General features: G+C 32.4%; 1 protein-coding gene across 1 annotated transcript; it reads right to left on the bottom strand.

Moving 5' to 3' along the window:
• Positions 1-50,681: 50,681 nt before the first annotated feature.
• On the bottom strand, positions 50,682-92,471 carry LOC114339773 (uncharacterized). The gene is made up of 6 exons (XM_028290456.2): positions 92,317-92,471; positions 83,962-84,155; positions 78,802-78,949; positions 67,964-68,135; positions 54,151-54,293; positions 50,682-50,857 (listed from the first exon to the last, which is right to left on the bottom strand). The coding sequence occupies exons 3-6, from the start codon at positions 78,895-78,897 to the stop codon at positions 50,717-50,719; spliced, it is 552 nt and encodes a 183-aa protein (XP_028146257.1). The 5' UTR covers positions 78,898-78,949; positions 83,962-84,155; positions 92,317-92,471; the 3' UTR covers positions 50,682-50,716.
• Between the last annotated feature and the right edge of the window lie 51,708 nt (positions 92,472-144,179).

Below are 144,179 nucleotides of genomic sequence, written 5' to 3'. Positions count from 1 at the left end.
AGTCGTCTCAATCCAGATGTTTGCGTGAAAATTCTAATCACCTTTGATTCTGGGTTGATTTTGGTGTGAAGTTGTCTACCTTCAGTCTCTTTCTGGCGTTCCAAACGATGGTACCCACACCTCGGACCTTTCTAAGCTCTTATTTGTGATTAACACTAGTCAAATGTCGAATTCTTACGGATTTCGACACGAGAAATTAATAATTTCCCTCCGTTATTTTTCGTTTGCGACCTCCTCCTTGTCGGCGGATATAATCACCGGTATCTTGGTACCGACAGTACACTCGCAACACACCTGATTTTCTTCAATTTAGTCGATTTGCCACGGCCCTCTAGCCCAGGCCTTCGCTCAATAATGCTACTGCTTGAGTCGTGATCCGTCAAAATGGCCCGATCAAAACAGCCCCGTCAAAAAAGTTCCGTCAAGAGAGCCCAGATACAAAATAGTCTCGACAAAATAAACCGTAAACAAAATATCCCCGACAAAATAGATCGCACACAAAATAGCTCCAATCAAGACAGCCCCAGCCAAAACATCCCCGGCGAAAACACCCCTAATAAAAAGTTTAACCTTTTAACGGAGGACCATTTATTTTAAATCACTATTCTAATTGGGAAATAAGCCGTAATTTAACTTAGAAAATGAGTTTATTAACGACTTCCACTTCAGATGTCGTTGTCAAAATACAAAATATTAATAAAACACAAATGTTGTTGCTTAGTAAAACAATTCTTCTAGTAATTTAAGTTAATGCGACTCATTCATATCGGCAATTCAGATATATATTATACATTTATGAGTTGCGTTCCTGGGACGACTGTATTGCAAGATAGTTCATTCGATTACGTGAAATCAACTTTAACTTAAGAATATCCTTCACAAAAAAATCATAGCATATGATCCGTCTTTAAAAAGACTACCACACGCAATTGTGACAGTAAAATTCTCGTGTTAGTGATTCCATAGTAAATCACGAGGAAAAACCAGGAATTTATTTTCTAACAGAAGACACATGGTTCGAGTTCTCTGAAAAGACCATTTTTATTTAATGTGGTTAAGATAAACATCTGGATAGAGGATAATTACCATTTTGATGAATTCTGAAGGGAGCTTTTTGTCGGGACTATTTTGTCGGGGCTATTTTGTGGGCGAGCTATTGTTCCTCGGCTATTTTGTCTGCAGGCTATTTTGTCGGAGCTCTTTTGTGTACGGGATATTATGTCGGGGCTATTTTGTCGGAGATTTCTCGACCGGGCTATTTTGACGATGTACCCTGCTTGAGCAGCTTTGGCAGATGTGGTATGGTCCTTTTCATGAGTATTTTTCAGTGCGTCACAATTGATAGAAAAAAAGGTAAGTCCGTGATAATACATACTTATAACATTTATTCTAATGAAATTTTAGATAAATCTGACAGTTGTCACATTTTATTTGTAATTTGGCATAAAAACAAATCAATTGTTTTTATTGCATTTATAAAATGGTATTTTCTTTGATTTGTATAGTCTTATAAATTGTACAGATTATATTCGTAGATATGCTTCTTTTCATGAGCATTTTTCAGTGCGTCACAAATGATAGGAAAAAAGGTAAATCCGTGATATTATACATTTTATTGACATGACATTTTAGTTAAATCTGACAGTTGCCACATTTTATTTGGAATTTGGTATAAAAACAAATCAATTGTGTTTATTGCATTTATAAAATGGTATTTTCTTTGATTTGTATAGTCTTATTAATTGTACAGATTATATTCGTAGATATATTATATAATTCGTAAATAATTTTTTTCGATTATAGCGCCATCTATTGACAACTAAAATAAATGTTATAAATCGCACCGACGAAATGTAATCACCGAAGTGATTTTTTTCTGTCACATACAATTTAATGCGTTAGAAAGGAATCGACAAACTGCGACGCACTGAAAGATGCTCATGAGAAAAAGTATATATTATATAATTCGTAAATAATTTTTTTAGATTATAGCGCCATCTATCGACAACTAGAATATATGTTATAAATGTCTCTTATCACCGACGTGCCTTTTTTCTGTCACATACAATTTAATGCGTTAGAAAGAAATCGAAAAACTGTGACGCACTGAAATATGCTCATGAGAAAAAGAATATCCATTTCTAATACACTTGCGAACTTCGTATAAGTGACTGATGTATTAGCGGGTTGGCTATGGAAATTGATGAGTAGGGTGCTCCGAAACAGGTCAGTGCGTGTCAATTTCAATGAGTAAAAGTCTGCCCTCATCTCTATCTTGCATTCTTATTTGTAATACGTCATCTGATTCTCCCAAAAACAAAACTTTTTTAAAACACATTACTGAGCTTAATGATTGCACACTAATTATTTTTAAATTTACCCTTTTATATTGAAACAGCAGGACTTTCACAAAATAATTTTGAGTCAATTATTTTGCACTCAAGTGTACCTATAATTATTATGCAACGAACATTAAATGATGGTCATTATGATGCATTATATCATGACTGTCATGAGTCGTGCAGCGGCACATGTACAGAATACGAGCAACGTAATGCCACTTAAATGTGAGAAGCCTACATGATTTTATCTATGTTCATTCACAACAAAAGGAATTAAGTACTTATTATGGTTGAATTAAATATTTTGTTTTTGTATTACTTTTTTGTATAGATAAAGAAATCATTTTTTTAAGAACCACGGGAACCCTGTAAGTTAACACTAGAAAGTCGGAAGGGCCAATTTGGCCCCTCTTGCGATTTGAAGTTACTGTAGTTTTTTTATTTGAGGCAATAATATAATTTCATATTTTATGACTTTTAATATTTTGATACAAAGACTTATTTACCAAAAAAAAAATATTGTTTACTAAATTTATTAAATGGGTTTTCTAACAAATCTACCATAGAAGTCTAAAGGGGCCAGAATGGCCCTGTGTAAGTTATTATCGTTTTCTGGGAAATTCAACGAGCCTTTCTTTCAAATTCCTGTCGGATGGGTAAAATTATATTTATGTATGTTTATTGTAAATGGTTACCCTTATACTGGTACTGATCATCTACGTAATAAAGATAAAATTTTTGGTGAACACAAGTGAACACAAAGATACAATTGTGGGTGTAGAGCAGGGGTCACCAATTAGTTTCCCTGAGGGTCCGTTTCGAAAACCTATGACACTTCCGGGGTCCGGATTTCTGCTGCCTGTGTCTAACTGTTCTGATTCGGTTTCTTTATGGATTCTTGTTAAAAAATATTCCATATAAACAAATCAGAAGGGTGCCGGGCGAAATTTTTGGGCAGAAATTGTTTAATATTTTTTTAACAAATTCAAAACATCACCTTTTTTGCCCACGAAAATATGTTTTTAGCATTTTTGTTTCATCTTAAATAAAGAAGATCTGTCATTTTATTAAAACTTAAGAGTTTTCAAGCATCACAAATGCATATTTTGCATTTTTAAGATTTTAAATCGCTTATAACTCGAAAATTATCAACTTTTCAGAAATATGACAAGAAACCTTTATTGTTTATAATTACCCATGAAACTTAAAAATACATTTTTCTACGAGCGTGCAAAAATGTCTACTTTCGCGCACGCGTTTTAGTTTAGAAAGTTTTACTTTTCTGCACGCGTGTTACTTTTAATATGGCCTTAAAATAATTATAATACATGCAATAAACTAATATTTAGATATTATTTACTAACTTATTTCAAATATATCTTATTGTGTTCATGTTTTAATGAAATTAACGCGAGAATTCGATGAAATAAAATAATTTTGACATAATATTCGAAAGTCAAATCAGTAGACAATAACAGTGGTTTTAAATCGTCGTCATTAAAACCAAGATCGTCGTCATGCTAACCAATTATGCTGAAAGTTTGGTTTTGACAACCTTGTCAAAGAATTCATTTGTGTATGTATTTTCATATTAATTAAATTAATTGATTAAGATTTGGTCATTTTTTAAAGACTCGTAGAAAAAATATTGTTCCTAAAGCTTGCAGAAAGTCTCTTTTCCGCACTCGACTGCTTGCCGAACTCCCGCTTCACGTCGTTCGGCAAACTGCAGTCGCGTGCGGAAAAGTATGACTTTCTGCACTTGTTAGGAAAATAACTATTTTCGAGGCAAAAAAGTAATTTTGAATTTGCTTAAAGAATTGTTTCACCCGGCACCCTTCTGATTTGTTTAAAGGCGACATTTTTGAACAGGAATCCGCAAAGAAATAGAGTCAGAAACATTTTTCATACGAAAGTGGCCTCACATATGGACTAATATGGAAAGGAATACTAATAATATCTGATTGTTTTTTGGTTACTGTATACTTTTCTGTAAGTTTTCCTGGTAAAATAAATAACATATAAATTCATTGTGTATTGTTTTGATGTTATTATCAGTATATTTTGAAAACAGCAGTATTGTAAATTGTTACTGAGAATATTTTAAAAATTAGGAATTTATATTTTGAATGCTAATGAAGTTTTTAAACATCTTAAATTTTGTAGAAAGGAAACAGGAATTTAAAATAAATAATCATAGTACAAAATGCTAATTAACATGTTATCTTTTCTACATTAGTTTCAATGCAAAGGTGTTTGTTGCAAACTTACTAAATCTGAAAATTATTTTAATTAAATGCACATCTAAAAAGTAATCCTACTTAACATATAGCAGAGAGGAAATGATAATAAAAAAATGCACATGACAATAGTTATATTACAGCTTACTTAATTTCAAAATTAATGATTAGTAAGTATAACAAAAAGGGGGAAAACACTTTACAAAATTAAATTATCAGATAGAAAAATTACATTTTTTTTTGTACAACCTGTCTGAAGTTTGGAGTGAGTTTAGTGCAACTGAGTCTCATTTAGACCGGGCAGTATCGTCGCCCCCACTAGCGAAATTATTCCGATTCGATTTTTTTGCACAAAATGACTCAAAAAGAGGTCCTTATAACATATCCACAGGGTGCCGGGCGGTGCTGAGGTCGAAAGATTTTTTAAACAATTTTTTTTAAACAAATTCACAAAAATAATTTTTGTATTTCGAACAAAATTTTTTTAGATAAATTGGCTTATTCTGAGCAAAAAAGGTCTCTTGTCATTTTTTTCTAAAATTGATTGTTGTCGAGTTATATGCGATGAAAAATTTGAAAAATGCGAAAATGGCCATAACTCGATTAAACATTATTATTATGAAATTCAAAAAGTCACCAAATCAAGTTTCAAAACCGTTCTTCAAGGTCCTGAAGAGATTTTTGTCATTATTTTATTAGAAAGCTGTTATTTTTAATTATTAACAATTAGCGGCTAGGGTCCAGGATTTATCGTCGCCCCCGTTAGTGAAATTATTCCGATTCCATTTTTTTGCAGAAACTTACTCAAAACGAGGTCCTTATAACATATCCACAGGGTGCCGTGCGGTGCCGTAGTCTAAAAATTGTTTGAACAATGTTTTTTAAACAAATTCATAAAAATTTTTTTTTTATTGCGAACGATTTTTTTTTAGATAAGTTGGGTTATTCTGATCAAAAAAGTCTCTTGTGATTTTTCTCTAAAATTGATTGTTGTCGAGTTATATGGCCATTTTCGCATTTTTCAAATTATAAATCGCGTATAATTCGACAACAATCAATTTTAGAAAAAAATCACAAGAGACATTTTTTGCTCAGAATGTCCCAATATTATCTAAAAAAATTGTTCGAAGTAAAAAAATATTTTTGTGAATTTGAAATTGTTTAAACAATTTTTCGACCACGTCACCGCCCGGCACCCTGTGGATATGTTATAATGACCTCGTTTTGAGTAAGTTTCTACAAAAAAATGGAATCGGAATAATTTCACTAACGGGGGCGACGATAAATCCTGGACTATAGCGCTAATTGTTAATAATTAAAAATAACAGCTTTCTAATAAAATAATGCCAAAAATCTGTTCAGGACATTGAAGAAGGGATTTGAAACTTGATTTGATGACTTTTTGAATTTCATAATAATAATGTTTAATCGAGTTATTAAGCCTTGAAAATGGCCTTTTTCGCATTTTTCAAATTTTTAATCGCATATAACTCGACAAAAATCAATTTTAGAAAAAAATGACAAGAGACCTTTTTTGATCAGAATAAGCCAATTTATCTAAAAAAATTTTGTTCTAAATAAAGAAATTATTTTTGTGAATTTGTTTAAAAAAATTGTTTAAACAATTTTTCGACCACGGCACCGCCCGGCACCCCGTGGATATGTTATAAGGACCTCTTTTTGAATAAGTTTGTGCAACAAAATCGAATCGGAATGATTTCGCTAGCGAGGGCGACGATACTGCCCGGTCTAATTAGGGAGTTGAGGATATTCATCTGTTAAGTGAGATCTCTAACGATTTTTAATAAAGTTCATTCTTGATAAAGCGGCTTCGCATACATAAGTTGAGCCAAACATAGTACACAATTTCATGGCCAAACATTTTCAAAATTACCAAACACTAGGTATATTCTGAATTTATTGACTACTACATTGATTCTTTATACTACAAAAGTAACTTCAAGACGATGGCCTATGTACGTGTTTTATAATACTCTTGGCTTGGAAGCAATAAATGCATGGATTATTTATAAAGAAATAACTGGAAGTAGACTCAGTCTTTGTAAGTTTATTCTTCGGCTGTGTGAAGAATTATGGGCCCCACACCTTGCCTCCCGAAATCTGGAACTACGCCTAGCAACACCAGGTCTACCAACAACTATCACTGTTACTATCCAAAAACGACAAAAATATCAGTTGAAAATATTTTGTAAAGGAGATCATACTTCCAATCATTGCCGCGGCTGTAACAAGGCAATGTGTGGCAAATATTAAAAACTGCAAACTGTATGGTGTTCGGAATGTTTTTGATAGGCAGCGAATGTGTTAAACAATGAAAGTAAAAAAAAATCAGGTTCTATACCCCTCACCTCCATGAGGAGTCGTGTTTGGTACCATTCGATAGATTTTTAAAAAACCTTTTTGAAAGAGTATTTTGCAGCTATTCGATCTGATGTTCATTTTGCGAAATATCGCGGGGTTTGTATTTAAAATTTTTAATTTAGCCCCCCCCTCTCCGTGGGGGGTCATGTTTAGTACTATTCGATAGGTCTTTGAAAAACACGAAAAATAAGCCGTATTTTTTAGTTTTTCGATTTGACGTTCATTTCGCGAACTATTCGCTTTTTTTTGTGAATTTTTTGACCCATCCATTTCCTTACATCGCCAGATTTTTGAAATATACACTCTTTTGCACGTTCTTAACTTACCTTATCTTAATCTGACAATTTCGAGTATTTTTAAGAATAGTTTTTTTTTCGGGTCCCCGAACTTCCCTTTGTTAAGAGCCAATATATTGTAGAGGTACATTTGCAGGGTACCAGGTTTATCCCCATATGATAATCTGACGTGCTCGAGTAACTGCAAAAATTCCCGCTTGGGCTCCGCTACCATCAGTTTTTTTGCGTGAACCGTCAAAATAGCCCGGTCAAAACAGCCCCGTCAAAATAGCCCGGACACAAAATAGCCTCGACAAAATAGCCCGCAAACAAAATAGCCTGCAAACAAAATAGCCCCGACAAAATACATCGCACACAATATAGCCCATGTCAAAACAGCTTTGGCTAAAATAGCCCCGGCTAAAAGAGCCTCTTAGAAAACACCTCCAATAAAATGTTTTACCTTTTAACGGAGTACCATTTATTTTAAATTACTATTCTAATTGGGAAATAAGCCACAATTTTCTTAAAGAAATTATTTTATTAACGTTTCGACTTCCACTTCGGACGTCATTGTCATAATACAAAATATTAATAAATTAAACAAAAATGTTGTTGCTCAGTAAAATAATTCTTCTAATAATTTAATTTAATCTGACTCATTCATATTGGCAATTCAGACGTACACTATGGTGCAAATGGAAGGAATGAATTCGTTATTTCGTAAACCCGCGACTTTCAGGAAAAATCCTGAAATAGATCGATTTTTATTTTTAAATTATAATATTCTGTTATATATGTCATACTAGTGACGTCATCCATCTGGGCGTAATGACGTAATCGATGATTTTTTAAATGAGAATAGGGGTCGTGTGCTAGCTTATTTGAAAGGTTATTTAATTCTCTATTTAGTAATATAAACAATTACATAATTATTTATACAAGGTGTCCAAAAACTTTTTTTAGTTTAAATAATGTTTAAATAATGTGTAATTCTTTTTTTTAGACAAAAAAAGAATAATGTATGTAATCTATTTAATTTAAAATGAATTTTACTGTTGCCCAAAAACAGAAAAAAATGTTTATATCACAAATAAACATTGATTTTCGCTTAAATTAAATGTTCAGACTTCCAAGAGGCAGAGAAGACAGGACTCGAGTTCGCTGAAAAGACCATTTTTATTTAATGTGGTTAAGATAAACATCTAAATAGAGGATAATTACCATTTTCAAAAAAATGTATTTTTATGGGATTATTTCATGATGAATTCTGAAGGGAGCTTTTTTGTCGGGGCTATTTTGTCGGCGGGCTATTATTCCGCGGCTATTTTGTCTGCAGGCTATTTTGTCGGAGTTTTTTCGACGGGACTAGTTTGACGGGGTACGGATTTTTTGATATGAAGTTTTAAATTTTGTGGACTTATGTTGCTTTGTTTTCGAAATGAACCATAATTTTTATTCTCACTAAAACTTTCGTTATTTTCAGCAAGAAACAGTCAAAATATATAGAAACTTAGATATATTATGTATGTATTTTACATTGTCAAAAAACTAAGCAATATTTCATATGTTTTAAATTAATAAACCTTGAATGAATAAGGACATAATATGTTGTTTTCGAACTGACTGAAAAACATACCGACCTGCCATATAGTATTTTAAACAGTGACTTGCATTGTTTTCGCGCTAAATGGTTGATTTCAAGCTTGAAAACATCATGGCGTCAAAAAGTCATTTTCCCCAAGTATGGACTTAAGTTGTTTTCTAAACGGTCGATACAATTATGTTAATGTTTATATTATTGAATGGAAAATTGAATAAGTAGTCTTTTAAATGAGCTACAACAGGACCCATATCCTCACTTAAAAAAATCCTCGATTACATCATCACGGCGAGGTGGATGACTTCACTAGTATAATACATAGTAGTATGCCAAAAAATCATAATTTAAAAATAAAAATCGATCTATTTCGGGATTTCTCTCCAAAATCTCCTATTCTCGAAAAAATGAATTTATTCCTTAATTTTGCCCCTCTCTGTATATAGTTTGTTTTTATTATTTCCTTTCAATGCTTGTAAAAAAAACACAAAAATAAAGAATTAAAATTAAAGAATAACTGACGTTAAATGAAATGGCCACAGGCAGGATTTCACTGCGAGACCGGGACTATAGTGGGAACATCAATTCAAAACGGCTTCAGTAATATTACCAAATAAATCTGGTCGCAAAGATATAACTGAAATAAGTCGTATAGGGGTATCTGATATAAAGCTCTTTGTTCTTTGTTTTGAATGAATGTTAAACGAACAGATTTAGAAAGGCTTTGGACCACAAATAAATCTTCTTATTCTAATGTAATTCGGATTACAGTTTTTGATTAATACAGTAAATGTGTGCTTTAATGAAAATATTTAAGCAGCGAAGATTTAATTATTAATATTTAAACACAAAAATAAAAATATTTATTGATTAGATGTTCCAGATTAAGGGCGTAGGCGCAAAATTTCGCGCCAATGTGTTTTAAAAGCATTCAATTTTTTAATCTTGAGAAAAATAATTAGTACTTTGGAAAAATCGAAACGAAGAATGAAAGATTACATTATAACCGAGGGCCGAAAGTCCCATAGAATAACCAAAAAGTTTCTTTTGAATGAGATTTTGAAATTAAAAATCACACTAAATTTTCTCTTCTTTTTTCACCACTGTAAGTTATTAAAATAAACATTATAGAAGTTTTCAGGGACTTTCAGCTCTCGACAATAATGCAATTAGGCCTGGATCCCGCCTACCAAAAAAGTTTGATTAATAGCAAGCTGAAAATTTGTTAATAGCTTAACACGTTGACGGATTGACACAACGTGTATAGACGTTGCATTTTTCCCCATTCTACTATTCTACTTTGCGAAATATATATAGTCAGTGCCGGATTTACCACTAGGCCGACTAGGCCTCGGCCTAGGGCCGCAAGCAAAAGGGGGCCGCAGCGTTTTGTAATAAAAACTTTTTTGGTAAAACAATGTTTACTAATTTAATTGAAATCGCTAAACAATTTTTCAAATTAGAGAATGCTATTCTACTAAACACGTGGTACGATATTTTACAACGTTTTGGCAAGAGTAGCAAAACATTTGAAAAAACTGCTACACACTTGAATGTGACTTTCAACATACAAATCTTTTAAAGGAGTATGCATTGAGTCTGAGAGACAATTTTGATTTTTATGAAAAAAGAAGAAAAGGGTTGTCTAAAAATGAAACCTATATTCTTGAAATGAAAAGACGCCCGAAAAGAAAAGCTCTTTCTGGCGAAGACAAGGAGGATGAACCCACTGAACCCCACTTTAATGGCAAAGAAGACAAAGATTAATACATTCAATGTTGCAATTGACAGGCTTTATTCAGAATTGAATAAAGGTTCCGAAGTTTATTTCAGTCTTAATGAACTTGGATTTTTAAACAACTTATCGTCAATTTCCAATGAAAAAATCAGGGGAAAAGTTTCTATTTTGGCTAAAAAGTATCGAATCGACATAGATGGCGACTTTGGAGAAGAGTGTGTACATTTCAAAGGCTTCATTGAAGGTATATTTGGTGAAGAAAGATAACCTCATGATAACAAGATTACCAAGCCTCCGAGGAATACACTTTTGGAGTATCTGAAACTCATTTATGAAAAAAAGTTAACAACATTATTCCCGAATGGATACGGCTTTGCGTATTCTACTATGGATGATGACATCTAATGCATCTGGAGAAAGATCATTCTTCTTCTTCTTCAGGTGCCGTGTCCGTATTCAGACGTTGGTCGTTATCATGTTTACAAGTTCCTGAAACCTCTCTCTATCGGCTGCTGCGCGAAATAATTGTTCTATCGTGGAACCACATCATTGTCTAATATTACGCAACCATGAAAGTTTCTTTCAACGAATCCATCTCTTTCAGTCCACTTTTCCTTTTATTATAAGGCGAAGGAGATGGTATTTAGGTCCTCTAATTATATAGCCGAAGTATTCTGTTTTTCTCCTCTTTATGATGTTTATGAGCAGGCGTTATGAATTCATAATTTGGAGAAAGATCATTCAGCGTCTTGAAAAGGATCAAAAACTACTTGAGGAACTCGACTTCTGACAAAGATTCTAGATTGTCTAGTTCGGCTAGTTTTGTTTCAAATGCTGAGATTTTTCAAGCCTTAGACTTTAACGATCTGATTAAAGATGTTGCAGCCAAAAAAGGTAGAAAAGTGAGCGTTTGAGTTTAGATATGAGATTTATTATGAGTATGGAGTGGAGTGAGTGTTAATGTTAATCACTAATCCAACTTTATCCAAATTAAGAACATGACAGTATAAGAGAATAATGTGAAAATTGAGCGATCTAGAAGTTTATTTGTTGTATTCTTTATATTTTTATTTTTTAGTACCGTAGCTTATTACTAGTACAGTTCATATTATTTTGCTTGTTCTCTTACTTATAATGTCTTTTCAACTCGGCTTTTTTTAGTCTCTTGTTGTCATCTGTACTTTTCCCTTCGAATGAGACAAATGATATTTAATTTTAACAATTAACTGCAATACTAATTTATAATATAATCATCATCATCAGTAGCTCGATAACCCTTTTTGGGTCCTGGCTTGTTCTAGGATTTTCCGCTATTCTCTTGTGTTCCTTGCTTTGTTCTTCCAGTGGGTAATCTCAAGTGTTTTCAGATCTTGTTCCACTTGTTCCATGTATCTTAGTTTGGGTCTTCCCTTTGACCTTCTCCCTACTGGTGTTTGCCTCATTATATGTTTTGGTGTTTCAGTCTCCAACATCCGTTCAACATGGCTCCACCAGAGCAGACGTCCGATCTTTATGGATGTTATGACGTCGGGTTCGTTATATGCTGCTATATAGTTCAAAATTATATCTTCCTGCTCCATAAGTCATTTTCTTTCACCCCCTTACATATGTGTCTAAGGATTTTTGGTTCAAACGTACCTAATAAGTTCTCATCGCTTTTCGACAGTATCCACGTCTCTGATCCATATATAAGGACCGGTTTTATCAGGGTTTTGTATATTTTGCATTTGGTTTTCTCGTGATGCTGCTGTTGTTGTTAGATCTTAGATGTTTAATTATTAATTTAGAATATAATAATTTTAGCAATATTAATATTTTAACAAATAACTGCTGTTTGCTAACATTTTGAATTATACATATAATATTTTCTATCTTCTTCTTAAGGTGCCTTCTCCATTACTGAAGGTTGGCTATAACTACAGCAAATTTCTCTCTATCTTGATCTGTTCTTAGTATCGAATGTGTGTCCATACCTGTTTAGTCTCTTACGTTCTTCAGCCAGGAGCATTTTTTCTCCCTGAACCTCTTCTTCCTTCCACTCTCCCTTCCATTATGCGTCGTAAAAGTTATATCTTTTTTCTTTGTAAATATGTCCTAGATAACTCGATTTTCTCTTTTTTACAATATTTAGGAGTTCTCTCTCAGTCCCCATTCTTCTCAGCACCTCAACCTCGTTGTTGGTCACATGCTATGTCCAAGAGGTCTTCAGCATCATACGAAAAACCAACATCTCAAAGGCTTCCATAAATATATAAATCTTTCTATACATTTCCTTTTTAGAATTTACTATAAATATAGAAATTGTTGTTTGAGCTGTTTTGGGGTTTCAGCCAAATTTGTAAACCAAGATTATTTATAATTAGTGAATATAACATTTCAACCTATTTATGTACCGTATTCAAATAGAACATTCGTGGCATTTCTATTCATTTATTATATGTTATGCTTTGCATATTGTACCAATTTTAAAAAGTATACTTAAAATAAACGTTATGTATTAATATGAAATGTGCTTTATGCTTTAATTACATAATCGTGAAGTTCTCGGGGCCGCTCGGGGTGATTTGGCCTAGGGCCGCAAGTACCTTAAATCCGGCACTGTATATAGTGTCACAACACTTGCTCATACATTTGACGCAGTGTCCGTCAACGTGTTAACGGTGTCTCGTCGGACAAACTTTGATGTATGGGAACACTGGAACAGGGAAAGTTTTAATTATTGTTGAACAAAAAATTTTGAATGTCAGACTACGAAAACGTCCCATGTATTTTATCGGACAGAACTTCCAACTTATTTGTTACCCTTTCATTAAACTCCCATGCAAAAATCACACTGATATTTATCATCAGCTGGGCATTTTAATAAGTCCGACACGTAGAATATATCAAATGACAGGAATTATAGTGGAGTCAATGAAGGTGGATATGAGTTATTATGGTCTAAGAGCTAGTGAACCCTCCGACTAACGGTCGTCCTGTAAGGCTAAAAATTTTTCTAGTGATAATTCATAGCACACCAAGGCTAAAAACCATGACCTGGCAGGTCTCAGCGGTGCACGTGTATCTACCAGGTGAATCGAAAAGTGCAAATTTAGGGGGTAAAATAAACTTTCTCCTGTAAGGTTTAAATTTAAGTATGTGTTTGAGTAAGTCATTTAGAAGAAATGTGTACAATGACAGGCGATTCTGAAGAGCATAAGACCTTGCCAGGCGAGGGGAAAAATTAGGGGTTTTTCCTAAAATTATTCTTTTTGCACCGAACAAATTTTTTTTAGGTTTTTTGAATCATTTCAAGCAGAAAACGTCTTTAGTGATTTTTCTCTTATGTTAATAGTTTTTGTTATATGAGCGATTGAAAATTTTAAAAATTGAGAAATCGGCCATTTTTAACCCTAAATCGTGCATTTATCTAAAAATTTCAATGTTTCCAAGGTACGTAGATATTCTTTAAACATTGATTGATGAAATCCCGAAAAGTTTTTTGCAATAAAATATCGAAAACCCTTTGTTTTTTAGTTGCTAATCAAGCGTGTGCGACACTGTAGTATAAGTGAGGACGTTTGAGTTTGCATAAATTCATTATCTCGAGAATGGGCAAATTTCAAGAGAAATCCTCAGACAGGTCGATTTTTATTTTTGAATTAGGACTTTTTGGCATATATATAATACTAGTGACGTCATCCATTTGGGCGTGATGACGTAGTCGATGATTTTTTTAAATAAGAGTAGGGGTTGTGTGATAGCTCATTTGAAAGGTTATTTAATTCTCTATTCAGTAATATAAACATTAACATAATTATTTATACAGGGTGTACAAAAAAAATGTTTCTTCTATTTGTCAAATTTAATCAAAGTTAATTTAATAAAAAAAAATTTCTGTACACCCTGTATAAATAATTATGTTAATGTTTATATTAGTGAATAGAAAATTCAATATCCTTTCAAATGAGCTATCACACAACCCCTACTCTCATTTAAAAAAATCATCGATTACGTCATCACGCTCAGATGGATGACGTCACTAGTATTATATATATACCAAAAAGTCCTAATTTAAAAATAAAAATCGACCTGTCTGAGGATTTCTCTTGAAATTTGCCCATTCTCGAGATAATGAATTTATGCAAACTCAAACGTCCTCACTTATACTACAGTGTCGCACCTGCTTGATTAGCAATTAAAAAAACAAAGGGGTTTTCGATATTTTATTGCAAAAAACTCTTCGGGATTTCATCAATCAATGTTTAAAGAATATCTACGTATCTTGGCAACATTGAAATTTTTAGATAAATGTCCGATTTAGGGTTAAAAATGGCCGATTTCGCAATTTTCAAAATTTTCAATCGCTTATATAACAAAAACTATTAACTTAAGAGAAAAATCACTAAAGACGTTTTCTGTTTGGAATGATTCAAAAAACCTAAAAGAAATTTGTTCGATGCAAAAAGAATAATTTTAGGAAAAACCCCTAATCTTTCCCCTCTCCTGGCAAGGTCTTATGCTCTTCAGAATCGCCTGTCATTATACACATTTCTTCTGAATGACTTACTCAAACACATACTTAAATTTAAACCTTACAGGAGAAAGTTTATTTTACCCCATAAATTTGCACTTTTCGATTCACCTGGTAGATACACGTGCACCACTGAGGCCTGCCAGGTCATGGTTTTTAGCCTTGGTGTGCTATGAATTATCACTAGAAAAATTTCTAGCCTTACAGGACGACCGTTAGTCGGAGGGTTCACTAGCTCTTAGACTATTACCTCAGATTTCGTTGAACCTCCATCGATTTTCATAAAAATTGATGAGTGGTTAAAGGAAACCTCAAGGAACAAAGGTGACATAGTGCCAACTTGCGCTTTTTGCATTTTAGGGGTGAAATACACCCCTTTTTTAAAAATTATTTTTTAGATTTCTGAAAGTGCAGTCACTGTAAGTTTTCACTTCCCATTTTGTTGAACCTTCATCGATTTTCATGAAAATCGGTAAGTAGTTAGAGGATACCTCAAGCAATAAAATATATATAGCATCAACTTGAGCTTTTGCATTTTAGGGGTGTAATACACCCCTACTTTTTAAATCGTAAAAAATGCAGATTTCCGTATTATGGCGCAAGTAATCTCGTTTAATTAAGAAAAATAAATATTTTTTTTATATTTATGTGCATGAATTACATTTTTTTTTTAATTTTTCAAACCTTATAGCAACCAAAAATCCGAAAATTAACAAGTCGAAAATCACGAAAACCTCATTCTTCTATATTTCTGAAAGTGTAGTCACTGAATGTTTTCACCCACGATTTCTTTGAACCTTCAATAGATTTTCCTGAAAATTGTTGATTAGTTAGAGGATACTTCAAAAAACAAAAGTGACGTGGCACCAAGTTGCGCTTTCTGCATTTTAGGGGTGAAATCCACCTTTTTTTATGATAAAAATGCAGATTTCAGCATTCTGGCTCAAGCAATCTCGTTTAATTAAGTAAAATAAATATTTTTTTACATTTATATGCATGATTTATAATTTTTATTACTTTTTTAAACTTTATAGCAACCAAAAATCAGAAAATTAGCAAATCGACAATCACGAAAAAAATTAATCTTTTATATTTCCAAAAAGGCAGTCACTTAAGGTTTTCACCCCTGATTTCGTTTAACCTCCATCAATTTTCATGAAAATTGGTAAGTAGCTAGAGGATACCTCAAGAAACAAAAATGATGTGGTACCAACTTGCGCTTTTATCCTGGGGGTGGATGTTACCCCTTCTAATGGGTGAACACTATTTTATTAAAAATAACCCCATAATTAGATAGAGGAGTAAATTCTAAGCAAACTTTCTTTTATCAAGTTTATAAATTTTTTATTTAAATAATATTTCATAATTTAATAAAATATTATTGGTACAGTAAAACCTGACAATAACGGCCACTAAAAATAGAAAACAATGGGCCGTTCTAGAAATGTGGCCGCTAATGCTAGATTTCCTTTTCAACAAATACATAAAATATAATTGAAAATTTATTTATTTTAGTAATTAAAGCAAATCTAATTAAATATTATTCTACAAACAAACGGAACATACTAAAACTAAATTCAATTTACTACAATATAAAACAATATCTATACGAAAAAACAACTACAAGAAAAACAGAATTTTTGTTTGTTTTACATTTTTTAGATAAACGAAACTTACTAAAACTAATTTAATATAGGCAATACATAATATAAAACAACATACTAAAGCTACTACGAAAAATATGCTTATCACTAAAGTATCGTCGTGCTTCCATGCTATATTCAACAAAACCAACTTGGTAGGGCCTTTAATTAGATATCGCAAATCACTTTGGCTGATTTTGTCTGCATATATATTATGTTTGAGGAATCCCTTTTTTTTGTGAGACTGGATATAGGACATTTCTCAAGTATGAATTCACATTCATGGTATATCGTTGCTATACAGGGATAATAATCTGTGCAATGTTATGGTACAGGCTACGTTAAATATGAAGTAAATGTGGAAGATATACACTGGTTATTCATTTCAATTTAATTTGATTGTTTTTTAATCGTTTGCAATATTTCAAATAATTAAAGACATAAAGGGATTTCAAAAATAAATTCAGTTCTCACTGGCAGGGTGGGAAATAATAAAGTGCCATACAATAGCATTTCATTACAATGCTCATTACAGGAATTACAGGCTGCTCCGTTTGAGAAAACTCATACTCTCAAACTTTGAGAAAACACTCATTCAGTTTCGACCAACCCTGTATTAGCTAAAATTAAACGTTTTGCTAGATTAATAATTTTTAACAATAATAGATTATATTAAAAATCACTTGAACATAAATTGATTTTCTGATGTCAAATCACTACAATTATACAGGGGGTGAATATTGCTATGAAATTTGAAAATAAAAACGTAATTATCTTTTAAACTACTTCGTATAACATCACAAAACCTGATATTTTAAGAAATGAAACATAGATGAGAATCCAAAAATGTAAAAATATACAGGGTATTTCATTAAACAAAAGATAATTTTGTTTCACCCTGTCAATATGGGTGGCCCTGTATATTTGGAAATGTATTTAAATTCTGATATTATCTATGCCCCAATCTCACCTAAATAAACTTTTTTCGTATCTCCTACAACAAACGACTAATTGGACTTCCCACAACCTGTATACATACAAAATCTCCGCTATAAAATTTTTTCAACGAAAATGTTATTGGTTTTTTTAAAATAACTCCGTTAAATTTTTAAATATGAGATTTATCCAAAAACAATTACAAAGCTAAGTAAAAGTTCTATAACACTGTAGTAAACATAATTTTCTATATCCTTTATTTTTTTTTTAAATACAAGGTGAAAGGGCCCCAGTTACATGGTTCTCGCAGTAAAATTTAGGTTTTAAATGTTTCTATCTCGGTTATTTTTTGTAGTAAAAAAATATTAAAAAAAGAAAAAGCTCAAATAAAGTTAAAACTAAAATTTTGTTCTCTACCATTTTTTAAATATATCGAGTATTTTTGGAGTTATTATCAAAAGAAAATGAAATTCATGAAAATTTGAAAAATTCTAATTTTTTTTAATCGTATTTTTTTTTCAAAAATATGCATTCTAAACCGGTCAAAATTGTTGAAAGTTATTACTCATGTTAAAATAAATAAAGTTTTAAATGGGTTACTATAAATTTTAATTTTTGTGGAAATGACGTATGTTTCATTTTTCATTCTTCCCTAAAAAATCTGAAAGGGTCCTCTTATTTCCATCATAACTTGCTTAATTTTGATGCTAGCGACTTCTTATATAGCTTTTTGATAGTTACTTTTAAGTACTTTATTAAAATGTTTAATATCTATATTTAACAAAGTGCATCGTTTTCCTGTTATTTAAGCTTGAATACTAAGATTTGAGTACTCGCGGAAAAAAAATATACATTCAATTGCATATAACTCACTTTGTATATATGCAATAAAGGATTTTCCTAATAAGGAGCTTATTTATTTTTATATTATCTTCGATTTTGGTAATAACAACTTTTTTGAAGAAACTTATGGTTTTTGAGTTATTTATGAAAAACTGCTTTAAAACATGGATTTTTTTCAGGAAAAATCAAAACTTTTGATCTTTAATAACTCAAAAACTATTGATTTATTGAAATAACTTTATATAACAAATTTTACTTATAATTTGTCCCTCTATCGATAAGTGGTATTATTTTTAATAAAATAATTTCCACCCCCGAGAAGGGGTGGCATCCACCCCCAGGGTAAAAGCGCAAGTTGGCACCATGTCACCTTTGTTTCTTGAGGTATCCTCTACATACTTACCAATTTTCATGAAAATCGATGGAGGTGCAACGAAATCGGAGGTGAAAACCTTCATTGACTCCACTATTATGACAGGTGATAAATAGCAGTCTGATTTTTGCATGAGGGTTTAATGAAAGGGTAACAAATCAATTGGAAGTTCTGTCCGATAAAATACATGGGAAGTTCTCGTAGTCTGACGTTCCAAATTTTTAACCTGCTTCACAAATAAAACTTCTCCTGTTCCAGTGTTCTCGTACATCGAAGTTTTTCCGACTGGACACCGTTAAGCTATTGACAAATTTTCAGCTTGCTATTAATCAACATTTTTTTAAATACGCGGGATCCAGGAAATTTTTCAAAAATACTTATTGTCCCATTAAATAGCTTTTTGGAGTGTAATTTTGGGGGTCAGCTCCGAATTGCACGAAAATTTAGTTTTAGGTGCAAAAGTGGAACTTGTCCCGTTGCACATATAGCCCGATCAAAGAAAAATCTGACCTCAAAAAAAAATAAAGGAAGGATGAAAATTTGGGAACAGGTAGGTGAAATTGTCTATTATTTTATAAAAAAAAGTTTACAATTCTACACCCCCTCCATTTTACAAAAATAGGGAAACAAGGGTTGGTTTTTCATTAAAAGTGCTGTATTTCGGAAAATAAATCAATAATAACAAAAAATTTTATTTAAAAATCATCAAGGTACTTTTATTCTAATATTTTGACTAAAAACTTTGTTTGCATCTTGATTCGTTTCTAACATATAGCCCTTTTTAAAGTACTTAACAGAGGCGCTTATTTGAATTGCGCGCGCAACCAAAATGTCACATTTTAAAATTAACTAACTTTTAAATCGATAATTTGGGGCATTTATCAAACATTAAAATGTACGAAAAAAACACAATACCTTTAGAAGAATATCAATTTTAACGTGAATATATTTTTATTGTGAATTACAAATCATTTAATTTAGAAAAATAGGTTTTAATATATACTAATACAAATTTTGAGAGAAACACATATTTTTTGTCACAAAAATTTACATAATTATTTAAATTAAAATTCCTTTTAGATTTACGTTTTAAGATGGCTAATTAACATTTAGATTTAAAATTGCACAACGTTACTTTAAAGGATAAAAATGTGTATGGCGATAAAAAATGGATATTTTTTTGATTTTTATTTTAAGTCAATTTTTAAGATTTCAATCAATAATATCTTTGTTGAAAATTCATAAAAAACTTTAAAAATATGCTTGTAGGTACTTGAAAATGCACTCTTTCGAAAGCGGTATGTATTTTTCTTATGCATAGAATACTTTTTAAATAAGGCTCACTTATTATAAACAACTACAAAAAAATGTCATGTTTTAATAAAATCGATGCCATTCTTTTCTGAAAACCTTTTTTTAAATGAAAATATGGAAAGATATTAAAAAAGGCTTGAATAACATATTACATATATATACAACAGGCCTATTGCAAAGGTAAAAATATATGGGGCACGTAAACACAGGTGAAAAAGTTGCTTAAAAGAGAAAACGGCGCGCTTCCTAAACACAGTAGACGAACATAACCTAAAAAATTGGAGCAATGTTCACGCTGCAATGATTTGTTATCGTTTTCGGCTGTCAAAGTTTTTGAATTTATAACTTATTATCAATAAAACTGATCTGTTTGTTATAAAATAATGGTGTAAATATTTACAATGAGTGCGAACAGTGAAACAAATAGTAATAATTCTTGTTTTATTTGTGAAAAACATTTAGAATGTGATAACGAAAAAATTGTAATAATTACAATTATTGTCAAACGTGGAATTGATACATTAAAAAGTGTAAGTTTAAAAAGAAAAGATGATAGACACAAAATGCTTTTAGACTGTGATGAAATTACAATGTAGACAAAAATATGTATTAAAAAGAGGAGAAACGTTTTCATGCTGCATGCGGAAGTTGTCAAACTGGTAATTGTACAAATCACAAAAAGGAAGACATTATAGTTTCTGATGATTAAGATGATAATAGTTTAGATGGTAGCTGCCAAGAGACCCAAAATTATGATTTTACAGTTGATTCTATTATAAATGAAGTTGATTCAGACACAAATTTTACATCAGACGAAGATGAACATGAACTTTGAATAATTTAGATTAATTAATTAAATGTAAACAGTGACCATCCAGTTCGATATACAATAAACGATTTTTCATTGCACCTTTTATCATTTTAGTACTTCATTCTCATTTGATCCTTTATAACTTAGGAGGCAACATCAGCGCGCGAAAAACGCGTTCCAAGATTGCAACTTTAATTTTGAATATTCTGTCGAGATATCTGGCACACATATTCGCAATATAGTAGAGAATTGTGGTACAGAGTCTAATTTAAGAAACATGTTAGTATGTAGAAATTACTCTAAAATTAAATTAAATACAAAAAACGAGCCTGTGCCGCTTTAAGAAGAACAAAAAAAAATACAGTTTCTTCAAATAAACTTTTTTATCCCATATCTAGATTTTGTGTCACAATGGAATTACTAAAAAACGATTATCTATAACAAGAAATTGAACTTGATTGACATGGCAACATTTAGCGCGCCTATGAGTATAATAATTATTGATATCACATTACTGTGCCTTTGTTTCTGATAGTATAGTGTATAGTGTCACTGACACTGTAGTACTGCCGACACACTGTTGCCGCACTGTTGAAAGTTCGGAGAACTATCGAAAAAAAAATATTGATGACGCGCTGATGTAGTCTGTTAATAGAGTACATTTATTTTTAATTAAGTTAAATTAATTTTTAAATGAACTTCAGAAAACCTAATAAATATTTAGTAAAAGAAATATTTTTTTGAGAAATTTTGATATATTTTCATTTTATATGTTTATATTGAAATAATTAACTTAAAAATACAAGTATGTACTTTAAAATTATAGTTTTTCAAATTATTAACTTAATTCAAAAAGAAAATAATGTAGGATACGTGCATGCGCATGTAATTCGTTCAGGTAAGTACATACTTACAAGAAAAACCAAAGTTTTCAGTTCTTTTTCCAAAAATTCAAAAAAAAAATTTCCAAAATTTTTCCACAGGCCGTAAATTGTTTTTGAAAATTTTTGGAAAATCTTAACCTCAAGCCCTTAATAGATCTGTAAAGAGTGTGTTCACCAATTTTCAGATTAATTGATACAAAACTAACCGAATAAGACCGTTTTAATTTTTTTTTTTCAACCCGTATTAAAAATAGGCTATATCTCATAAAATAATCGAGATCTAAAAAAAAATTTAAGACCAATCTTTAAGGTGAAATCACTCTGATGACTATTTTATTTTTCACTGTTACATTTTTTTTTATTATTTCATTATTTTTAAAATACAGCACTTTTAATGAAAAACCAACCCTTATTTCTCTATTTTTGTAAAATGGAGACGGTTTAGAATTGTAAACTTTTTCTTATATATTAATAGACAATTTCAACTACCTATTCCCAAATTTTCATCCTTCCTTTAATTTTTTTGAGGTTTTTGTAAAGTTTTGTGTTCCTTGATCGGGCTAATAGGGGTATTTCATCAATCTGGCTGGCCAAAATGATTTATCGCGTTATTATTTAATTTTAATGTTTCTTTTAATATTTTGTATGAAAGGAAATTATCTCTGATAGTTTATTAAAAAAAAACGAGTAGATATAGAATATTTTTATGTACAAGCAAAAATAAAAAAAATTGCAATTGTAAATGTAATAAAAAATTGTAATTAAATTGAAATAACATCAACTGGACGATGAATTCCAGGGTTCTTCTTCTGAGTCATCTGCTTCATCTTCAACTAGTTCTTCGGAGTCCGAGTTTATTAACATTTTCGTCTAAATCAGCTGGAATGAACATTTCGATAGTTTCCTTTGAAAAAGATTTTGAGGATTTTGTCTGTTTTGGTCTTAAACAAGTTATTAAAGGATCAGAGCTTAACAGAAGTCTCGATTGCATTCCACCCTTGAAAATTGTCGTGCAAAGCTGTTACGGAACATCCTGAAATGTTTATTTCGGGCTTCTGTGGCTTCTACGAATTTGGCTGGCTGTCTATTAGCTTTTGACCATCTTATAAAGTCGCTTTTACGCTTCAACTCTTTTATTTGGGCTTGACTCTAATCTTCATGTGTTAAAAGTTCATTTTATAAATAATTTATTTTTTCTTCAAATTCGGCAAGTTTTTTTCTTGCATTTTATCGTAGTATAATCTTTTTCTTGAAACTACTCTGTAATTTGAACCACTTGGCATGTCTAAAACAAACAAGAGTTGTGTTAAAGCTCAAAAAAAATTAGGTTTGTGCAATTTGGTTCTTACGACTACCTCAATTAAAATGTAAATATAACGAAAAAGAGCAGAAAATAGCAGGTGATTTCTTTACCATCATATTTCAAGAGGTCTATCAAATTAACCCCGATAAAAATATGACCGGGAAGCACCCTGAAGTATAACTAATTTCTTTTAGAATTTTAAAAATAAATCAAATTTTAAACAAAAAAATGATCAAGTTCAATACGCTGCTTAGAAACCGCATTCTACAAATATAGTATAAAATTACACACATTAATATGTGATCTTACCTGTATTTTCCAGATCCATAATTGTTTACACTGTAACAATCACCCAGTAAATAGTATTTAATGTCAAACTTAGGGATCACATTTTAATAGCGAAAATCGTTTACACTATGAACGATGATGGTCAAGTTTTGACTGGTTATTGCCTGAGTAGGCGATAGCGTGGGACCGGGAAAGAGTTTGCCCAGTGTGTAGCAACTATCGGGCTAATAGAACACGTAGATTATTTTATCCCAAAAGATGTTTGACAAAATTGACTTTTGGCCAGCCAGATCGGCGAAATACCCCTATGTGCGTTGGTTGCTTTAACTTGGGTAGTGAATGTCACCCCTCCTCGGGGGTGAAAAAATATACGTTTGTGATAAGTAAAGACCGGATTATATGTTTTTTGCCTATCGATAGCCATCAAAGATACAATCAAACGCTTCAGGATGTGGACGAATTATGATAATTAAAGGCGTTTGCCACTAATTTAATTTGACATATTTAGAATATTTTCGTTTTTTTAACATATTTGGATGGTTTGAACATATTTTAGAGCGTTTGACATATTTTGGCATATTTTTAACAAATTTTAGCGGAATTTTTATTGATGTCACAAGAATCGTCGCAGACCTACGGAAAAACCCACCAAAATATAGATAACAATTATATACAGCGTGTAACAAAAAAACAGGTCATAAATTTAATCACATATTTTGGGACCAAAAATAGTTCGATTGAACCTAACTTACCTAAGTATAAATGTGCACATAAAAAAAGTTACAGCCCTTTGAACTTACAAAATGAAAATCGATTATTTCCAATATATCGAAAATTATTGGAGATTTTTTATTGGAAATAAATATGTGGCATTCTTATGGCAGTAGTATCGTATGAAAAAATTATAGTGAAATTTAGACACCCCATAAAAATTTTATGGGGGTTTGGTTCCTTTAAACCCCCCCAAACTTTTGTGTACGTTTCAATTTGATTATTATTGTAGTACCATTAGTTAAACACAATGCTTTAAAAACTTTTTTGCCTCTTGGTACTTTTTCGAAAAGTCAGTATTTGTCGAGATATTTTGCATATTATTTGTCAAATTCACCACATATTTGTATATGGCTAAGTACGATTATGGAGACTTGATAATAATAGGAAAATTTATTTATGATTTACATTTTTAGGTATATTCTGAACCATAATAAAAAATAAGTCACATCTCGATAAAATGTGCCTTATCGACAAAATACAAAGAAGCAAAAAAGTTTTAAAAACACTGTGTTTAACTAATGGTATCGCAGTAATAGTTTAATTGGAACGTACACAACCATTTGGGAGGTTTAAAGGAACAAAACCCCCATAAAATATCTACGTAAACATATTAGAAAAGAAGCCGCAACTCGATAAAAAGTGCATTGTCGAAAAAATACTAAGAACCAAAAAAGTTTTAAAAATATTGAATTTAACTAATAGTATCACAATAATAATTTAATTGGAACGTACACAAAAGTTTGGGTTGGTTTAAGGGAACAAAACCCCCATAACATTTTTATGGGGTGCACAAATTTCACTATAATTTTTCTTTAAGATATTCCTGCCATAAAAATGCCACATGCCCATTTTCAATAAAAAATCTCTAATAGTTTTCGATATATTGGAAGAAATCGCTTTTCATTTTGTAATTTCAAAGGGCTGTAATTTTTTTATGTGCATATTTGTACTAAGGTAAGTTAGGTTCATTCGAACTATTTTTGGTCCTAGAATAGGTGATTTAATTTATGACCTGTATTTTTGTTACACCCTGTATATTTTATAGTAGATGAAACGACGGTTGTGGCCGCTATATGACAAATTTATTAATAGGTTGTTTAAATAAGAGCGCCCCTGGTAAATCATATTTGATTGCTTGACACAGTTAACCATGTAACAATGGTTAGGTTTATAAATAATGATGCTTTCATGAAATTTTTCCTTCTCGACATTGTTCCAACTAGCAAAAGCTTGCTTATGCTTTCCGAAGCTGCGTCATACATGGTCAAAGCTGGCCAAAAACTAAAAGTTTTATATTCTAATTTAATTCATGTTACGTGTTTGGCCCATGGTTTAAACAAAGTGGCGGAAGAAATTCGAAATTCATTTCCTAGTTAATAATTTCATTAGCAACGTGAAGGAAATATTTTTAAAATCGCCTTTAAGGATTCAGATATATAAAGGAAAATTACCAAATACTCTTGCCACCGGAGCCTATAATCACAAGATGGGGAACATATTTAAAAGCTGCTTGTTTTTATGCGGAACATTTTCTCCCTACAAAAGAACTCATTTTTTAAGTTTTGAAGAAGCAAATATTGGTGCGATTTCAAAATGCAAATCAATTTTAGAAAACAGATCACTGAACAATGAGCTTTGTTTTATTAAATCGAATTATGAATTTGTTTATAAAACCATCCTGAATCTTGAAACTGAATCGCTTCCACTACAAGTGTCTCTTAATTTAATTCAGAAATTTAAGGAAAACATTGAGAAAGTTTCTGGAAAAATTAGACAATCAATAAATAAAAATGTATTGAAACATTACAGAAAAATAGTTATTTAAAATTATTACAGGAAGCAAACCAAATTCTTTGTGGCGATTTTGATGTTAATACCAATTGAAATACGGAGATTGTTAATGTTTTAAAATTTGCACCAATCACATCAGTTGATGTTGAACGAAGCTTTTCAACATACAAATTACTACTAACGGATAGGCGACATAATTTTACTATTGAAAATATTGAAAAACATTTGAACGTGAATTGCTTTTATAAGAAGGAATAAAATGTATAAACGTAAGTAATGTTAAGAGGTACTAATAGGTTGGTATATTTAGGTTAATTTTGTCAATATAATGTACTTACCGTTATTTAATAAAACTTTTATACATTTTTTAATGCATATATTTTCTTGTTACTTTAAAATGTTTTTCACATATTCCACATATTTGGAACATATTTTAAACTTTTAGGGAATATTTTCAACATATTATATGTACTCATATTTCAGACATGTATATGCACATATTTCAGCCAAAACAGGAACATATAATCCGGTCTTTAGTGATAAGTCCGGAAATGGATAAACTAATTCTAGGTAGGTAGCTTTTGCTCTATAGAGTTTTAAGTTAATACTTTTAGAGTTATTTGCAAGTGAAAATATGTATTTTCACCAAAAAAACCATGTTATCAGGCGCTTTTTTGCAAATAACTCATAAAGTAAGTATTCTACCGAAACAAATATTTTAGCAAAACTAAGATTTCAAGATCTGCATTTCAGAAAATGACTAAGTTATTCAAATGTCATGATTTATCATTGCCCATAAAAGTCAGGTTACTGCGATGTTATATCTTTCCAATACTGTTGTACGCAGTTGAGTCGTGGACTCTCACAGACGCCACCTGCAAGAAAATTGAGGCTTTTGAGATGTGGCTTTATCGTCGAATCCTGAAGGTATCTTATACCGACCACGTTACTAATGTGGCTGTTTTGCTGAGAATGCAAAAAGAAAAAGAGCTGTTAACCACAATAAAAGCAGCCAAAATCGAATACCTCGGTCACATCATGAGAAACAGCGATATGGACTACTGCAACTAATCTTGCAAGGAAAAGTGGGGGGAAAACGTGGACCAGGAAGGTGAAGGATTTCCTGGCTGAAGAATCTACGCACATGGTTAAAAACAAACACAACAACCACAAGTCTTTTTAGAGCAGCAGTGTGCAAAGTACAGATTGCCATGATGGTCGCCAACATCCGAAACGGATAGGCACTACAAGAAGAAGAATAATAGGCCTTATGCAGCACTCACATGACGTTTCAGTTTTTTTCTCGAAAGCGATATTCTCAATCATATCCAGGCCGGCGTATCGACAATACAAGAGTATTGTATTGAAATTCAAAGTTTTCATTCTAATAAAAATTATTAAAAAATATTTTTAAAAGATATTTAATTGAAAACTTATTGGACCATTTTCCTGGTAAAACCTCCATGGCTTCTAAAAATAGCAAGCCAGATGGATGCTGAAGCGAAGAAGACAAGAGGGAATTCTAAAACTTGCAATTCACGACCCCGTCTGTTCAGCGTGGCAAATTCCAACGGAAAATGGACCTATATTACTCAAAGAAGTAATACTAATATAAAATAAAAATGTATACCATTTTTATTCAGTTGCAATGCGAAGCCAAAACTGTCCTAGTTTTAACTTAGTTTAGAGAGCGCAACCAGCACTCTTATCGACGATTTCACCACTTTTTAGTGGTTCTTTAGAGAATGCATAGGTTTCTATCTCTGTCCCAAGTAGACATTTTCGACTCTATTAGTCCACACATTGCAGCTGACGAGATGGTAGTAGGTGCGTAGCGGCATCTGCTAAATAAAAGTCAAAGTTTTCATCCCAATAAGTAGTATTGTATTGATTTCAGATAATGAGTATCGTATCGATATTAATATTGCTAAGGTATGTATTGTGGGAGCGCGGCTTTTCGCCAACACGACTCTACCTTATCGGCAGAGTCTACGAGAAGTGTACGGTAAATTGAAGCTGTAATTACAAAGAAACAAATATGTATGTGAAATGAATTTCGACTCAATTCAAGCTTTCTGCTTAACCCAGGTATAAACACACCAAAAGGCACCGCCAGGAAAACATTCCACTTTGCGGTTCAGAAAGCCCATATGAAACGAGTCTTTGTACTCTATGCAGAGTATGGCATTAACAAAATAAGAAAATCTACGGTTTCGTTTTGATTAAAATCTGTCTTCCTCCATCCCCCGATAGCACTATTTCTAGGTCTACCTGTTGTCAAGGAGGCTCTAAGGAAAACAGATTTTTACCATTCCGACCGTAGATTGTCGATATAAATTAAAATAATTTATATCGCAGTATGGATAGAACGCCTTCTAACGGGGAATAAGCGAAATGAATTGATACCCAAATATGTATGTCTTTGTACTCACTTTATCACGCTCAACGAATTACGGGATCTGGATTTCAATGCATATTTTTTTTATAATTCTCATATCAAAGTTACGCGTGAAGTTAGTCGTATTGATGACAGTTGGGGAAACGTCCGCGACCCATGTATTGTATCAGTATCGTATTGATTTTAGATAAGCTATTCGTAGGTATTTACTTGTTCTAATAGTCTAAAAGCTTGTGAACTCTCCGACTAACGGTCGTCCTGTAAGGCTAGAAATTTTTCTAGTGATAATTCATAGCACACCAAGGCTAAAAACCATGACCTGGCAGGCATCAGCGGTGCACGTGTATCTACCAGGTGAATCGAAAAGTGCAAATTTGGGGGGTAAAATAAACTTTCTCCTGTAAGGTTTAAATTTAAGTATGTGTTTGAGTAAGTCATTTAGAAGAAATGTGTACAACGACAGGCGATTCTGAAGAGCATAAGACCTTGCCAGGCGAGGGGAAAGATTAGGGGTTTTTCCTAAAATTATTATTTTTGCATCGAAACAGAAAAGGTCTTTAGTGATTTTTCTCTTAAGTTAATAGTTTTTGTTATATAAGCGATTGAAAATTTTGAAAATTGCGAAATCGGCCATTTTTAACAGTAAATCGGACATTTATCTAATAATTTCAAAGTTACCAAGGTAGGTAGATATTCTTTAAACATTGATTGATGAAATCCCAAAGACCTTTTTGCAATACAATATCGGAAACCCCTTTGTTTTTTAATTGTTAATCAAGCAGGTGCGACACTGTAGTATAAGTGAGGACGTTTGAGTTTGCATAAAGTCATTATCTCGAGAATGGGCAAATTTCAAGAGAAATCCTCAGACATGTCGATTTTTATTTTTAAATTAGGACTTTTTGGCATATATGTAATACTAGTGACGTCATCATCTGAGCGTGATGACGTAATCGATGATTTTTTTAAATGAGAGTAGGGGTTGTGTGATAGCTCATTTGAAAGGTTATTTAATTATCTATCTACTAACATAAACATTAACATAATTATTTATACAGGGTGTACAAAAAAATTTTTTTTATTAAATTAACTTTGATTAAATTTAACAAATAGAAAAAAAATTTTTTGTACACCCTGTATAAATAATTATGTTAACGTTTATGTTAGTAGATAGATAATTAAATAACCTTTCAAATGAGCTATCACACAACCCCTACTCTTATTTAAAAAAATCATCGATTACGTCATCACGCCAAGATGGATGACGTCACTAGTATAATATATATGCCAAAAAGTCCTAATTCAAAAATAAAAATCGACCTGTCTTAGGATTTCTCTTGAAATTTGCCCATTCTCGAGATAATGAATTTATGCCAACTCAAACGTCCTCACTTTTACTACAGTGTCGCACCCGCTTGATTACCAATTAAAAAACAAAGGGGTTTCCGATATCGTATTGCAAAAAACTCTTTGGGATTTCATCAATCAATGTTTAAAGAATATCTGCCTACCTTGGCAACTTTGAGATTTTTAGATAAATGTCCGATTTTAGGTTAAAAATGGCCGATTCCGCAATTTTCAAAATTTTCAATCGCTTATATAACAAAAACTATTAACTTAAGAGAAAAATCACTAAAGACCTTTTCTGTTTGAAATGACTCAAAAAACTTAAAAAAAATTTGTTCGATGCAAAAAAAATAATTTTAGGAAAAACTCCCAATCTTTCCCCTCGCCTGGCAAGGTCTTATGCTCTTCAGAATCGCCTGTCATTGTACACATTTCTTCTAAATGACTTACTCAAACACATACTTAAATTTAAACCTTACAGGAGAAAGTTTATTTTACCCCCTAAATTTGCACTTTTCGATTCACCTGATAGATACACGTGCACCGCTGATGCCTGCCAGGTCATGGTTTTTAGCCTTGGTGTGCTATGAATTATCACTAGACAAATTTCTAGCCTTACAGGACGACCGTTAGTTGGAGGGTTCACTAGCTCTTAGACTATAATACTTATTCTTACAGTCTTACTTTACTCTAGACTTTTGAGAGGGTTTATTTCAACAACCTCACTAAGTGAAGTGAGATACCCATTGAATTCTACCATGGTTTTAATATAGTGCGTTTCTGTCTACAGGTCATAGGCACATATAAAATCCACAAACAAATGGCGAGTATCTATTCCATACTATTTCTGCTTTAATTTTACACGCTGGCACTTTATCGAATGCCCTTTCGAAGTCCACGAAGCATGCAAATATATCTCTTCTTTGGTTACGAAATTTTTGTAATAGGATATTTAGTGCAAAAAGTGCCTCCCTAGTTCCCATAGCATTTTTCTAAAACCAAATTGAGTACCTTCGAGATCTTCTTCGCCTCTAAATTCTGTTGTGAAGTATTCTTAGGAAAATCTTAAGATTGTGGCTCATTAGGCTAACTAATCGATATTCTGAGCAGTGTCTCGCATTGTGTTTTTTATAAACATTGCGACATTTTATTGCGACAAAGATGGTTTTGAGCCAATCAGTGGGAATCATTCCGGTGTAATATATTGCATTACAAAATATATATTATACAATATATAATAAAAAAATATGAAAAAAAATATTTAAGATACGCTTTTCTTTAGTTACGAGTGATTAAAATTAAAAATATTATAAAAAACAACTAAAGAGCAAAAACTAAAAAATAAAGTGAAAAAATATAACACATTCGTCAAAGAAAAGCGTGGCGCGGCTTCATCGAATAAACGGTTTTGCCCCACGCTTTTCTTTAACGAATGTGTTAGATTTTTTCATTTTATTTTTTAGTTTTTGCTTTTTAGTTGTTTTTTATAATATTTTTAATTCTAGTCACTCGTAACTAAAGAAAAGCGTTTCTTAAAAATTTTTTTTCATATTTTTTTATTTTTTACTTTTTTGTCTTCTTTTTTTTCTTTAGGTGCCGTGTCTGTATTCAGACGTTGGTCGTCATCATGTTTACAATTTCCTTAAATCTCTTTCTATCGGCTGCTGCGCGAAATAATTCTTCCACTGTGCAGCTACACCATTGTCTAATAGTACGCAGCCGTGAAAGTTTCTTACGACCAATCCATCTATTTCTCTACACTTTTCCTTGTATTATTTGGCGAAGCAAATGGTATTTAGGTCCTCTAATTATATGGCCGAACTATTCTGTTTTTCTCCTCTTTATGATGCTTATGAGCAGACGTTCTGAATTCAGCATTTGAAGAGCATCTTCATTGGAAGTGTGCGATAGCTTTAGGATTTGTTGATAGCACCACAATTCGAATGCTTCTATTTTGTTTAGCATTGTGGTTTTTAACGTCCATGTCTCACAACCATACAATAGGATATACCACACATAAACATTTCAGCACCTTCTTTCGAATATTCATCGACACGTTTCTGTTGCATAAAACTGGTTTTCAGGTCATAAAAGCCTTCCGTGATATTTCGATCCTAGTTATTATCTCTTCATCAGAGTCACAATTTACATTTAACCAGCTGCCAAGGTACTTGAAATGATTAACCCGTTCTAACTCCTCTCCATCAAGAGAAAGCTGACCTTGATCTATATTAATCTTTCCAACTGCTATCCACTTTGTTTTTGAAATGTTGATTTTAAGGCCTCTCCGATAACTTGCTTCACTGACTAGATTTAGTAGGGTCTAAAGATCTTGTAAATTTTCAGCAAGAATGGCTGTATCGTCAGCGTATCTAATATTGTTGTTTACTTCTCCGCCTAGCCTTACTCCCTCTTGTCTGTCATCCAAAACCTCCCTAAAGATTTCTTCAGAGTACAGATTAAAAAGGGTGGGTGATAAAACACAACCTTGTCGTACTCCACGTTTTATCGGCAGTTTTTCAGTAAGGCTGTCGCCAATTTGGATAGAGGCTACTTGATTGTAATATAAGTATTTCAGCAGTCTCATATCGTAGTGGTCAAGTCCTGCTGCCTGCAGGCAGTCGAAAAGTGTATCATGTTGTACTCGGTCGAATGCCTTCTCGAAGTCGATGAAACAAACATAAACGTTGTTTCGGAATTCATAACTTTTTTGTAATAGGACGTGCATACAAAATAGTGCTTCTCTAGTTCCTAGACCATTTCTAAATCCAAATTGATTATTATGTACCCATTCTAGTTTGGCACAGAAGGAATACTCGGTTTTATATAATACGTAAAAGTATCTTAAGTGTGTGACTCATCAAACTGATTAGTCTAAAATCGCTGCATTTGGTGGGCCTGCTTTCCTTTGGTAATGTTATAAACAGTGACTCCAACCCATCATCTGGTATTTTTCCTTCGTTGTAAATTTTGTTAAAGAAAGTAGTCAAGTAGGTAATGTTTCCCTCATCTAAAAGTTTAAGTAGCTCAACAGGGATTTGATCTGGTCCAGGTGCTTTATTGTTTTTGGCTTGTTGTATTGCTTTTATGCCTTCTGACTTCAGTATACTGGGACCTCTGTCTAATTGGTTGCCACAGGTAGTATTTGGAGCATTTTCTCGAGAAGCATCGTCAAAAAGTCACTGATGTGTCTCTCCCATTCTTTGCACTGTTGTTCGTGATCACAAATTTTTCCGTCTGCGGTTTTAAGTGCGTGAGCATTTTTATGTTTTCTAATTCCGGAGGTATATATTTTTGTCTTATACTTTTCAAACATTAAAATATATCGTCATGTTTATAGGTCTGGATCCCGCGTATAAAAAAAAGTTGACTAATAGCACCTGTCATAATTCCTGCCATTTGACATATTCTACATGTTCCACTCATTAAAACACCCATTTGGTGTTAAATAGCAGTCTGATTTTTGCATGAGACTTTAATCTCTGTTCGAAGAGTTTAAGTCTGTCCTGTCGGACAAAATAAATGTGCCGTTTTCGTGGTGTGACCGTTTCAAATTTTTAACCTGTTCCACAATTAAAACTGCCCCTGTTCCAGTGTTCCCATATATCAAAGTTTATCCGACTAGACACCCTTAAGCTATTAACAAATTTTCAGCTTGCTATCAATCAACTTTTTTTCATACGCGGGATCCAGACCTATTATTAAAATATGTATAAAACATAGATGTACAAACATGAAAAGTAGTCAGAATCGGCAAAAAATTAGAAACTTTATTGTTTATTTATGAAGCAGAATGTAAACAATTACGTAAAAAGTGAAATTATGCATAGTTCATATAATTAGCTACAATCTGTAAAGGTTTCAAGTTTTTTCATTGTAAAAAACCAGAGAGTTAAGGAATTTTCCGTTAAAATCGGTTTTTTGTTTAAACAGTTAATAAACATAAATTTTTTTTTATTGACTATTCGCGTATTGTTCCCGCGACTGCATATGTCTGCAAATTTTCAGTCATTTGCATTGAAGAAATGGCAGTCAAATTAACGTCTAAATTTTGACCCAAACGATTGAACTAAAGAAAAGCGTTTAATTAATAAGCCAAAATGAATTCTAATATTAATTGTAGCACAAAACGTCTCTACCGGTGGTTTTTTTAACCTACGATAAAAGAAAACGATTTTTTTTAATTCGAGTTTTGGTTGAAGTTATGTTTCGTATCGTATTGAAATTTGCCACGAATAAGCGCCGATTTTTATATAAACAAATATATGAGCGATCAAAATTTGAAACTTTATTGTTTATTTATGACGCATAACGCAAACAATTAACGCAAAGAGTAAAATTATGTATAGTTCATATCATTAGCTACAATCCGTAAAAGTTTCAAGTTTCTACATTGTAAAAAACCATAGAATTTAAGCATTTTCCAATAAAATCGTTTTTTATTTAAACAATTAATAAACAAAGAAAATTATTGACTATTCGTGTATTGTTCCCGCGAATACATATGTCTGATAATTTTCATTCATTTGCATTGAAGAAAAGACAGTCAAATTAACGTCTAAAAATTTGGCGCACACTATTGTACTAAAGAAAAGCGTTTAAAAATAGTGTTAATAGAGAATTTTTTATTGATTTCCTAAAATTTCATAACGAAACTTAGAGTATAGCAAGTTCAAACTTGTGCCAGTCATATGCAGTTTATATATTTCTTGATATTTACAATAGAAACGGCATATATGCTCCAGCTACAAATTTTCCTCTCGGTTCAGCCAACAGGCCAGGCCATTTCATTAAAGAGTTTTCCCAAATCGAGACGAAATATGAGAATATTTGTGCAGATGAAAACTCACGTAGGCTTAACTGCATATTATATCCGTAGCTATATCTCCAGTGTAATAACACTCCAGAGAAATATTCATGCACATGCACAATCGCTTAGGAGATTTCGTTGGAAGGGTGTCTTGAGTGAGCCGACTGGGATTTTCCCCTAAAAATACTTGCTTAAGTAAAAATATTTTTTCTGTAGAGAAACTTTTATAGATTTTGTAACACAGACAGTGTGAAATATATGCCTAATACTTTATTTAATTTGTAGAGTAGAAACACAACGACTGTCTGTTAATACCATTTGTACAGTTTACAATTTATCAAATTCATCAAAAATAAAACTATTAGCATTAAGAACTTCTACATTTAATTTATTTTCCTTTCCTTGTAAGTATAATAAGACACACTTAGTTTGCCATCCCATCAATTTCAATATTGCTTTTTTTAAATCGTATTTATCAATAGTTAGAAACAGAACAGGAGAAATTATTGGTTATTAGAGCCAGAAACTATGTAGAAAGGTGGTCAAAAATATTGAGGGTAGACTAAACATTAGAACTGAGAAGAGGTTGCAAGAAGCAGAAATCTAGCTTGAAGGCATGGACAACGAAAAAGAGAAAGATAACATCCCAACAGAGAAACTGGACATATACGAAAGTATGTGTTGACCAGGATGGGCCTCCTCTCCTGAAGTTTTATAGATAGATAAATAGAGTAGAAGAGGAGGCTTTTGGACCTATTCCAGTGCGACCTTTTCAGATCTACTGTAGTCCTAAATTACATTATCTAGCCTGACCCTATTTAAAAGGTCTAATAGCTTCTAGGTAGTGTTGCCCAAATGAAACACTAATACGACACTTAGACAGTCTTGTTCTTGGTCTTGCGCCACTACACCTGGTCTTGGTATTGCGCTCTCGGTCTTGGTATTGGTCCTACAGTAAGAGTCTTGCAAGTCTCGTAGTTACGAATTAGCCTATTGCTACTTATTAAGCGTTACTTTAGATCTAAGAACAACGTACAGTGCACAGATTCTAAAAGTGCCGATGGGGGATGGCGTCTATTCGCAGTATTATAGTCGGTATATGAGAGAAAAAGTATTCTAAATCATGAAAAATATCAAATTTTATATTACAGTCGAACACGATTATTAAAATACCGGTTATAGGAGTATCCCGGCTTAAGGAATAAAAATTTGAGGACCCGAAACGTTTATACTAGCTACCAGTGATCGGTTATTAGAATATCCTGGTTATAGGAATACTTTTCCTTGGCACGAAGGCTATTCCAGTAAGCGGGTTCGACTTTGTTATTTCAATATTTCGAATACGTTACCTCTTTACACCGACTATAATACTGCGCATAGTTGCCATTCCCCACTGGCACATTTTAATCTAGTAGTAGGTACATTTTACTCTTGAATTAACATAGCCATAGTAATGACCAACAAAATTAATAAATGTCTAAACTGACATTGGGTAAGGTGTGAACCCACGATGTAAGCGATCCGTGCCTATGCCCTAACTCTACCTAACTGAGCTATCCATGGCCCACGGGAGTCAGTCTGCTTCTTAATAAACGTTTGCCTTTAATAAGCTTACATGTACTAAAACGTGGCTAAAATACAAAAAACCAAATTAATGACATAAAGTTGACTGCATTTCCAAGAATATTATCTGTCTAGAAAGGGATTTATCGACCCTCACCTTACATGAAATGGGATAAAACAGTTATACAATTTGCTATTTATTTAAATAAAGAATAAAATACAATACAAATTCAATTACAGAACAGTGCGCAATTCCTTTGATGTTACTGTTACTTTATCTTTATACATATTATTAATTTTTGACCAAGAATCAATACAAAGTAATATACAGGGTGTTTGGTAAAGAATAGGCCATAGCTTAACCTCAGGTTCCTAAGGTTAAAATAGGCCGATTTAAGCCAACTTACCTTAGTACAAAGTTTATAATAACCGAGATACAAGGTGTCAAATTTAAACTTTTTTTTTTTAATTATTATTGAATATTTCCTGACAGGCATGAGATATCAACACGAAATTTGGTATGTGGGTTTTTTTTGGAACGAGAAAGCTAAATTACCTACCAAAAATTATATGTTGCCCAGAGGGCGCCACATACGCCTTTCAGCACTCATTTAATACGTTCCATTTTTTTATCCGTTACTCCGTATAATTTTGACATTAAAATTTTTTATTCCCTTATTAGTTTTACTTAAAAAAGGTATACCTCTTTCATCTCCCTAAACTCAACCGTTTTCGAGATAAACGAATTTTAAATCTGCGTTGCAACATCATTTTTAGCATATAGGGGAGTGCATATAGATTTTCACTTCGGAAAAAATCAAAGAAGATAGAACTTTGTGTAATTTAATTAAGAAATGTTTAATAACCAACATATCAAAAAGTTCTACTCGAGAAGTGGGTGCTTCATTTTTTATTAAACAAATCAACTACGAAGTTTGATGTTTTTCTTAAATAACTCCAAAAATATAAATTTTAGAAAAAAGCTGACTTGACCATTGAAAAATTCAGAAAATTTTACAAAAAAACCTTATATAAAGAATTTTCTAAAATTAAATCTGTATCTTCTATAATTTTTATTTATAACGCTAAAGTTACCCTTCTCAAAAACACTGGCGCACTGTAAACTAGCGTACGGCGAAGTGCACGGTTGAGTTATTTTAATGTAATTCTTTAACTAATGGATCAAATGAAATTTTACAAATTGTACCTAAAATAAGAATAATTAAGCTATCTTATGGTTATAATAAAAAGAAATAAAATGTATGTGCATAAGTGCGGTGGGGGCGGAAATTGAGCCTTACATGAATTTTGTTTAAAAATGATTTAAAAATGTGTAACTAATACAATTTTTCATATAGAACCCTCAATTTTGCACAACTTACATTTCAAGCATCGTACTAAACGATGTTTTATTTAAAAAAATCTCAAAAATTTAATTCAAATAATATGACGTCTTAAAAATGTAATTTTTGAAATCTTCGTAGTTTTATAGAATTACCACCATTTTAAGACGGTATTACTCAAGTTTGAACAGATCTATTGCAGATTTATAAGTGCTATTTTAAAGCTTAGGATGTAATCTTTAAAATTCAATAAATTATTTTACTTTAGGAATGAAATAGACTATTTCTTTTTGAGAAAATTAAGAAAGATAACAAAAACAAATGCCGAAAATTACCAGCTAAAGAAATGTTTATATAAAGTGACCAAAACTTTTTTCTGTAAAGCTTACCTAAAATAAATTTAATAATAAACTTCAACAATAATAAATGTTCAGCAAAAAAATGTTTTTTAGCTCTTATACAGTATGTCTGCGTAACTTGGAACGTATTGATAACTTTTTTATTATCAGTTTAACGAAAAAAGTTATTCTTTATAAAATACTCTGCATCGTATATAATCTAAGATGCAATTATCAAATATCAAATTTAATGAATTTTATACGAGGTATGTCAAAAAATATGAATTTCACTCAAGAGTAAAGTATCGTTAAATTTCACAATATCGAAAATTGTTATTAAGAAAATTTGTTTGTAATTAAAAAAATTGTTTTAGTGTTCAATTACATCCTTCTAATTAAAATACTGTGAATAATAAAGGCACTTAATTCTTAAGAAAAATTCATATTTTTTACATACCTCGTATAAAATTAAAAAAGTTTAATATCTGATGGTTGTTTCTTAGATTGCAGACCAGATAGAGCATTTTATGAAGAATAACTTTTTTTCGTAAAAGTGATAATAAAATAGTTATCATAATTGTAATCAAATGATGATGAGTATCCGTAATTTGAGAAAAATTAAAAAAAATTTTCGATTAGAATATTGTAATTGTATATTTAAACATAGTTTTTAATTTCAAACAATTTTCCCTAATAGCATTTTTTGATATTCTGAAATATAAAAGTACTTTACTCTTTAACGAAATTCATATTTTTGACATAACTCGTATAAAATTGATAAAATTTCATATCTGATATTTGAGTTTTAGATTTTTGACTATCCAGAGCATTTTATGAAGAATAACTTTTTTTCGTAAATTGATAATAAAGAAGTTTTCCATGTGGTTCCAAGCTACGCAGACATACTGTATAAGATCTTCTGTATAAGAATTTTCAAATTGCAATGCCATATTCGGATTCAGTATAATCAAAAACAAAATAGAAACATATTTGATCAAAGTAAAATGATGAATTTAACGTTATTTTTAAAATTATTAATACAAAACAATTGTCACTGTTTAAACAATTAATAAACAATTAGCGGCCAAATCTGCCAGTATAACTTTTTACTTTAACTTGTATATAAACTAACAAAAAAAGTTTTAGAAAAATACATATAAGCTTGTTTTTGTTCTAATTGCACTCCCCTAATGATATCATTGTAGTTACACCATAAAAATAACTTAAAACCATAAACTTATCCAAAAAGGTATCGCAAATTTTTTCAAATCGCAAAGTTCTCAAATTTATGTCATTGCATCGCAAATTCCATTTGAAGAAATTGGCCATACATTTTTGGATAATTTTATGGTTTTAAGTTATTTTTCTGGTGTAACTACAATGATATTATGCTAAAAATGATGGTGTATCGCAGATTTAAAATGCGTTTTTCTCGAAAACAGTTGAGTTTAGGGAGATGAAAGAAGTATACATTTTTTAAGTAAAACTAATAGAATAATAAAAATTTTAATGTCAAAATTATACAGAGTGGGGGATAAAAAAATTAAACGTAATAAATTGTGCTGAAAGGCCTATGTGGCGCCCTCTGGGCAATACATAATTTTTGGTAAGGAATTTAGTTTTCTCGACCCAAAAAACCCCCACATACCAAATTTCATGTCGTTGACACCCTATATCTCGGTTATTATAAACTTTGTACTAAGGTAAGTTAGCTTAAATCGGCCTATTTTAACCTCAGGAACCCGAGGTTAAGCTATGGCCTATTATTTACCAAACACCCTGTATTTATAAATATACTAAACTTGGGTGCATAGAAATCGGCCCACTTAAACATTTAGTCATTTTTGATGTCTCGAATTTCCGAAACCCGTTGTCCGATTTAAGTGATTTTTTTAGTAGGTAATAGCCTTATTCTTTGACAACACCGCTATAATAATACTGTTGTTAAACAGGTAAATTTTCATTGTATACCGGGTGTACGAAGCAAACTGTGTTTTTTTCTCGAACTTCGTATCACCCTGTGGAATATTTTAGCATTTATAAAATACTGAAATTTAAACCAAAATATTCCATTATGTTTTCTCAACATTCTGTTTTTTATTCACTCGTTTATGTTGGACCATAAAAAAGTTAGGTACTTTAACAACTAGCCAAGTTTTTCATCAATACAGGGTGTTTTTAAATAAGTATGAAAAACTTTAAAGGGCAATTCTGCATGAAAAAATAATGTCAGTTTGCTTTATTAAAGTATGTCCGCAAATGCTTCTTTGCCGAGATAGGGGTTATTGAAAATTTTCTTACAAACTGACGATTTATTTATTGCTTTAAAACTGGTTCAGATATGCAAATGAAATTTGGTGGGTTTTAAGAAGTAGTTGTTGCACATTTTTTGACATACAATTAAGAACTTAATATTTACCATTGACGCGCATACGGGTAATATGACCGATCATACAAATTTTTGTTACATATTTTTACTCATATAGTCTATGCATCTAAGCATATATCCGAACTACTATACTCCCTAAAACGACACTCGGTCCTAACTGCAAGGCGCAAGTCTCGCAGGGTTAGTTTTGTTCTTACTCAAATCTTGCAGGGCCAGTCTTGTTCTTGGTCTTGCTAAAATTAAGCGGTCTTCGTCTTCGTCTTGGTCTTACGAAAATGCAAGAAAAAGACCAAGACTGCAAAAGCAAGACCGATTTTATTCAACAGTACTTCTAGGTACCATAGGATAGGATGAAAGTTAGATGAAAATTAACAAAATGTTTTTTACATTTTCTTCGTAAAACTAATATTTTTCGAGTTATCCGCGCTTGAAAGTAACAGTTTTTCGACGAAACAATCTACTTCTTTAGAGGGTTTTTTGAGAATACCTCGAAAAATATGCATTTAATCAAAAAACTGTAGATATCAAAATTGTATCTTTTGGTAACATAAACCAAATTATTTTTCTGTAATATCTTTAAAACCAATACAAACCGAGATGCGGCATGTTAAAAGATAGCGTATTTCGTCAAATGCATAATTTGAAATATTCAAAGCCAAATACCGAAAAAACTTGCAACGTTAACTTCTCCATCACAAAAATATAAAGGTTTGTAATGTTATACAGGGTATTTACAAAGTAATAACCAATTTTGTATGAAAATCGTAACAAGTTCAACTCCCTGTATAAATAAAAATAAGCACAACAGCAATGGTTTGCTAATGCCATATTTTTTTATTTATTGTCAAAATTTTTAGGAACTATTGTTATTGCTAATTTTCTTTATATCAAATACAGGGTGACTCAAAACGCAAGTATATTATTTTCTCAGTAATGTTAAATGGAACACCCCGTATTTTATATCATTATTGAAAAGTAACATTAACGTATTTTAATTTTTATATAACATTCCCTATGCCCAAATTTATTAGTTTTCGAGATATTTTCATTTTTTAGAGCAAATTATTTTAGGTGTTTAAATTTATCTAAATTTTAAGTTAGCCATGACTGAATGTCATGTTTGAAAAAATTAGAAGCTACTTTTAATAAAATATTTTTAATATTTAATTACATAAGGTGTTCAAAATTATCTCCCAACACATTTATGTACGCCTAAAAACGATCATTGAATGAGCTACTTACTCTACGGAGCATTTGCATTTGCATTTTTTGAGGAAAACTTAAATAATCTTTTTTAAGTATACAGTTAGACCTTTTAAAAAATAATAATAAAAAGTTTCTAGCATGAAATTTTAGCGACTTATTATAAAAAAAAATGGTCGGTACCTGCTTTTCTCTATGAAAAAATTAGTGAAAACAACCCCCTAACTACCCTCCTAATTAAAAATTGGTCTTCACCTTTCTGTAATTCCTTTTATATTCGTATTATCAATACACCAAAGAAGATTGACCTATTTAAAAGGCCTTATTTTAGAAAAATTGGTGTTTGGAAAATAGATTTTTTGCAAAAGATAAAGGCAGTTTTTGTTTATATTCGATTCAGAGTTGGACCACCATCTCCATATAGCTATTTCAGCATCCTCATGCCTCCTCAGTGAAGCTATGCAGTCACAACTCTGAAAGGAATATAAACAATCTGCCTATTTTAGGGAAACTATCGCGATACAACGATTCCACCTTTTGAGACGCAATCTAGCGACATCTCTCGTATTACGAGGAAAACAACGAAAAGCCCTAGATACAAAGTTCACTCCTTTTTTGATTTTTTGCAGTTTCCTATTTTTCACCTTTTACTTCAAAATATCTCCGAAAATACTGGAGATACGAAAAAAATGATAGACTAATAAATTGTAGATTTTTAAAAAAATAAATTTCTGTTGTGCATAGATTTTTATCATAGTAAACAGCGAGATATAGCTGTTTAAAACCTATATTTACGAGCAAACACCCCCTTATTCGAGCCTTTTAAACCCACCCAATTAAAACCTAAGGGATCTTACGGAATTTATTTTACACAGTCTTATAGCTCTTAAAAATCCTATAAAATCATTTTTGAAAAAAGTTTTTACCGCCAAAAATGAAGGAGCTATGTTTATAAAACGAATTTTTTCTTTCGAAAAATTCGAATAGTTCGCTTATGGATCTTTTCAATGTAGGTATGTATAATACCATACAACCGGTTCGTATACTGGAAGATGACTAAAAAACCATTTGTATTTGTATTTGCACATATTTGTAAATTCGTATTTTTGTGTAAATAAATGTTTTTGTAATTTTTAATTCTACTTTTTTTCTTTATAGATCTATTAAATTATCTACTTATAAAAATTATGTTATTAAGGGTGGTTTTTACGGGTTGAAATATTATTATATTATATCCTAAAGTATAAAACAGTCATTTTTTAAACAATCAAAACCAATTTTTACCCATATTAAAGCTTACAATGTTTTTATATAATTTTTGACAATAAGGGGTAGTTTACACCCCTAAAAGAATCAACGCCCTTAAGCATGATATAGAATATGAAGTACCGAGTGAGATGATCTTAGTCCCAAATTTTTATATAAATCGACGTTTGCCGAAATTATTCTTTTGGGATAAGTAAATTTTATATATATATATAGCTCCAACAAGGGTGGTTTAAAGTTTGAAACATTATTATACAGGGTGTCCCGAAAAGATTGGTCATAAATTATACCACAGATTCTGCGGTCAAAACTAGGTTGATTGAACCTCACTTACCTATATACAATAGTACACACAAAAAAAGTTACAGCCCTTTGAAGTTACAAAATGAAAATCGATTTTTTTTCATATATCGAAAACTCTTAGAGATTTTTTATTGAAAATGGACATGTGGCACTCTTATGGTAGCAAAATCTTAAAAAAAAATTGAAGTTAAATTTGTGCACCCCATAAAAATTTTATGGGGGTTTTGTTCCCTTAAACCCCCCAAACTTTTGAGTACGTTCCAATTAAATTATTATTGTGGCACTATTAGTTAAACACAATATTTTTAAAACTTTTTTGCCTCTTAGTACTTTTTCGATAAGCCAGTGTTTATCGAGATATTTTGAATATTTGTCGAATCCACCACATATTTGTATATGGTTAAGTACGATTGTAGCGACCTATTAATAATCTGAAAATTTATTTATAATTTACATTTTTAGGTATATTTTGAAAAAGAAGCCACATCTCGATAAAAGGTGACTTATCAAAAAAAGAGTAGGAGGCAAAAAAGTTTTAAAAATACTGTATTTAACTAATGGTACCACAATAATAGTTTATTTAGAACGTACACAAATATTTGGGGGGTTTAAAGGAACAAAACTCCCTTAAAATTTTTATGTAAACATATTAAAAACGAAGCCGCATCTCGATAAAAACTGGCTTATCGACAAAATATTAAGAGGCAAAAAAGTTTTAAAAACGTTGTGTTTAACTAATGGTACCACAATAATGAATTAATTGGAACGTACACCAAAATTTGGGGGGGTTTAAGGGAACAAAACCCCCATAAAATTTTTATGGGGTGGAAAAATTTCACTATAATTTTGTTTTAAGATGTTCCTGCCATATTAATGATACATGTCCATGTTCAACAAAAAATCTCTAATAGTTTTCGATATATTGAAAAAAAATCGATTTTCATTTTGTAACTTCAAAGGGCTGTAACTTTTTTTATGAGCACATTTGTACTACGGTAAGTTAGGTTCAGTCGAACTATTTTTGACCCCAGAATGTGTGGTATAATTTATGACCAATCTTTTCGGGACACCCTGTATATTATCTTAAAGCATATAATAATCATTATGTAACTAACGGACCTCAAAAAAGAGAAGAGGTACATTGACAGTCTAGTTCTGGCATCCTTTAAAAATGCTATTATATTGAGTTCCTACTTAAACTCTGTGATGTAACGTTTTATCGTCTGGACACAACAAACCGCATGGGGAGAGTCCTGTGATGACTGAACGTAAATCCAGGAATTTTAAATATCACATTTAATTTAATACTATGTATATTGTGAAAGATTTAAAACTTTATAATTATCTAAACAGTTTTTACCCACATATCTTGATAGCTCAGGCATGTACTTTGACTTGTAAATTTATTGTTCTGCGATGTAGCCCTTTTTGGGATTTTTAAAAATATACATTTTACAAAGGAATGTTACTATTTTTTGAGGTAGAACAAGTATTTAGTCATGCTTGTTTGGAATGCAGTATTGCCGCGTCAAAAATTTAATTGTGATGTGAATATTATGCAAACAATGTACCTACCTATATTAAATATTTTTTCATAAGACAATATTTACGAAACTTTTGGGGTTGAGCTTATTAATCTTGTAGAATGCAAAAGGAATCAAAAGTTAAAATCCTATTTCAAACCTCTAAATTTGTATTGTTAGTAGCTACATAATATTGCCGTTCCGGAATAAGAATGACGTAACTGTAAATTTTGTCAAAATTCGTGTTAATTGCGTAATTAACTTCTAAAATACTATCTACAGATGATACAAAATCGACAGAATTGTAACTATGTGCTGAGCCACTACAGGGTAGTTGCGTCTTATTGAAATACGCACCATTTTGGATCTTGTTTCAGATGAATAATGACGCAACTGTAAATAGGCTTGAAAATGGGGAGACTAAATTGAGATAAATAAACTCGGACCAATAGGGATAAAAATAAAAGCCATAGCTGTAAGAATAAACAGCATGCTAAATATTTAAGAATAGTTTTTTAAGTTATACTTCTTTAGGCGCAATTGGGAGTGAATTTTTATCATTCTGCGAGCATGAGCACACAGACAGTATGACGTTAGTTGCTAAATCTTTCAATGATTAACTATTTAGATGGGAAATTTAAACATATTGATGTCAGAATTTGGTATTAGTTTTTGAATGGAATTTACTGTGGAATCTCTAACGCGAGTATTTTATTGTCATCATTGCATTTGGTTGTCTTTTCAAAGACAGATCACGTGCTTAGATTTTTTTGTGATGGATATTCTTGAGTTGAGATTGATTTCATGTAATCGAATGAACTATCTTTTAGTAAAGTCGTCCCAGGGACGCAACTCATAAATATTGGCCATATCATTTTAAAGTCTTCTACTTTAAAATGTATAATATACTTCTGAATTGCCAATATAAATGAGTCACATTAAATAATTTATTAGAAGATTTTTTTTACTTAGCAATAACATTTTTGTTTAATTTAGTAGTATTTTTTATTTTGACAATGAAACCCGATTTGGGGATCGAAACGTTAATAAAATTATTTTTTCAATTTAATTGTGGCTTATTTCCCATCTAAATAGTTAATCATAAAAATGCCTTCAATAGCTTCAGGAAATAGCTTCAGAACAACATAATCTTTCAAGTTATGTATAAATATATCAATGCAAAAAAAGGTGTGAAAAAATATATTAGTGTTTTTAGTAAATATATTTATTATAAATTTTGTGTCTTTGGATTTGTCTTCCTCGGGAGTAAGATAAGTAGGGTAGGTGGGGGCAAAGGTACGAATTTTCTTAATTTTCATCTCTAGTGAATCTCCTAATGCTTGAATTGGCACAAAGTATAGATGAAAGTGAAATTGATACATTTTGTAATCATATTAGGCAAATGGAAATTCTTCAATATTATTTTTGTAGTGTTGATAACTTTTGGAAAAAAAATGTAAATGCGTACCTTTGCCCCACCCAAACGTACTTTTGCGGATTTGAGACATTTCGCAATTGAGACAAAATTAACTAATAGAATATCAAACTCAACTTGATATTCACTTTGAAGATTGACTTGAAACATGCATTTGCCAAGTCTACCTCACTGGGGGCAAAGGTACGCACTGCAAACGTTTGCCCCATTTGTGTGAGTACTTTTGCCCCATCCGGCCACAAATAATAGGTATATCTAACCTGAATATGAAACTATGCATATGTGAACTTGAAACTGTCATGTAGAAGAAGTCTTCTAACAATAGACTTTCAATATGCCTAACCAATAATAATCTGAATTTGAAAAATTAAGAATTAGAATCAATCAATTTTTAAGAAAAATTAGATCAAAAGGTACAAAAATAATTTTTACCTCAATTTTGTTGTTGTATTCACCCTGATTGTGCCAAAGTTTCTCATACAATGCTGCTGAGTAGTACAAACATATTATGCCACAAGATATTGTCCCAACATATAAGAAGTTACTGAAAAATGTAAATGCGTACCTTTGCCCCGTGCGTGCTTTTGCCCCCACCTACCCTACATATTATTAAAACATTTATATTTATTATACTTCACTTCGTCTGTTACCGTGAATTGTCATTGGGAGACTATGTAAATAGAGAGCTCGTAGCGTTATTGATATATATCATTCGGCTAGAGATCAAGAGGTCTTGGGTTCAAATCCGGACCATTCTTATTCTTTTTTTTATTTTTGGAAAGTGGTAAGTATTAAAATTAGTTTAGTATTTAAATACAATAAAAATAAATTGTTTAAAGTATATTTATTTTGTTGAAATCATTAAATAGAAGTACATATAACTTCTTACGTGCGTACAAAGTACACACACATTCTTTTTTTGTACAGAAAATTTTTAAGATCAAGAATGACGCAACTGTAGATAGAGTTGAAAATGGGGGGATTAAATTAAGATAATGAAATTCGAACCAATCGGGATGAAACTAAAAGCCATTATTGTAAGAATAAACGCCATACGGATGCTCCGGGCGCGTATTCTTTATTTAATCACTATTTTAAATATTTAAAAACTTTTAGATGAAGAATGACGCAAGTGAAAAATTGTTGAAAATGGGGGGATTAAATTAAGATAATGAAATTCGAACCAATAAGGATAAAAATAAAATCCATCATTGTAACGCCATACCGATGTTCCTGGACGATTACTCTTCATTTAATCCCTATTTTAAATATTTTGAAATCGCTTTTTTGCTCTCCTGAGAAATTTGGCTTTTTGCAGTTACGTCATTCTTATTCGGGACCGGCGATATATTTACTCGAGCTATAAATATTTTTATCAGAATCACTATTTGTTACGTACTCACCCACGTCAATTAGAGTATGATCAAAACAGCATCACGTAAAGGATTTTTGATACAAAGTTATCCTCAATTGAAATGATTTTACGGCTTTCTTTTTCATTGTACTTTTTCAATGTACCAAAAAACAAATGGGATAATTCTTCTTATTCTGCCGCCCCATTTTCGAAAGTTGGCGATTCAAATGACATTTGAATCTTTGGAAACTGCTACACGAAAAATGTCGCTGAAATCGCTTTAGTAATGCTATATAGTATTGCTGTCTAGATTGTTATCTGCTGCAATTCTTCAAAGCTCAATCCCGTATGTCTAGTTGTACCGGATGTTACCTTTATATACTAATATTTTGTTGTTGTTCTGAAGCTATTCCTTGTGGCATTTTTGTAATCAACTTTGGCATTTTGGACGTCGAAAGGTTAATAAAATCATTTTGTTTTAGTAAAATTGTGGCTTATTTTCCATTCAAAATAGTTGCAGGGCCGTAACTACCATTGGGTCAACCGGGGCAGCGCTCCGGGGCCCCCGGCCAAGGGGGGCCCGACGGTGCCCCTTTTTTGACCGTGCATAGAGTTTAACGAGGAAAATAAAAATATGTATTTTAAAAGCCGATCTCAACGAAATATTTTAAAATGACACAATTTCAAAAAGACCTTACAGGAGCACCCTAGAACTGAACATAAAGTTTTAATTTTTCACTGTAGAAATTAGTATTTTCGACTATAATGCAATTGAAACAGAATCCTTAGAAGGGGCCTCTGAGGCCTGTGCTGAGCTGGGGCTCCCGAGAATTTAACATGAAAAATTAAATTAATACTTACGAAATTAGTTATTTCGGCGTAATAAAACCTAAAATGCCATTGGAAGAGGGGTCCAGGCTAAGCTGGGGCCCCCGAGAGCTTTCGTAAAGATATAAATTGTTACTGAGGAAATTAGTTATTTTGGTGAAATAAAAACTAAAATGCAACCGGAATAGCCCCGGTCCCAGCTACTTTGTCTTAACCAATTTACCCCAGACCACATCTTGGTAAGTGAAAGGAACCACATGGTACAACATTTTAAAAAGAAAGGTAAGGGTAAGATGGAATGAGTACATTGGAATCAGCCCTACCAGTACCATAATAAATCTAACAGCAGTGGCGGTATTCGCCTTAGAGAGTGTCACTGCTGAAGGTACCGGATATCGTTTTCTAATATGGTCGTCAAATAGGATTCTGCTCTCATTCTAGCTTTATACAATTACTTCCCGATGGTCTCCTCCTTTTTGACATTTCCCTATCTCCGTCAATTTTCTTTCACTTTTTCATATCGAATTTTACCGCATTCTTGAATTTTTCTTTCACCTTTTCAATTCTCTGTATCTCCTCAGCAATCTGATTTACCTCTTCCTGCATTTTCTCTAAATAAACCTTCATATGAGAAAAAAGACTAAGTCTTCAACCTAATAGTTAATAGCACATAAAACAACACCAAAAACTTTTGTTCCACATCCTACCAGACTAAAAACAATGGGAACCTTTTCTGGCAAACCTCCGAGGCTTCTACAATTTGCAAGCCATAACGGATGCTGATACTAAGGAAGATGAGGGAATTTTACAATTTATAATTCACGTCCCATCTGCTAAGCGCGGTAAAGTTCCAACGAGAATGGTTCCCTCCCTACTACAATCAGAGTAAACATGTAAATCAAAAATGAATTACCATTTTCAATTTCATTGCAACACGAAACTACAGCCTCATCAATATTCCAGTTCAATTAGAGAGTGCAGCAAGGACCTCTACCGATTTCGAAACTTATAAGTCTCTCATCAGGAGGCACATATGCTGCTATCTCTGACAAAACTAGGACAAACCCCGGCGTGCAGTCACATATTGCAACGAACGAAATGGCAGGGATACCCTAGCGGCAACTGCTAGCAAAAGACTAAGTCTTCAATCTAATGTCTCTGTCTCTGTGCCTCCTGATGAGAGACTAATAAGTTTCGAAACCGGTAGAGGTGCTTACTGCACTCTCTGATTGAACTGGAATAATGATGCGGCTGTAGTTTCGTGTTGCAACGAAATTGAAAATGGTTATTCATTTTTAAACCTTCATATCGTCATATTTTTCCATTCGGTTTTGAAGTTTCAAGAAACTTTCTTTTTATTGTTTTATTATATTACCTCATTTTGTTTCCCTATCTGTTCATTTTGTTGTTTTTCTTTTAAATTTTTTAAAGGGAATAAATAATAAGGTGATTTCAAATTTTTTTTGTGTTGGTCAACTAAAATAGCAATATGTAGTTGTAGGTTCAAGAAACTTCAGTCATAGATTCCATTAAAATGCGTTTTCAAGGGGTTAAACATCAAACATTTTTCCGGACCCCGCCTTCCGCTGGGGGGTAAACCCCCAGACCCCCCGGAAGAGGGCCCCAGATCACCTTTGCCCCGGGGCCCCTAACATCGTAGTTACGGCCCTGAATAGTTGATTAATATTCTGTTAGATAATGATAAGGTAGATTTACTCCCGTATATCCAGATCTTTGTATGTCCACATGGGCCGGATGATTTTTTTATACACTAATATTTTGGTAAACAATAAAGTGGATTTACGGCTAAGTAACCAGTAGTGTTTTTTTATTCCATTCCTAATTGCTTCCTCGTCACCCAGATTTTTGTTCACAATGTTAGCCTCTTGTCTAGATGTAATCTAAGATATTTTACGGTATAATTTTTGAGAATTCTTACGGTTCTTGTTATGCATTAAGATATTTGTTGTTTCTTTGTGACATTTAGTAAATAGTGCGTTAAGTGATTTTTCTGATCCTTATTTTCCATTTCTTAGCCCTTTTCTCAATAATTAAATGTATCTTTGTTGCAATATTTCAGCTGTCTGTAAGTGATCTGGGTTTTTTAAACAGATATGCAGTGGCCTCTGCGAATGTTGAGGTTGTAGATTCTTCTCCAGTTGTAAAATCAGCTTTAAAGGTTGTATAGAGAACTAGTCCCAAGGCGCTGCCTTGCGGGACCCCAGATTTTATGTTGTGGTTGTTAGGCTCACTTTCTTCGTATCTCGAGAAAATACTCTTTTTTAGAGGTATGATTTTAGTATGGTATAGAGCGACTGGGAAATTATTTTCTTCAGTACCGAAATTTCCTTCTTTATTTGTTTAGTTTCTTGAGATCTATTGCTATTTTTTGTCTGTTATCTCCATTGCCACTTCTTTAATTACTTTCATCGTTTGGTCCATTCTACTTACCTATATGTTTGCTTTTTTTTTAATTTTTTTAATTTTCAGAGAAATAAATGAAATGCTCGAAAGTTGTATAAAATATTTTTATAAAATGTAAAATCTAAACAAAAAAATTGACATATTAATTAGTTTTGGAAATATCCCATTTATTTATTTGCGGTAAAATTTTCTTTCGAAGCAAATTTCCGGGCTCCTCGATTGTAAGGGTGATATAAATGCCAACCAAAAAACTTATAATCACACCGATTATATAGTCTTGAAGCTAAAAAATACAAAAAATTAATATATAAAACTATAAAATTTGAAACAAATCATAAAATTTTTTAACATAATGTTTTAGTACATTCTTTCACGGTTTTTGCTGTAAATTTTAAAGAACCGTTTGGATTGACATGAAATTTGGCACACTGATAGCTAACATGTCAAAGAAAAAAAGTGATATTGTACCGATGTGTGCTTTTGCCATGGGGGTGAATTTCACGCCCTATGTGGGTGAAAAAATATATGTCCAAAATAAGTCCGGAAATGGATAAAGTGACTAATTCTAAGCAACTTTTATTCTATAGAGTTTTTTCACCAAGTCAATACTTTTCGAGTTATTTGCGAGTGAATATGTTCATTATTCAACAAAATAGCGTAACTTGTTTACTTTTGATGCTAGAAATTTTTTATAAAGCAGAAATGAAGCTTTTTTTAAACACTTTAAAAAAGTTAAAATGAGTTTTCCCCAAAAAGTGCTTCATTTTTTGATTATTTCTCATTGAAATACTCGATTACGAGTTTGACGAATATGAACCTATTTTTCATTAGCTATAACTCTGCTTCTGCTAGGTATAGAGCCCTAACATATACACCATTTTTTTCAATTTTTTACAGGCTATACTTTTGCTAAGAATAATTTTTGTCTAGAAAATACTTACTTTTTGAATTATTTGCGATCAACCGTCTAAAAACGTGGTTATTTTGTTGAAAAATGAACATATTCACTCGCAAATAACTCGAAAAGTATTGACTTGGCGAAAAAACTCTATGGAAAAAAAGTTGCTTAAAATTAGTCATTTTATCCAGTTCCGGACTCATTTTGGACATGTATTTTTTCACCCCAAGAGGGGTGAAACTCACCCCCAGAGCAAAAGCACACATCGGCACAATATCACTTTTTTTCTCTGACGTGTTAGCTATGTGTGTGCCAAATTTCCAAGCGGTTCTTTAAAATTTAGAGGTTTTGCAATATTTTACCGTTAAAGAACGTAGGTACTATTTTGTTGTTTTACTTTTTCCTTTAAATTCATATAAAGTACCTAAGTGTTGCAGAACTTCGACTATACAGCATAATGCCTTTAAATGTCAAAATAATTATCGTATTTATTTAAGCGATTTTCAGGTTCTATTGCATGCTTTTGTTATAACCGATGTATTGCTGGCTGTTGTTTGTCTTTTCATTTTTCTAAGATTATTTTATCGTCTGCAAACAGTAGTAGTGAAGTTACTGAAGGTTCTCATCTCCGATTTCGTTGAACTTCCACCGATGTTCATGCAAATTCTTGAGTACTTAGAAGATACCTCAAGAAGCAAAAGTAGTATTGTGCAAAATTGCTCTTTTACTCTGGGGGTGGATACCACCCGTTCTCGGAGGTGAAAATTATTTTATGAAAAGTAAACCCTATAAATCGATAGAGGTACAAATTCTAAGCAAAATGTGTTATATAAAGTTAATAAAATATATTAATTTATACTTTTTGAGTTATTAAATTACTACATATAAATTTTTACAAAAAAGTTATTTTTACCAAAATTAAAGATAATAAAAAATGAAATATTCCTTACTTAAAAAACCATTTGATCTTAATTCACAGTGAGTTATAGGTAATTGAATGTATATTTTTTTCGGCGAGTACTCAAATCTAAGTAACTATTCAAGCTTGCTAAAAGGAAAATGATGCATTTTATCAAATAAAATATATTCATATTATGTAGTTACTAAACACTTGTCAAAGTATGTACTTAGGAATACCTATCAAATAAGCCCCAGAAGATGTTGATAGCGTCAAAATTAAGCAAGTTATTATGACAATAAGAGGACCCTTTCGAATATTTTAGGCAAAAGTTATAATTGAAACATACGCCATTTGCACAAGAATTAAAATTTATAGTACTGTATATTAACACTATAAGACTTTCTTTATTTTAGCATAGATAATGACTTCAAAAATTTTGACTTATTTAGAACGTATATTTTTGATAAAAAATACTTATGATTTCATAAAATCAAATTTTTTACATTTTCGTAATTTCATTTTTAATTAATACTCCAGAAATACTCGCTATACGTAAAATTGATAGAAAACAAATTTAAGTTTTTTGTTTAGCAAATATTGTAACTACTTTTATTATTTTTTGTAATATGAAAAATAACCGGGACAGAAACGTTTAAAGCCTAAATTTTACTGCGAGAACCATATTAACAGGGAATTTAAACATTATATCTTTAAAAAATAAGGGATTTAAAAAATTAACCTTAACATAATATCCTCTGAAATTATTTTTCAAATTGTTTTCACATAAACTTGATATCTTAAAAATCAATGGACAAAAAAACAATAATATTTTTATTAATTATTGGAGCATTATTTAAACAAATTTTGGAGCATAAATTTAGTGACAGTGAACTTCTTCGGGAGCTCGTTTGATAGATATTTCTAAGTACTTTGAGAAACGTTTGATACGTATATATTATAAAATGCATCATTTTCCCGTTACTTAAACTTGGTATTAGATTTGAGTACTCCACGAAAATAATATATACATTAAATTACCTATAACTCACTCTCAATTAATATTAAAAGGATTTTCAAATAAGAAGTTTATTCGATTTTTTATTATCTTCAATTTTGGTGATAATAACTTTTTGTAAACTCATATAGTTTTTAAGTTATTTATAAAGGACAGTTTCCCGAAAAACTAAAATCTTTAATCTTTCTTAATTCCAATAGTATTACTTAGTTTTCATAACTTTATAAACAAATTTTACTTAGAATTTATTCCTGTATCGATTTATGGGGTTATTTTTAATAAAATAATTTTCACTCCCGAGTAGGCGTTACATTCAACCCCAGAGTAAAAGTGAAGGTTGGCACCATATATCACTTTTGTTATTTGAGTATGCTCTAATAACTAACCAATTTCAATGAAACACATCGATGAAAATCGATGGAGATTTAACCAAATCGGAGGTAATAGCTCATTCCCCCATCAGCGACTGCACTATAGGGGCGCTTAGAGATAGACATTTTAAATAATATATTAACTTTTAAAATAAAAAAACCTTATATACTTATTCAATATAAACTAAGATTTAAGTAAGGAAAATTTTTGCTGAAAATGTATAGTACCTAAATTAATGAGAATTTTAATGAATAGCCCATAACCCATATTAACCAAAAATAACAGACAGAAATAATTTTTTGTTAATAAATTAATATTTTAATAATTTTTGAAGATAATATATTTTTTTATTTTTCTTAATTTAATTAGAAAAGTATGCCAGCTTCTTACCAATTTCCAGAAGTCAATATATACAGGCTCCAGAAAATACCTATTCATCGATATGATACATGGCATGTGAATTAAATATACTCCATAAAGATAGTTACTCAGAAGGACTAGTAATTTGGATTCCATAAGCTTCTTAAGTGGGCCTAAAATAAAATGATGTTTTTTTTTTTGGCATATACTTTTAGTCATTCAGCCAGACTCAACATGGTAAAAATGATTGTCTAAGTTTATATTAAAATAAATATACAAAACAATAAACAGGTAAGCAGGGTCACTTTCTTCTCGCCTAGGGGCCCATTAAGGCATAAAATGATGTTATTGAGCTTTACTTTTAAATTAATAGAAATAATTATACAGGGTGTTTGGTAAAGAATGGGACATAGCTTAACCTTAAATTCCTGAGGTTAAAATACGTCGAATTAAGCTAACTTACCTTAGTACAAAAGTTGATAATAACCGAAATACAGGGTGTCACAGTTAAACTTCCATTTTATTTATTTTTGAATATTTCCTGACAGGCATGGGACAACAACACGAAATTTGGTAAGTGGTGCTGGTATTGTACAATCTACCAAATTATGTTAAACAAACGTTTCTGGCTACTACCAGAGGCGTACGACGGGGGAACGTGAATGGTTGATCCTTCCCAAATTCTACGCCACTGGCGGAGTTGCTATTTTAGTGAAATTTTTTGATTCTCCAATACTTTCTATGTAAAAACATACTGTTCATTCGTAACGATAAAGCCATTAGTTTTCGAGATATTTGAAGCTAAAAACGAAGGAGCATAATACATTAATCAAAATAAGTGCGCCTTCTCATTTTTAACTTCAAATATCTCGAAAACTAATGACTGTATCGTTACGAATGAAGAGTCGATTATTTGCATAGAAATTATTGGAGAATCTAAAAATTATGCTAAAATAGCAGTTTCGTCAGTGGCGTAGAATTTGGGAAGGGTCAACCATGCACTTTTCCCTGTAGTACGCCTCTGGTATTAACCACAAACTGTTATTTAACATAATTTAGTAGGGTGTAGAATACCTACACTTTCTGCCAAGTACCATAAGAATATGTTAAATAGTTTTATAGTACCGGGCACCCACAATTCTTAAAGTTTTAAATAAAGAATAAATTATTTAAAGAGAAAAGCATACGTTAAAATAATTTTACATATCCTTGTGATACTTGGCAGAAAGTGTAGGCACTGTACACTAGGGTGGAACGAAAGGATTGGAAAAAAAAATTTTTAAGAACTTTCTAATATCACTCGAAAGTTGCTTTTCATGTCTAAAATGAAACTGCAAAATATTTTTGTTCTAGGTTTACATCTTGAGGTGCTGCAAGAGCTTTGAACAGATTGGTTTTTAACAAAAAAAATACAGCAAATTCCAAATACTTTATATATTTAACCTGTTGCAATAGCTAACATTTTTTAGCCAAATATTGTTTTTAATAACAGTTAACATTGCAATCATTGCTGTATGTACACATTGCTATAAGGTTTCTTTAGTTACAATATTCCTCTTGATACTTACATAAAATGTTTTTTTTCTCAAACTTGGGCAAACAATATTTGTTCTAACAAAGCCATTTTTTGCTTCAAAACCAGAGACACTAAGAGATGACGCAGTCACGAGCTTTATGAGTCTTTCTACTGCCTGTGTATGACAGGGAAAACACGGAAAATCCACACACTGCTCCTGACAACTAGGGTCTCTTGCATCACTTATATACTTTTTTAAGTCCTCGTCAGGTATATGTTTTGTCATAGGAGGCTCAGTAATTTCTTCTTACGTCCATTTTATTGTATCAATGTAGTCATTCGCATTAAAGTTAAGCTTCGGGACAACAAACTTCCTTACACCATTTATGAGTTCCGATCTTACCTTCAAAAGTCGCCGCAGACCTAGCTCCCTTATGTGTTTTCTTGTCACATAATATGGAGAGAAGCACATTTTATGGATGAGAGAAGTAACCAGTCCTTTGAATTACTGGATCAATTATTTGGAGATGTTCCTCACAAAGATAACATGAAAATTTGATGAGTCTCAATAGATGTTTTGATCCATTTACACAAGATGGTTTGAGTTTGATATGAAACCAGATTGGGGTATACACCTTCATCACATACATAGTTAAAGTCTTCAGAGAATCTGAAGGAATCTCTGTTGCAACATACAACCGAAAAATGCGATTGGCCAACGTAAGCGATCGTGAATGAGCTAATTTCCCAGGGGGTTCTAAAAAATATCAGAAGGATATACACCACTGGAGATTGCTTTGCACATTTCAAGTAATAATTTTTGATCTCCTTAACCATTAGAATAGGGAGGTTGTGTTGCATGAGAGCGAAATTAACCACAGGATCCTGGTTACAGATTTTAAGTTCTTTGCCTAAAACCCCTCCAAATTCATTAGGGTCTTTAGTTTTTCCATCCAATATGCAAAACAAATGACGCAAAGGCAATTCATTGGTATGGAACAAACAAATTAGCCACTGCAGCGGCTTAATTAGGTTTTTTTCTATTAAAGTAATTACACTATTGTTAGCACCGGTGTTAGTGGCAGTTCCATCGTATCCGACGGCTGTTATATTGGAAATAGGGATGGGAAAAACCTACCAGTTTAAACCTAAAACCGGTTTTTTTCTTCGCAATAACCGGATTTACCGGTTGTTTTTTTGTCCCGGTTATAACCGGTTTTTATTTTTAAAGTAAAAACCGGTTATTAGGTTTTTATGGTGATTAGGATTAGGTTAGGTATTATTTTGGATCCCAATCATAATTATTTTTCTCAAGTAATTATTCCAAACAAAACCATAATTCGAATTTTATTTTATTTTATAAAATACAGTAGCAAACTGAAAGTGCAATCTCACATCAGCCAGAAACAATTATTAAGTTTTATTATAATATTTCCTTAAAAAGGTATTTGTAATCATAATATTTACATAAGAAGTGATCTGGTTGAATTAGACGCAAACATCATCTATTTTCCACACTTAACTCTTGACATTGAAAGTGGGTGAATGACTTTTTCTGATTACCAAAAATAATGCTCTGACTATGAATATCGAATTACTGATTACGAATACGAATCTCCAAGAATTTCCCTACGTTTTCAAAACGATACACTCATACAAGAATTATTAAATGAGTTAAAATGTACCTATTCTACAAATATACAAACGTGTTAAAAGTAATACGTCATGTTTTTTCGACAGTACTAATTTTGATCATATTGATATCGAGTCGAATAAAGTATCGCAAACTAAAGTGTATTGTAAATGTAACTTTGAAACCTATTGGATTAAAAAAACCGAAAACCGGATTTTCCAAAAACCGTTTTTTTTGGCCGGTTATAACCGCCAGGTTAAACCGTAAGCAAAAAAACCAGTATAACCGAAAACCGGTGTTTTGTCAAAAACCGCCATCCCTAATTGGAAATGTTCAAAGGATTGTCCCCTTGAAAATGCTACATTATACTATCTTTTACAGCTTCGCCTGTTCCGGAAGCAGGAGTTATATGTCCTAGGAAGGTTGATCCAGGTTCCTCTCCTATTGAATTGTGCTCTTCTACTATAGTTAGAATGTTAAATTATATTAAGGAATGAAATAAATATTTAGTATTAAATATTTCTTTATAAATGTAGAATTCTACTTCAAACTTTGCCAGTTTTAGTAAAAATAAATATTGGATTGTTGTAAGTTAAAACTAAAATTATCTTTAAAGACTGGTTTTAGAGTGTGTATTTATCATTTAAAATAGGAATTAAGACATTAAAATAGCTACTTTTTACCAAACCAAAATCATCAAAATTCGCAAAATTTAACTAAAAATTTTAATTTTCAACCCTTTTGCGACACCTCTAAAAATATTTTGTTTGAAAAAATATTTTATTTGTGGCTTAAAAATGGATATAGGTAACTTTCTATCACTATTACACATTGAAATTATAAAAACATTTTTTTCGTTCCACCTTACTGTACACCCTACTAAATTATGTTAATTAATTGTTTCTGGCTACTACCAGAGGCGTACGACAGGGGAAAGTGAATGGTTGACCCTTGCCAAATTCTACGCCATTGATGAAACTGCTATTTTAGCATAATTTTTAGATTATCCAATACTTTCTACACAAATGATATACTCTTCATTTGTAACGATAAAGTCATTAGTTTTCGAGATATTTGAAGTTAAAAATGAAAAGGCACACTTATTTTGATTAATGTATTATGCTCCTTCGTTTTTAGCTTCAAATATCTCGAAAACTAATGGCTTTATCGTTACGAAAAAAGGGTACATTTTTTACATAGAGAGAATTGGAGAATCAAAAAATTGCACTAAAATAGCAATTCTGCCAGTGGCGTAGAATTTGGGAAGGATCAACCCTTCCCGTTCCCCCGTCGTACGCCTCTGGTAGTAGCCAGAAACGTTTGTTTAACATAATTTAGTAGATTATACAATACCAGCACCACTTACCAAATTTCGTGTTGTTGTCCCATGCCTGTCAGGAAATATTCAAAAATAAATACAATAAAGGTTTAATTTTGACATCCTGTATTCCGGTTATTATCAACTTTTGTACTAAGGTAAGTTAGCTTAAATCGACTTATTTTAACCTCAGGGATCTAAGGTTAAGCTATGGCCCATTATTTACCAAACACCCTGTATATGATTATTATTAATATTTTTATGTGCGTGTGGTTGAAATGTTGACTGCGAAATCTGTGATTTCATTCACGTAATCATAAGATATTATGGATATAATAGCGGGTATAACATTTTTTATTAGATAATACCATCCCTTACTTTACCTGTGAGTAATAGTTCACTACTCACGGGTCATTACTCACGGGCTGAAGTTAGGTCCAAGTGGTGCATGCCACTTAATCGTATACATACGATTATATACGATATACGATATAACTTCAAATAAAATTACTTAAACTTGTTTATTCAATATAAGAATTTTGTAATTTATATCAATAATTATTAACTTCGAAAAATTTTTAAAGAAATTTTAACTGTAACAGTGGGTCATAGACGGGGTTGTATCTTCGCCCCATTAGCGAAATTATTCCGATTCGATTTTTTTTGTACAAACTTACTCAAAAAGAGGTCCTTATAACAAATCTACAGGGTGCCAGGCGGTGCCGTGGTCCAAAAATTGTTTAAATAATTTTTTTCTACGACCGTGCTAAAAGAGCCACTTTCACGCACGCATTTTGTTTCCGAAAGTTGCACTTTCCCGCACGGCGTGCGTGAAAGTAAATTTTCCCGCACGGCGTGCTGGCATGCTATGGATTTATTATAAGGACCTCTTTTTGAGTAATACAAGTTTGTGCAAAATAGCTATAAGAGTACTAAAAGCAAAAAGTAATCTTAGAAGTTATAAACAACACCGAGTATATATTGAATGCGATTTAACACTTAAAGAAATTGATATGCAGAAAAATCTTAGATATAACGCAGCAAAAGAAAAGGCAAATGGCAAAAGAATAAAAAATGGGATATGGTTTTATCGTTATTGAAGACACCAAATGGAGATGGAACCATAGTACGAATGATATAGAAATAGTCAGAGATAATGTAGCAGCAACTAGTTCAAAAAACTACTAGTTAATGCAAATTCGAGGATGGATATGGATACGAACGTGGCACAGATTATGGACATGAGAGAATATAACAAAATCGATACGAGTCTTGACAAAAATATGCAAAAACTAAACCATAAAGATACAAACAATGAAAGAACTAAGAATGCAAAAAATGAAAAACAAAATAAGTATTGGAAAATTGGATTGTGGAATATACAAAGTCTAAATGGTAAAGAAGAGGAACATATTGGTAAGTTTGAAAACACAAAAATGGATTTTTTAGCATTAACTGAAACAAAAAGAAAAGGAAGCGGATGTATTAAAATGAGAAATGAGCACTACATAATTTTTGGAGGTGTTAATGAGTCAGAACGTGCGAGGGCAGGAGTTGCCCTAATGGTTCACAGAAATGAGCATAAAAATATCACCAGATGGAAAAATATTTCGGAAAGATCCATTAGAATAGATATTAGTAAAAACGAGAAGACAACAATTATTGTTGGGTATGGACCATCGGAAAATGAAGCCAAGGAACTCAAAGATAACTTCCTGGAACAATTACAGGACGAAATGGACCAAATAAATCATAAGTTCATAATAGTACGCGATTTTAATGGGCGAGTAGGGTCAACCAATGCATATGACTACCCTATAGGACCATATGGAGAAACAGTCAGGAATAATAATGGACAAAGAGTCATCGAGTTTTGCATAATGATATGCAAGTTAGTAACACATTTTTTCAACACAAGAAGATTCATAAATACACACGAGTGATGGATTCGCGGAACGAAAAATCCGTTATTGACCTAGTATTAGTGCAGAACAGATATAAAAATGAAATAGCGGACGTTCGTGTTAAAAGGGGTTATGAGATCAGCTCGGATCATTTTCTCGTTGAAGCTAAAATAAAGACAAGGAGAGAACAGACATTTAATATTAAAAATGAAGAAAATCGCTACGAACAACCAAGTATTAAAGTATACAAACTTCAGTCTGAAAATATTAGGAAAGGATACTGTCGTAAATTAAATGAAGGAATACGAAAAACAAATTGGAAAAATGAGGAGGATATAGAAATATTATGGAATATTTTTAAGGAGCTGGTATATGAAACTGGGAGTAATGTATGTGGTGTAACGAAAGGAAGATACCTGAAAGGTACAGCTTGGTGGAATAATGACATAAAATTGGAAGTTTCGAAGAAGAAAAAATTGTGGAAAAAGTATATAAGCAATAAAAGTGAAAGTAATTATCAAGGATATAAGGAATAGCTAAGCTAAGAATCGGCAATGGGAAGAATTTGGAAATAAAATGGAAAGTGATAGTAAGGGTAATGCGAAATTGCTCTATAGGACCCTAAAAAATCTAAGACAAAAGAAATCAAACGGAGTAACAGGTTTAGAGGACAAAGATGGTAACATATTATTAAAAAATGAAGAGATCACCGAAAGATGGCGGGAACATTTTATGGAATTATTAATGGGAGACAATAACGAAATAGAGAATGGCAGGGAGGAGTACAATTTAAATGAACAACAAGATGATGACATAACATACGAAGAATGCAGTGAAGCAATTCTAAAATTAAAAAATGGCAAGGCTGCAGGACAGGATAATATTAAGGCTGAGCTAATTAAATATATGGAAGGAGAAGGATTACAATTGCTATGGAAGATCATAAGGAGCTGTTGGCGTACCGGATGCATACCTAGAGATTGGACTCTTGCAACTATTCTACCATTACACAAAAAAAGTGATAAACATAAGTGTTCTAACTACAGGGGAATATCATTGTTGGCAGTTGCTAGTAAAATCTACGAAATAATACTAGAGAAAAAGCTTCGAGAAAATATCGAGGCCACACTGGATGACAGCCAATGCGGCTTTAGGCCAGGGCGAGGTACAACCGATCTCATATTCACGATGAGACAGTTATCAAAAAAAGCCCTAGAGCATAACAGTAAGTCGTTTCTCTGTTTTGTGGACTTGGAAAAAGCATTTGATCGCGCGCCACGGAACAAGATCTGGGAAATATTAAACCGTAGAAATGTGAAACCGAAATTAATCCAAGCAATAAAGAGTATATATAAGTGTATAAGGACAGGTGTAAGACAAGGTGGTGTTCTCAGTCATTTGTTATTTATCACTCTAATGGACGAAATTGCAAAAGAATGCAGGGGTAAGGTAAAAAGAACTAGGGTTGGGGTGTATAAACATCAATAAGTTTACGTGTCAGAATTGATATATGCCGATGACCTGGTAATTGTGGAAAAATCAGAAAAAGACTTGCAAGTGAATGTGAATGTTTGGAATGAAGCCTTTAAGAAATTTGGGATGAAAATAAATATTGAAAAAACAGAAGCTTTAGTAATATCGAAAACCCAAGAAAATATAAATGTAAAGCTGAATAATGAGACCATTACACAAGTAGAGAAATATAGAACCAGAAATAAACAGCAGGGTAATGAGTGCAACAAAATTATACTATGCACTATATAAAAGTTTTATTAGGAAGAAAGAAGTAAGCCTGAAAACAAAAATAAAAGTATTTCAAACTGTATACGAGCCGGTGCTACTCTACCGTAGTGAAACCTGAACAGTGAACGACAACATCCGTAGTAAAATTCAAGCATGCGAAATGCGATATTTACGTGCGGTATCCGGGGTGACCAGACGTGATCGTATAAGAAATGAAGACTTACGTGAAAGGTGCGGTGTTGGAAGGACCTTAGACAGACTTGAAACGAAACAGTTATCGTGGTTCGGACATATGGCGAGAATGAGTGAAGGTAAAACTGTAAAGAGGGTATGGAAAGCGGCATCTGACAACAAACGACGAAGAGGCAGGCCAGCAAGAACGTGGAACGCAAATATTGGAAAGGCTTGAGTAAAAAGAAATATTGGGTGGAGAGAAGCAGAAAGACTTGCTACTGACCGAAAGGCATGGATACGTCTGATTTCTCCCCTTACCTCAACACCGTAAGGTACAAGAGGACGGCTTCAGTAAGTAAGTATCAATAATTATTAACTTCGAAAAAATTTTAAAGAAATTTTAACTGTAACAGTGGGTCATAGACGGGGTTGTATCTTCGCCCCGTTAGCGAAATTATTCCGATTCGATTTTTTTGTACAAACTTACTCAAAAAGAGGTCCTTATAACAAATCTACAGGGTGCCAGGCGGTGCCGTGGTCCAAAAATTGTGGCGAAGAACCACTTTCACGCACGCATTTTGTTTCCTAAAGTTGCACTTTCCCGCACGGCGTACGTGAAAGTAAATTTTCCCGCACGGCGTGCTGGCATGCTATGGATTTATTATAAGGACCTCTTTTTGAGTAAGTTTGTGCAAAAATAGCTAATCGAAATAATTTCGCTAACGGGGGCGACGATACAGACTGAACTATAGCGCTAATTGTTAATAATTAACCCGGGAGCAATCGCGCCGCGCGCCGTCAGAAAAAATCTCACATTTTACCCTTTTCCGTGATAACTTGATGAAAATTTTTTCAACATTGCTTGCCACTCGTAAGTGCCTCGAGGAAGATCGTAGTAATGCGTAGAATTTTTTTTTTATCTTTTTTATTTTTTTATTTTTTTTTGTCGAATTTACGGCTTTGGTGAGAACTAATTAGCTTTAAAATTGTTAGAAATAGATATTTTTAACATAACAAGTATATAAATAAAAATATTATAAAACGGACATTTGATTTAAATTCCTATTTAAATCTATATTCTAAGATTTTTTCTCTACGCGCGACTACTAACGTTACATAAGTGAGCGCCACTGCCCCCGGGTTAAAAATAACAGCTTTGTAATAAAATAATGACAAACATTTCTTCAGGATTTTGAAGGAGGTGTTTTAGACTTTGATGTGTGGTTACCTTTTAACTTTCATAATAATAATTTTTAATCGAGTTTTTAAGCCTTGAAAATGACCATTTTCGCATTTTTCAAATTTTAAATCGCGTATAACTCAACAAAAATTAATTTTAGGGGAAAATGACTAAACACCTTTTATGTTCAGAATGATCCAGTCTAAAAAAAATGTTCGAAATGAAAAAATTATTTTTGTGAATTTGTATAAAAAAATTGTTTAAACAATTTTTCGACCACGGCACCGCCTGGCACCCTGTGGATTTGTTATAAGGACCTCTTTTTGAGCAAGTTTGTGCAAAATAATCGAAATGGACTAATTGCGCTAACGGGGCGGACGATACAACTCTGTTTATCAGTAAATTTTTTAATAGTCCAGAAAGCCACTGCGCATCCGCTAGGAAAAATATTCTAATTCGGATTTTTTGTACAATCTTACTCAAAAAGGACTCCTTTTAACAAATTTGCATGTTGCCAGGACCAAAAGGTGGTCAAAAATTTTTTAAACGTTTTTTTTTTTGTTTTTTTCCTAAAATTATTTTTTTTGCATGGAAAAAAGTTCTTTTAGGTTTTTTGGACCATTCCAAACAGAAAAGGTCTTCAATGACTTTTCTCTAAAAATGATAGTTTTTGACATATAAGCGATTAAATATTGAAAAATTGCGAAATCGGCCATTTTTAACTTTCAAAAACTATGTGAAAAACTTAAAATTTGAATGTTGCCAAGGTAGGTAGATATTCTTCAAACATCGATTGATGAAATCCCGAAGAGTTTTTTGCAATACAGCATTCAAAACTCCTTTGTTTTTTAATTTCTAATCACGCGTGCGGGACACTATTTTCCACCTTTGCATGTGTATACAGTATGGTGTAAATGAAAGGAATAAATTCGTTATTTCGAAAACCGGCGACTTTAAGGCAAAAACCCGAAACAGGTCGATTTTTATTTTTAAGTTATGATATTGTGGCGTATATGGTATACTAGTGACGTCATCCGTCTCGGCGTGATGACGTAATCGATAATTTTTTTAAATGAGAATGGGGGTCGTGTGGTAGCTCATTTGAAAGGTTCTTCAATTTTCTATTCAGTAATGTAAACATTTACATAATTATTTATACAGCGTTTCCAAAAAATTTTTATTAAATTAAATTATTTGACAAAAAAAAAGAAGTAGAAGGACACCCTGTATAAATAATTATATAAAAGTTTTGTATTACTGAATAGATAATTGAAGAACCTTTCAAATGAGCTAGCACACGACCCCTATTCTCATTTAAAAAAATCATCGATTACGTCATCACGCCTAGATGGATGACGTCACTAGTAAACTATTTATGCCACAATTTCATAACTTAAAAATAAACATCGACCTGTTTCGGAATTTTTCCTTAAAGTCGCCGGTTTACGAAATAACGAATTTATTCCTTTCATTTGCACCATGCTGTCGGTGGAAAATAGTGTCACGCACGCTTGATTAGCAATTAAAAAACAAAGGAGTTTTGAATATTGTATTGCAAAAAACTCTTAGGGATTTCATCAATCGATGTTTAAAGAATATCTACCTACCTTGGCAACATTCAAATTTTTAGTTTTTCACATAGTTTTTGAGGGTTAAATATGGCCGATTTCGCAATTTTTCAATTTTTAATGGCTTGTATGTCAAAAACTATCATTTTTAGAGAAAAGTCAGTAATGATCCAAAAATACTACAAAAACTTTTTTCCATTCAAAGAAAATAATTTTAGGAAAAAAACAAAAAAAAACGTTTAAAAAATTTTTGACCACCTTTTGGTCCTAGCAACATGCAAATTTGTTAAAAGGAGTCCTTTTTGAGTAAGATTGTGCAAAAAATCCGAATTGGAATATTTTTCCTAGCAGATGCGTAGTGGCTTTCTGGACTATAAGTTTATATCTTGTTTACTAAACATTTTGACGTTTATCCTTTTTAGTCAAACTGACATTAGAGCTTTTTGTTTGTATTAATTAAAATTCATAACTAATATTATATTTTTTGTTTTATAAAGTTTTATTGTGTTAAATAATATGTTATTACATATTATATATAGTTACATTATTATATTATATATACTTAGTTAAATATAAATTTTCATTATAACTTTATGAAATACGTCCACCGATAATAGCCATTTCCTATTTTTATTAGAAACATTGAGAGTAGATAGGTACAAAGTGCTTACAATTTTTCAGAAACGAATAGAACTTGAATTGAATATTTCTTGTTGTATGTTTACAATACGTAAGATAGAATTTGGTAACAGTAGGCAACCAATAATTCAGCCAGGTATTATTGGCAAACAGCATTTAGGTATTTTTGTAAATTATAAATTTAATCTCGGGTGTTGATAATTATAATTTTACTAATTAAAATAAAAAGATGTCATAAAAAATAGTATTCTAATCGCATGTAATAGCTATTACTCACCCTCATAAATTACGACACTCGCCTACGGCTGGTGTCGCAAGCTTCGTGAGTAATAGCCATCATTATATGATCGCTGAATAATATACTAGAATGGAACTAGAAGGATAAGAATGGAACCATACTTACAGAAGAGAATGAGATTATGGAGAAGTGGAGAGAATACTTTGAAGAACTCTTGGAAGTAGAACAAGTAGAAGGAGATAAGATATAACAAAACATAAATCAACACACTCCACAAGAGCAACAGGAACAGATAGGAAATATAACACAAAAAGAATTAACAAATGCAATCAACGATGTCAAAATGGGAAAAGCACCGGGACATGACGATATAACTGCAGAAATGGTCAAATACATGAATGCAGAAAGACAACAAGAATTACTAAACATCATAAACCAAGCTAAAAATAAAAAGAAAATACAACTAGACTGGCAGATAGGCATTATAACACCATTGTATAAAAAAGGAGATAGCAAAGGATGCTCAAACTATAGAGGAATAAAACTTAAAAGCACAGTAGGAAAACTGTATGCTAGTATACTAGAAAACAGGCTAAGAGAAAAACTAGAAAAGACCTTTGAGGAGAGTCAGAGTGGTTTCAGAAAAGAAGGAGGGACGAACAATACAAGACGAAGAAATACATGTACGTTTCATAGATATGGAAAAAGCTTTCGACAGAATTAAAAGAGAAGATATTGGAAAAATACTAGAGAAGAGAAAAATTGAACAAGATCTAATAGGATGCATCCAGAGTTTATACGAAAAAACGAAAAGCTATGTAAGGACAAGAAATGAAAAATCAAAAGTATTTGACAGCAATATTGGATTAACACAGGGTTGTGTCCTGAGCCCTAGCTGAGCCCTAACTCTTTAACCTAGTACTAGATGACGTAATAAAAGAATACAAACACAAATGGAGAAAATATAATGTATGATATTGGAAGTTGAGAATGATACAAATAACAGAACTATGCTACGTACACGACCTGGTGATCATTGGGGAATCAGAAAAACAATTACAAGAAAATATAAACATATTGTATGAAGAGCTAAAAATCAGAAACATGAAAATAAACAAAGAAAAATAAAAAAACAATGATAATTGGAAGACAAAAAGGAAAACATGAAATAGAAGTAGATGGCAAGCAACTTAAACAGGTAGACAGATATAAGTATTTGAGGGTAATCGTAATCCGGGATGGAAATTAAAAGATGGGATACATGAAAGAATTGCAAAGACTGGTAAGCTGTACAATATTATTAAGAGAAACTTAAAAAAAAAAGAAAGAAATACCTAAGAATATAAAAACGGAAATCGTAAAAAATATTGTGAATCCCACTCTAACCTATGCCTGTGAATCTTGGGCATTAACAAAAAGGCATAAGAATAGACTAATAAGCACAGAAATGAGATTTTTGAGAACAATGAAGGGGAAAACAAGGAAAGATAAAATTAGAAATCAGACATTTACAGAAAATCTGAAAATACACTCAGTTACAACAACAATCGAACAATGAAAACTTAGATGTCTCGGACATGTACTGAGAAGAGCAAAAGAGAAAATAGTAAGACAAATATATGAAGCAAGGGAAGAAAGAAGAGAGGAAGACCAAGAAAGACGTGGACAGAAGAAGTGAGGGAAGCGCCCGACAAAAGAGGAATAAAATGGGAGGGAACAAAAGAATTGGCCATGGATAGAAAAAAATGGAAGGAAATGTGGAAGAAAACGACGGAGAACGTAACTCCGTAATAACTCACACCGAAAGGTAGACAAGTTCTGGATTAAGTAAGTAAGTAAGTAAGAATAAGATACTATTATTTGTCGTCCTTGCAGATGAAAGTATGATATTGATATTCAGATATTTTAAACTTTATAAATCATTATTTACCTCCAAAATTGTGTGACATACCGTAAACACCTAAGCCACATCCTATACAAAATATGGGCTTAATAATAGATCCAAGCAAAGATGCTTTAATTCCATTTATCTTTATAGCGCCCATCTGGTTAGACAAATAAATAAGTCCAATCGAAATACTAAACCAAAGTATATTTAATCCCTAAAAAAAATTTTTAGATGTGCACATATAATTAATAAATAGATGAATAGTTGTTTATTATGTAAATCAAGTAGATAGTTTTTTTATATTGAACACGTTAAGAAAACAAAATAAATTAATAGAATTTAAAAATTAGGATACATTAGTTAATGTATCCTCAATAACACAATTCGACATCATGACCGTTTTTATTCTCAATAACACTATTCAAAACTGTTATGCCCAAGAAGTTTTGTATGATTCATGAACTATCAGAAAGACCTTCGACAATGTGAAACGCGGTGTTCTACTAAACAGACTACTCGAAATAAAAATGAGAAGAATTCTACAAGAACTGTATTGGATCAAACGGTGAAAATGAAAAAAAAAAAACAAATCCATCCACTGATATTTTGAATTAAAATAATACGTCAAGGCGGCATATTTTCGTCAGTTTTGTAATATGTACGTAGAAAGGATATTTCAAATGGATCTGGAAGTAGAAAGCAGAAGAATTAAAATTAACGGAATTTCAATAGATAATATAGGCTATGTAGAACGCCCAGCAATTCTAGTATCAACTTTAGAGGATCTTAAGCACATAGACGACATAGAAGATTATGAAAAGACGTCAAAAGCCCATAATTAATATCATTTTGACAAACGACCGAAATACTATAGAACGGGTATCAGAATTTAAATATGTGGGCGCCACAATAAATATAATGGAACATGGAACTGTAATGAAGAAATTAAACTTAAAATCAACTTTACAATAGCATTTGTGAAAAAATTTCTATTAGATATTTTTTTATTATATTAGATATTATTTTATTATATTAGATATTATATTATTATATTAGATATTTTTACTTAGAGTAAATTTGTCCAATGTATGGCCCATTTTACTTTAGTTGCAAAGACGTAGTCTCTTAACATAACAACAATGAACCGCGTTGAATCATTTGAAATAAATATGAGCTCTATGGAGACCTTTACGAGCGAAATGGAAAACCTTTCAGTGTAGGTTGCGAACAAAAACTATTTATCATGGTTAAAGAAAGAAAAATCTAGTTTGGCCATATATTACGACAATATAGATACAAGAGTGCCGAAGCCCAGGAAAAAAACAACATTCCTGGATAAGAAACATAAGGCACATCATATTTAGAAGACCCGAAAACTGCAATCTACAAATTGTTTGAAAAGTACAGATAATCACTAATGTGCGGCTAAAAACTAAATCAAGCCGGCCACTCGCAGAATAGCTCTCGGCCATATTTCAGGAACCCTTTGTAGTATAGCTTTAAGAAAAATATTTTTATAACAAAAGTTGCCTCCGGAAAAGCCTGGAAATTATTTTCATAATTGTGGGTCCACCGTTAGAGGGCGTAATTGAATATCAAAAATTAAAAAATCTAAATTTTACAAAATTTTCCTAATGAAGGGGCACTGGAAATTCGATCACCGTTTTCTTCATAAAATTCTGCGCATATTTGATTTCACAAGTTTAAGTCCACCTTTGCAAATAATAGGTGGGGGTGAGTGGGAAACTTGTTATGAAAAAATGGCTGTAAGTCTGGTTCTGCTAAATCCAATTTTGCAATTTTGGTCTTGTTGAAAACAAATATTTTTCATCAATGTAAGAGTTATAATTTCGAACCAGCCTGCCTAATAAGTAATATGCCAGCTAGAAGGTGTTATTTACTTTTTTTCAGACATCTAGTTTTTCTTGGAAAATATTAAATACAAGTATGCATTTTTAACCTTGTATTATAAAATTATATTAAATTAGCAATAGAATAGCAAAAACCGCATGTTTTTAGCTGCAAAAACCGCAGAAACGTGTAAGTTTTAAATATAACTGTTACTGTCACCGGTAAACTAAGTTAAGGAAAAGTAGTGTGCTATGGAAAAAACAAAGAAACATTTTCCAGATGTCAACGTATATAAATATAATTATTTAAAATAACAATAAGACAAACAACACTAAAATATAACAGATAAATAAAAACAACTATTTAGTGACGACCTAAATGTTCAAATTGTTGCCCATCATTTAATACACTATACTCAAGAAAACATGATCCAGAGAATACGAAACGCCATTTAAAGCATTTCGAGAGCAGAAATTGCGACTGCTGTTCAATCTACTCTTGAAAGAGTAAAGTATCGAAAATGATAGGCAACTATTTGAACATTTAGGTCGTCAGTAAATAGTTGTTTTTATTTCTTTGTTATATATTATAGTGCTGTTTGTCTTAATGTTGTTTTAATTAATAGGGCTTTCAAAGCTTCTCATTTGTTTCGAGCCTCTGTCACGTGTCGTATAATCAGTGTATAATATTAATATACGACATATGACGGAGGCTCGAAACAAATGAGAAGCGTTGAAAAGCCCTTTTATAAACGTTGACATATGGAAAATGTCTCTTGGTTTTTTCCATAGCACACTACTTTTCCTTAACTTCGTTTATCGGTAAGAGTAACAGTTATGTTTTTAAATTTAAACGTTTCTGAAGATATCGTTTTCGCTATTCTATTGCTAATGTAATCTAATTTTATAATACAGGATTAAAAATGCATACTTGTATTTAATATTTTTCAAAGAAAACCAGATTTCTGAAAAAAACTTAAATAACGCCTTCTAGCTGGCATATTACTTATTAGGCCGTTTCGAAATTATATCCCTTACATTGACGAAAAATATCTCTATTTAACAAGACCAAGTCTGAAAAATTCGAGTTAGCAGAACCGCACTTACAGCTATTTTTTCATAACAAGGTTCCCACTCACCCCCACCTCTTATTTGTAAAGGTAGACTTAAACTTGTGAAATCAAATATGCGCAGAATTTTATGAATAATACGATGATCGGATTTCCAGTGCCCCTTCATTAGGAAAATTTTGTAAAATTTAGATTTTTAATTTTTGATATTCAATTACGCCCTCTAGCAGTGGACCCACAACTATGAAAATAATTTCCAGGCTTTCTCCGAGACAACTTCTGTTATAAAATTTTTTTTCTCAAAGCTGTACTATAAACGGTTCCTGAGATATGGCCGAGAGCCATTTTTATTGGGACACCCGGTACTTGAGAATTTGAAACTAGAATGTCCATTGTCTCTTTGAAGGTTATCATCATCAATGGCGTTACAACTCTTCACTCTTCGTCAGTCTTTGACGCGTTTACTATTGCCTTCCTTATTTGCAGGTGTTCTATTGTAATACGTTTTACTTTTAAGGTGATACAGTAGCGATCAACAGGTAGCCAAAACGCGTTCCAAGATTGCGGCTGTAATTTTTAATATTTTTTCAAGATATTTGGCACACGGATTCGTAATATAATAAAGAATGGCGGTACAGAGCCCAATTTGAAAAATATATTAATATGTGGATATTACTCTGTAATTAAGTACAATATTAAAAAAACAAGCCTGTACCGTCATTAAGAACAAAAAATACACTTTCTTCAAATAAACTTTTTTATCCGATGCCTAGATTTTGTGTCATTTTGGAACTACTAATAAAATAAAAAATTTTAGTAGTTCCAAAATGACACAAAATCTAGGCAACGGATAAAAAAGTTTATTTGAAAAAAATGCATTTTTTTGTTCTTCTTAATGGCGGTACAGGCTCGTTTTTTTTAATATTGTATTTACTTACAGAGTAATTTCCAGATATTAATATATTTTTCAAATTGGGCTCTGTACCGCCATTCTTTATTATATTAGGAATACGTGTGCCAAATATCTCGAGAAAATATCCAAAATTACAGCCGCAATCTTGGAACGCGTTTTCGCTACCTGTTGATCGCTACTGTTTCCTCTTAATTCGACATAGGCATTCCTGTTCTTTATAATATAACTCAAAAACTCACTTAAAAGATTCTCGCTAACTGAAGCCATGTCGATTTTTTATATGACCAAAGTAAGTAGGTAGAACATGTCATATCTTACAATATCGACAAATTGTAAACGGTAACATTCGCTCAAGAAATCGATGGGATCACTCTGCAGTACTGCAGCAGACAGACCAATCTGTCTGCGGTCAAATTTTATGATTTCGTTGGATGCAAGTTCACACACGATCAAAATATTTTCCAATTTGTCAAATTAAACGAAGTTGAACGACGCCGCAGTACCGCAGGTGGCCGGTTTAAGAGACAAGAAAAAGGAGGAGGGTTCGCTCCTCCTCCTATGCATGGAGACCTATCCTATGGAGACTTTCGTGAGGTTCGAGAAGGAAGCAGAGAAGTTGGGGCTCCAATTCAACGAAAAGAAGACGAAATATATGTATATGAGCCGCAATAACCAAAACAGAGACAGAATTGGTCAGAACGTCACCATCGATGACGTTAACTTTGAGCGCTTTAGAGAATTCAAGTATCTTGGAACAATAATAAATGAAGACAATAACGGATCACAAGAAATAAACAACAGGATACAGGCCGGCAACAGATGTTTTCTACCCTCCAAAACCCTATAAAATTAAAACAACTAACAAGACGTACGAAGATACAAGTCTATAAAACAATCATACGACCCGTTGTGATGTAACGTGGACGTGGCCGATAGCGAAACTTGGACGATAACAAAGGCAAAGGAAGAGAGACTACTTGTTTGGGAAAGAAGAATCCTAAGGAAGATCTTTGGTCCTGTGCTGGATGAAGCATCAGGACAATATAGGATAAGAACTAACAAGGAACTCGAAGAACTTTACCCAGACGTAAACATCATAAAAGAAATAAAGTCCAGAAGACTCCAATGGGCAGGACACCTCAGAAGACATTCTGACCAAAGAACAGTAAGACTGGTGTGGGAGGAAGTACCAACTGAAAGAAGACCACGCGGACGCCCTCGACTCCGGTGGCGAGATAATATAGCAGGAGACCTAAGCGCGATGGGAGTGGCGAATTGGATGGAGGTTGCTCAAGACAGAAAAGAGTGGAGGCATGTTGTCAAGTCGGCTAAAACCCACGAAGGGTTGTAACGCCACGGAGTAAGTACTATGCATGTGCCATCTCTGTTAAGATTAGCGACCATTACGGAAAATTCATTTTTGTCCTAGGCTACATGTATTAAATTGTTTCCGTTGATGTTTGGCTAATCTATTATATTTCCCAACAATAATTTTTTCTTTTGTCCTATACATTTTTACCATATATCTTTTCCTAAAAAGTGGTTATTTGGTTCTAACTTTTAGTTAGGAACATTTTTCAAAAATATATATCCCCTTTCACTTAGATCTTCAATTAGGCTTTTAGGTTCCCTGTATCTCTTGTCGCTTGCCCGTGAGGATCATGGGACTGAAAATCTTGATTTCCTGTACTAACAAATTTTTTCCATTGGTCACTATCTTCAGCTGCTCTAAGAGTTTCTCAGAATGAGTGGTCAGCTGAATTTTGATTTGCTCGGACCAATTGTTTGGTGACCGCCATCTTGGTCTTCGCCCCGGAACAAGAATCAATTCCTCTTTCTCAATTATCTTCACCTCTGTGGACCAGGTGACCAAAGAACACTTAGCGTTCCTCATAACGGAGTGGGAAAAGAACTGAACCGACTACAAGCACAAGCAGATTGCAGATCCTAGCTTTCTATGCATACGCAGTATATTTGGTACGAATGGATTACATTATATTATATTTTAGAAATTTATGGATATGTATTTAAAATATTGTTCATTTTAAATCATTGTTCATTATCAGCTATTGTTCTGAAGCTATTTATGTGTGGTATTTATGTAATTTATTATTCTATATTCCATATACCACCGGAAATGCTGAAGTATATGGGAATGAAAGGTGCACAACAATTAGCCGAAATATTCAAAGAAGCAAGCAAACAAGAAACCGAAGGACTGGGAGATAGGAGTAATGTCGCCGATATATAAGAAAGGAGACCCCAAAGATTGTAACAACTCTCGAGGAATTACACTGTTATGTTCTTCACTCAAAGTCTATGAAACAGTACTAAAAAAAAAGCTGAGAAACATTACAGAAACTATTTTGAGTGAAGCACAGAGCGGCTTTAGAAAGGGGCGTGGTTGTACAAGACTATATTTTGCATAAAAACCATAAAAACAAAGCATATATGGCCTTCATAGATCTGGAAAAGGCATTCGAGAGGGTGAAACGACAAACTATGTGGGACAGCTTGATAAAAAGAGGGGTTGACGATAAACTAGTTGAAATCGTCAAAAGTCTTTATAAGAGAAATAAAAACTACATAATACATAAAAACATGAAATCAACAGAATTGCACCCATGCAAAGTATGATAGAAGTATTTCTACCAATTACCATACCTTTTGAAGTATGGTAATTCATAGATTATTCAAGGAAAAATGCAAGAAAAAATATTAAAAATTAAGCTAACGGGGTCAAATTTTTAAAGACACCTCAAAAAACAATGAATTTTGCGATGAATATCAGACCTCATCATTGGATAATGGTAAACAAAAAATTCAAAGAGATTCTATTAGCTTATGAGTTTCTCCAGGTAACGCTGTCCAGTTTTTTAGTTTTATCGAATTTTGATTTTGATATCACTCAGGAAGTCAAAACAACGATTTCTTTTGCAAAAAAGTGTGAAAATCAACATATTTATTATTGTTAAACAAAAAACAAGCATAAAACAAAAAATATCTAGACAGCTTTACTTCAAGGAATGTCTAAGGAAAATATATACAAAATTCTAGGTGGGTTGATCAAGTAGTTTTTGAGTTACAATGTCTACGGCCTTTGAAAAAAGCAGTTTTAAAGTATTGTCGATTTTTATTTTCAATTTATATTTTTGTCTGTCAAAACGTAAAGTAATGCACACCGGAATAGGTTTTTGAACCGCGCAGTAATTAACAAAAGAAAATGAGAACAGCTGTTGACCATTTCCCACTAAACTCAAGAGCGCTGGCGCGAATTTGCTGCAAAGCGAGTAGAATGTAGGGAGATAGGGAGATAGTGATGAATATCCTTACCTTCAACTTGCTTGTTGAACAACTGTCAACAGCTGTTCTCAGTTTCTTTTGTAAATTATTTGCGTTTTAAAAAGATATTCCGGTGTTAATCATTTTACGATCAGACAGACAAAAAAGGAATTGAAAATAAAAGTTGACATTTTAAACGCTTTTTCCTTAAAACTTCTTTTTCCAAAGGCTGTAGACGTAGACATTGTAACTAAAAAACTACTTCACCGACCCACCTGAAATTTTGTATGTATTTTCTTTAGACATTCCTTGAGGTAACGATGTCCAGATATTTTTTGATTTATGCTTATTTTTTATTCAAAAATCAATATGTTAATTTTCACCCTTTTCTGAGTGATATTAACCTTTAACTACACGTGCTGGCGTATTTTGTACGCCAGATATAAGAATTCTACTACAAATATATTTAAAAATTTAGTTTTTGACCTTGTCTATCTTTCTAACCTCTCACTGGAATGTGCTTTACAATTTGGTTTTAGTTTCGTTATAATCGGCGTCTGGGAAGATCGTAATTTACAGTTTATTATTTGTTGTTTCCGGTGCGGTGGTGGACAATATACGCCATGATTATAATAATATACAGGGTGTAACAAAAATACAGGTCATAAATTTAATCGCATATTCTGGGACCAAAAATAATTCGATTGAACCTAACTTACCTTAGTACAAATGTGCTCATAAAAAAAGTTACAGCCCTTTTAAGTTTCAAAATGAAAATCGATTAATTCAAATGTATCGAAAACTATTGGAGATATTTTATTGAAAATGGACATGCGGCATTCTTACGGCAGTATCATCTTAAGAAAAAACTATAGCGAAATTTGGACACCCCATATAAATTTTATGGGGGTTTTGTTCCTTTAAACCCCCCCAAACATTTGTGTACGTTCCAATTAAATTATTATTGTAGTACCGTTAGTTAAACACAATGTTTTTAAAACTTTTTTGCCTCCTAGTACTTTTCCGAAAAGTCAGTTTTTATCGAGATATTTCGAATATTTGTCAAATCCACCACATATTTGTATATGGTTAAGTACGATTATGGAGACTTGGTAATAATAAGTGCGTTCGCGGGTGCCTGTCGGCGACTAGTCGGCGACAAATTAGCAGCAAAACGCATGCGCACTTTAAAATGATATAAATAATACCGTTAATATATAAATATACAAGGTATATTTACCTAGTATAATTTAATAATGAGTTATTAATATTAATTAAAAGTAAATATACCTTGTATATTTATATATTAACGGTATTATTTATATTAAGTGAGGTTAGAAATTGTCGGCGACAATTTGTCAACTGTACCCGCGAACGCACCTAATATAGGTGCGTTCGCGGGTACAGTTGACAAATTGTCGCCGACAATTTCTAACCTCACTTAATATAAATAATACCGTTAATAGATAAATATACAAGGTATATTTACTTGTAGTTAATATTAATAACTAATTATTAAATCATACCAGGCAAATATACGTTGTATATTTATCTATTAACGATATTATTTATATCATTTTAAAGTGCGCATGCGTTTTGCTGCTAATTTGTCGCCGACTAGTCGCCGACAGGCACCCGCGAACGCACTTAATATGAACATTTATTTATGATTTACTTTTTTGGGATATTTTGAACCATATTAAAAAGAAGTCAAATCTCGATAAAAGGTGTCTTTTCGAAAAAATACAAAGAGGCAAAAAAGTTTTAAAAACACTGTGTTTAACTAATGGTACTGCAGTAATATTTTAATTGGAACGTACACAAACATTTGGGGAGTTTAAAAGAACAAAACTCCCATATAAAATCATTATGTAAACATATTGAAAAATAAGCCTCAATTCGATAAAACCTGCCTTATCGAAAAAATACTAAGAGGCAAAAAAGTTTTAATAATATTGAATTTAACTAATGGTACCACAATAATAATTTAATTGAGACGTACACAAAAGTTTGGGGGGTTTAACCCTTAAACGCCCAAGGGTGGGTAAAAAATGTCCACCTCATGTGTATTCCCTTGTAACATATTTAGTACGTGTTTAAAAATTAAAAAAAAATTATTTATTGTTAAAAAGGCAGCCCTTTATCGAATGTTAATTTGGTTCTACCGATATTTTTGAAAATAAAAGTAGCATCTTGAGTTAAATATGGGTGGGCATAAAAAGTACACCCTTGGTAAAACTTGTTAGTAAAGGTTTCTATATAATTTCTCGTTGGTAGGTAGATAATCCGTATAATTATCGACGTATAATTACATAATCTACATAATTATCCGCCAATGAGGAGGTTGAAAGGAAGAATGTGGAGAAAATCGACAAATTGGAATTACTGGTTTTACTGGTATGTTAATTTTGATGTACATTGTAATTTTTTTTAAGGTTTGTAAATTGTTTATATTAATATTTTAGACGATGCTGTGTTTATTAAGCATAAGAATCTTAAGTTTAATCCATTTCCAACAACTCTCAATAAATATATTAGCTATTTTCGAGGTGGACATTTTTTACCCACCCTTGGGCGTACATGGAACCTAAAAAAGGTTGGGCGTTTAAGGGTTAAGGGAACAAAATCCCCATAAAATTTTTATGGGGTGCAAAAATTTCACTATAATTTTTCTTTAAGATGTTCCTGCTATAAGAATGCTTCATGTCTATTTTCAATAAAAAATCTACAATAATTTTCGATATATTCGAAAAAATCGATTTTCATTTTGTAACTTCAAAGGGCTGTAACTTTTTTTATGTGCATATTTGTACTAAGGTAAGTTAGGTTCATTAGAACTATTTTTGGTCCCAGAATATGTGATTTAATTAATCACCTGTATTTTTGTTACACCCTGTATATAAGTCATAATATAAATACATATTTCAATTGTTTTTTAGTCATTATGATACAAAATATATTTTTCTTTTTAAGCAATACTTTTTCTCCTGTAAAAAAATAACATTTAAAAAAATATTTTATTACTAATTTTATTTACCACGGAATCTAGTTATTCCATGATTCCAGTTATAAATCCCAATTGGCTTACTGAGCAGGAACTCCAAGTATTCACTGATGCCGAATAAGGTTTATAACAAACAACTAAGTGTATTAAAAAAAAAAATAAACAAAAATCCGTTGTTTTTAAGTGTATTTTCTTGTGGCGTATAAAGTACGCCACGCGGGTAGTTATGTTATAACTTGATACGTGGGTAGGTTAAAAAGTTAAAAGTAGAAAATAGTAATAAAAATAGTAAAAAAAGTAATAAAACTAAAAAAATTTGACTGCGTTACCTTGAAAAATTCATAAGCTAATACAATCTTTTTGAAATTTTTGTTTACCATGATCCAATGATGAGTTCTGATGTCCACCGCAAAATTCATTATATTTTGAGGTGTCGTCAAAAATTTGCCAACGTTGGCTTATTTTTTAATAATCTATGAATTTTGCTGAATATGCCTATTTAATTTAAAAGTAAAATATTTCTACCGTACTTAAAAAAAATGTGCTTGAAATATTGATTTCAACCCCTATAGCCCCCCTTAAGGACAGAAATGACACGATTTTGATAGGCAATTTATGCTAGAAATATTTGTAATACGTATCACATTTAATAAAAAAATATTTCATCCGGAAAGCAGATGGGTTCAGATCGACCTATATTCGGATCTTAGACTATAATTATTAATGAATTACTAATTATTATTATCTATAAATTTATTTACCGTATTTGGTTTTACACTAGTATTTCTGCTTCTAATATAAATTATTCCAAATATTACTCCAATAAAACTTGAGGACCACAATGAAGGTGTTGACATATAGGAGATCACATACTTTAATGAGTGATATAATGACCTTGCTTCAAAATATCTAAAAGAAATAATTTAAAAAATTATGTAAATCTAGGTATTTTGTACAATAATTTAAAAAGATTATTGAATATATATAAAAATAGTAAAAGATGTAATTAGATAGATTATTTTATTCTTAGAGATTCTGACCAATCTCCTTCTTCAAGTGCAATCTGCAATCATCATAGCTATTCTGACTTTGGAGACGGCTGCTCTGAAAAGTTCGTTTGATGTACATCCGTACCATTTTCTCAGGTTGCGCAGCCATCAAATTTTCATTAAAATCGGTGTTGATTCTCAAAATTCCACGGTTTTACAGTTTTCTACCGTTGATGAGTGGTCTATGTTATGTTATTTTGCTTATATTGCCTATATCGTATATCGTTGCTTGTATGTTTAGATTTCTGCCTTTATTTTAATAAAAGTTGTGGTCTATTTAGGCGCCTTTTTGTTAAATTTTTATTGTGTGTAAATCCCAGCTCTGGTGATAAGGGTGTAAGTTATTATTTCTTAATACCCTGTCAAACTTTGATTGAGAAATGACAAATTGTCTGCTTCTTCCTTGCTTGTTAAGTTGTTACTCATTTAAGTATCTGCTTTGAGCTTAAACACACACTAACATGTATTTCAATTAAAACAAGAACCATAACATGTTTTTCAACCGCCTAAGTTGCACTTAGCACCTTTGTAAATCCCCTAGAAAATCTTAATAAATATAAATAAAAAATCAACCAAATTTCATTAAAATCTTTGTGATAGATTTCGCATGATAGTTTTGCATTTTTTTTTAATTGAAATTCTTTAAAAATTTTCACCGCAAAAATTACACCATATAGAAATTTGTCAATGTTTTCATATATAGGGTGTCCCAAAAGTAGGGGAACGGTCGAATAATTCTAGAAATAAACATCGCATCGAAAAAAAAAAAAAATTCAAAAATCTATCGAATGACACCAAACCCGACCCCCCTCTCCATCCCCTAGATGTGGGGTGGGACAACTTTGAAATCTTAAATGGAAATCCCCAGTTTTTATTTCAGATTTGGATTCCTTATTTAAAAGTAAGCAGCTTTTATTCGAGACATTTTTTCGAATTAAGGATAGATGACGCTATAATCGGAAAAAACCATTTATCGTGATATCATAGGTAAATTATAGAAACGGTCTAATATCTCCAGAAATACACTTCCAAATGTAAAACCAAAAAAAACGTATTTAATATTTTTTAAACACCTACCGAACAACGCTAAACATGACCCTCCATCTCACCCCCTAGAAGTAACTTTAAAATATTCACTAGCAACCTACATTTTTTATTGCAGACTTGTATTCGTCATGAAAAATTAAGCAACATTTATTCGAAACATTTTTTAGAATTGTTGATAGATGGCGCTAATAAATCGTCTTTTTCCAGTTATAGCGCCATCTATCAACAATTATAAAAAATGTTTCGAATCAATGTTGCTTAATAATTTTTCATCACAAATCCAAATCTGTAATAAAAAATGGAGGTTGCTATTTAAGATTTTAAATTTACCCCCCTCCCCACCTCTAGTGGGTGGGGTGGAGGGTCATATTTAGTGTTGTTCGATAGGATTTTGAAAAATATTAAACACTTTTTTTTTGGTTTTTCATTTAAAAATGTAGTTCTCGAGATATTAGACCGTTTCTATAATTTACCTAAGGTATCACGGTACATGTTTTTTTCCGATTATAGCGCCATCTATCCACAATTCGAAAAAATGTCTCGAATAAAAGTTGCTTATTTTACATAATGAATCCAAATCTACAATGAAAACTGGGTGCTTCTATTTAAGATTTTAAAGTTGCCCCCCCCCCTACTCCACCTCCAAGGGGTGGAGTATCGTATTTAATGTCATTGGATAGATTTTTAAAAATGCTTGAAAACATGTATTGCAGTTTTTAGATTTGATGTTTAGATCACGAAATATTCGACCGTTCCGCTACTTTTGGGACACCTTGTATATTATAAAAAGCACACAATCTATCTAATGGTAGGGGAGCCCAAGCGGGGATTTTTGCAGTAACTCGAGCGAGTCAGAATATCAAATGGGGAGAAACCTGGTACCCTGTAGATGTACCTCTACCATATAATATTGGCTCTAAACACAGGGGAGTTCGTTAAGGGGGGGGGGTCGAAAAATCCTTCGAAAAACTCGAAATCGTCAGATTAAGATAAGGTAAGTTAAGTACATGCAAAACAGTGTATATCTCAAAAATCTGACGATTTGGGTGGAGCGTAAAGAAATTGGTGTCACAAAGTTTCACAAGAAAAAAGGGAATATTTCGCGAAATAAACGATAGATCTAAAAACTAAAAAATACGTGCTCAATATTTGTCAAAAATCTATCGAATGATATCAAACACCACTCCCCACTGAGAGGCGTGTGGGGTAAATTTAAAATTTTAAATTCGAATCCCGCGATATTTTGCGAAATGAACATCACATCGAAAAACTGAGAAATACACTTATTCCATATGTTTAAAAAATCTATCGAATGGCACCAAACACGACCCCCCACGGAGGTGGGGTGGGGGGTAACTTTAAAATTTTAAATAGGAGCCCCCATTTTTTATGACAGATTCGGATTCCTTACGTAAAAATAAGTAACTTTTATTTGAAATATTTTTTCGAATTATGGATAAATGGCGCTATAATCGGAAAAAACCATTGTTGGAAATGGAAAATTAAATTAAAAATGGAAAGTCCCCACTAGAATGGAAAACTTTACTTAACTTCTTTTGGTTTTAGAACCTACCCTTCACAACCCAATAGGTCCCCAAAGCGCTCGAGTGACTGCACATTTTGCATACTTTCCTCCCCTACTATAAACTACTTTATAGAATAATAATTAAAATCGGATTATTTGGGCGTCATTAGGAATATTTAAAGATTTTGATCAAATTTTTGGTTTAAAATAAATTCTCGGTTTAAAAACAAACGAATATCTCAGTAAGTAGATATTAGTTTTAATTAAATTCAGAAGACGGCTGGAAAAGACCCGTCAAGGTGCTTCTTTTAAAAGAAAAAAGTTAAATTACGAGGACTGGTTCTTAAGATACAAGAGGTCAAATTTCTCCCGCATTTTTTCTCCATGCAATAAATAATAATCTTTAAATACAGTTTTATAAATTAAATCTAATAACTATAGAACTTCTATAAACTTCTATATTTAGAAGTTTATTGTTATTAATGTATCATAAAAAAATATTAAAGAAATAATATTTGTATTTAGAACCTTAAAAGGGCACAGTTGGTTAGTTTTTCTAAAAGCCTAATTTTATAAAAAGTTTTATTTTGTTATAAATAAAAATTTTATTTATAACAATAGGTATGTACTGTAAATAAAACTGATTATTTTATTCATAGGAGATTCTGACCAATAGAAAGCTAATAAATAAATTTTGGTTTTGAACAGTTTTATTCATGAAATAATCGCAGCAAATTGCACTCGACCTCTAAAATTATTATCGAATATTTGCCCTCGTGACACTTTGACATAATTTCACTCCCCTTCGGGTCGTGAAATAAAAACTGTCAAAGTGTCACTCGGGAAAAATTCGATAATTTTAGAGCTCTTGTGCAATTACTACTGATAATTTATTATAACCAAAATGAAACATCTTTAGGATTTGATAATTAATTATTTTTTATGGTAGGGGAGCCCAAGCGGGGATTTTTGCAGTTACTCGAGCGTGTCAGATTATGACATTGGGAGAAACGTTGTACCCTGTAAATGTACCCCTACCATATATTATATTGGATTTTAATACAGGGGCATTCGGTAAGGGGAGTCCGAAAAAAATATCTATCCTTAGAAAAACTCAAAATCGTCAGATTAAGATAAGGTAAGTTAAGTACATGCAGAAAAGTGTATATTTAAAAAATCTGACGGTTTGACCTAATGTGTATGGAAATTGGTGAGTAAGAAAATTTCACAAGAAAAAAGCGAATATTTCGAGAAATAAAAGTCAGATCGAAAAACTAAAAAATACGTGTTTAATATTTTTTAAAAATCTATCGAATAATACCAAACACGACCCCCGAGAAGAGAAGTGGGGGGGGGGGATAAATTTAAAGTTTTAAATAAGAACGCCGCGATATTTCTCGAAATAAACATCAGATCGAAAAACTGCAAATACACGTATTCAATGTTTTTGAAAAATCTATCGAATGACACTAAACACGATCCCCCACGGAGGTGAAGTGGGAGGTTACTTTAAAATATTAATTTTTATTAACATTTTTATTGCAGATTTGGATTCCTAACGTAAAATAAATAACTTTTATTCGAGACATTTTTTCGAATTATGGATAGATGGCGCTATAATCGGAAAAAACGATTGTTGTAAATGGAAAATTAAATTAAAAAATAATATAATAATAACGTATGGCATTTTTGCCGGAGAGATATTTTCGGACAGGTTCCGGCGCCAATTACATCTTTAACCCTGTTTCAAGTAACTAGTTTCGATGTACACACTAGCCCAGGGGACCGACCGCTTAACGTGCTCTCCGAGGCACGGTGAAACGGCTTGTATCACTTTTAGAAATGAAAAATTGATTTTCGTTGGCAGGGCTCGAACCCGCGTGCTCTGGCGTATGAGGTCAGTGACCATGCCGTTGAGCTACGGCCGTTCACACAACCGTAGCACATGAAATTAAAAAATGGAAAGTCCCCACTTCAGTGGAAAACTTTACTTTACTTTTTTGGTTTTAGGACCTAATCTTCACAACCCAACAGGTCCCCATAACGCTCGAGTAACTGCAAATTTAGCATACTTTCCTTCTCTACTAGGAATTAGGTGTGTCTATTCAAGTTTCAACGGATTAAAAAATATCCGAAGAAAATTGCTCTACAGCAAGCCGAGAAAATACATTTTTTATGTGTACCGATTTTGAGCTTTGAAATTCAATTTTCTGTAACCTAGTTTTTTTGATATTTTTAAAGTGCAATACAGTTCTTTCTTATTATTATGTAGATATATATTTATTAAAAAATAGGCTTACCTCAGTGATGGTTGGTAAAGGGGACCAGCATCATAAATGTGTAAAGTTATTCCATGTAAAATGATGGAAAATATCAATATCGTGGCACAAAATTTAAAGTCATTAAAATTGTATTTTAACTTTATGTATAGTATGAATAAATTTATAATGTAAAGCTGAAAGTCTGCCGAGACATGCCATGTGACAGCATTGCACTGAAATAATAAAAAAGTAAAATTAAAAATAATATAATAGTTAAATAAATTTAGAAAAAAAAAACGAAAAAAAATTATTGGGGATATTTATATACACTTGTCGAAGAAATTAACGCACCATCTTAGAATTGGGACATTTTTAATGTGTTTAATTTCCTGAACCTCTTGTACGATTTGAGCAATTTTTTAGTTGCCATCATAATGGCGTTGCTAGATGTAAATTTTCATTGTATGCCGGGTGTACCAATCAAATTGCGTTTTTTTCTCAAAGATCGCAACGCCTTGTGGAATATTCAAGCATTTATAAAATACTGAAATTAAAACCTTACTATAGCTAAATGTATTCTTAACATTTTGTTTTTTGACTCATTCGCTTATGTTGGATAATCAAAAAGTTAGATACTTTAACAACTGGCCATGATTATGATCAGTGTGCCCTCATTTTATGCTAAGTTTAAAAAATAAGCTTAAAGTAAGCTATGACAAATTAACAACTTGACAAATGTAAAACTGGCAATTTGGTAAATTGTCAAATATCGGTTATGTACCTTTTACTGTTTAAAGAATTGCTACCTAAAGGAATAAGATCTGTCCGTGTTGTTAAAGAAATTCCTCCCCAAACCATTATACGCCCTCTTAGTCCAGGGTAATAAGGTTTTTTCCATGACACTCCAACAGCCAGGGTACTGAAGCGTTTTTTCGACAGGTATAAGTATATTTTTCTTATAAGAACAAATTGTAACTATTCCATGCGTAGGATCTGGCGGCCATTTTTATTTATAAACAATTAAGTGTCAAAAACGGTTTTTTTCCTTTTTGTTCAAATTAATGAAACAAGACTTATAGTTTTCTTAGTGCAAACATCTTCCAGAGAATAAAAAAAGCTTTAAAATGGCGTATTACAAAATACAATATACTTATTTTTATTGTTAATATAATTGGAAAAATTCGAAATTAAAAAAAATAATTTCGCGATAACTGTTGTAAAAATAGGTGTGCAGCTTTGAAATTTCTGTAAAATAAGGGTTCTTTGGTGCTTCATATGTGACAAAAATTTCAAAGCTATTCATTCAATTGTTTAAATTTTATTCAAATTGTTTATCCCAGAGAGCTATTTTTTTCAAATAACACAAGCAGAAAAAAATAGTGTTAGAACCGTTCTACAGGTGTCAAATGAAAGAAAATGAGCTAAACTTTCAAATTGGTTTAAAAAAATTGAATAAAGAAATACATTTATTAGCAATAAATAATTATGCAAAAGTATGTTCAATTTTTCCCTATAAACTTTTTATTTGTTTTATGTAATGAATGATTTGGCCAGGAATGATTTGGTTGTCAATAACACGGTTATAGAAAGGGTATCCTCCTATAAATACCTTGGAGCTTGCCTGGATCATACAGGCGATCAAACAAAAGAAATAAGAGCAAGAATATAAATAGCTAGATCAGCATTTAACAAGATGAAAATATTTCTCTGTAGTCGTGACATAAATCTTGATCTGAGAGTGCGTATGCTGCGGTATTATATCTTCTCCACTTTATTATACGGAGTTGAGTCATGGACCATCAAGATGGGCAGCATTAAAAACATTGAAGCTTTTTAGATGTGGTGTTACCGTAGAATGCTACGTGTATCTTGGGTGGACCACGTGACGAATGCCGAAATTTTACGTCGGATCGGAAAAGGATGTGAAGTTGTACTTACTGTTAAAAGAAGAAAGCTTGAATACTTTGGCCATGTTATGAGAGGTGACAAATACTCGCTGCTGAGACTGATCATTCAGGGTAAAATCAGGGGTAAGAGAAGTATCGGTAGGCGCAGAATATCTTGGTTAAGAAATCTGAGGGAATGGTTCGGCTGCAGTTCCATCGACCTATTTAGGGCAGCCGCCAGTAAAATAAGAATAGCTGTGATGATTTCCAACCTCCGATAGGAGACGGACTTGAAGAAGAAGAAGTTTTATGTAATAAATTATACAGTGTGACCAAAGTTGGGGTGCCGAAGAGGAAAACCTTTTTTATTTTCAATTTTAGCGAAAAATATCATTCTCGATAAAAAGTTTTGCTTGTTATAAAACCCCATAAAACGAAATAATATTCAAGTTTTTCAAATCCTGCTTAATTTTGTAGCCAATTTTATGTAAATCCCTATAAATTTTTGAACTAAGTTCGAAATCGTAACAATAATCTAGTGTAGCCAAGCCACAATATAGCTTAGTAACTGTCAACTCCGATAAATAATTTGCGAATTGTCATTTTTTTTCGACAATGTTAAGCGTTCAATAGAGAATTTATCTTGTGATAAATGTCAATATTAAAATTATTAGATTAATAATTATTTAATTAATAAATAATTAAATGTTTCAAGGAGCACGAAAAAGTCTGGCTTCATAATCCAAAGAAGCGAAAGGGTTATTTTCCTAAGTTATTATTCTTACAATTTCGAACTTAGTGCAAAAATTTATAGGAATTTACATAAAATTGGCTACAAAATTAAGAAGGATTTGAAAAACTTGAATTTTATTTCGTTTTATGGGGTTTTTGAACAAGCAAAACTTTTTATCAAGAATGACATTTTTCGCTAAAATTGAAAATAAAAAGTTTTTCCTCTTGGGCACACCGCGTGGACACACTGTATATATTTATTACAATTTTTCATCAATTATCATATACATAACATTACTTGGTAGTTGTGCACGTAAAAACGGTAAAAAATATATTTTTTTGAAAAAAGTTATTCAAAAAGTTTATAAGGAAAAATTGACGGTACTTTTGCATAATTATATATTACTAATAAATGCATTTTTTATTCACTTTTTTTTAAACCCATTTGAAAGTTTAGTTCATGCTTTTTCATTTGACACCTGTAGAATGGTTATAATGTTATTTTTTTCTGACTTATGTTATTGCAAAAAGCTCTCTGGGATAAACAATTTGAATAAAATTTAAACTATTGAATGAATCGCTTTGAAATTTTTGTCACATATTAATCCTAAAAGAAATCTCACTTGACAAAAATTTCAACGCTGTACACTTATTTTTACACTAGTTATTGCGAAATTATTTTTTTTAATTTCGACCTTTTTTTGCAATTATAGTAACAATAAATTAAACAATAATATTAAACTTTGTAATACGCCATTTTAAAGATTTTTCCATTCTCTCGAAGATGTCTGTACTAAGAAAACCATAAGTCTAACTGTTTTTCACTAATTTGAAAAAAAAAAGGAAAAAAGGCCGTTCTTTGACACTAAATTGTTTATAAATAAAAATGGCCGCCATATTCTAAGCAGGAAATAGTTACAATTTGTTCTTATAGATATTACCTGTCGAAAAAACGCTTCAGTACCCTGGCTGTTGTGTCACGAACAGAGTATATTTTTGTCTTATTACCCTGGCCTATCCATCTCAAATTCGTTCTGTATGTTGCACTGGGCATAACGCTCATTTGGTCTACATAGGATTACTCTTAAACGTCGCGTCGATCGTTCGGAATTGTAGAGGCAAAGTCAGGATTCATCTGTAAACAGAACTTTTCCTAGTGATTATTACACTCATTATTCCGGTTTACGTGTGCTCTGGCAAATTGCAATTGAGCTCCTAACTCAAGACACCTCCTAAAGGCATCAATGCTGCAAATAAAAAAAATACAGACCTAATAGGCCATTGATTATATTCAAAATAAGATAGCTAAAAGGAACTACAACGTTAACGGGGTTTTATTATTTCATATGGTCAGTAGACATCTCTATATGAAAAAACCGCGGAGTGCTACCATTTAAAGGGCTGCGTTTTTGAGAAATGGGTGAATTAGTCCCTGGGCACAGGTTACATTAGGGTGAGTTATATGCACTTTTGGTACAAACACTTCTACATAAAAATTGTTTCTGGTTAAATTTCCTATCTAAATATAACTTTTTAAAGTCAAGAATACTGTTTTCTACAAAAATATATTCAAAAGAAAAAGAACAAAGAAACCCAAAAGAAAGAAATTTTGTTTTTTATCCCATAACTTTTGTCCACGAGTATTTAGGTATAGACATTGCTTTGCAGAAAAAAAAATCTATATATTTCTTCTTTAAAATGTTGTTTAGTAGAGGTAATTAGGATTTATAGTTTTCGAAATAGGATTTTTCAAAATTCGCGACTCACAGCAATTTTGGGCAATTTTCCTTGTTATTTGGCAAATATTCTGTAACATTTTTCTACGTAAATTTAGGTATGGGTACACGTAATGGTACACGTAATGGGAATAGAAATCAATTACCTTTAAAATGGTCTACTGTAAAACGTTGTACAACCTTTTTTTTTTTAAGAGATTAGGTTTTTCAAGGTTTTACACTTTTATCGATTTTTATAATATAATATAAAACTAAAATAATATTATTGTATAATATATTATATAATATAAATAGTATATATAACATAATATTATATTATATATTATATAATACCTAATAAAAAAATATTAGGTTTTTTTTATATTTTTTACGATTTTTTTTGAAATTTCTCATTATAACTTTTTTTTCTTGTACATGAATATACTATATATTTCTCAATAAAGAGGGCTTACTTTCTGTTCTTTAAAATGGTGTATAATCTATATTTAAATATGTAATGGAAACCTAGTGATTCGTTGATATTTTTTCACCTGTATTATTTAAAATTATTTCTTTTACAAAAATTACATAGACATTAGTCTTAGAAAACATCACTTTAGCTAAAATTATTTAAACGTTGACATTTAAAAAGTTTTCAAAATGAAAGTCCATCTCTTCGTTAGCTTTAGCTTCAATATCATCCTCTGACACCTCAGTTATCTTAGAGTTTCCACAATTAGTACCCATGCACATGCACCGTTTGCATAATATTGAACAACTAATTCCTATCTTCCTACAACCGCAGTTTTTTGTACATCCTTTGGTACATTTACATGCTATTTTTTTCAAGCAAAGCTTGTGGTGCAGGAGCTTTGTCAGTAAATATTGGAATTAATTCATATTTTGAAGCTTGCCCGGCCGAGTCAAGTGGATGCAAAGTATTACCTATAAAAAATAAATTCAATCATAATACACACTCACATAAAAAAGTTATAATAAGGAATTTAAAAAATAATTATAAAATCAAAAATCGTTGCAAGTACTTATTACAGTTTGGAAAGGCATATCTTATTCAAAAATAATCCTAGAATTTTTTACAATACACCATTTTAAAGTAAACAGAATAAGCTTTCTTTTTTATTATATAATGTATACCTTAATGTAGGAAAAAAAAAGTTATAATGGGAAATTTAAGAAATAATCGTAAAAAATAAAAATTCGTTAAAAGTATAAAGTCTTGAAAAAGATAACCTCTTTAAAAGAAGTCGTACAACATTATACAGTATAACATTTTAAAGGTAATTGATTTCTATTCCTCTTACATGTACTATTAGACTAAGAGCTGCTATAGGTGAAATTTCTTAATCATTTTAGGCACGACGGGACCCTATAACTTAAATAGTAGAACCTAAAAGAAAACATTTGAGCACTGTGCCGTCACTTTTCAGTGGCACATGCGTCTACAGTGGCGCATCAAACTCTCCACTTATGGACGGGATACATAAATTAAAAAATACCCTCCCTCATTACCAGAATTTAATTGTTTTCATTTTTTAAGTTCTATGTGATTAAGACATAAGATTTATCGTAATTTTAACCCACCACCCCCTTCTCCCTGCCCCCACCATCAAAAACTTTATTTTTCGATTTTATTTTTTTTTTGTGGGATGCAATCAATTTTAAAATTTCAAAAAATTCACAGCCATAGTTAAGGCTTTTATAAAACACGTCTATTTTTATAGACCTGTAGGTTGAGTGTACATAACCCCAAAAAAACTTTGTTTTTTGGAAAAAAGTATATAGCTTTTTTTTGGGGATAGCTCTGCAGATCTAACTTTTTCTTAGCCTTGTGTATTTTATCAAACACTATATTTCTAATTTTTTCAGATTTTTCTGTAACGCTGGTCATCTTCAAAAATCCAAAAAACTGTTTTTTAAGGGGGTTTTGGGGGGTTTGAACGTGTTTTTCCAATTTTTAAATATTCTAAAGGACTCACTTACTTTAAGTTATATATAACCTATAAAAACAAAATTGATTTGATATATTATGAAGTCTATAAAATAGGGAAAATCCCCCAAAACCCCCCAAAAAATAGTTTTTCGGATTTTTGAAGGTACGGAGCCTTACGGAAAAATCTGAAAAAAATTAAAAATATAGTGTTTGATAAAACACACAAGATTAAGAAAAAATTAGATCTGCAGCTGTTCCTCAAAAAAAGTTATACGCTTTTTTGAAAAAAAAAATGTCTTTTAATTTTTTGAGGTTATGTACACTCTACCTATGGGTCTATAAAAAATAGGCATATTTTATAACAGCCTCAGCTATGCGTGTGAATTTTTTGAAATTTTAAAATTGATTGCATCCCACCAAAAAAAAAATAAAAATGAAAAATGAAGTTTTTGATGGTGGGGGCAGGCGGAAGGGGGTGGTGGGTTAAAATTACGCTGAATCCTATGTGTTAATCACATAGAACTTAAAAAAATAAAAAAAATTTAATTCTGTTAGTAAGGGAGGGTAACTTTTAATTTATTTATCCCGTCCATAAGTGGAAAGTTTGATGCGCCACTGTCGACGCATGTGCCACTGAAAAGTGACGGCACAGTGTTCAAACGTTTTCTTTTAGGTTCTACTATTTAAGTGATAGGGTCCCATCGTGCCTAAAATGATTAAGAAATTTCACCTATAGCGGCTCTTAGTCTATATTGCATATGCCTAAAGTTAGGTAGAAAAAAGTTCCAGAACAATATTTACGCAATAATAAGTAAAATTGCCCAAAATTGCTGTGAGTGGCGAATTTTGAAAAATCATATTTCGAAAACTATAAATCCTAATGACCTCTACTAAACATCATTTTAAAGAGAAAATATGTAAGATTTTTTTCTGTGAAGCAATGTCTATACCTATTTACCCGTGGGCAAAAGTTATGGAAAAAAAAACAAAATTTCTTTCTTTTGGGTTTCTTTGTGCTTTTTCCTTTGAATATATTTTTGTAAAAAAAGTATCCTTGACTTTAAAAAGTTATATTTAGAGAGGAAATTTAACCAGGAACAATTTTTATGTAGACGTGTTTGTACCAAAAGTGCATAGAACTCACCCTAATGTAACCTGTGCCCAGGGACTAATTCACCCATTTCTCAAAAACGCACCCCTTTAAATGGTAGCACTCCGCGGTTTTTTCATATATAGAGATTCATTGACCATATGAAATAATAAAACGCCGTTAACGTTGTAGTTCCTTTCTGTAGTGCATAATCAATAGCCTATAATTGAAATTTTAAATAATAAATCTACTAATATTTTCACAACAAACTATTCATTTCGCATAGGCTACCTTAGACTTAGATTTATATTTATATTTTTATATTTATTATACCAAGCAGAAAGTGAGGATCTACTGATGACAAATATGGCTACAGTTTATTAGCATGAGACATGCACTGGATGTAAACATTAGTTGACAGCGATGTCGTCATCGACATCATAAGAGATGGCTATTTTCGTTCAGGTTTTGAATATTTTTGGATAACAGTTACTTATATAATCGCGTACAAATTATTTAATTATTTTATTAATAGGATTATTTTTTCACTAACTATGTATTCGGTAACTACAGTAATTTATATACTATAAAAATGTTAATAAAACCTGAGGCTATAGCTGGGTTTTAATTTCAGTATTTTATAAGTGCTAGAATATTGTACAGGGTGTTGCGAACTTAGGCTATAGCTGGGTTTTAATTTCAGTATTTTATAAGTGCTAGAATATTGTACAGGGTGTTGCGAACTTATAAAAACACAGTTTAATTGGTCACCCGGTACATAATGAAAATTTACCTGTATAGCAACAATATTATAACAGCGTTATTGCTAAAGGATAGGGCGATAAGGTGTTAAAAAATCACTTAAATCAGACAACAGGTTTAGAAGATTCTATACATGAAAAATTACCAATTTTTCAGGTGGTGCGTTTTTTACTTGGAGAAGTTTAGTTGAGAGTTTGAAACAATTTTCCCTCATTTAGAACTAGTAAATTATGGTTTAATAATCCAACTATTACTTACTATATCTACTAGCCGATAAAAATTGGTGAAAAGAAATATTGAAGGAAACCAATTCTCGGTACAAGCTTTTTGATTAGCAATAATTGGATAAAAGTTTGCTGGACCTGTTATTACCGTACTCCATGACGTCTCACTTATGATCAATATAACAATTATTAGAAAGTTTAACCTAAAATTTAAATAATAATAGAAACCAAAAATAATTAATAATTTCTACCTAATACTTTTATTATTAATTGTCATTTGAAAACTTAACTCAACACTATTGATCTGGTGTATTTGTGGTTTTCCTTCCTCTTCTTGAACCTAAGATATATACCCCCAAAAATATGCCGTTTTGTACCTACCCAGTCCTTATAATAGATGGCTTATGTGTGGGCAAAAGTCACAAACTATACAGGTTCTGAATCGGCCCCTCTTGAAACACCGGAAAAAAAATTCAGATAGGTGTAACTTTTCCACACACATACAAGCATACATACATACATATCCATAAACATTTTCCCCTTTTTAACTAGAAATTGAGTCATAGTTCTAAGCTCGGTAACATTTGAATGGTAAAACTGATTTTCAAAATAAAACATTCGTTGGAAAGGTAATGATCGGCACTATCAGATGCCGTAAAGGTCGGACTTAAATTTTTGAAATTTTTGTAAGTTTTGGGGACGAGAACGAAAAACTGACCCTAAATAGGAAGGACTGTAAAATCCACACCCTTGGACCAAAATGGATGGTTGACATATGAATGGGCGAGTCATTTACGATGGAACTTGGTCAAGTTTTCAATTCAGAAAATCGAAAATTTTTTGTATATATCGTGTCGCATGTAGGGGAGTTGTGCGCCACTGGCGAGAACTATCGTTCTCTGGTAATACAACAAAATTTGTTTAAATCTCAAAAATATCGAAAACTTTAATAAAAAAAAGTCAGGTCATTACAAAATACGGCCCTAATAAAAAAAAGGAACAATACACAGTTTGGGTCCACCCTGGTTTATTAAGGCTCTACATCTATCTTTCATAGACAAAATAAGATTGTCGATATCCTGTTGAGTTACGTTTATCCATTGGTCTATCAAACGTTCTCGGAAACAAAACTGGGTGTATATGTTACCCATATGTGCAGTAATTATTCATTGAAACATCTCCCATACATGCTCGATAGGATTCAGGTCCGGGAATTCTGGTAGCGAAGGCAACACATCAATACCTTCGTTGGTGAACCAGTCTGTCTTTGGCCGTGCGTCATTAAGACAAACATTATCATGCATGAAGTAGAAGTTTTAACCAACCGCATCAGCCAGCGGACAAACCATATGTTGTAGAATATCGAGTTTGGTTAAATGAGGTGCATTGTGCAACAGACTCTTATTATACTCCATACCATTGCAGTTCAACTTCTGTATGAATAAACGTCCTGGACATGTTTTAAGTGTACTAATACATGTTCAGATCATCTCTACACTCTAATTCGACGAGAATCTGGATGAAATCCAAATCTAGATTTGTCGGAGAATAAAGCCGTAACGAAATAATTTGCATCGTAGTTTTGATATTCTTGACACCACTCTAACCTTGCAGCGCGATTGCCACTGGAGATAGGTGGACATCTCAATGGTCTTCGACTGTGGAGATTGACTTAATTGACATGATTGCATACAGTATCATGCCCTACGGTTACCTGGTGCGCCGCTGCAAGTCACTAACCAATTCAGATGCTATAATTGTTGGTTGTCGTCTAGCGGCTAGCACTAAAAATCGGCCTTAAACTGCAGTTGAAGCGTGCTCATGTCCTGGATGACGTTCGGCTGAACTTCCAACGTCATAAAAACGGCCGCGACAATTGACTTGTAACACTTTGGGAGACTTCCCTCGCTCATCTACATTATTTTTCCGCATGCCAGATTGAAGATAAAAGGTCTACAGCCCTATTACCTCATCCATAATTAAATTACGTCGTTTGATGATAAAAACAGTATTTTCAATGCACTAAGTAAACTAGAACTTTATAGCATAAACAAAATCGAAACTAGAAAAATATATAGGTACTGGCAAAATATATAGGTACTGCAGTATAAAACCTATAACTTTTTTCCTCTCCTGTAAAAAGCTTTGTCAACTACTCGCTATCACGTATGCCGTTGTTTTACTCACAAAAATCTACTGGATGAGTAACTCTACAAATTCAATTGTAATTAAAGTTTCATGTGAATTTAGTTGTATTAATTTTATTAAGCTATAAAAATATCCTTAGATAAATATTAAAAATATCACTGACTTTTCAGATGTGTGTATTTACACCAAATTTTATATTTACCTATTATTTCTTATCTGGAAAACTTACTCTTTTTTTGTTGTTACTGCCATACTGAATGTGTATTATAGTAAAGTTGTTTTAACTTTGAAAATAATAATCGCCAAATATTTGTTTGATTAGTAAACAATAATAATTTATCGACAATTTACTGCTTTGTTTTATTTCAAAAATGAAATATACGGAGATTTATATTAAAAAAAAATAGTAATTATAAATAATTGTAAATCATTGATTATAAAACATAAGGTCAGGTGGGGTAACTGTGTATTCGGGGTAAGTGTGTAAAGTCAAAATAAATTTTAATATGGTTATATACTAGTATCGCCATCTATGACTCGTTAAAGAAGAATACAACTGCTCACAAGGATAACTGAAACCAAGATTCGGTTTGCTTTTATTTGACTAGAAAAGTGTCATTCTGTCTGAACCGAAGGTTAAGTACGAATTTCATGCGAGACGTGCCATTTAAAATCAATTACCATCGGCATTCTGCGTTACATTTTGAAACATTTTTTTGTACTAAGAAGGTAAGAAATAGTTTAATTTTAACATTATAGATGTATTTTAATGCTAGATTAAAGTTTTCTAAATATTTGTTGATAGTACACACTTGCCCTTCTTAAATCTTAATCTGGCGAAGTGTGTACTATTGTTACCGGGCAGCATATTTACAGATGCTTGCGTGTGTAGACACCAGGGTGTTGAAATCAGTTAGGGTTTGGAGAAACGGTACATTTACAGATGCTAGCGCGTGATGACACCACGGTGTTGAAACCAGTTAGGGTTTGGAAAAACAGTACGTTTACAGACGCTAGCGTGTGTTGACACTAGGGTGTTGAAATCAGTTAGGGCTTGTAAAAACAGTACATTTACAAATACTAACAGATTTGTACACCAGAGTGTTGAAACTAGGGCTTCCAATCCCGCAGCCTGAGTTTAATCTCGGTATTTGCGGGACTACGGATTTTCAATCCCGCGGGATCTCGGTATTTGCGGGATCCGGCATATTGAAAATAGTCATATTTATATAAGGTAAATAAAACAATAAATTAATCAACTAACTCCACATTTATTTAAGTATTACTATTAGTATGAGATCAAAACTGTTTTTTCTTCGCAAAAAACAGTAACAAATACTGGAAAAACAAAAAATCTATCTTCAAAAAATACACCAACAAGGTTTTAAAAATCAACCAAAAAAAAACCATTTTCAACTGAAAATTAATATAGTGTACTAATTTAGTTGCTATATTACTTAGCTATAAGTTACTATTATTTAGCTAAAGCTTTCAATTGAAAATGTTTGCAAAGGAAACAAAACATATTAGATGGTATAAATAAAAACGGAGTATAAACTCCAAGTACGTTCTCATGAGTATGAACATTAAGTATAAGTTTATACTACATTTCATATGAATAAAAATATGTTGATGTGATGAGTTTCTACTCACCGTACATAAGAGTAGATACTACCGCGTGGAGTATGTACTCCAAAATTTGGAGTATAAACTACGTTCTCATTTTTGTTCATACAAGCCAATATCTAAATCTAAACTGTCATCTGCCAAACTCCTGCTTATTTTAGACACAATATAGCCAGCAGCAGAAAATGCCCTTTCGGCTTCCATACGTCGACGGTATTCCTTTTTAGGCTTTATATGTAAATGTAAGATATTTTCCCATTGTCTCCTCAGATTCATAGAGTCATTTCTATTTTAATAAAGAACTCAAGTGGATTAGCTCGAGATGGTGACAGGCAAAGTAAATACATTACATGCTGACGATATAGTTAACTCTAACTCCTGTTGCAATGTAAGATCAAGATCGGAACCCGATGATGGAACCTATACATTGTTTCTCACGTGTTTCTTACTTGATCAGCCTCTTCGTCATCATTGCTCTCAGATGAATTTAAAGAGCTGAAGTTCATTCCCTTTACAAAATCATTATTTTCTTTTCGAAATAAACTTTTTGGCGGGAGATGAACAGTTTCATCGTCACACGACGCTTGGTAACTACGAGGCTTTTGGAGATAAATCAGTAGTGCAGTCACATTTCTACGTCGTTGTAAAATACGGCGCAAAGACAGTTTTTTGAAAATTTTGAGAGTAGCTACAGCAGTAATGTACGCTTTTTTCAGTCCCGCAAATCCCGCGGATCCCGCACCTGTAATCCCGCATCACGCGGGATTGGAAAATGAAGCGGGATCCCGCAATACCGAGATCTCGGTATTGCGGGATTGGAAGCCCTAGTTGAAACCAGCTAGCTTTTTTAGTGGTTATACATGCATAGATGCTAACGGCTATTGACATTGATTTTATATACCTACTGTTGTAGAAAAATATTTAAGTGATTTAGGTGTTAATAAATAATTAAACGTTGTTGGGATATAAACAATAATATATTAACACAAAAAACAACATAAAAAATAATGTTGTTCTGAAGCTATGTGCTTGTGGCATTTTTATAATTAACTATTTAGATGGGAAATAAGCCACAATTAAATAAAAAAAAATAATTTTACTAACGTTTCGACGCCCAAATCGGGTGTCGTTGTCAAAATACAAAATACGTACTACTAAATTAAACAAAAATGTTGTTGTTTAATAAAAAATACTTTAAAATGTATAATATATGTATGAATTGCCAATATAAATGAGTCAGATTAAAAAAATTATTAGTAGAATTTTTTACTAAGCAACAACATTTTTGTTTAATATACAGGGTGTTTGGTAAAGAATGGGCCATAGCTTAACCTCAGGTTCCTGAGGTTAAAAGGGGCCGATTTAAGCTAACTTACCTTAGTAGAAAGTTTATAATAACCGAGATACAGGGTGTCAAAGTTAAACTTTTTTTTTATTTATTATTGAATATTTCCTGACAGATATGAGATAACAACATGAAATTTGGTACGTGGGGTTTTTTTGGGTCGAGAAAACTAAATTCCCTACCAAAAATTATGTATTGCCCAGAGGGCGCCACATACGCCTTTCAGCGCTTATTCATTACGTTAAATTTTTTTATCCCTCACTCTGTATAATTTTGACATTAAAATTTTTATTTTCCTATTAGTTTTACTTAAAAAAGCTATACTTCTTTCATCTCTCTAAACTCAACCGTTTTCGAGATAAACGCATTTTAAATCTGCGATACATTATCATTTTTAGCATAATATCATTGTAGTTACACCCGAAAAATAACTTAAAACCATAATAATTGTGCCAGTTCTCAAATTTATGGCATTGCATCGCAAATTCCATTTGAAGAAATTTGCGATACATTTTTGGATAATTTTATGGTTTTAAGTTATTTTTCTGGTGTAACTACAATGATATTATGCTAAAAATTATGTTGCACCGCAGATTTAAAATGCGTTTATCTCGTAAACGGTTGAGTTTAGGGAGATGAAAGAGGTATACCTTTTTTAAGTAAAACTAATAGGGGAATACAAATTTTAATGTCGAAATTATACGGAGTGACGGATAAAAAAAATTGAACGTATTAAATGAGTGCTGAAAGACGTATTTGGCGCCCTCTGGGCAACACATAACTTTTGGTAGGGAATTTAGTTTTCTCGTCCCGAAAAACCCCCAAATACCAAATTTTGTGTTGATATCTCATGGCTGTCAGGAAATATTCAATAATAAATAAAAAAAAGTTTAAATTTGACACCCTGTATCTCGGTTATTATAAACTTTGTACTAAAGTAAGTTAGCTTAAATCGGCCTATTTTAACCTCAGGAACCTGAGGTTAAGGTATGGCCCATTCTTTACCAAACACGCTGTAGTAGTATTTTTTATTTTGACGACACCCAATCAAGATTATTTTTTCCAATTTAATTGTGGCTTATTTCCCATCTAAATAGTTAACTATAAAAATTCCACAAGCAAATAGCTTCAGAGCAACATTATTTTTTATGTTGTTCTTTTGTGTTAATATATTATTGTTTATATCCCAACAACGTTTAATTATTTACTAATACCTAAATCACTTAAATATTTTTCCGCAACAGTAGGTATATAAAATCAAAGTCAATAGCCGTTAGCATTTATGCGTGTATATTAATTACTAAAAAAGCTAGCTGGATTCAACACTCTGGTGTCCAAATCTGCTAGTATTTGTAACTGTACTGTTTTTCCAAACCCTAACTGATTTCAACACCCTAGTGTCAACACACGCTAGCGTCTGTAAACGTACTGTTTTTCCAAACCCTAACTGATTTCAACACCGTGGTGTCAACACACGCAAGCATCTGTAAATATGCGTCCGGTAACGGGAACGGGAAAGTTGACCATGTTTCAACTTTCTCGTTCCCGTTGTATTCCCGGAACCAATCAGAAGGCAGTATTAAACATACTGTCAAATGCCCAATAAAAATTTGTTATTAGAAGTGTGTGATCAAGTTTTATTGACAATTTTTATACATTTTGCATTAAAATAAATGACGAACGACGATTGATTTCTTTATTTGAAAAATGTCCTCATCCGTATGATTGATGTAGATCATAGTACGTGTACTTATATGGTAACTAGATACAATAATAATATAAATATTTTAATGATATGCTTTTTATCTTTATGCTGACAAACCTTTGCGATTGCACACATATTGTGTAAATTAGTTCCAAGATTATAAAAAACGAAAATATTATAAAAGCTCGTCATCAAATAAATCCATATTTTTAGAGTTCACAGACATGTTCTTTTAATAAAATTAGAAAAAGATCGTTCCACAAAATTTATTTTGAGAAGAAAAATAATTAATAGCACAAGTGACAGTGACACAAAACAGCTGTTTACCATTTAATTGTGGATCTGCTGATGCTTTCAGTTTCCGTTCTCGTTCCCGTTTCCGTTCTCGTTCCCGTTCCCGGTCAATTGTGCAGCCGCCTTAAGTTTCATTGATTCAAAGTGTTTGAGTTATTTGCGAAAAACCGCCTAGAAGCTTGGTTATTTCGAAATCACATATCAAACCAACCAATCAGGTAACGATCAGGAGTTTACGACGTCATCGAAAGAGCTACGACGCTTAAGGGCCAAACCAGAGGGGCCACTCTGCAGCGCTACTCTGTGCATACACAGAGTGGCTGAAACAGGCGATTTTCTAGCGCCGGCTACTATGCTGCGAAGTGAATCGTTTGGAAGGGTGCGGCATTTAATGTAATGAGTGAGAAAAAAAGTAAGCTTGTTCAACTGATTAAAAATTTGCCGGCTAGTTAACTTTTAAAAAAGTGTGTTCGTCAAAGTCAGTGTTTGTAATGTCCATAGTTTTAAATATTTTATAAAATTTCAACGCGTTTGAAAAAATACCAATAAACTCCATAAATCGCATTAAGAAGAACCAGACAAAAGCAGCTATATCACAGAAAGAAGCACATAAAAAATTAACCAATACATCTCGTATCCTACAGGCGTAAAATAGTTTGATACAATTTTCAGCACAATAAACACACACAAATAGTAAGATTCCCATTACAACTGAGTAAACGAGGTCCTGTTTTTAAGGAGATGATGACATTAAATATATGTAAACATGGTAACTTGCAACCTTCTTTTAACTGATATCTTTCGTTTTGTTTTCTACAACAAACAATAAAACCTTTTTTGGCAGAGGGTGGGACCCCACTATTTAACATAAATAAACAAACAATATTGTGAGTATTTGTTTTGTTCTGTTCAATGATGGATTCAGACGAGGAAAGTCTTCTTTCTGTTCAGAATATATAATAAAATGTAAATATAAATAGTGAACATATTGCTTCCCGGATTTATTCTTTTCGATAGGGCTACCTTCTTTAAAATCATTAACAAATAATTTAAAGATCTCGTCCCACACTTTTCCTTTCAATGCCCTATAAATATACCCTCGGGTTCTTGTATCCCACATAGCTGCTCTGTTTTGGAATTCAATTAAAAATCTTTCCGAATCAAAATTCATTTTCCTTGCTCACCGTGTAAACTCTCGTCAATATTTTTGACAGCTACAAAAGTGGTCCGTCTGAATGGGTTTTGCCACTAGTGGACGCCACTAGCAGTGAGGCTCGGCGACTGTGGCTGGCCACAGTCGCTCGTCTGGTGTGCGACGTCAACTTCACATAAGAACCCACAGTCAACCATCGGAAGCTGCTTTGTGGATCCACAGAGTAGCTCTGCAGAGTGGCAAGTCTGGTTTGGCCCTAAGTGGAACTGGGCAGGATACTTAGCTAGAACACAAGATGGATGGTGGACAAGACGTATTATGGACTGGAGGCCAAGAGACTATAAAAGAAGCCGAGGACGACCACCGACTAGATGGACCGACGATATAAAAAGAGTAGTGGGAAACTAGCTACATACAAGCGGCCCAGTGTAGAGAACACTGGAAAGAACTGAGGGAGGCCTATGTCCAGCAGCGGACGTGAATGGCTGATTTATGATGATGAACCGCCAAATTAAAACGTAAATAAAAAAACCGTATATACGCCAGTCAATGGGTGCAAGGATAGGATATTACCTCCGAATTCTATCCTACTGCATGGATTTTAATGAAATTTTGGGCCTAGCCTCTACTTATCTCCTAATTCAAAATCTACCCTATGCCGTTGTGTGCTTTTATCTTGAGTGTGGTTCCCACCCTTTCTTAGGGGTGGAAAATTTTTTGGTTAAAATTGCCACGGAATTCGCTAGAGAACCTAATTCTAAGCAAAAACTGTTCTATAATTTTTGTTAAACTCAATACTTTTTTGAGATATTCGTGGTTGAAAATTGGCCATTTTCATTGAAACATAATACCTTTTCGAACAGTTTTTTGCGAATATGTACCTTAAAAACTAACATCTAACTTAGAAAACTTTATATAACATTTTTGTAGGTTATAAAAAAACAAAGAGACGCTTGTCTTCATAAATCTTATAGTTATAATACAAAAAGAGATATGGTAGGTGAAAAGAGTTTGTTTTTTGGTCGATTTTAGGTGTATAATGCTTCTAATACCTTTTGTAGTGCTTGAAAAGACCTTTAAAATGAGCTATATTAAAGGTCCATTACGTTAAAACTAAGCGAGATATGCTGCAAACAAAATTGATAACTAATGTATTTTAAGAAAAAACAAGAAGTGATTTTAACCCCCATCCACCAAAATGTAAATGCATCGTTTTCCTTCCACAATACCTTTTATTATAGTGTTATTTCTATGTTCAAAAAGTTGGACGGGTTTAAAGTGAATGGTTTTTGGAAAAAAAAGATCAAATTATGGAGCGCATTTTTAAATTTTCTTAAAAATCCTCATTTTTCTCCATGTAACTTGAAAATGATAAGAGATAAAGTAATAAAAAATAAGAAGAAAATTTTTATCTGAAGAAGCCCTACATTTTTGTGTGGTATCTTTTTTTCGTATCTCTTATCTTTTTCTAGTTACATGGAGGAAAAGGAAGATTTTTAAGAAAATTTAAAAATGCGCTCTATACTTTGATCTTATTTTTTTCAAAAACCATTCATTTTAATCCAGTCCAACTTTTTTAACATAGAAATAACACTAACACTTAACATTTTTTGCTTAGTTCAAATTTCCGGCACCAACTTCTTACATCACCTTTACAGTACACCTAATAGGACCGTCCTCGAACCTTTTGCACAGTACCTATTTATAATACCCAAAGTGTCACCATCATGCAACTGACGCAATACTGACACTTCTGACACTTTACGAGGAACAATCGATTAAATCTTAGATTCTGTACCATCATCGTTCTCAAAGGTCTGTACATAAGATTACCTTTTAGTACCAGGCAATTCCATTGGCTCCAGTAGGTCTTGATTTCTGAACTGCATGAGCTAATGTCTTGCCAAGAAGATCTCTCACCTCGATGCATCAAATCCAATACCCTTTTTATAAATGGATCACCTGCTTGGGAATCTTGTAGCCGTATAAATAGATAATATTATTTGCAAAATCTGCGAAGTAGTCTCCCCCTTTATTTCTATCTCTCAGCCTTGTCTGCCTTTACCTATCTAGCATTAAGGTCATCCGTCAGAATTGTGAGATCTCTAGTCTTGAGTTGGTCAATAACAGTTTTTACATCTGCGTAGAACTTTTCAAGTTCAGTTTTCGCTGTAGCTGCATACACTTGAATTCAACTTATGTTTCTGGGTTTCTACATATTAAAATAATTTATTTAATACTTATCAGCATCAATGAATTTTGGTAATTTTATTCATGCTTCAAACACTAATTTGTTTACTAAAAAACTTGAACGTCCATCAGATATTCAAAAGTTTAAAACTAGGTTTTCCCATTTCGCTGGGAATTCGTTTTCATTTTATGCAATTTAACTTCAAGTTGTTTCAAAACTAGTAAAAATTTAAATAGTTTACAACGGAAGTTCACGAGTCATTTGCGTTTGATATCGGTCTCTAGGCATCTAAAGATATTGTATTATTAATTATCAAAGTTGGAACTGAAATTTAGGCAGAGCGTGTAAATCTATTTGTGCATTGTTATCTGCTAGATTAGAGACAATTAGCATAGTTATAAACTCAGTGTCCAGTGTCGGCATTATAATATTGAGGAATAATTTTAACTAGTTTATGACTAGATATCCGACGATCGTATTGGTCGATGTACCCTATCTCTAGTATAATGAGCTAAATTAATATATTGAAAGTTCGCTCAATATAAATAAATCAAAATTTAATTCGTTACGAGAAGCGCAATATTTAAATTCAAACACTTGCCTCATCCGTCCATAGATGTCATGTAAGCAGGGATGGCGGTTGTTGATAAAACATCGGTTTTCGGTTATTATGGCAGTCAATGAGGGTATTAGGCTCCGAATTCCATCCTACTACATCGATTTACTTGATATTTTCACAGTAAGTAGGGAATAGCTCAAGAAACAAAGTCTACCCTATGCCGATGTGCGCTTTTATCTTGGGGGTGGTTCCCACCCCTTCTCGGGGTGAAAAATGTTTTGGTTAAAATAGCCACAAAAGAAGCTAGAGAACCTAATTTTAAGCAAAAACTGTTCTACAACTATTTTTTGAAAACTCAATGCTTTTTGAGTTATTCGTGATTGAAAATTGACCATTTTCATTGAAAAATGACACCTTTTCGGTCGGATTTTTGCGAATACCGTAAAAACTATGCATCTAACAAAAAATATATATACCCTATTCCACGAACATACGCCTGTTTTGGATTACTTCGACAACGAATATTTTACTGTGCAAAATAAGAAGAACGAAAGTAAATTGAAAATTACATTATTGTTTATTGGAATAATTATTAGCGCCATTTACTTTCGTACTTCTTATGTTGCGCAGTAAAATATTCGTTGTCGAAGTAATCCAAAACAGGCGTATGTTCGTGGAATGGCCCATATAAAATATTTCTGTAGGTTATAAAAAAATAAAGAGATTCGTTCCTTCATAAATCTTCTAGTTAATATCTACAAAGAGGGATATGGTAGGTAAGAATAGTTTGTTTTTTTGCTGCATGCTCAAATCGGTGTGTTCAACTTGAAATAACAGAGAAACTGTCGATTTTAGGTGTATAATGATACTAATAACTTTTGTAGTGCTTGAATAGACCTTTAAAATGAGCGATACTAAATATCGATTACATTCAAACTAAGTGAGATATTCTGCAAAAAAGTTTATGACTAATGTATTTTAAGAAGAAATGAGAAGTATATTTAACTCCACATCCATCAGAATTTAAATATATCGTTTTCCTTCTACAACACTTTTTATTATAGTGTTATTTTTTTGAACTGAGTAACCAGTAATGGGCCAGTTGGTAGAAAGATTGTAGCCATGAAACTGTACAATGTTGGTAGTCCTTTGGAAAGAGTAACAGTCTACATAACAGGTCCATTTCTAGAAACAGACGATGGACATCAATGTATCTTGGTAGCCATGAATTATTTTACGAAATGGACCAAGTCTTATGCGTTAACAAATAAAGAAGCTGCTATCGCCGCAGAGGTACTTGTTAGATAATTCTTCTGCTGACTTGGTCGGCAGAATAAGTCCTCTTTTTTGTTACATGTTCACTTGTAGATTTACTCCGACCAAGGACAAAACTCTGACTTTTGTATCTTTTGAGGCCAAAATTTGATTGGTTTCAATAAGACCAGAAAGACACCCCTGTATCCTCAATAATACGGAATGGTCGAGAGCATGCAGCGAAGGATGGGTAAACACCTGTGCAAACTTGTATTTGAGCATCAGAGAGACTGGGACCCACACATTCATTTATTCCTAATGGCTTACCGCTCGGCCGTGAATAAAACTACAGATCAAACCCCAAGCTGACTGATGTTGGGTTCCAACTTTGATAAATAAAACAGTATCTTTAGATGCTTAGAGACCGATATCAAACGCAAATGACTCATGATCTTCCGTTGTAAACTATTTAAATTTTTACTAGTTTTGAAACAACTTGAAGTTAAATTGCATAGAATGGAAAAGCGTTCCCAGCGAAATGAGAAAACCTAGTTTTAAGCTTTTGAATATCTGACGAAAGTTCAGGTTTTTTTGCAAACAAATTAGTATTTTCAGCATGAATAAAATTAAAAAAAGACCTTGATAATTAATTTAGGATTAAATAAATTAATGTAGCAAAAGCTAGTAAAGGCTCTTGAAATACCTAACGGGTTCAAGAAAGTGGATAGCTGGAAAATCTCTGTAATGTTGGAGGAATAATACACCAGGATAAGGATAGAAAAAACAGTTCATTATAGAACATTCGCCAAAATTTAAGGAGAACCTAATAAGGAAAGACAGGAAAATAGTCAAGCCCATAATAATAGGTCTGGTTACTGGTAACAGGACACTGTCAGCTGAATAGGCAGTTAAAGCTAATGGGATTGGTAGATAAGACCTATGGAGATTCTGTCTGGAGAGAAGAAACAGCAAAGCACATGTTATATCAGTATGGCAGCTTGGCACATGTGCGCTTCTTTGCATTAAGCGAAGAAAAACTAATGTCAAAAAACTACATGGTAAGTTCAGTTTCGAAGTTATTCGGCCTTTTAAAAAGAGTCAGGCTAGAGAGTATAATCTAGGATTAGAGAACATAAAATGGGAAAAATTTAGAAATTCTATGAAAATGCAACAAAACTAGTATGTGAGAACAGAAGAAAAAATAGGAAAGTGAAACGGACTTCTTGGTCGAATAAGGAGGTAAGTAAAGAAAACATGAAAGATACAAAATACAGATAATAAAAGTTAAAGGAACAGGCAAAAATAAGAAAAAGAAAAGCTAAGACAAATTAGGAAAAAAATGGAAGAAAACTGTAAAGAAAATATAAGTTTTACAGAACACTGAAAACCTACGAAGCAATAAAAAAGTAAAACTCAAACAAATGATGACCAAAAACGGAACAATATTTATTAACCGATGACAAAGATATATATAATCGAAAGATAGAAAAAACATTTCGAACAAGTTTTAAACGGAGAGCAAATAAAAGCAAAGGAAAATAAAAACAACGTAACTGGCGGATCAGAGGAAAACACGGACGAAACAGAAGCTATACAGAAAGACGAACTAGAGGAATCAATAGGAAAGATAAAGACTGGAAAAGCTCCTGGGAGCGGTGAAGTTACTCCAGAGATGTTGAAATATACAGGGTGTCCCCGAAAATACTGCGTTCCTTAAAGGTATAGATAGAAGGCACAATGTAGAACAAAAAAGTCTCTTAACATTTTTTTCTAAATTCAGCTGTTTGACCAAAAAACGAAAATACATTTTGATATGCAAATTGAAGTCTGGCAACACCGTGCAACACAAAAGCTAAAGCACGCTTTTTGACACATTTAAAAATAGTAGGTTTGTAGGTCACTTTTATGTGGTCGGTAGTAAAGTAAAAATGTAAATATAAACCAAATAGCTAGTGTTTACATTTTTTCACCCTGTCCTCGTCCCCTTATAGCAAACAGACCAAGGTTATTGACATTGGATATTTGGGGTAATTTAGTTTTATTCCAAAAGAACAGGTATTTCTTAACAACGAGAAATTTGTAAAGGATACAGAAGGGGTAAAGGGTACAATATTTTATGAATTACCCAGAACACTAAATGGAGAGGCCTATAAATTTTTTGCAAAATGTTTTGCAGGTACTTCTTGAAGACGTGCAAACACGACGTCAAATGTGGTTTCTTCACGACGGAGCCCCAACACATTTTTCCAAAGCTGTGAAATATCTTCTGGATATCACTTATCCTCGTCGTGGGATTGATAGGAATGGACTCATTCTGTGGCCACCGTGAGTCCCGAATTCAATGTATTAGATTTTTATTTTTGGGGACATTTGAAATCGTTTATCAAATAACCGATATAAAATCCAAACAGAAGCTGAATTACAGAAACGCATTTTTGGTGCTGGAGAAACTATCCGACATAATTTAGTTGACTATGGGATTACTAACAACTGGATTCGTCGTATCCATGCATGGTAGCTTTTAACATCTTCTTCTTCTTCTTCAAGTGCCGTCTCCTAATCGGAGGTTGGATATCATCATCAATATCTTTACTCTATCCACCTCTGCTCTAAAGAGTTCTATAGAACTGCATCTAAACCAGTCCCTTAAATTCTTTAGCCATGACACTCTCCTTCTTCCTATACTCCTTCCGCCTCTTATCTTTCCCTGCATTATCAGTCTTAGCATTTCATATCGCGGTCCCCTCATTACGTGTCCCAGATATTGTAACTTTCTTATTTTATTGTGTTTAATATTTCGCATTCTTTACCTGTAGCTTTTAACATGTATTATAAAAATTATTGTCAATTAAGTACAAACATTTAATTTAATTTTTAGACCACAAGTAAACAGATTACTGATAGCCGAAGCATAATGTAAAAAACTAAATTAGAATAATTATTAAACGTTGTCTGTTGCATTATTTAATTTCCACTGTAAACTATGTAATTCAGTTAAAACCATTGCATTCAACACCTATAAAGCTTTATAAATATATAATACTAGTTTAGTTAAAAGATAACGTGTTTCTTATTGTAAATGATTCGACATTTTATCAATTCGTTTAAAATTATTCCATATTTCAATTGATTTCAGAAAAACAATTTTCGTTTATTATAAATTAATAAATGAGAATAGTTTCTGTCCTTGTGAAATTGGTACTCACCGGAGGGACCGCAGACATTCGGAAATAATTAGAGACTCAAAAGCAAAGACAATGACATCGACTTTGCAAAGTAACAAGAGACTTACTTAACACACACATGACACATTACTCCCCTGAATTAGTGATAAGTTATGATCTAGAAAATCAATATGAAATTGACTGTCCAGTTGGTTGTGAAAACCAGTGCCAATAAAACACAAAACACACATACACAGAAAAACATTAGATACAAATCATTTTTCCTAAGATCATTAATTACATTTTAGGAATTGAACCATAGTTACAAGTAAAAGTTATAATTTATGTAAAATTTCGAGCCTTAGTCTAAAACCTTAATTAATTCGGATATTCATAGCAAAAATGTCACATTATTAAAGCAAGAAATAATTATTTTGCAGGTAGGTACCTACATCTAGGGATGTCAACAAACAACCCTAAAAATCACACCTCAAATAGTAAATAAACAAAGGGTTCCATTTTATTACATTTCCACAGTCACAGGTTCTTCTACGCCATGTTGCCAGGTCATATAAATTTATGAAAATAAAAGTTCACTCATATGGAGAACAATGTAATTTTTTTTTTTTTTTTGGAAACGGTTAACTTTGGAAAAAAATGTTATAGGACTTTTTTGTTCTAAATTGTGTATTATATCCACATCTTAAAGAAACGCACTATTTTCGGGGATACCCTGTATAGAAGAAAAGTCAAAAAAGACTATTATACATCCTTAATCTATTATGGAAGAAAAAAAGTATTGCCTAGACAATGGTCAAATGTAATAATTGTTCAAGTACACAAAAAGAGAAATACCAGAGACTGCCAGAACTATAGAAACATATCCCTATTATGTGTAGCAGCAAACTAAACGAAATAGTAATAGAAAGCAAAATCAGGATAGCAATAGAACATAAAGTAGAAGACGTACAAGGCGGTTTCAGAAATAACACACAAGATCATATATTCACTATGCAAAATACTCTAGAGAAAGCCTTACAGAAAAATAAAGAAGTATACGTAACTTTGATAGGCATGGAAAAAGCATTAATTTGATTTATTGGAAAGCAAAACTATGTGGGAGAGCTTGAAAAAGAAAAAAGTAAACGACGAGCTGGTAGATGCAACAAAAAGTATATATGAAAACAATAAATACAATATGAACATAAAATATGCAATCGCAACCATTTGAAACAACGCAAGGAGTTAGACAAGGAGGTAGTTTAAGGCCAATACTTTTTATAAAAATGTAATACATGAGATAGTAAAATAATGTAAGAAAACCTTAAAAAACTACTGTATAGAATAGAATAGAATACAAATAATAAATGCAGAGATCCGTGTATTTGCATATGATATTAGTCGCCAAAACAGCAGGAAAACTGAAGGACAATTTATAAAAATGGAACACAGAAGCAAAAAATACCACCTAAATGTAAACAAAGGGTAGACACAGGTAATGAAAATAACAAAGGAAAAAGACACGGATGTTCTAATCCAAGTGGAGATAGATCAACAAAAAATTAAGAAAAAAAAACCTGGGAACAGTAATAAATAACAGAGGAGACATTGAGGACTCTCAAAAACGGACTAAAGAGTAGGTACAGGAAAACTATTCCAGGTTCAAAATTGGGGATTCATCTGCAACAAAAAAATATCAAGGAAAGCGAAGATGACAATATATGAAGCACTATATAGGCCAACTTCGATTTACTGAGCAGAAAATTGGATCTGAAACAGAAGACATTAGAGCAGGATGGTGCACTATAACGGTGCGAAGGTAAATGACGACCCCCTTAATTTTTTTGTGTTAAGACAAAAAGTAAATATATTACGATCCCGGTATAAGCATTTTGTCTAATAGATTCGTTGAATTCATATTTGTTGTTCAGAGAATCGTCGGTTCCTTGCAAATTTATCGCTCTGTAGTGTGTACGTATGATATTGCGTAGTTCGTTTTCTCACAATGTTAAAATTGTTGTGTATTTTTCGTTCTTCATAGTATTGGATCATCCGATTTTTTTTTGTTTATCTTCGGCGAGGTATCAAAGAATTTTAATGGTTTTTCCAGACTGAAGTCTGAAGTTTTGTTGATAGATAGTACCCATTAGACTCGGATTACTACCGCTGCCGACTTTCAGACTGTGGGAAATGTTTATGCTATCTCATAAGTGTTTGGCGATAACAGCTCAGAGAGCACACGTGTTGAATTTGTTAATTTGGCAGTTCTGTGGGAAACGCGAAGATTTGGCTAATGTCGTTTTGTAATTTGGATTCGTCGGGAAGAAGATTTATGAGTTCAGAGGGTGTGGCTAAAAGTATGTCAAGCAACTTCTTATTGGCAAAGATTAAATTTATTGAGTGTTTTGAATCTGTAATTGGTTATTGAGTTCTTGATGGGAATGTAGACTTCTGGTTTTGAAAGGGGGTTGATTTTTAGAGAGATTGGAGTTTGAGGGGATCGAGTTAGTCAGTTCTGGTGTAGAGGTCATCGAGTTAAGGAGTTCGATCTGGGCCGTCTTCAAGTCAGTTCCATTAAGGCTGTCATTGAGTTTAGTTTGGAGTTGCAGTCAGTTCCAGCTTAGTGAAAGTAAAATGTAGTTACAAGTTCTTCGGCCGGCTGATAGGTAAATCAGCCCGGCGATGCATTGCGGTGTAATACCACGGAACTCCGGCAATTTTAGCTGCTATTAGGCGATTGTCGATATTGTATACCACTTTTGGTATCATCTTTTTTTACATTCAGTCAGATCCAGGAATTATGCAGAATAAGTTTTCTTTTTGTGTTACTATTTTCAACACCCTAATTAAAGCATGAAGTGTGCTTTAATTTTAGTAATTTTTTTTTATTCCCTTTAGTGAACTAGAAAACAAATCACTTTTAATATTTTTGTTCGAGTAGAACTAATTTGTTTTTGAGAATGCAGAATGCATACAATGCTGAATTTTTCTATAAAAATTTTTCTATGAACTCTGGTTTCATCAAGTATGTACTGTTGCTGTATCAATTATTTATAAAGTGACTAGTGAAGTGAAATCGCGCCTTGGACTTAACAACCCACAGGAAGATTCAAGGACAATGATTACAAGGTATTTTTTTTTATCTAGAACTTTTCTTTCATTTATTTGTTTGGTAATCTCGATCTCAATTTGTAACACCGTGAGCTCACAGATTCGTAAATTCATTTTTTGTCTTAATAAATAATGTTTTATTTGCTAATTACCATCTTATTTTTTCTCTTTTCCTTCTCTCTTGAATCGTAAGAACAATAAAGAATTTGCTGAGTATAGTATAGAGTGGACAAGGTAAGTCACACCATATTTGCTGTAAATTTAAAGTATTTTATATATTTTTTATTTGACTATGTTTTTTGTTTTATTTTGATTTATCTATCTTTCCTTTATTCCTATTTTTTGTATAATTTTTGGTACCCTTTAGGTAACCAGTGGCGCCCAATATTTTATTTTATTTTTTTTGACATTCTTATTTTGATTTTTCTATTTTTTTATTTCTAAGCTAATAAGAGTATAAGTACTAATAACATCTATTAAAAATCCATACCTCTAGATCTCTGAGACTTGAGCGACCGTGGCCATGTTCTTCATTGTGTAACATTCCCTTACAGTGGTGTACTGAGCATGGTTCCGCGGGTTCCGCAGAACCAGGGCACGGGCCCCGCGGGGACCCGCTCTAACGCGCTCTTTGCTTTTTTTTTCCTAATTTGATGGGGACATTTTGTACTACACAAGTACACAATAGGAAATGTAGAATGTGTAAAACGAAGAATACTTATTTATCAAAAAATTTGCAAACACAATTTATTAATAGACACATTGAAAACTTTTGTAAGGTTCTGTATTTGTTTTACTAGCTACCTCATAAAACAGAAGCCCTGGGTTCAACACATGTAAAGAATTACCGCCTGTAAAGAATTATCTAACTCAAAAACTTATTATTATATCAGCACGTTTCATGGATTAGTTGTAAACTAGAAAGTTGTAAAAATTTGAAAATTGACTGTTATAAAAATAATCCCAAGACAATAAACTCACGACCGACGATATACGGTAACCACTTTGGATTTGAATACCTTGATAGTAAAGTTATAATACCAATATTTATTTAAACTTTACTCTGATCATTGATATAATGTTCAATGTTTTAGACGTTTGCTTCCGACCAGAGATATTATTTATAGCATTCCACATTTTTTTACGTTTGCACCAGCTTCATGGATTTTCTTTTGATATAAGTGTTTTTTGTTTTTTTTTATCAAACTATTAAGCTTATTTCTATAGTTTTTGCAATCAATATAAGAGCGTAGGCCCAAATATTTTAGGAATATCCCTACTTTTTCTTTCTTTACACCGCAAATTACGTGTAGTAAAATTCTCGCTGGTAGGGAGACGTAAACATTGGTTGACAATGAAATTGTCATGATTAACTTAGAGATGGCTTTTGAATGTTCTTGGATAACCGTTACTTGTATCCCTTGTATTACCGCTTAAATTCAGTTAATTAATTTTATAATTATTTCACTAACTGTGTATTCAGTGGTTATAGTAATTTATATACTATACAATAAAAACTTATAATCGAGATAAGAGTAAAAGTGATTTTTTAATAATATATTGTTACTATGAAACCCTTAGATAAATTTTGAACATCTTTGACAACAAAATACTTGGATCACGGAATATATCCTGGTGTATTCTCTGATTAGATCTTCCATAAATAATAAAAAATAAATAACTATTAATTTCACGTCTTAAATCCATTATGTATCAAATACACTATCAATATTGTTTAATAAACAACTCAAAATATTCCTAAAGCCGTATCAGTGTCAAATATTTTTTAGTAACCTTGTTTGTTACCACATTCGAAGATAGCGAATGTTCGATTTGGAAAATATCACCACAGACATGGTGTCAATTTATTTCGAATCCTGAAAAAACTAATAAAAGTTTTTGAAAAATTTAAACGTAGAATGAAAGACTATAATATTATTACCGAGGACCGAAAGTCCCTTAGATTAAATAAAAATTTTGTTTTGAATGAGATATTTGAAATTAAAAATCACACTAAATTTTCTCTTTTTTCACCCCTGTAACTTATTAAAATAAACATAATAGAAGTTTTCAGGGCTTTAGGCCCTCGGTAATAACGTAATCTTTCATTCTGCGTTTAAATTTTTTTAAAATACTTATTACTTTTCTCAGGATTCTAAAAAAAATTAATGCCTTTCAAATGCATTGGAGCCCAAATTTGCGCCTATTCATTTAAGTGTTGGCGAAAGCTGCTTTATTAATTTTTTTTAAGAAAATCTCGTCGTTTGATTAGATATAAACACAAGCGTTTTATCTCCCTAGAGGTTTGTATGTAATTATAAATATATGCAATGTAAATATATGCAATGTAAATATTTATAGATGTAGAAAATTTTTGATTTTCATTACTTATAAAAACGGCTAGAGTAAAGTGATCAACTATGTCAGTATGAAAAACGATAGGATTAATATTAGTTTACTGTTTTAAATTAGCTTGAGTTTTTATACATATATGATGATTTATATTTAATGTTTATTAAAAACTTTTAATATACAATGTGTGTTTTTATTGGGCGGGGGGCCCCCAACTGGAACCAGGGCCCGCGGATCTATCAGTACGCTACTGTTCCCATATATGACATATCAACATCTTGTCAAAGTTCTATTCCCTTTTCCTGTTATACAAATAACACCACCGTTTAGGCTTTTATTTTCTATTACGTGTGGGACTGTTACAACACGATAATTAGACCTAAATCATTAGACCGAAAGCAGTAGACCGAACTCATTGGACCGAAAAGCACTTTACCGAAACCTCACTAGACCGAAGAGCAGTATACCGAAATGGTACATAAATTAAAAAGTATTGCAGTAAATTTTGCTAAGATTTTGTATATCTGTCTTTTTGCTTATTGTATTTTTTTTTTGTTTTATGTTACATATACATAGACTGTGTAAGTTATTACTCTTTACAGTTTGATATGAAATAATTTTCATACATTAAACAAATTAGTGAAGGTGAAAATAAATTAAGGGTAGAGTAACGTTAACACCATTTAAACTGTTTCTAATAACCATTCAAATAACGTTTAGTTGTAATTACATTTGTCTTATCTCTTTTACTGCGACAAGTAAAAAGAAAAAGAAAATAATAAACAAAAAACAAAGCAAAAAACTCGCAAAAAGCTCTAAACTCGCCAGTACTTTGTGCTGTCAGTCTAAATAAAGGGTGAAAGGAGGTTGATGTTACCCTTGCTCAGATAACAATCTTGTTTGAACACCCTGTATTATGTACCTAATGCTTTTCGATCTCCTGCTTTTCGGTCTTATACTGTTCGGTCTAGTGAGGTTTCGGTAAAGTGCTTTTCGGTCTAATGAGTTCGGTGTACTGCTTTCGGTCTAATGATTTCGGCCTCTTTACAGTAAACCGAGCAGGATACAAACAGCAAACATGAAGTAACTCAGAAGAACAATAGGGACAAGAAGCACAGACAGATAACAGCTTATGGATAAGAACTGGGGAGAACCAACATTGTCACTTGCTTTGGTTGTAATCTAAATAAGAACTGGGAGATCAGCAAAGAGATAAGAATACGTACAGAGAAGGCCAGAGCTGCATTTTTTAAGACGAAGATAGTATTACTCAGAAATAATAGCACATTGAGACTAAAAATAATAGTAGTAAGATGTTATGTGTTCTATATTGCCTTATATGGTGTCGAAGGTTGGACTTTTACGGCTACCCGTCTCAAAAAACTGAGTCTTTGAAATAGGTACAGTTGTATCGGAGAATCCTATGAATAAGTTGGGTAGATAGAGTTCGTTTGCAGAGGATGAGAAAAGTTACGAAGGTGATCAGAACAGTTAAAAGTCGCAACTGGAATATTTCGCACTGGAATGGTTTGCGATATCAACGTTCCGTTTTTTCCTTACATAGGGGGGTACGCATATTTACAGATGCTCCTATACTACGGCACCAGAGTGCTGAAATCGGTTAGCCTTTGATATACACTATTACGCTACAAACCCTCATTGATTTAGGTACCTATTAAATGATAAGACATCTATTAAATTGTGGTGCCAAGTTTTTATTGCAAATAATATTACTTATTGTAAGTATTGTATATGAGTCATTACACGAATATACGATTCTCTTGAATTATCGCGACAACGAATATTTTAGTGTACAACATAAGAAGTACGAAAGTAAATGGCTCTAATAATTATTCCAATAAACAATAATGTAATTTTCAATTTACTTTCGGTCTTCATATTTTTCACAGTAAAATATTAGTTGTGGAGATAATCCAAGAGAGTCGTATGTTCGTGGAATAGGGTATATTTCAGTTTATTGCTTAAAAAACATTATGGTAGGGGAGCAAAGTATGCTAAATATGCAGTCACTCGAGCGCTTTGGGGACCTATTGGGTTGTGAAGAGTAGATCCTAAAACCAAAAAAAGTTAAGTAAAGTTTTCCATTTTAGTGGGCGCTTGCCATTTTTAAATTTAATTTTCCACTTTCAACAATCGTTTTTTCCGATTATAACGCCATCTATCCATAATTCGAAAAAATTTTCGAATAAAAGTTACTTATTTTTACGTAAGGAATCCAAATCTGTAATAAAAAATGAGGGTTCCCATTTAAGATTTTAAAGTAACCCCCCACCCCACCTCCGTGGGGGGTCGTGTTTGGTGCCATTCGATAGATTTTTTAAAAATATTGAACAAGTGTATTTTACAGTTTTTCGATCTGATGTTCATTTCGCGAAATATCGTGGGATTCGTATTTAAAATATTAAATTTACGTGTTTGGTATCATTCGATAGATTTTTAAAAAATATTGAGCCCATATTTTTTAGTTTTTCGATCTGTTAATCATTTCGCGAAATATTCGCTTTTATCTTGTGAAACTTTGGGACTCGCCCATTTCCTTACGCCCGGCTCAAATCGTCAGATTTTTGAAATATACACTCTTTTGCATGTACTTAACTTACCTTATCTTAATCTGACAATTTCGAGTTTTTTTAAGCATAGATTTTTTTTTCGGGCCCCCCTTAACGAACTCCCCTGTGTTAAGAGCCAATATATGGTAGAGGTGCATCTACAGGGTACCAGGTTTCTCCCCATATGATAATCTGACGCGCTCGAGTAACTGCAAAAATCCCCGCTTGGGCTCCCCTACCATTAATAGAAATGTCGAAACTGCAATAAACCGAGCATATTTAAGAATGTTTTTTTTTACCTTACCCAAGAAACAAATAAAACAAAAATTATAAAAAACGCCAATGAATAAAAATGAATAAATGTTTTGTATTTTTATTTGTTTAATACAGATAGAGATAATATTTTAATAAGTACAGATATAATTACTCGTATACAGTGCGTCCAAATAGTAACGCATAAATCCATTACTAGCTAAATAAAGAACATTATTAAAAATTACCGAAACAGGTCGATTTTTTACTCTAATTTATGATTTTTTGGCATTATATAATACTAGTAACGTCATCCGTCTGGACGAAATGACGTAATCGATGATTTTTTAATGAAAATAGGGATCGTGTGATAGCTCATTTGAAAAGCAATTCAATTCTATATTCAGTAATATAAACATTAACATAATTATTTATGCAGGGTGTCCAAAATTTTTTTTTAATTAAATTGATTGACACAAAAAGAAGACTTTGCGTAGTTTATTTAATTCAAAATACATTTTACTGCTGTCAGAAAACCGAAATAAAATATATATTTCAAATATAAACATTACTTTTTGCTTAAATTCAATGTTTAAGCTGCCACCCATCTGCCTCTTGACAGTGTGAACATTTAGTTTAAGCGAAAAGCATTGTTCATTTGCCAAATAAAAATTTTATTTCTGTTTTACGACAGCAGTAAAATGTATTTTGAATTACATAAATTACGCACATTCGTCTTTTTGTGTCAATTAATTTAATATAAAAAAAAATTGGACACCCTGTATAAATAATTATGTAGATGTTTATATTATTGAATAGAGAATTGAATTTCATTTCAAATGAGCTAGCACACGACCCCTATTCTCCTTTAAAAAATCAGCGATTACGTCATCACATCCAGACGGATGACGTCACTAGTATGATATAATATGCCAAATATCATAAATTAATATCAAAAGTTGACCTGTTTCGGTAATTTCTAATAATGTTGTTTATTTAGCTATTAATGAATGTATGCGATACTTTATGGACTCACTGTATACGAGTAATTATATCTGTACCTATAAATAAATAAAAATAAAAAATATTTATTTCTTTTTTATTCAATGGCGTTTTTTTATAATTTTTGTTTTATTTGTTTCTCGGGTTAGGTAGTGTAGGAAACAAAGGTTGAACCTTGCAAAATGGACACAAGTCCGGTTTTATTTTTTTTTTTCTGGTATATCAAGGGGTGCTTATTATAAGACTAACTTTTTCTGAAAAAAATTCGCCCCGGAACCCCCCTTTTCACCCCTTTAAAAGGGGTAATTTGTGGTTTTTGCGGAACGTAGCCCTTCCTGTACCTCATCATTCTCTTTGCCTTATCCCTATGCGGGGTCGGCTTCCCTAATTGCATTTCTCCACACAATTCTGTCTTGGGTCATATCAATGTTAATCCCCTTTACCAACATGTCCTGCCTTATCGCCTCCCCCCAGGTCTTCTTTGGTCTTCCTCTCCTACTCCTTCCAGGAATCTGCACTTCAGCTATTCTTCGTATTGGGTGATTAACGTCTCGACGTTGAACATGACCGAACCATCTTAACCTATGCTCTCTCATTTTGGCATCAATTGGTGCCACACCTAGACTTCCCCTAATATACTCATTTCTAATTTTATCCTTCTTTGTCACTCCACTCATCCATCTAAGCATTCTCATTTCCGCCACATGCATTCGTTGTTCCTCTTTCTTTTTCACTGCCCAACATTCAGTTCCGTACATCATAGCCGGTCTTATGGCTGTTTTATAGAATTTTCCCTTCAGCTTCATTGGAATTTTTCTGTCACACAACACACCACTCGCTTCTTTCCACTTCATCCATCCAGCCCTAATTCTACTGCATGCATCTCCATCTATTTCTCCATTACTCTGTAATACCGATCCTAGGTACTTAAACCTATTGCTTTTCACAATCATTTCACCATCCAAAGATACCATTTTATTTGTAGTAGCTCCATCTTTAAATGAACATTCCAAATACTCTGTTTTTGTCCTACTAAGTTTTAAACCTTTTTCCTCCAGAGCTTGTCTCCACTGTTCCAGTTTTTGTTCTAAGTCTCTTTCACTATTTCCTACTAACACGACATCATCAGCATACATTAAGCACCATGGAATGTTACCCTGTAGTTTCGCTGTTATCTGGTCCAAAACTAATGAGAATAAATACGGACTAAGCACAGAGCCTTGGTGCAATCCTACTTTCACATGAAATTTATCAGTCTCTCCCACACCTGTCCTAACACTAGTCGTTACTCCCTCATACATATCCCTCACAATCTTTACATATTCACCAGGGACTCCTTTCTTATTGAGTGCCCACCACAGAATCTCTCGAGGAACTCTATCATATGCTTTCTCAAGATCAATGAATACCATATGAGCGTTTGTTTCTTTACTCCTGTATTTTTCCATCAACTGCCTTATAATGAAAATTGCATCTATTGTTGATCTACCCTGCATAAAGCCAAATTGATTCTCGGATATTTCGGTCTCTTCACGTATCCGTCTGTCAATTACTCTTTCCCATATTTTCATGGTGTGGCTAAGCAGTTTTATAGCCCTGTAGTTTGTACATTGTTGTATATCTCCCTTGTTTTTGTAAACAGGTACCAGTATACTGCTTCTCCATTCGTCTGGCATTTGTCCGACTTCCATAATTCTATTAAATAGACCTGCTAGCCACCTTGTTCCTGTCTCTCCCAATGCTCTCCATACTTCCCCAGGAATATCATCTGGTCCTACCGCTTTTCCTTTCTTTATTTTTTGAAGCGCTTGAGCCACTTCCTCGTTGGTTATTTTGGTGACCATTGCTGCTACTGTCTCCGTTGACTCTACAGGCTGTCTGTCAAATTCTTCATTTAATAAGCTGTCAAAGTACTTTCTCCATCTCTTTTTGACTTCCCTTTCGTGAACTAGTATTTTATTATTTTCATCTCGGATCCATCTAATCTGATTAAAATCTTTTGCTTTCCTTGCTCTCTGTTTGGCTATTTTATATATCTTCGTTTCGCCTTCCCTGGTATCAAGTTGATCATATAGGTTTGAATACGCTTCTGCTTTGGCTTTTGCTACTGCTACTTTCGCTTCCTTTTTCGCCACCATATAGTTTTGAAGATCTGTGTCGGATCTGGTTTCTTGCCACTTTTTATATAATTTTCTCTTCTCTTTTATTTTTCCTTGTACTTCGTTTGACCACCACCAAGTCTCTTTATCCTCAAACTTTTTTCCTGACGTTTTCCCAAGTATTTCAATAGCAGTCTCTCTAATACTACTGGCCATTTTTCTCCAAATTGTATTAGGGCTTCCTTTCATGTTCCAACATATTTCTTCTGCTATTCTTCTCCTGAATAGACCTTCTTTCTCATCTTTCAGCAGCCACCATTTGATTTTTTGTGGTCCTCTCCGATATTTTTGTTTAGTTTCGCTTTTTACTTCGATGTCCAGAACAAGCAGCTTATGTTGTTGGCTTACTGTCTCACTCACTATTACCTTGCAGTCCTTGCATTCACGTATGTCTTCTTTCCTTATCATGAAGTAGTCTATTTGGGATTGATGTTGTCCACTTTTGTAGGTAATAAGTTGAGTTTCTCTCTTTTTAAAGAATGTGTTAACAATCGCCATATCCAATGCTGTTGCTAATTCAAGCATGTCATCTCCAGCTTCATTTCTAGTTCCAAAGCCTAATCCCCCATGTATTGTTTCATATCCTGTCTTGGTTTGGCCCACATGTGCATTGAAATCACCTCCTATTATAACTTTCTCCTCTGCTGGAATATCACTCAGTACGTCTCCTAATTGATCATAGAAAGCTCTTCTTTCATTCTCACCCAGACCTGTTTGGGGAGCATACACACAAACAACATTCAATACCTCTTTATCAATTACGAATTTCACTGACATCATTCTATCACTCGTTCTTACAACTTCTACTACGTTACCTTTCATTTCACTATCAGCAATTATACCAACTCCATTTCTAGTGTTACTACTCCCTACATACCACAATTTGTATCCTTCACCTAGTTCTTTCGCCCTTTGTCCTTTCCACCTAGTTTCTTGAATACAAGCAATTTGAACTCTTCTTCGTTTGAGCGCATCCACTAACTCCAGACTCTTACCTGTAAGACTACCAAGATTCCAAGACCCTATCCTGATTTTTCTAACCTGCAATGGTGTTCCCCCTGAGATAGTCCTCACCCGGAGATCCGAACGGAGGCTCATTTTACTTCCGGAACATTTTACCTCAGGAGATGCCATCATTTCAGTATAAGTTTTTACTGCGTTTGGAGAAGGTCTTTTCATTATTATGGCCTGAAAAGATTTTTGGATATTTGATGCCTGAATGCCTTTTCTATCAGCACCATACCCTGCCCTGCACGTTTAGCCAATACACCACCAATGCAACCAAAGTGCAGTATTACCCCACACCCGCCTGCATTTTTCTGTATAGGCCAGGATCCCTACTGTAAGGACTGCCCTATAAGCCAATGTATTGTTGCCCGTATCCCGCCGCTAGGAGGCACATACGTAGCCCTTCCTGTACCTCTTACAAAAAATTTCTTTTATAGAAATATGAAGAGGACTATATTTTCTACGATTTATTTCCAACAGTATATGTCTATCATCCACCGTTTAGCGGGGGTGGCGCCCCAAAGTTGACAAGTTTTAAAAAAAGATGTTGTAAAGAAATATATATTTTTCCCTAACTGTAACGGAAATGAAGCAGAGATTCTACTGCAATTATTCACAAATAATTGATTGATTTTTTGGTATAGGTTTCACTTAAGGATAATTGCCCATTTTTTAATTACAGGGTGTTACATTTTAAAAAACCCCTTTTTATACCATCTGAACCGTTTATGCTAGAGTAAAAAGACTTTCAGCGATTACCCATGTACTGGTGCTATTTACAAATTTGTATAATTCACCCCCATTTTTTCCCTGGAACCACCCAAAAAAAAAAAAGAAAAATTAATAAATAAAGTGATTTTCTGGGAATCCTTCACACACAATGCCCTTTATTAATAGGCTTCATACATCATTTTGTGCACGTTATTATTACCCATGCATGGACACCAAAAGCGATTTCCTAGGGCAACCCCTGTAGCCAAAAAAAATAAATAAAATGGGGGGTTGAAAATTTTTTTCTGACGATGACGAAAAAAAAACAAAAACTGGAGCCCGCCAAAGCATATATGAGGTTTACGGCGCCACTGTGCCGTAACGGTTGCTTATACGAAAAAAATGAATAGGACCTAATTTTTAGAGTAAATAGTGGTCTTTAATCTTGTATAAGTTTTATTTAAAAAAAATGCATAGGTAATGAGAAAATCGTAAAAACATCCTCGCCAAGGGATAGGGGTAGTTTTTGCAGTATATTTTCATGGATAGGGGTGGTTTCCGCAGGGATGTTGCAATAACCATATATATATTTTTAAAAAGCACTATTGATGAAGCATATGCCCATATGGATCAAAAAACAAAAAACAAAAAAAATTTCAACCCCCATTTTATTTATTTTTTTTTTGGCTGCAGGGGTTGCACTAGGAAATCGCTTTTGGTGTCCATACATGGGTAATAATAACGTGCATAAAATGATATATGAAGCATATTAATAAAGGGCATTGTGTGCGAAGGATTCCAAGAAAATCACTTTATTTATTAATTCTTCTTTTTTTGGGGGTGGTTCCGGGGAAAAAATGGGGGTTAATTATACAAATTTGTAAATAGCACCAGTACATGGGTAATCGCTGAAAGTCTTTAAACTCTAGCATAAACGGTTCAGATGGTATAAAAAGGGGTTTTTTAAAATGTAACATCCTGTAATTAAAAAAAGGGCAATTACCCTTAAGTGAAGCCTATACCAAAAAATCAATCAATTATTTGTGAATAATTGCGGTTAGATTGCTTCTTAATTTCCGTTACGGTTAGGGAAAAATATATTTTTTTTAAAAACATCTTTTTTAAAAACTTGTCAACTTTGGGGCGCTACCCCCGCTAAACGGTGGATGATAGACATTATGCTGTTCAAAATAAATTGTAGAAAATATAGTCCTCTTTATATTTCTATAAAAGAAATTTTTTGTAAAAGGTACAGGAAGGGCTACGTTCCGCAAAAACCACAAATTACTCCCTTGAAAGGGGTGAAAAGGGGGGTTCCGGGGCGAAATTATTTCAGAAAAAGTTAGTCTTATAATAAGCACCCCTTGATATACCAGAAAAAAAATAAAACCGGACTTGTGTCCATTTTGCAAGGTTCAACCTCTGTTTCCTACACTAAGGGTCAAATGCTAGGTTTATTGCAGTTTAGACATTTCTATTAAAAATTTCGACATTTCTATAAGAAAAAAATAAAAGTAAAGCAACACAATGTACTTATGTCTCTATAAAAATAATATTGTAGTACTTATGTTATGAAATAAGAAATGTAGGTATGACTATGAATCTGCAATAAATCACAAACAAGTCTGGCTAATTGGCTCTGTCAAAGACTTTTTCAGAAAAGAAACGACATTTCTATTCCTGTTTTTCAAGCAATAAATTCAAATATAAACAATAATATTAATTGCAATACAAACTTAGGCACCCCAATTTAATAGATGTCTTATAATTTAATAGGTGCCGAAATCAATGAGGGTTTGTAGTGTAATAGTATAATATCAAAGGCTAACCGATTTCAGCACCCTGGTACCGTAGTATAGTAATAATAATAATAATATAATAATAATAGAGTTTATTTGCAGCAACCTAGTACATAATAAATAAACCCAGTTTCGCACTGAAGTTATTAGTCACATGGACTACAACTTGTTCGTGAGGGTTAAATTTAGATTATAAAACAACATGAATTTATCTTAACAAAAAGGAATCGAATACAGTCTTGTTCATTCTTGTTCGCTCATCTGTCTTTAAATTTGGGCTCCTCTTCTCAATAATTCATTTAACGTTAAATTTTGTTTGTCGGACCTACAAAAATCTCTAATCAAATTCAACAAAGGATTGCGAAAACTTCAATGGGATTCTTCTGGCGGGACTTCGTTTTCTATGAGAATTTTCATGATATTTTGAAGGTGTTTTATCCATTTTTGCCATAATTTTTACAATTTAAATATTTAGAAGTGACATTTCAAATAAATCATTTCTGACATTATAATAATAATTAGTTAATATGACATTATAATTATAATAGTAGCATCCATGATACTATAAATAACAGTATAATAACAGTAGTAATAACAATACTATACTACATCAATATAATGCTACCCATATCATGGTAGCATCCATGATACTATAAATAACATCTGTAAATATCGCACCCTCAGTGCAAGACTGCAGTAACTCAAAATTTTATGAAAATGAAGTAATCATGGAATTCGATTGTAAACATGCATATCTATCCCCTGTAAAACTTTAGTAACTTTCAAATGCTTAATGGGCTAAATATTACAACAACAACAGTTTAACTATTTTGCGTTTTTGAACATAAGTTCCGTGCAAAACTGTTGTAACTCTAATGTAACAGAGTTACAACAGTTTTGCACGGAACATTGCAACGGATTCGATAACAAGCAATAACAAGCAATGAAAAAAGTAAGATATTTGTTATTTTAATATCTATATCCGTGGTGTTTAATTTTAATATACAGCGTGTCTACGTAATCCATTAACGGCTGACACAATAAACAAATATTTTCGAGACCAATCTATTCATGTAAATTTTATGTCCTTTGTGTGATATTATATTTATTTTCCATAAGATGTGTGCTATGTCGTTTGACCATTTATTTGTTAGATTGGATTAAAACCACATAAATTAAGACTAATTGTTTACGACCAAAAAGTATTTTTTCTCATGAAAGGAAAAACAGTTATCTTAAAACTTGTGTATTGACAATACTGAGAGGTCAAAAATGTCTATTCTCAGAAAACTTGCCAAAGAACCGCCAAAAATTCAAATGGTCAAAAAGAAAGATTTGGTATACTTATGCCATTCGGGTATGATACCAGAAGCCCACCATAGTTTTTATAAAAATATTTTGGCACAATATGATGTACGAGAAGAGGACAACAACTACGGTAAAACCTGTCAGCAACGGCCACTAAAAATGAAAGAACTATTGGCCGATATAGAAAGGTGGCCGGTATTGCCAGTTTTTGTAGTTTAGATATACATAATTGGTTTGGGGAATTTTTAAACTGGCCGTTAGTACAGGTGGCCGATGTTGGCAGGTGGCCGGTAACACAGGTTTTACTGTAAAATAAAATGTGTCTACACTTTTTACAATTTTCTTCGTGCAAAACTGTTATAACTTTGAAATTCTAATACTAAATTTGTAGTGATTAACAATTTTTTCCGTGCAAAAGTGTTGTAACTTTGAAATTCCTAATTTTTTTTGCATTAATTTTATTTTATTTAAATTTCTATTTTTGGTTAATGTAATATAGGCTGAAAAGCATGCAAAATCATAATCAAATGTTAATTTTTCTTAAAACTTGTGTCTTATTTCACCGATATTAGCACGAAAATAAACAAAATCGTCTTTATCTCTAAACTTACTTATTTTGACTTACTGCAGTCTTGCACTGAGGGTGCGATATGCTCCCGGTACAGACGTAAGATTTATAATAAATAAATGTAAGATTTATAATAAATGTAAGATTTATAATAAATGTAAAATTTATAATAAATAATAAGTTTATTATAGACCTATTAAAAATTCAAAGGTAAAAATAAAATATTATCTTACATTTAAATGTTAATTTCAACCATGCAGTGCCATCTACCAGCAACAACCTCAAATCTACATGGCTGGTAGAACTAGTGACCTACACCAATGAGACGTCTCATATTAGAGAAATCTGTGTTAGAAGAATATCCACAAAAGCGGTCAATACATTTTTAATCCAAAAAAATAACGTGATTATTTATAATTATTATTAAATTCTTCAATAAAATCACTTCTTGATTTTTGCAATACAACTGCATATTTTTTCAAATATATTAATAATATTAATATTTATTAATTTTCGTAGAATTTCTCAAATTTTAAACAGGATGTTATTACATATTAATTAACAAATGAAGCGTTGGGTGCAAAAACAAGTCAACACCATTTTTTATAGTTTGTGGAAAATCAATAAACACTTTCTAATATTGATATTTGTAGGAATTTTTTGTCAAAAAAATACCAATTAAGTATTGGTATTGGAAAATGATAACAAAATATTGTTTTGAGACTTCGACAAAAAAAATAAAAGTTTTGGAGTTGACTGTTTTTTGCACAAAATCTAAAAAAAGGACCACTAATAAAGCAACATTATTGCGTTCAGCATTTATTTATCATAAAATAAAAAACATAACTTTATTTTTTAACTCAAAGAAACTATAAAAGACAAGAAAAATAATAGAGACCACAGGAAAAATAACAAATAATGTGAGGAAAAATAAATAAATAATTTTTCAGCAAAGTAAACTGATCAACATAATATATGTATAAAACTAGAAATCTTCAGTTTCAACTTCGCCACTGTCACTGTCCAGTTCTTCTTCTTGTTGTTCTTCTGGATCATCTTGATTATTTGTGACTCATATTTGTTTGTAGTACCAGTTATATATTAGGCCAATCAAGTTAGTTTTTACTCGACATAACTGAAATGACGGGGTTTGACAGTTGAAATGTGTAGTATGAGATATTACAAAAAAAAACTACCATCTTCGGATTCATCAATTTTTTAGTGGAACAATTTCCAAATAAACAATCACAACGTCAAACTTAGTTTTTTGCCCCTAACTTAAAAACTTCTTTATTTAGAGATTTGACGTTCATAGGTAATTTTTTCAGAAAAAAAAACATACATCGAATGGTATACGCTAAATGAAAATCGGTTAATAAACAAAAAAGTTATTGCAAAACGGGCGACAAAATCGCTGTTTTGAATAGTGTCAATAACAAGTTTATTGTTTATTAAAATTTGTTGAAATGTACCAAATATTCATCATCATCATCATCAATGGCGCTACTATTCATCATCATCATCAATGGCGCTACAACTCTTCGTGAGTCTTTGCCACGTTTACTATTGCCTTCCATGTTTGTCGGTCCTGTGCCACTAATTCCCATTGTCGCACTCCCATTTTCTCTAGATCTTCTTGGACTGCATCTTTCCACCTTTTTCTAGGCCGCCCAACAGACCTTCTTCCATCTGGCCTTTCCCAGAACACATTGTTTATAAGGCGATTGTCGTTACTGCGTATCACATGCCCTGCCATCTGAGTCTATTAGCCTTTATATATCTGACTAGATTTTCTTTTCCGAATAGAGACTCTAGCTCGTTATTGTATCTGCGCCTCCATTCGTTTGTCACGCTGTTTCTGCAAGGGCCATATATCATTCGAAGGATTTTACGTTCCCATACCAGCAATGTATTCTCTTCTCTTTTTGTTAGCGTCCATGTTTTGCTTCCATACGCGACTGCTGGTCGTATTATGGTCTTATATATCTGGATTTTTGTACCTCGTGAAAAAGTTTTGACTTCATTAGGTGTTTCATTGCAAAGAAAGATCTGTTTCCTGCCATTATTCGCGTTTTAACTTCTCGCTCTAATTTGTTGTCATTTGTGATTGTTGCTCCTAGATATTTAAATTCTTTAACCACTTCGAAGTTATGATCGTTTATAGTAATATTTTGCCTTATTCGCCGTCGTTCTTGTTTTGAGACGACCATGTATTTTGTTTTGTGTTTATTTAATTTTATACCGATGTTTAATGCAGCTTCTTCAAAGCTCGAGAAAATATCCTTAATTTCTAATGTTGATTGTGCTACTGCGTCTACGTCATCGGCAAAGACGAGTATGATTTTTGCTCCCCGAGCAGTTATGTCTGGTTTGATTTTGGGATAAATTTTTCGCATGACATATTCTAAGGCCAGGATAAAAAACAATGGGGACAACGGACAACAATTGTTAATAACAATTTAATTGTTTACTAAAATTTGTTTAAATGTACCTACCTAAATTTGAGGGTATTATGGTGTTTGAATGGTGCGCAAAAAATGGTCCAGATCTGTTAAGTAGTTTTTGCGAAATTGAATTTGTTTATAAAATTTTTTGAAAAACGAGCTAATTTCTGAGGCTGGTCCAGTTAATTTGGCTGAATGGATCTCAATAATCAGGGGCTTATTTCCTTCGTTCAGATGTATAGGTACTAATAACCTATGAAAAAAAAAGTAAAAAAAATTACATTTATGTACACAAAATTATTTGATAAAAAATAACACTTTTTAAGCTTATAAATAATTACAATAACTCCGTAGAAATTAGATAAAACTAAATGGCAATAAAAAAATACGGAAAGCTGGTTAAAATACAACACTTACAAAAAACATAAAGGTTCTACGAGCCTTGGGGGTTGAGATGGCCCCTTTTAAAATTAATACACTGTTACGTTAATTAACAACGTTAAGAGCTGAAATCAATCTTTTATAAAAAAAAAGTCAAAGTTTTATAAAATAGATCAAATCAATGTTTTTTATAGGTTGTACGAAAATTGAAGTAACTGAGTCCCTTAGAATATTTAAAAATGGGAGAAACACGTTCGAACCAACAAAAACCTTCTAGAAACAAATTTTTGGATTTTTGAAGATGACGAACCTTACGGAAAAATCGGAAAAAAATTAGAAACGTAGTGTTTGATAAAAGATATAAGATTAAAGAAAATAGACTTGCAGTCATCCCTAAAAAAATTATACGTTTTCTTCTGAAAGGAAAATAAAAAAAATTGAGGTTATGTACACTTAACCTACGAGCCTACGAGTCCATAAAAAATAGACATGTTTTGTAAAAGCCTCAACTACGCCTGTGAATTTTTTGAAATTAAAAAATTGATTGCATCCCACCTAAAAAAATAAAAACGAAAAATGAAGTTTTTGATCGTGGTGGAAGGGGGACCGCGGTGGTGGGTTAAAATTACGCTGAGTCTTGTTTGTAAATCGCATAGAACTTAAAAAACATAAAAAAAGTTAATTCTGTTAATGAGGGAGGGTACCTTTTAATTAATTTACCCGTCCATAAGTGGAAAGTTTGATGCGCCACTGTCGACGCATGTGCCACTAAAAAGTGAGGACACAGTGTTCATACGTTTTCTGTAGGTTCTACAATTTAAGTTATAGTTCTTATCGTGCCTAAAATGATTAGCAAATTTCACCTATCCCGGCTGTTAGTGTAGTAGCACGCGAATTTATTCTCATTCGGCTACGCCCACTATTTTTTACTCGGAACGCAAAATACTCTTTGTTTATAACACTTCTGTTTAAACAATTTTTAATATTTTTTTCTTCCTAAATTTCGTTAAAAACTTTGACTTTTCTTATAAAAGATTCGTTAATTTCAGCTCTTCATGTTGTTAATTAACGTAACAGTGATTAAAAAAAGGGACCATCTCAGCCCCCATGAGTCGTAGGACATTTATTTTTTTTTTCTAAATGTTTTATATTTTAACCAGCTTTCCGTATTTTTTATTTCCATTTAATTTGATTTAATTTCTACGGAGTTATTGTAATTGTTTATAAGCCTAAAACGTGCGAGGTATTTATTAACAAATAATTTTGTTTACATGAATTTATTTTTTTTTACTTTTTTTTATAGGGTATTAATATCTACATTAACGAAGGAAATAAGCCCCTGATTATTGAGATCCATTCAGCCAAATAAACTGGACCAGCCACAGCAATTAGCTTGCTTTTCAAAAAAAATTATAAACAAATTCAATTTCGCAAAAACTATGTAACATATCTGGACTATTTTTTGCAGACCATTCAAACACCATAATACCCTCAAGTTTAGGTACATTTAAACAAATTTTAGTAAACAATAAAATAATTTTATTAACAATATTCATAATAAATATAATAACAATTATTGTTATTAACAATATTCAAAAACAGCGATTTTGTCATCCGTTTTGCAATAACTTTTTTATTTATTTGTTAACCGATTTTCATTTAGCGTATCTCATTCGATGGATCTTTTTTTTTCTGAAAAAGTTACCTGTGGACGTAAAATCTCTAAATAAACAAGTTTTTAAATGATGAGTAGAAAACTAAGTTTGACGTTTTGATTGTTTATTTAAAAATTGTTCCCACAAAAAAATTCATGAATCCCAAGATGGTAGTCTTTTTGTAATATCTCATAGTATACATTTCAACTGTCAAACCTCGTCCTTTCAGTTATGTCGAAAAAAGGCTTATTTTTACTAACTTGATTGATCTATATTGGAGCTACGTATTTATCTGCCAAATACATCACATTTACTATTTTTTGGGATTTATTTTAAGTGGAAATGTGTTGTAAAGTTTAGTGCTTGGCCAAACTAAAACTGCGTTAGGTTTTTTGATGACAGATGATGAAAATAGCGTCAGACCTGCTGTAACACTACACTGTATTATGCTTTTACTTTCATATTTGAAAAGACAATAATTGGAGATGGGAAATCTTTCTTTTTGTTGGTTACTTATGACTTTTTAAAAAATAGGTTTAAACGTATTTGAAAATCGATGATCATATCCTGGGTAACGTCTATTACGCGAAACTGCTTTGATGTTGTCTTGACTAATAATTTTCTCCATTCAGAAGACAAGTATACTATTTCTTTTTTTCGTTTTCCTTTTTCAATTAAACCAAAGCAGTGGTCGCGTGATAGAAAGCTGTGACCAGGTTCTGGAAACTGATCTATAAATTGCTGAATATTAAAATAAAAATTTATACCATTTTCACTTTTACCAAGTGTACCAATAAGTTTTCAATTTAAAAATCTTTTAGTAATATTTTTAATATTTTCAATATTAATAATTTACTATTAGGATTGAAAACTATTTCGTCTTCGTCTTCGTCTTCGTCTCTGAATATTACTATTGAAAGCGTATTCATGAATATATGAAAGAACTACACTATGGTGTGATTTTTGTTTTGGGCAAAACAGTAGTCCGAAAATATATAGAGGGACATATAGAGGGTGTAACCGTTTCCGGGACAAAGTTTGTTAAAGAATGATGTAAATAACTTACCACTTCGTTACAATCTTTTTTGGCAGTGAGCTCATCGTACCTACAAATAAAAAGCAGCCTCTCTTTTCTTGGCAGAACGCAGTAGCGTACCGATAGATCCGCGGGCCCTAGTTCCAGTTGGGATGCGGGACCCCGCCCAATAAAACACACATTGTATGTATATCAAAAGTTTTTAATGAACATCATCGTATATTTATAAAAACTCAAACTAATTTAAAACAGTAAATTAATATTAATCCTATCGTTTTTCATACTGACATGACTGATCACTTTACTCTAGCTGTTTTTATAAAAAATAATGAAACTAAAAAATTTTCTACATCTAAATTTCCAGTCATAATTAAAAACCTTAATATCGTAAAACTAAAACAACTTTTTTCTACAAACGTGTTAAAAATGCAATTTTTAGCACTCCATGCGTGCGTTAAAAATGCTACTTTAAGGCACTAGTGCTTTAAAATATTTTTAAGGCACTGCAATTCGTATTGACCGTATAGACAATTTTGATGTAATGTCAAAAAAATATAAAAATGGAATGTCAGTCAAGTTCAAGTAAAAGTTTTTGTAGATATTGTCCTGTAATTACGTTTGTAGAAAAAATATTGTATGATATGCGTGTTAAAAAGTACATTTTTAAGGCACTCATGTGAATTGCAGAATTCGCTATCGCTCATTCTGCAAACTTTCACATGCGTGCCTTAAACGTGTACTTTTAACACTTATATCATTGTATAAATAACTAAGAAGAAATGAACAATTATGTATGATACATTTATAAATAAGTTAGATAATTTACATACACACACCGGCAAAATTAGCCGAACACCTTAAAAATGGGACATGTTTGATGTCTCGAATTTCCTAAACCAGTAGTCCGATTTGAGAGATTATTTTAGTATGTTATAGCCTTATTCTTTAAGAATATCGTTGTGATAATATTGTTGCTAGACAGGTAAATATCATTTTATACCGGGTGTACCAATCATACTGTGTTTTTTTCTTAAAGGTTGGAACACCCTGTGGAATATTCTAGCATATGTAAAATATTAAAATTAAAACTTAATTGTAGAGTTAGATTTTCTGAACATTTTCCTTTTCGATTCATTTACTTATGTGAGATAATAAAAAAGTTATGTGCGTTAACAACTATCCACGTTTTTCATCAATAAATCATAGTAGGGGAGGAAAGTATGCTAAATTTGCAGTTACTCGAGCGTTATGGGGACCTAATGGATTGTGACGAGTATGTGCTAAAACCAGAAAAATGTTAAGTTTTTCATATGGTGGGGGACTTTTCATTTTTTAATTTAATTTTCCATTTGAAACAATCGTTTTTTTCCGATTATGGCGCGATCTATCCATAATTTTAAAAAATATGTCGATTAAAAGTTGCTTATTTTTACGTAAAGAATCCAAATCTGCAATAAAAATTTAAGGCTCCTATTTAAGATTTTAAATTAAATTCCACACCCCTCGTGGGGGCTCGTGTTTGGTGCCATTCGATAAATTTTTCAAAAATATTGAATACGTGTATTTTAAAGTTATTCGATCTGATGTACATTTTTCGTCGAAGTTGTATATCAAATTTCTAAAAAAAACATGCAAAAATAAATACTGAATATTACAATGCAGGTGCGCTCAGCGTTTGACATTAAAACCCCCCTCGAAGCTAGTTCAGCTGAAATCCACGGGAAGTCGTCATTGTGACATCGCTTACATCGCTTATTAATTTATTTATGTAATACATCTATTGAATTACTTTAGGCTTGTTTATTAAACTAAGCAGATAATGATGGTAGGGGAGCCCAAGCGGGGATTTTTGCAGTTACTCTAGCGCGTCAGATTATCACATGGGGAGAAACCTTGTACCCTTTAAATGTACCTCTACCATATATTGGTTCTTAACACCGGAGAATTCATTAAGGGGGGACCGAAAAAAAAAATTATTCTTTGAAAAGCTCGAAATCGTCAGATTGCGATAAGTAAGTACATGCAAAATAGTGTATATTTAATAAATCTGACGATTTGAGCGGGGCCTAAGAAAATGGGTGAGTCACAAAGTTTCACAAAAAAGCGAATATTTTGCGAAATAAACGTCAGATCAAAAAACTAAAAAATACGTGGGGGTTTCAATTTTTTTTTGAAAATCTATCGAATAATACTAAACACGTCACCCCACGGAGAGGGGTGGGGAGTAAATTAAAAATTTTAAATACGATATTTAGCAAAATGAACATCAGATCGTAAAACTGCAAAATACACGTATTCAATGTTTTTCAAAAAATTTATCGAATGGCACCAAACACGTCCCCTTACGGAGGAGGGGTAGCGGTTACTTGGGGGTTACTTGGGGTTATCTTAAATAGGAGCCCCCAATTTTTATTGCAGGTTTGGATTCTTGTCGTAAAGATAAGCAACTTTTATTAGCAATATTTTCTTTAATTATGGACAGATGGCGCTATAATCGGAAAAAACGATTGGTGGAAATGGAAAATTAAATTAAAAATGTCCCACAGTTTATGGAAAACTTAACTTTTTTTTGGTTTTAGCACCCAATCTTCACAATCCAATAGATTCCCATAACGCTCGAGTACCTGCAAATTCCCTCCCCCTACTATGAGGATTTATTGATGAAAAACATGGCTAGTTGTTAAAGCCCATAACTTTTATACTTTATTTTCGAACATAAGGAAATGAGTCAAAAAAGAAAATGTTAAGAAAGCCTAAGGCTATAATCGAGTTTTAATTTCAATATTTTATAAATGCTAGAATATTCCACAGGATGTTCCAAACTTTAAGAAAAAAACACAGTATGATTTTTATACCCGGTATAAATTGATATTTACCTGTTTAGCAACAATATTATTACACCAATATTCTTAAATAATAAGGCTATAACATACTAAAAGAATCACTCAAATCGGACAACAGGTTTAGGAAATTCGAGACATCAAACATGTCCCATTTTTAAGGTGTTCGGCTAATTTTGCCGGTGTGTGTACAAACCCCTAGGGAGACAAAAAGGTTAAATAAAAAAAATAGCAAAAATAAAACCTTGGATAACGGTGGGGTTGATATATTTAATCAAAGGACGAGATTTTCTTAAAAAAGAAATTGATAAAGCAATTTTCTCCAACATTTAAGGGAAAATATGCGCAAATTTCGGCTCCAATGCATTTTAAATGCATTATTTTTTTCGAATCCTGAGAAAACTAATAAGTATTTTTAAAAGATTTAAACTAAGAATGAAATATTAGGTTATTGCAGAGGGCCGAAAGTCCCTGAAAACTTCTTTAATGTTTATTTAATCAGTTACATGTGTGAAAAAAAAATAGAAAATTTAGTGTGATTTTTAATTTCAAATGTCTCATTCAAAAGAAATTTTTTATTTATTTTAATGGACTCTAATGGAGTTTTTCACTGCCATTTAAATGTTTGTAACTCATAATAATTAAACGATTACTTAGTAAAGAAAAATAAGTTTTTTAAGAAATTCAATAAAACCACTAAATGATTAATGGATAGATTAATTGAACTAACTTAAAAATCACATGACTGAAAAATAACACGGGCAAAGAATACTTTATCTTAGCAGAAAACGGCATCAAAATCTAACTAACCATTAAATTTAAAAGTTCATTTTGAATCAATATTATGACAAATCGTGAAAATACCTATTATTAATCTTATCTCTTTTTAATCCTTCGGAGTGGTGTCTAACAAATTTACTTATTGATATTGATGCCGACAAGGCAATCTACCTACCCTTATTGCAGTTTTACGATAAGAATGTGTTTATGGTTTATGAATATAACTCTTATTGTTCATTTCATGTATATCATTTCCTGTTCGTAAAATGAAATAATTTTAAAAATTTATTTTGTTTTTGCAATAAAAATTTTCTCTTGATGATCTGTTCGGGCCCCATTAAAACGCGGGCCTGAGGAAGGGGCCTCAAGGGCCTAGTGGTAAAATTGGCCCTGATTCTTCGTTTTTATTTATAAGTATTGTACCTACACAAAAATAAAAAAGTAGTTACATTTTCTAGTATATATGTATTTGTGTAGTCCAAAATGTCCCCATCAAATTAGAAAAAAAGGAACAAAAATTTGGTTAGAGCGGGCCCTTGCGGGGCCCGGGCCCTGGTTCCGCGGAACCCGCGGAACCATGCTCAGTACGCCACTGGCAGAATGTACACAAAAGTTGTATTGCCATAACTACCTTTAATGAATACGTCTCTTGAAGGAATGTGTGGCAGGTTTTGTTGGTAATCAAAGCAAAAGACATCAACTGATTCATCTTCGCGAGCAAGATTTGTATATTCCCGTAATTTGGTATAATACATTTCGGCTTTCTGTAAGTGTTAATGCATTTCAGTTTCCAGGCGGGTTTTAGTTTCTGTATTGCCTTCTGCGGCAATTGTGCTGTTGAAGCTATTTGCATTTCTTGCAAATATCTTATCTGGAATGACCAAAACTAAGATTACCATTGAGATTAAATTGCCGGCGATAAAAATGATATGTAACGAGTGACTTAATGACTTTTAAATCTTTCCCGTCTTCTAGGAGAACATACTTTTCTGGCTCATATTTTTTAAGGTACAGGCGATGCATTTTTGCAATATTCAACTCAGGAGAGAAAAAATACCTTTTCTGATTATCTTCCCTGCTATAACGAGATTTTCTTCTGGGAAAACTCCGAATGTGTTCCTCTATTTGCGCTATTATTGATTCACTGATTTTGTTTGGTCTTTTGAAATGCATCCCACGCTTTTACCCAGAGTCAGATTTTTGGCAATCTGAGACACCCTATTGATACTTTATGCAAAGAACAGAATGCCTTTTTGCATACTATGGTTTCATAGCTTCCTACTCCTAACTAAAAAAAGACATCTTAGAATCAACTATTATATTTTGTACCAAAAATATTACCTTATACTTATGCATTACCTTATACTTATATGTATACTTATACCTTATAATATATTACCTTATACTTGATACATTATAGAAGTTGTTTTTCTCTCTCCCCTCCTGTAGTCGGGCGTTTCATTTGCACCTTTGACACACTGATTAATCCTCCTAAATAAACGTCTTGTTTAGTTTTATCTCCCCTAGGTACTATAAAACTGCGTTAGTATGTTATGTGTGTAAGTATTGGCTATTTTAATAAATGATCTTTTTCTACAATGGCAATTTGGTCCAGTAGTTTTCTATTGAATTAGTTTATTTGCCGAATTAATATCGCCGGTCCGGAATAATAATGATGGAACTGCAAATTCCTGTTTATTGTGTAATTAACTTTTTTCTATTCTCATACTGTAATATAGCAATTATGATTTCACTACCTGTATCATAATAATAGTATATTATTCAACGAGCATGTAATGATGGCTATTACTCACGATGATGAAGTGCGAATGTCGTAATTCATCAGAGTGAGTAATAGCCATTACATGCGAGTAGAATACTATACTTTTTCTACGACCTTTTTTTATTTTAATTAGTAAAAAATTTAATTATCAACTACTCGAGATTTAAATTATAATAATTTACAAGAATACCTAAATGCTATTTACCCCTAGTACGTGGCTGAATAATTGGTTGCCTACTATTACTGAATTCTTATTTATTGTAAAAATACAACTAGAAATAGTCAATATAAGTTCTATTCGTTTCCGAAAAATTATAAGCTTAAATTTGTACCTACGGTCAGTGAATCTAATAAATAGGAAATGGCTGTTGTCGGTGGACGTATTTCATATTACTCTGGGCTAATTAGCAAAATTCATGGAAAAGTTATTTACCAGCAATTTTATTGCTGGAATCGAATTATAAGATCCTATATATTAATAATATAGGTATGCAAAGTCCGCAGATAGTGTGCTACTTTTTTATAAACAAAATGGCGCCGAAAAATCGTATTTTTTTTTAATTATTGCTCTATAACTCCGAAGATTTTAACTTTACAACAAAAACACTCAAATAAAAATTCATCGCAATTAAATTCTGCATAGAGATATGTTTTCCCGATTTGCTCCGATGAATTTTTTCCTCGGAAAATGCGGGTTTTCCCAACAAAAACTCTAATTTTCAAATAATGTTTTAGGTAAGAAAGTATTAATCAATAATTAAATAACTTAGTGACATCAAAGCTTTCTTGGTATAGATTGTAATTCCAGAAGCCGGTGAAAATTAAACGAATATTTTAGCAATAATTCAATTGTTAATTAACAATTTACGATCGCAATAATAACCAAAATAGTCATGATACATTGATCAAACTTATAAAGATTATAAAGAGGAGATGCTTATCTAATATTTTATCGACAAAATATAAATTTTTCGTTTTTTTGCATAATCTTTAAATTTTGAAAAAAAAAATAGTTATAATGCGCTGGTCTAATTAGTAAAGTACAAAGAAAGGTTATTTACCAGCAATTTTATTGCTGGAATCGAATATTATGATCCTATATATTAATAATATAGGTATGCAAAGTCCGCAGATAGTGTGCTACTTTTTTTATTAACAAAATGGCGCCCCTAAATCGTGTTTTTTTCAATTATTGGTCTATAACTACGAAGATTTTAACTTTACACCAAAAACACTTAAATAAAAATTCATCCCAATTTAACTCTACATAGAGGCATGTTTTTTCCGATTTGCTTCGACGAAAATTTTCCTCGAAAAATGTGGGTTTTCCCAACAAAATCTCGAATTTTCATATAAATTTTTTGGGCAAGTAATTACTTATCAATAATTAAATATCCTGGTGAAATAAAAGCTTTCTTGGTGTAGATTATAACTGCAGAAGCCGGTGAAAATTTAACGAATATTTTAGCAACAATTCAATTGTTAATTAACAATTTACAGTCGCAATAACAACCAAAATAATCATGAGACATTGATCAAACTTAGAAAGATTATAAATATGTGATGCCTATTTAATATTTTGTCGACAAAATATAAATTTGTCATTTTTTTGCATAATCTTTAAATATTTAAAAAAAAAGTTATAAACAAATTACCATTTCTCAGAAATTGTTTATTATATTCTAATTTTAAAAAAGTCTTAAAATGCGTATTTCAAAGGTCTTGAAAATGAATGCTTTAAACATTTTTTATAGAGCAAAAATTGAAAAAAACACGATTTTCGGGCGCCATTTTGTTTATAAAAAAAGTAGCACACTATCTGCGGACTTTGCATATCTATATTATTAATATATTTAATCATAAGCTTCGATTCCAGCAATAAAATTGCTGGTAAATAACTTTTCCCAAAGACGGGCTATTCTCCGATAATCAGCCCAGACTATATCTATAGTTTTAATGTATATTTACATTTAACTATATAATATAATATAATAATATAACTATACACTTTACATAATATGTTATAACATATTTAACACAATATAACTTGAAAAACAAACACAATATTAGTTACATAAACAAAATGCTCTAATGTCACTGTCACTAAATTAAATGATAAACATCAAAATTTTTAGTAAACAAGATATAAACGTAAAAAATATACTGACATTTTTACAGTTAAAATTCCTTTAAAAATTTTTCGAAGTTAATTATTGGTATAAATTACAATAATTATTGTATTAAATAAAGTAATTTAAAGTAAAGTAAGTTTAAGTAATTTTATTTGCAGTTTATATACGATTAATATTAAAAGTGGCATGCGCCACTTGAATACAACTTCAGCCCGTGAGTAACGACCCGTGAGTAATGAATTATTACTCACGGGTGCAGTAATGGGTGCTATTATCTATGAAAAAATAGCGAATAATGAGCATGTTATTAAACGGTCGTAGAAAAACTTCATTATGATACAGATTTTCATAACGATACAGATTTTTAACCAATAGAATCGCGATATGGCATTCGCATTGGATCGCGATCGCCTCCGTTGGCTTATTTTTCAATATGTTTGTTTTAATATTGTTCAATATAATATGAGAACTGATGCTTTTCAAAGTGTTTAAAAAAAGCTTTATTTTTGTTTGTTTCTAAACGGCTTCTAGCATCAATAATAAAAAATTTCGTTGAAAATAACGATAGTTGTTTTCTCTCTATCGTATCCGTTAATGTTGTTTCCACCTTCATCATTTCTTTTATTCTATCTGTTCTTACATGATCGTGCAATGTTAATCTACAGCATCTTCGCCAAAAATTGTTCTCTACTGCGTTTATTCGGTTCTGCATTTTCTTATTTATGGTCCATATTTCTGAGCCATATGTTACTGTACTTTCAATAAATGTTTTATATAGTTATTTTTTTGTACTTTCTCGTATATCTTTACCAGTGGCGTACTGATACATCAGCGGGCCCTGGTTCCAGTTGGGATGCGGACTCCAGCCCAAAACATTAAATTTAAATCATCATATATCATAAATATATCATAAAAACTCAAGCTAATTTATAGTCCATTTACTCACGGTTTTCGCTGTAATTTTTAAAGAACTGCTCGGATTGAGATGAAATTTGGCATACACATAGCTAACATGTCAAACAAAAAAAAGTGACACCTATTGTGCCGATGTGTCCTTCTGCCCTAGGTGTGTTTTACCCCTTCTCGGGTGAAAAACATACGTTCAAGATAAGCCCGGAATTGGATAAACTGACTAATTCTAAGCAACCTTTAATTTCTTAGAGTTTTTCCACTAAGTTAATACTTTTCGAGTTATTTCTTAGTAAATATGTTCGTTTTTCAAAAAAAAAACAGGTTTTGAGACGGTTTTTCGCAAATACCTCAAAAACTAAGTGTTAGATTTTCTAACATAAAGCTAATTATCATTTCTACTTATATAAGAATCTTAATAAAATTCGTCGAATCATTGATAATTTCAAACGAACACATCTGCCCTTTGTAGCTTCCAAAATTAACCAATTCCGAGAAAACATTTGCTTGTCCCGTGGCCTCCCATTTCAGTCGGCGATACAAGGACCCGTGCACTACGAAAACATTCTAGGTTAAGATATATCCGGTTCCCAGGGTTTGGATCGAAATTAAGAACAATTCTTTCAACTTGACAATGTGTGAAGCTGTCTTGCTGTCGGATTTATGTATCCTTAAACCAATAAAGGCCTTTGTCGTTACTGGACTAAATTAAACCTTCTGTTTATTTCTGAACGTAAATTAGACACGCATAGGACATTGATGAATGAGTTCCACTTCTTTTTGGGGACCCAAAGGAAAAAGGAATCTGTACAATAAATATATTATACACGGCTCACTAAAATAATTAGTTACGCCCCTGTACTACTGATTACTTAAAATTCAAGTAGTATTTATGTAACCTTTCTGGAAACTCCAGGTTATTGTTGAGACTCGCATTTGAACCCCTCGCCGGGGCAGATCGTCAAAAGCTTCCTAACGAGAATCATCTCTAATCTATCGACGCTCCCGCTATTCGTAAAAAGGCCGCATTTTACCGGCTTTTTTTTGCTATCGTTTTATACCGCTCAGATAATTCAATCTGCTCAGTATTATCGACGATGATTTATTTAGCGTATTAGTGAGTGCCTTACAAATGAACCAAATGGATTATGGAATTCAATCAGAGCTCTGATGTGACACGTCATCAAGGAATAAAACTGTAAGTACTCTACATGTATGTGAACATAACTTATTAGTCGTGATACTGTATGCATTTTGAACCATATACCTCTCGTAGCAAATATTCTTTGTGCCATTTATGCAGATAATACTTTAAATTACATATGAAAAATCGTTATCTACTCTTAACCAGCTTACCTATGGGAATATACTCTATAACCGTACAATAAGTATAGGTTACTATTGTTAAGGATACTTTACGTATTGCCTAAACATTTCTGTTCCATCGAGCCGTATCATATTAATTATTTATTAATTAAATCCTCAAGGTCCTTCGTATTTGCATATTTTGATAATCTCTATTCTGAGAATAACGGTTTTTCATTTATAGTGTCTTTCTGTTGCATTTGGAAATTTCCAAGCCACGCCGCCCCGGCACAAAAATAAAATATTCCTCTCTTTCTGCACTCAAATTCTCAGTATTTAACCCAGCACGTCTCTACAATAGCTGGTAGGTTGTTAAGCCCGGTCTACACGTGCAATTTCAGAAACTACTTGCTTTGTTCAAATAAAGGAGTCGTTTTGTTTGTATGAAAAAATATTTGCATATATTACATTATTTTATTTTCGTAAATATATTTTTCTGTTTATAGTATACAAAAAGTGTACTCATTTCTTGGCTGATAGTACGGGTGTTATAATTTTAACATTGTTTGTTCAACCTTTTGATTTAAATTAAATTTATAATTTTGAATCCGATTAAGCCTGGTTCACAGGTTACAAAAATTATTAAAAATAATTTTGTTTTCTTGCATAAATTGTAAGTTTTTGCTACATTTAGCTTCGCTTAAGCTCATTTTACACTTCTAGAAAACTATAGAAAATAAATAATTGTTTTTTCCTTCAATTTAATTAATTTAAATACTTGTTAAGGGTGTCTCACACTTGCTGAAAAATACCCATTTTGGAAAATTGCATATATTTTGAAATTTTATAGTTTTGCATTTCATATACTAATCTGCGCTCATACAGGGTGATACTATTAAGCCAATCTCACACTATTAAACGTGTAATATATAATATATTGTACATATTCTCTCATTTTCGCATCGATTTATAGGTTTAGACATTTGCAAATAATCTATCTAATCTCACATTCTCGCAACATGGCTGACCGATCAAAATATAACCGACAGAGGCTCACCGCAAAACTTGATATAACCAAGTTGGCTGATTCGGTTCCCACAACTCTTAATTCTCTAAACAAATATAAAATTCGTGAAATAATTTCACAACTCAAACATTCTTACGGACTTTTCCGCGATGCTCAAAATGTGCTGGAGACGATCCCCGAGGAACCTACCCCCTCTACTGATTCCTCTGTGGTTTTTGATAAATATTTGGATACAATTTCTCTATTGGAAGAAAGGTTAGAGGTCATTGAAAGTTCTAATGTGACTGCTACCCCCTCCCTCCAATTTGACCCTAATTCTTCTCTAACCTCACAGTCTATGGCTAGGCAACGAACAGTAAACCTCCCTCGTATTCAGTTAAAACCATTTAGTGGCTTAGTTACTGAATACAATTCATTCATTGAGACCTTTGATACAATAATAGGATCTGATACTACATTAAGTGATCTGGAAAAACTCATTTACCTCAAAAGTTTTCTAACTTCCGAGCCTTTGACGCTTCTCGAGCATATCCCACTCACAGGTGACAATTACAAAATAGCCCGGGATAACCTGACACAAAGGTATGATGGATGGTTCAATAACTTAGCGCATCCCGAATGGGGGTCTGTAGATAGTCACCTCATACGAAGAACTCCTGCTGCATATTCAGATGGCGTTTATATGCTATCGGGCCAAGACCGCCCGAGTCCCCGCAAACTCAGCCGACTATTCATGAAAGGCCTCGATGGTCTGGGGTCCATGAAGAATAGAACAGCTCTCTTAGCTTTCTTTGGACAGTTGGTTACCTCTGAAATAGTCATGGCTAGCGAAAGCGGATGTCCGATCGAGATGCATCATATCGAAATCGAAAAATGCGATGAAATGTACGACAAGGATTGCAGTGGCACCAAGTATATTCCGTTTCATAGAGCTAGTTACGATATGAAGACTGGACAGAGCCCGAATAGTCCCAGAGAACAGCTGAATCAAGTAACTAGCTGGATAGACGGAAGTTTTATATACAGCACTTGTGTGTATCTCAAAGCGACATACTCAGACTTTTCTGTATCGTCGCGGCTTATCGCTTCTAAAAACAAAATTTCTCCGCTAAAAAATAAACTCACCATCCCCAAATTGGAACTTTGTGGAATAGTGTTGGGAGTCACTCTGGCTCATAGACTTTTTCACATCTTCAAGAAAAATTTGAGTATATCTTCATCTCATCTCTTTGCTGACTCTACAATTGCCTTGTCTTGGATACTTTCTAAAAAACACATTTGGAACATTTTTGTACAAAACAGAATTCAAAAGGTCAATTCCTTGTTGGAAACTTTTCCTTGTGATTTCCATTTCGTCAGAAGTCACGAAAACATCGCTGACCCCGCTTCCAGAGGGATAAATGTCTTTGATAATCCCCAGACCACCGAAGACTGGTTATGCGGACCTAGCTTTATTAGAGACAATCCCATCGATTTTTCTCTTCATCAAATTCCTCATTTTCAGGATGATCTTCCTGAATTAAGGAAGTTAGTTGTCTCAAACATAGCAACAAATCACGAACTCAACGACACCTTTGAAAATCTATTCGCTAAATCTTCTTCTTTTCGTAAAATTCAAAGAATTGTCGCTTATCTTTTTAGATTCATCAGTAATATTAAAAAGAAAATAAATAACTCTCCACGAGATACGGATATATTGACGCCACCCGAAATGGAGATCGCTGATCACGCGATCATCAGGTATATCCAAAGTATCTACTTTAAAAAAGAGATTCTTGAATTGAAAAATGCTAAACTCGTGACCAATAAAGCCATTCGTAAACTCAACCCCTTCCTACAACATAATGATGGGCTGATTCGTGTGGGAGGACGTCTCCGACACGCCCCCATATCGTATAATCAAAAACACCCCATTCTACTTCCTTCTAAATGTCGAGTTGTAGAACTAATCTTGACTCAAGCTCATCATAAGTTATTACATTCAGGCGCGCAAACAGTACTTTCGTATGTCAAAATGAAGTACTGGCCAATTGACGGATTAAGACAGATTAAACGCTTAATTCGTAAGTGTGTAAACTGTTTCCGATTCATGACACCCAATTCTGTTCAACAGATGGCAGATATGCATCCCGATCGTGTACTCCCCACTAGACCCTTCCAAGTCGTCTCAGTGGACTATGGGGGGTTCTTCTTAATTAAGTCCTCACATTTGAGGAAGGCACCGCTTTACAAAGCATACGTAGCCTATTTCATTTGCATGAGCACTAAATGTGTTCATATCGAACTCGTCACAGGATTAAGCGCAGAAGCCTATATTCTTACTCTGAAAAGGTTTATTGCCAGAAGATCCACGCCCAGTATTATTTGGAGCGACAATGCCACAAATTTCCATGGGGCAAAAAATGAAATGCGCGAATTCTATGATTTTTTCTTAAATCAAAATAATTCGGAACAGATTAAGGAATTCTGTACTCAAAACTCCATAACTTTCAAGATGGGTGTTCCCCGCAACCCCCATCAATTCGGCCTCCATGAGGTAGGAATAAAGAGTGTGAAGTATCACCTCTATCGAATTATAGGAAATTCCCACTTCACCTTTGAAGTGTTTAACACAGTATTATGCCAAATCGAGGCTATTCTAAATTCGAGACCCATCACTAGGATGTCGTCTGACGCCAATGACTTCGCTTTCCTATCTCCAGCTCACTTCTTAGTTCAAAGAAGTTTAACCGCGCCCCCTGAACCAAGTGTTTCAGAGATACCTGAAAATAGGTTGAATCTTTTTCAGCGTATTAGTAAAATTCAACAGCAATTTTGGAAATTGTGGAAAAAAGACTATCTTTGCCTCCTGCAGCAAAGAAATAAATGGACCGACCCTACTGACCCTGTCAAGATCGGGGATTTGGTTCTGTTGAAGGAGGATGGTACTCCTCCACTCTTATGGCCAACTGCCAGGGTAATAGATGTATTGCCTGGTAAGGATGGTCTAGTTCGTACTGTCAAGATTCACACTACTCACGGTGATTTTCTTCGTGGTATTACGAAAATCGCTGTGATTCCCCTGGAAGATTAAAATCTATCCCTAGGGGGAAAACTTATCGTTTTCCTCCATTTTATCGTTGTTACCCCTTGTGTATATAAACTCTAATTTCTTCAAACATTTCTTATCGTTGTGCACATCTTTGCCAATCCCCTCTCTTCGAGGTGATATAGGCCATCTCTCTCGCCTGTCGCCCCCGGCAATATGTACAATAAATATATTATACACGGCTCACTAAAATAATTAGTTACGCCCCTGTACTACTGATTACTTAAAATTCAAGTAG

This window comes from Diabrotica virgifera, chromosome 4, assembly GCF_917563875.1.
Source record: "Diabrotica virgifera virgifera chromosome 4, PGI_DIABVI_V3a".
Classification (NCBI taxonomy): domain Eukaryota; kingdom Metazoa; phylum Arthropoda; class Insecta; order Coleoptera; family Chrysomelidae; genus Diabrotica; species Diabrotica virgifera.
Note: the sequence above shows the minus strand (reverse complement) of the source record. Positions and strands in the feature narration are given on the sequence as shown.

Excerpts from the sequence above, each read along its gene's own strand:
- LOC114339773 (XM_028290456.2), bottom strand. The coding sequence starts at position 78,897 with ATGTCAACACCTTCATTGTGGTCCTCAAGTTTTATTGGAGTAATATTT. Across the intron at positions 68,136-78,801 it reads CTAGTGTAAAACCAAATACG|GGATTAAATATACTTTGGTT; the intron begins GTAAATAAATTT and ends AATTTTTTTTAG. Across the intron at positions 54,294-67,963 it reads TATGTCACACAATTTTGGAG|GCCCACTTAAGAAGCTTATG; the intron begins GTAAATAATGAT and ends ATTTTATTTTAG.